Source organism: Panicum virgatum, chromosome 5K (genome assembly GCF_016808335.1).
Source record: "Panicum virgatum strain AP13 chromosome 5K, P.virgatum_v5, whole genome shotgun sequence".
NCBI classification, from domain to species: Eukaryota; Viridiplantae; Streptophyta; class Magnoliopsida; order Poales; family Poaceae; genus Panicum; species Panicum virgatum.
In genome coordinates this window covers 7,524,957-7,664,265 of record NC_053140.1, presented here as the reverse complement: position 1 = coordinate 7,664,265, position 139,309 = coordinate 7,524,957, and the positions used below count along the sequence as shown (strand labels likewise).

At 46.7% G+C, this 139,309-nt stretch overlaps 12 protein-coding genes, 3 long non-coding RNA genes and 1 other non-coding gene across 25 annotated transcripts; 8 read left to right on the top strand and 8 right to left on the bottom strand.

The window, feature by feature from the left end:
- Window positions 1–2,048: 2,048 nt before the first annotated feature.
- On the top strand, window positions 2,049–3,646 carry LOC120706042 (AP2/ERF and B3 domain-containing protein Os01g0141000-like). Its single transcript, XM_039990611.1, has one exon. The coding sequence runs from the start codon at window positions 2,239–2,241 to the stop codon at window positions 3,325–3,327; it is 1,089 nt and encodes a 362-aa protein (XP_039846545.1). The 5' UTR covers window positions 2,049–2,238; the 3' UTR covers window positions 3,328–3,646.
- Window positions 3,647–21,535: 17,889 nt separating this feature from the next.
- LOC120706041 (protein SUPPRESSOR OF K(+) TRANSPORT GROWTH DEFECT 1) lies at window positions 21,536–32,350 on the bottom strand. Its single transcript, XM_039990610.1, has 8 exons — window positions 31,655–32,350; window positions 30,130–30,235; window positions 26,869–27,067; window positions 25,851–25,919; window positions 22,488–22,562; window positions 22,294–22,392; window positions 22,062–22,217; window positions 21,536–21,973 (listed from the first exon to the last, which is right to left on the bottom strand). The coding sequence occupies exons 1-8, from the start codon at window positions 32,130–32,132 to the stop codon at window positions 21,848–21,850; spliced, it is 1,308 nt and encodes a 435-aa protein (XP_039846544.1). The 5' UTR covers window positions 32,133–32,350; the 3' UTR covers window positions 21,536–21,847.
- A 3,525-nt stretch (window positions 32,351–35,875) lies between these two features.
- LOC120706040 lies at window positions 35,876–38,517 on the top strand. Its single transcript, XR_005688166.1, has 4 exons — window positions 35,876–36,657; window positions 36,728–37,023; window positions 37,107–38,197; window positions 38,272–38,517. It is a non-coding gene; the product is annotated as an uncharacterized LOC120706040 (long non-coding RNA).
- Window positions 38,518–48,358: 9,841 nt separating this feature from the next.
- On the bottom strand, window positions 48,359–49,848 carry LOC120706039 (protein SGT1 homolog). The gene has a single exon (XM_039990609.1). The coding sequence runs from the start codon at window positions 49,769–49,771 to the stop codon at window positions 48,521–48,523; it is 1,251 nt and encodes a 416-aa protein (XP_039846543.1). The 5' UTR covers window positions 49,772–49,848; the 3' UTR covers window positions 48,359–48,520.
- A 56-nt stretch (window positions 49,849–49,904) lies between these two features.
- On the top strand, window positions 49,905–55,010 carry LOC120706038 (protein root UVB sensitive 5-like). Of its 8 annotated transcripts, none has more exons than XR_005688163.1 (15): window positions 49,905–50,182; window positions 50,258–50,308; window positions 50,465–50,607; window positions 51,089–51,189; window positions 51,647–51,705; window positions 52,000–52,046; window positions 52,118–52,196; window positions 52,296–52,368; window positions 52,466–52,555; window positions 52,684–52,915; window positions 53,062–53,175; window positions 53,351–53,411; window positions 53,513–53,631; window positions 54,269–54,364; window positions 54,450–55,001. XR_005688163.1 is itself a non-coding variant. In XM_039990604.1 (15 exons), the coding sequence occupies exons 1-15, from the start codon at window positions 50,058–50,060 to the stop codon at window positions 54,687–54,689; spliced, it is 1,635 nt and encodes a 544-aa protein (XP_039846538.1). In that variant the 5' UTR covers window positions 49,963–50,057; the 3' UTR covers window positions 54,690–55,010. The 8 variants fall into 8 exon arrangements, 5 of the variants coding, with proteins under 5 accessions (XP_039846542.1, XP_039846538.1, XP_039846540.1 ...); XR_005688165.1 differs by having other exon boundaries at window positions 49,955–50,182; window positions 51,637–51,705; window positions 52,856–52,915; window positions 53,062–53,180; window positions 54,450–55,003; XM_039990604.1 differs by having other exon boundaries at window positions 49,963–50,182; window positions 53,062–53,180; window positions 54,450–55,010.
- Window positions 55,011–55,458: 448 nt separating this feature from the next.
- On the bottom strand, window positions 55,459–59,806 carry LOC120706037 (DNA damage-binding protein 2-like). The gene is made up of 11 exons (XM_039990603.1): window positions 59,381–59,806; window positions 58,821–58,911; window positions 58,205–58,332; window positions 57,950–58,072; window positions 57,726–57,814; window positions 57,528–57,648; window positions 57,094–57,185; window positions 56,719–56,848; window positions 56,392–56,640; window positions 56,101–56,297; window positions 55,459–56,016 (listed from the first exon to the last, which is right to left on the bottom strand). The coding sequence occupies exons 1-11, from the start codon at window positions 59,693–59,695 to the stop codon at window positions 55,788–55,790; spliced, it is 1,764 nt and encodes a 587-aa protein (XP_039846537.1). The 5' UTR covers window positions 59,696–59,806; the 3' UTR covers window positions 55,459–55,787.
- Window positions 59,807–68,725: 8,919 nt separating this feature from the next.
- Window positions 68,726–73,544, top strand: LOC120706032 (mucin-1-like). The gene is made up of 5 exons (XM_039990595.1): window positions 68,726–69,273; window positions 69,399–69,507; window positions 71,191–71,305; window positions 71,836–72,939; window positions 73,028–73,544. The coding sequence occupies exons 1-5, from the start codon at window positions 69,060–69,062 to the stop codon at window positions 73,268–73,270; spliced, it is 1,785 nt and encodes a 594-aa protein (XP_039846529.1). The 5' UTR covers window positions 68,726–69,059; the 3' UTR covers window positions 73,271–73,544.
- Window positions 73,545–73,721: 177 nt separating this feature from the next.
- On the bottom strand, window positions 73,722–78,172 carry LOC120706034 (probable zinc metalloprotease EGY2, chloroplastic). Of its 3 annotated transcripts, none has more exons than XM_039990597.1 (13): window positions 77,942–78,172; window positions 77,778–77,847; window positions 77,461–77,556; window positions 77,178–77,270; window positions 77,034–77,087; window positions 76,712–76,819; window positions 76,388–76,462; window positions 76,190–76,295; window positions 76,017–76,110; window positions 75,296–75,449; window positions 74,750–74,957; window positions 74,409–74,569; window positions 73,722–74,295 (listed from the first exon to the last, which is right to left on the bottom strand). In XM_039990597.1, exons 1-13 carry the CDS (start codon window positions 78,100–78,102, stop codon window positions 74,035–74,037), a joined length of 1,641 nt encoding a protein of 546 aa, XP_039846531.1. In that variant the 5' UTR covers window positions 78,103–78,172; the 3' UTR covers window positions 73,722–74,034. The 3 variants fall into 3 exon arrangements, with proteins under 3 accessions (XP_039846531.1, XP_039846533.1, XP_039846534.1); XM_039990599.1 differs by having other exon boundaries at window positions 77,178–77,267; window positions 77,942–78,139; XM_039990600.1 differs by lacking the exon at window positions 77,942–78,172 and having other exon boundaries at window positions 77,178–77,289; window positions 77,778–77,792.
- An 84-nt stretch (window positions 78,173–78,256) lies between these two features.
- Window positions 78,257–80,564, top strand: LOC120706035 (EKC/KEOPS complex subunit TPRKB). The gene is made up of 6 exons (XM_039990601.1): window positions 78,257–78,467; window positions 78,613–78,679; window positions 78,798–78,920; window positions 79,012–79,095; window positions 80,033–80,119; window positions 80,216–80,564. Exons 1-6 carry the CDS (start codon window positions 78,397–78,399, stop codon window positions 80,300–80,302), a joined length of 519 nt encoding a protein of 172 aa, XP_039846535.1. The 5' UTR covers window positions 78,257–78,396; the 3' UTR covers window positions 80,303–80,564.
- A 2,673-nt stretch (window positions 80,565–83,237) lies between these two features.
- Window positions 83,238–85,194, top strand: LOC120706036 (sulfoquinovosyl transferase SQD2-like). The gene is made up of 5 exons (XM_039990602.1): window positions 83,238–83,648; window positions 84,122–84,188; window positions 84,324–84,394; window positions 84,910–85,027; window positions 85,117–85,194. The coding sequence occupies exons 1-5, from the start codon at window positions 83,533–83,535 to the stop codon at window positions 85,192–85,194; spliced, it is 450 nt and encodes a 149-aa protein (XP_039846536.1). The 5' UTR covers window positions 83,238–83,532.
- A 1,158-nt stretch (window positions 85,195–86,352) lies between these two features.
- Window positions 86,353–86,829, top strand: LOC120709639 (sulfoquinovosyl transferase SQD2-like). The gene has a single exon (XM_039995318.1). It carries the CDS (start codon window positions 86,353–86,355, stop codon window positions 86,827–86,829), a length of 477 nt encoding a protein of 158 aa, XP_039851252.1.
- A 121-nt stretch (window positions 86,830–86,950) lies between these two features.
- On the bottom strand, window positions 86,951–89,026 carry LOC120706033 (cytochrome P450 89A2-like). The gene has a single exon (XM_039990596.1). It carries the CDS (start codon window positions 88,872–88,874, stop codon window positions 87,198–87,200), a length of 1,677 nt encoding a protein of 558 aa, XP_039846530.1. The 5' UTR covers window positions 88,875–89,026; the 3' UTR covers window positions 86,951–87,197.
- An 825-nt stretch (window positions 89,027–89,851) lies between these two features.
- On the top strand, window positions 89,852–89,923 carry TRNAD-GUC. Its single transcript has one exon. It is a non-coding gene; the product is annotated as a tRNA-Asp (tRNA).
- Window positions 89,924–92,038: 2,115 nt separating this feature from the next.
- On the bottom strand, window positions 92,039–92,775 carry LOC120706031. The gene is made up of 2 exons (XR_005688162.1): window positions 92,282–92,775; window positions 92,039–92,163 (listed from the first exon to the last, which is right to left on the bottom strand). It is a non-coding gene; the product is annotated as an uncharacterized LOC120706031 (long non-coding RNA).
- Window positions 92,776–123,084: 30,309 nt separating this feature from the next.
- LOC120706030 lies at window positions 123,085–124,143 on the bottom strand. Its single transcript, XR_005688161.1, has 2 exons — window positions 123,783–124,143; window positions 123,085–123,538 (listed from the first exon to the last, which is right to left on the bottom strand). It is a non-coding gene; the product is annotated as an uncharacterized LOC120706030 (long non-coding RNA).
- A 2,935-nt stretch (window positions 124,144–127,078) lies between these two features.
- On the bottom strand, window positions 127,079–129,682 carry LOC120706029 (transcription factor DIVARICATA-like). Its single transcript, XM_039990593.1, has 3 exons — window positions 129,391–129,682; window positions 128,370–128,868; window positions 127,079–128,024 (listed from the first exon to the last, which is right to left on the bottom strand). The coding sequence occupies exons 2-3, from the start codon at window positions 128,816–128,818 to the stop codon at window positions 127,586–127,588; spliced, it is 888 nt and encodes a 295-aa protein (XP_039846527.1). The 5' UTR covers window positions 128,819–128,868; window positions 129,391–129,682; the 3' UTR covers window positions 127,079–127,585.
- Between the last annotated feature and the right edge of the window lie 9,627 nt (window positions 129,683–139,309).

The window sequence follows — 139,309 nt, the reverse complement described above, 5'->3', positions numbered from 1 at the left end:
AAGATGGAGATCATGGCAAGCAAGGTTTGTTTTGTTTTGCTTGAGTGGGCAAAGATGACCACATGACAGTTTTTGTCCTTGTCATGCACATACTACAGCATGCAAGGATTATCACACACATCCATTGCCCACCCACTCTTTAACCAAGTGGGAATTTACTGATTGAGCAGTGTTTTCTAGTGCAGGGATTTCTTGCGTCGAGGAAGACAAGCACCCTGTGTGGCCTAGGGCTAGCTGCTGTAATAAATACACTCTTTTTTTAAGAATAATAGGATAAATCAATAGGACAATGCGTATAGTATATTTCGTATTTTTTTTCAGACACAAACTAACTGCAAAAAGAATTTTAGTTCCAAGTTGATGTGCATATATAACTGCCGAAGTTTAAACTATTATGTATATGTTTGGTGGCCAGTGCCTTCCCGAAGAGAAGCATGATTCTAAGAAAAGTCCGCACTCTTTTCTTCCTCTTAATACCTTGCACTAATGTGAAAGCGTGCCGCACCAAGACTTGCTTAAGATTGAAAGTCCTAGCTAGATAGACAGAAACGAGAGCGTGACTGGAGACCCGAACAGAGACAAAGAAATAAATCAAACTGTGTGTTTTATCAAATTTATTTATTTTATTAAAAAACGAAATTAAACATACCAGGCAGAGGTTGCCAAAACAAAAATACCAAAGAAATATGAATTGATACTTTTTTTAAAAAAAAAGTTGCAAAAGACACGCTGGCAAGTCATAAGGGGTTTCGAATTAAGTACCCAAATAATAAAATACACTTCATAATTCCTTACGGTTTTATTATTACACCAAACAACTTTTACGTAGATATATATAGCATCGCCCGACTCGTCTCAAGCTGGTTCGAGTAAGATGATCACATCTTTGAGATTGGTGCGCAAGCCAAATTCTAAGAAACATATTTGCTGGGCATCTCCAGCAGTCCCATATTCCTCAATAAACTTCTACTATTGGAAAAATGGTGTGTCCCTAATACATCTCTTTTCCATTAACTATTGGGTTGTTCCAATATTTCACCCCAACTCCCCTCAAATAATAGGAGTTCATGTTCTCCTAATATGTTAGTTGTATTGGAACAAGATTATTGGAAGACTGCAAAAGCAACTCTTCAGTAACCCTAAAACTAGATATCTCTCAATATACGAGCTATTAAGAAAAGATTATTATTGGAGATGCTCTCCAGATGCTCTAGGATAAGGCCCGGACCCCGGAGCTGCAAGTTGGTATTCTCAATTTTCACTATTTTTTTTTTGTAAAAACTCATGGATATGTACCAACTAGCTAGTAGCTTTTACTAATCTTTAATGCCTTTCTTATATGTATGTATGTGATGTTTGATGCTAGCACGCAGCCTGTGCATGTATATATATCAAGTACATTGTACCAGTCATAGACGTCCACATCCGCATCCAAGTTGAAAAAATAACAAAGAGATAAATTCTCCTAACCACATGTGCCGTACAAAAAAACACATGTAATATATATGGCCTTTTGATCAGTTCTGCAGGGTAATACTCCTATGGAGCTTTGAGGTGCTATTTGTTTCCAGTAGTTTTTTCAGCCCCTATCATCAAAAGGAATTTTATCATTTAGGAGTATCAAATAAAATTTATTTATAATTTTTTTGATAGATGGATGCTAATTCGTGAGACGAATCTAATGAGTTTAATTAATATATCTCATTAGGTTTGTCTCGCAATTTAACCCACGTTTCTGCAATTTCTTAATTCTATAATTAGAGTTTATTTAATACTTTTAAATACTAAAATTCTTTCTAATATGATATAGTCTAATGTTTAAGCCTGGAACCAGACAGCCTCCGCGTGGGCGCACGCAGACAAGCAAAAATCACACACCCAAAGCCGGAGTTTGCAAGAAGCATAAATTGAATAAGCTAGGCAGCTACTAGCTAGCTAGTATATAGATATATAGGAGTATTTGTGTATCCGCACACATGTGCATGCATCCAAAACAGAAACATACCGTTGGCTATATATAGGCCGCGCGCTGCACGACCGACCCATCATCGATGAACACAACCCTGAGCCCTAGCAAGGCTAGAACACTACAGTAAACAGGCCGCAGAGGCAGCTGCTAGCTGCAGGGAGCACAGAACACACAGAAGCAAAGCACACACGCCAAGAAACCAAAGCGAGGAAATTAAAGCACACAAAGACACCGGCCAGGGGAGCACCGAATTGGAGCTGTAGCTCATCATGGGGATGGTGGTGGAGAGCATCAGCCCCACGGCGGCGGAGGCCTCCTCCGCCTCCTCGCGCTCAACCGGCGCGTCCACGGCCACCACCGAGTCCGGCGCCGCCCAGCAGCCGCCGCTTGCCGCGGCGCCGGCCAGCGGGGAGGTCTCGCCCTCGCCGGCGGACGAGCAGGCCGTCACGTCGCAGCCGTCGGCGGCGGCGGCGGTGCCGCAGGGGTCCTCGCGGTACAAGGGCGTCGTGCCGCAGCCCAACGGGCGCTGGGGCGCGCAGATCTACGAGCGCCACGCGCGGGTGTGGCTCGGCACCTTCCCCGACGAGGAGGCCGCCGCGCGCGCCTACGACGTCGCCGCGCTCCGCTACCGCGGCCGCGAGGCCGCCACCAACTTCCCGGGGGCCGGGGCGTCGGCGCCCGAGCTCGCCTTCCTGCTCGCGCACTCCAAGGCGGAGATCGTCGACATGCTCCGGAAGCACACCTACGCCGACGAGCTCCGCCAGGGCCTGCGCCGCGGCCGCGGCATGGGCGCCCGCGCGCAGCCCACGCCGGCCTGGGCGCGCGCGCTGCTCTTCGAGAAGGCCGTCACGCCCAGCGACGTCGGCAAGCTCAACCGCCTCGTCGTGCCCAAGCAGCACGCCGAGAAGAACTTCCCGCTCAAGCGCTCGCCGCCGGAGGCCGCCACCGGCAAGGGCGTGCTCCTCAACTTCGAGGACGGCGAGGGCAAGGTGTGGCGGTTCCGGTACTCGTACTGGAACAGCAGCCAGAGCTACGTGCTCACCAAGGGCTGGAGCCGCTTCGTCAGGGAGAAGGGCCTCCGAGCCGGCGACACCATCGTCTTCTCCCACTCCACATACGGCCCGGAGAAGCAGCTCTTCATCGACTGCAAGAAGACCAATAAGACGGCGGAGAAACCAAAGGAAGCCGCCGCCCGTGTAGTCAGGCTCTTCGGCGTGGACATCGCCGGAGACGGGTGCCAGAAGAGAGCACGGCCACCGGTGGAGATGGCGTTCGAGAAAGGCCATCAGGAGTTGTTCTTGAAGAAGCAATGCGTGGCTCATCACCGCTCTCCTGCTCTAGGTGCCTTCTTGTTATAGCAGCGACCATATATATGCATAGTATTCTAGTTCTTCCCCTTCCTTCTAATTTCTTCGCCTGTTTCATCTCCAATCCAAGTTCTAGTGTCTGTTCTTCGTCTTTTGCCCAAAGAACAACTTGTTATGTCAGACTGCGTCTGCGGCAAGACGAGTTGTATGTACACCATTAGGAAGTCTAGTCTTTGAGATGGTATGTAGTAGTAATCATCCTACAAGATCATGCAAGTTTGTGCCATCATCGAGTACAGCAATAATAAGTTGATTATTCGATATGCTAGATGTCGAAGATGTGATTTCTCCCTGTTTTAATTTGCTCATAGATTCACTCTTGGCAACAACATATGAATAATTAGTCAATGTTGTTGTTGCACATTTGTACTGGGTTGAGTGCTATTAACTAATTAAACATCGTAGTTAAAGATGCAGAAACCTCATTTGCATAATAATGGAGCAAAATTAAGTCTCGGATTCAGAGATTTACTTACATATATAGCAACATTTGAATATCTATCTTGAGTTTTGCGTCAGTTACACTTTAACTGTGCAAGATTGATGTGCTTAATTCATCACAGCTGTGACTACCAATTGATCGGTGCTGTTTAGTTGATTCAAAAGGATGGCGAGTCTGGGTATATATTTATTCGTCTTGTTTGAATTAATAGCTGGGTATGATCGAACTAAATATCGCCGCCCTATCAAGTTTGTTTCAACTTCATTTTCTTTCATGATCGTAGTAGTTGGTACTCCAGAAGGATACATCAGCTTTTTACTGCAAAAGAGAATATATATATATATAAGGAAAAATTCTCTATATATAAATATAGCCCAAAAACTCAAATGAAATGCTGTTCATTATTTTCTTTCTTCGTATATAATTAACTTTATGATTTTTCTTGTATCGTATTTCAGATATCCTTTTGATTCATTTTGTTTCAAGCTTTTAATGGATTTCTTTGTGCAAAAATCATGTACCATTTGATCCTACATCGTTTGTGTATGCCCCCATAGAACTCAGTATCTCTTTTGATTTCAAACAATTTTAAAGAAGATAAATATATATTTCTGCATTGGAATTTCTATGGGGACCACGGTACGGTGAAATGCTTATACGGTATAAAAGGGGGGAAATCTGTGAAGGTGAACTATATCGGTTTATCCCATGGGTATGTATACATACATTATGTCTAAGTAAGAGAAAGAGATTTTTCTCCCCCCTTGCTTCCATTTTTTAAAGTTTGGGAGAAAATTTGCTCTTCACTTGTGCAAGAGATGTATTGCATCATTATATACCGAGGACAAATATTTGCATTAAAGCATCTCTAAAGTAACCGCCTTTAATTTTGCGGAAACAGTCGGATAGTAGTCTGTACGGTTCCAGGTCCTAGCTAGTTACAAGTTACAGTATACCGTACACTCCTTCAATTATATACTTTTGACGTTATCTACTTTATGTATAGCAACTCTTGATGCCACTTTCTGTTCTGATTGTACGGTGCCTATATAGTCTCTATTTTTTTTATGCATTTCTTAAGCCGCTCTAACAGCAGGGAGGAAGATGCAAAATTTAAAAAAAGGCACAAAAAATACTCTTATTTATCCTTCATCACCATCCATCAGATGGACTGCTTGTCTTCTTTGTAGATTCCCAACTCATCAGAAGTGAATTCTACTAGTTTTCACGGGCTGTACCGTTACACTGAAAATATTAAATTTTGATGAATTAATATTTTGGATTTTTACCCTTCGGACTGGCTACCTGCTGCAATTCTTTTAGTACTACTAGGGGACGCATCTGCCAAAAACAAGGTGCCAATGGTGACTTTATAAAAGATCAATTTTGGTCAGTCAAAATTGTGGCTTGTAAAAATAAACAAAGGGGCAGGCAATAGTAGTTTTAATTTAATTTTTTTACTAAATTGTGAATACGACTGGTTTAAAGGTCGATACAAGTCTTCCTAATTAATGCCTTACTTGTCATCTAAACTTCCAGGGTATTGTCCTAAATCCCAGCGGACAAATTGAGTTTATATATATGAAGGCAAACGACAAGGTCCACTCACATCTGAAAAAGGACATTTCATTATTAGTGTCATTTATAGCAGAGGTGTATGTGTTCTATGCATTTATGTTGGAGCTAGCATGTTTTTGGCATTTTTGGCAAAAAACACAATTCTGATGTGCGATTTTATGACTTTGGTAATCTAAACTGATTGCCACTCAAGTTTAGGATTCTAGCTAGGCAATATAGATTATTAGCATTTGGTGATTATAGCTCGTCAAAATTTGGTGAGAGGCAGCTAGCCCTGATGCTCATCATTGCTGAGAAACACCGCCCTCCAGTGTATCACTTACTAGCTATATAGTATAGCATAAAAATTTGTCACTCGATCGATGTATTCAACATTATTAGCTTATTTTTTTCTTGTTTTAATTGTAGTAATCATAAAGTGAAAGACCGAAGCAATAACATGCATGTATCTAGAAGTTCTGTAGCTAGATACGTTGGCCGAGTAAATCGATCAACGACAGTGAGCATTTCACATTCATCCATCACTGCTTGCAAGTGATGCCACTTGCAACCATTATATATCCTGAACAATTTTTTTTGAAACTAAATAGGGCCTTAATTTAATTTTTTTACTAAATTGAATAGGACTTGTTTAAAGGTCGCTACAAGTCTTCCTAATTAATGCCTTACTTGTCATCTAAACTTCCAGGGTATTGTCCTAAATCCCAGCGGACAAATTGAGTTGATATATATGAAGGCAAATGACAAGGTCCACTCACATCTGAAAATGGACATTTCATTATTAGTATCATTTATAGGAGAGGTGTATGTGTTCTATGCATTTACTATGTAGGAGCTAGCATGTTTGTGGCATTTTTGGGAAAAAAACACAATTCGCCTGTCCGGTCCTTCATGCGTACGGCCTGAGCTTTTTATTTCCACACACACACACACAATTGTACTGACCTCCGAGGATACGACAAGGCTGCAAATGTAGGGCAACGCATGGGTCCTTTCGCTCCTTGTTTTTAGCAGCGCCAGCCCAGCAGCGGCAACTAGCTCGCCGCCAAGTTGAGAGAGGAAAGAGGAGGATGGCGAGACTTTTCCACCATCGTCGCCGTCGCTGCTGCGTCTGTTGTTGTTGCGTTCTTCTTTCTTCTTCTTCTGATCTTCTCGTCCCGCGCTGCGCCTCTTTTGCAAGTTGATCAAAGAGCACGCGAGTGAATGGCGCCGTCCACGCGTTCTTCTGTTCATCATTCAGCCATGGCATTCTTCTTGGTGCAGTCAATGGTCAATGTTCATAGGAGTGGTGGCATGTGCGCGTGGCAACTTGTAGCGCCCGTAGTTCTTGTTCTGTCATTCCTCAGTCCGGCTGTTCTGGTTACTTGTAAACTATGGAATTTCCGTTCTTTAATGGAAATGGGGCCTTCCTCGTGTCAAAAAAAAATTTTGTGCCATCAAATTCAATTATATTTATTCTTGGATTTACTGCCCTATAATATTATTTACTTTGGTTTGGCATCACGATAAACTTTTAACCAACAATTACTCTATTAATATATATAATTTTTGTGACATGCATTCTTATGACCTGACAATAGATTTATCTATCTCGTCATTGTACAGAATGTGACACTTGAAGCGCGCTCCGGCAATAGGGAGCACTCCCTCTAGCACCCCAACTACGACCACATCCCCCTAGCCTTCCACAATACCGTGGCCTGACCGCACGAGAGAGAACAAAAGGAATTCACATCAGAAAAATTCGAATTGGACTAGGCAATCATCAGAGTACATGCATACATGGCTGAACAGGCATTCAAAGGCAATGTGGATAAGAAAACCACACAAGCCAGCTGACAGCCAGCCAGGCAGCAAGTGTTGCAACTTGTGCATCCCCTTTCCAAGGGTGAAAAGAGAACCTAGACCAGCATATATAGCTGGTTTGGCCCGGCAGGACACGCGCGGAGCACACGGTTTCCGACCGGCAGCCGGAGCCGGAGCCGGAGCCGGAGCCGGCGCCAACAAGTGTCAAGTGGCCAAGTGACCGGCCGGCGGCTCAGGTTTCCATTCCGGCAGGCCCTCTTGCTCCGCCTTGCAACTTGGACTGATCGAGGACTGATGCTAGCTGCTGGGCAGTGGGCACCCCTAGCTTATATGTTGTACTCCTACCTAGTAGCTAGCTACTACCTGCTCTCACTGGCCTTGCTTGTTGCATAAAGTTGGATGGTTCAAAGAACGCAGGATGCCACTTGCACACTTGCACGTATATATGTGCAAGTGTGCAATGTTTACAAGGTTCAACGGATCTGGCTCGTGGCTGGACCTGATCCACGTCAGAGTGTACATGCATGTCATTTCCGTCGTCGATGCCTCCATCTCCATCGTTTCGCTGCTGGTATGGATAAGCATTGTGTTCAATTCATCCCTCCTACAGGCCATGTTTGGTTATAAGTCCTATCACAATTTCACAAAAAGACGAATGTCTGTATGAAGTACTAAATGAAGTCTATTTGCAAAATCTTTTCAGGAATGAGTGTAACTTTTCGAGACGAATCTAATGACTCAAGTTCCGTCTTATTAGCTACAGCGATGCTACAGTGACCGCGCTCAATTATTCGCTTATCGTACGGCAAATGCCTCATTAGTTAGAGTAACTGCTACAGTACCGTAGTTGTGAAAATAACTTTGTAATTAGACTTTATTTAATACTCTTAATTAGTGATCAAAGTACCAAAAAGTTTTCATCAAAACTTTTTCACCTGTAAACCAAACACGGCCACAGTTTCAATTTTCAATTTTGGTAGTCAGCCCTAGGTAGCTTGCTTGTCAGAGGGAAACCCTGCTTTTCATGGATTGGTGGTTACGAAGTTCCATGCATGCATTTGCAGACGGATGGAGATGTAGTACTAGTGGTGGTGGCGGTCCAGTGCACGGAAACCACCAGAGAGAGGACAACCAATCTGGAGCATGTCACCGGCCGGCGGCTGAGCCTATTTTGGCGCACGTTGTGGAATTCGCACGGTGGCCGGGAAAAAAATTAAAGAATACGAAGCGTAAATTAAAGTCGGTCCAGATGTTTTCCACGAAACGAGACTTGGAACTTGGTAGGGTTTTTGACCTACTTATTGTTAATTTGTTTCTGACAAAGACAAAGATGAAGTCCGGAAAGGTGCATTACCCACCAGCAGCTGCGGTACTATCCATGTTGACTCCCCCTTTTAAAACGAGTCACTGGCAGGGATGCATGTCTCTGTCTCTCCATCTCTCTCCCCGGCGCCAACTTGACGATCGAGGTGCATGAACCACTTCTTGATGCAGGCTGCCTGTTCATTTCATCTCTCATTCATTCCTGTAATCCTTAAAAATTAATAATAAGTTTACAAGAAATCGTTTTCCAGCGCTTTGGGGTGTGTCATCATCAGTCTAAAAAAGGGGCTGTTCGGCTGATCCAGTGAATAGTATTCGGCTAGTAGAATGAATAGTATTACGTGAGAAGAGATAAGTCGAAATAAGCCGAGACAAGCCGAAATTGGACCAGCCGAACAGCCCCAAAATCAAGAAACTGAGCCGGCAATTTTCCTTCTTTTATTTTGTTGGGTTAATTGCCTTGCATTATTGTCACTACTGATCCATCGTTTTCCAGCTGCTGCTCGCGGACACGATGTGGGCAAGGCTTTTGTCCGATCCTCTGAGCTGCTATGATTCTGGGAGCCTCAGCTTGCATCTGTGTACTGCGAGTCTGTAACTGCACCATCACGGACTTCGACGCGTACGGCCCGTGTCGGCACACGCTCTGGACGAACCAGCAGGAATCCAGCGAGTTTTCACCAGATCTCATTACTACTACCACTCTGTTCGCTGTGCTGTGGCTAGTGCTGATTTGTTGTGAAAGAAAAATAATATTGGCTGGCTGATACTACTGATTGATGCTGATTTAGTATGAGAGAAAAATACTATTGGCTAGATGCAGGGAACAGAATGGACTGTCCATTGCCCGGAGTACAATGTTTCAGAACAGAAAAGAGTACCAATTACTGTACTTTCGAACCCGCATGATAAATGATAAATGGGGGGTTCAAAAAAAAAGATAAATGATAAATGGGTATCCAACAGGAAAGCCTATTGGCTTCATGCACACAACTGTGCTTATCAGACGTATCAGACAGGGGCCCAGATGCTCGACCAAAACTGAGGAAGTTCCTGCAAAATTGAAATGTTACTATTCAACACTGTTAGAAAACGGGCATTCATTCCTGCACGTTAGTACCGGTCGAACTTTCGACTAGTACTAACGGCGCCATTTTGTACCGGTCAAAAAATCAGAGTCTCTTAGTATCGGCTCGTGGCTCCAGCCGGTACTAAAGAGCCGGCACAGACATCGGTACGCAACGGCTGTGAGCCATTTAGTACCGGCTAAGAGACACGAGCCGGTACTAAATGGCTCCGAGAAAATTTAGTATCGGTTGGTGGCTCCAGCCGGTACTAAATGAGAGATTTAGTACCGCTGGTGTCTCCAGCCGGTACTAACTTGCCCACTATAAATCAGCTCGCCTTCTTCCTCCCCGAGTCCGAGCCAACCATTTCTTCACCGAGCTCGGGGTGCTTCCATGGCGTGAGAGAGGAGGTGCCGCCCATTTTTCCAATTTTTGTGGGGATTTCACTCATCCAAGTGTGTCAAAGGTTTGCAACTTCATCCTCTCTTGTTTGATTATCTTTATTCTTTGTTTAATGCTCCATATGTAGAGAAATTTTGAATTTTTAGAAAGAGTGAGTATGAGCTTGATTTTTTTGATTTATACATTGTTTTCAGATGTATAGAAGTGATAAATTGAACATAGAGAAGATTTATTAGATAGTTTGAATATGTCTAATTTCTAATGATTTTTTCAATTATTTTCAAATGTCTTGGTTAGTTTGTTAGTTTGTTTTCTTTTAGGTAGATAATTTTTTTGTTTTGTAAATTAGATTTATTCAGTACTTTACATGTATAATGACGACATTAATTTTATTCATTAATTAATTTAGTTTAGTATTTGAACTGACATTAGAAATAAATGTTTATTTCTTAATGTGATTTTTACGTCGATTATTTTGACACTCTAATGATGTATTTATTCGGGCTCATATTGGAAACCATCGAGAAGTTTAAAAAATCTTTGTTTTCATTATGGTTTACAATTTATGTTTCCATTTTAATTCTAATAATTTGTTAATTTTTTATATTTATTTGATTAGTGTACTAAAATTAGTTTTGTTTCTTAATGAGACATATAATTGACCTGTTATTAATATTACTTCTTAAAAATGCCTTTGCAATATGATGCCTTTGAGTGTCGAGCTGCGGCTCGGACGGCGGTACGCAATCAATTGGAGCGCACCGGTCATTCGCTTGAGTTCCACCCTGCAGAGCGTGTTGGTCTTGTTAGCGGTCGTATTCGTCGTTTGATTAAGAAAGCTTTTCATATATTCTCCATTCGCAAAAAAGTCATAAATTTTATCGTGAATTTAACGTCGAGTTGCATGGTACTGATGATGATCGTGAGTTGATGGCTCGATATAATGCAAGATGTGAAGATCGGAGCTGGCGGAATATGACCGCTCAGTGTCAAGACTTCGCGAGGCAATTCACGAGGCATCGGTCAAAAGATCTCGTGATGAGTAGTTTGTATTAGGTAGCTAGCATGTAGTGTAATCTATATTTATTAATTTGGACTTTTATTTATCATGTTATTTAGTTTAAGCATGTTATGTGATGGATATTCGGACCTTTTGTATTTCAATGTTAAATTCCCTGAAATGGCAATTGTATTTCATTATGTTATGTGCCAATTGATACAAATACAAGTAAAATAATATTGTTACTTAATACAAAATTGTAGATCGATGGACCGACAATGGATGTACGGCGATCGGTGCACCATGGCATGGATTAATGGTCTAAAGTCTTTTCTCGATGCGGCGGAGGCCCATAAGTCATCGATAGGTTTCATGTGTTGTCCATGCCGCCTTTGTCAAAATAAAAAGGAATACTCTAAGCAAAGCACTCTACACGCCCACATTTATGAAAAGGGTTTCATGGATAACTATACTCTTTGGACAAGCACGGTGAACTGGGAGTTGTGATGCAAGATGGTGAAGGAGATGATGATGATAATATTGCAGACTGAGCTCACTTATATGAAGCGGGAGCCTTTGAAGATGAACCCATGGACGATGCTGAAGAAATGGACAAGGCTGGAGAAAATGCAGCAGAAGACCAATCACCTGACGAATTAGGTCAGGTTCTAGTGGATTCATAAAGAGACAGTGAAACTTTGAAGGAGTCAAAGAAGTTTGAGAAGATGTTAGAGGATCACAAAAAATTATTTTATCCAGATTGCAAGCAAGGACTGAAAAAGTTGGGTACGACACTTGAAATGCTGCAGTGGAAGGCAGCTAATGGTGTCACCGATAAGGGATTTGAGGAGCTATTAGGAATCGAAAGAACATGCTTCCAGAGGGGAATGAACTGTCCTCTACAACATACGAAGCAAAAAAGATTGTTTTCCCTCTTGGATTGGAGGTTCAAAAAATTCACGCATCCTAACGACTGTATTCTCTATCGTGATGAATATGAGAAACTAGATGCTTGTCCTGTCTGTGACGCGAAACGGTACAAGATCAGGCAAAATGATCCTGGTGATGTCGACGGGGAGCCCGTTAAAAAAAAAGTTCCCGCAAAGGTGATGTGGTATTTTCCAATAATACCACGTTTGAAGCGCCTTTTCAGAAACAAGAACCATGCTAAGTTGATGCAGTGGCACAAAAAAAGAGCGTAAGCAAGATCAAATGCTGAGACACCCCGCTGATGGGTCCCAGTGGAGAAATGTGGATAGAGAATTTCCAGATTTTGATATGGACCCAAGGAACATAAGGTTTGGTTTAAGTACGGATGGAATGAATCCTTTCGGCGAGTGGGGCAGCAGTCATAGTACATGGCCTGTGATCCTATGTATATTTAACCTTTCTTCTTGGCTATGCATGAAGCAGAAGTACATGATGATGCCGGTGCTTATTCAAAGCCCGAAACAATCTGGCAATGACATTGACGTGTACCTAAGACCACTGGTTGATGAATTTTTACTGTTGTGGAAGAATGAAGGTGTACATGTGTGGGATGAGTACAAACAGGAGAATTTTGACCTCCGAGCATTGCTTTTCGTAACCATCAATGATTGGCCTGCACTTAGTTATCTCTCCGGTCAGTCGAATAAGGGGTATCAGGCATGCACCCATTGCCTTGATGAAACTGATAGCTTTTATTTGAAAAATTGTCGGAAGGTCGTATATATGGGTCATCGTCGATTCCTGCCCCTAAACCACCCCTTGCGAAAGAAAGGGAAGCATTTCAAAGGGGAACCAGAAACTTGTGCTAAGCCTATGTTCTGTGACGGAAAATGTGTTTACTCGATGATAAAGGATGTTCGTGTAGTGTTTGGAAAGAGTCATGGCAGCCAACAAATTCCGAATGATGAAAGCGGACGTGCTCCAATGTGGAAGAAGAAGTCAATATTGTGAGAGCTACCTTACTGGGAAGTCCTGGAGGTACGCAATGCAATTAATGTGATGCACTTGACAAAGAATCTTTGCGTGAACCTGCTAGGTTTCCTGGGTACGTATGGGCAGGCAAAAGATACCTTAAAAGCAAGACGTGATCTAAAAGAAATGAAACAACGAGAAGACTTGCGTCGTGAAAAGAGAGAGAAAGGACAACACTACTTGCGCCCTGCTAGTTACACTCTCAGCAAAGAGGAGAAGGAAAGTTTGTTTGATTGCTTGAACAGTATGAAGGTATCGTCTGGGTACTCCTCGAATATACAAGGAAGAATAAATATGAAAGAGAAAAAGTTCACAAACTTAAAGTCTCATGACTGCCACGTCCTAATGACGCAATTGCTTCCGGTTGCGCTAAGTGGTATTCTACCAGAGAATGTCAGATTGGCGATTGTTAAGCTATGTGCCTTCCTCAATGAAATTTTGCAAAAGGCTATCGATCCAAATAAGCTCACAAAGCTACAAAATGATGTGGTACAATGTCTTGTTAGCTTTGAGATGGTGTTTCCACCTTCATTCTTTAATATTATGACACATCTCCTGGTTCATATTGTGAAAGAGATAAACATTCTAGGCCCTGTATTTCTGCACAATATGTTCCCTTTCGAGAGGTACATGGCAGTCCTAAAGAAATACGTTCGCAACCGGTCTCGCCCAGAGGGATGTATTGCTAAGGGCTATGGAACAGAGGAGGTCATTGAGTTTTGTGTTGACTTTATTGATGATCTAAGTCCAACTGGGATTCCCACATCACACCATGAGGGGAGACTGAAGGGAAAGGGCACACTAGGGAAGAAATCTAATATGCAAATCCCCGAAAGTGAAATCCGAAAAGCAAACTTCACCGTTTTACAGAATTCAACTCTCGTGGCTCCATATATGGACGAGCACATGAATATTGTATGTTCCGAAAACCCACAGAAGTCTGAGGTCTGGATTACACGTCATCACATAGATAGCTTTGCTGTTTGGCTCAGACGAAAACTCATGGGTGACAGAACAATTGATGAACAACTTCAATGGCTGGCTAGGGGACCATCGATCACAATATTGCAATACCAAGGGTACGAGATAAATGGATATACATTTTACACAAGAGGCCAAGACGAAAAAAGCACAAACCAAAATAGCAGTGTGCGTATTGATGCAATAGACAATGATGGGAATAAAGACAGCTACTTTGGTGTCATTGAGGAGATATGGGAGCTTGACTATGGGCCTTTGAAGATTCTTTTGTTTGGGTGCCAATGGGTGAAACGAGCAGGAGGCGGCGTAACAACAGACCAGTACGAGATGTTGATAGTGGACTTCAAAAAAGTTGGATATAAAGACGAACCATTCGTCCTCGCCAAGGATGTCGCGCAGATGTTCTATGTGAAGGACATGTCTAGCAAACCTAAGAAAAATCAAGGCAAATCCGACGACGAGCCAAAATGCCACATAGTTCTTCTAGGAAAAGAAAAATTATTGGAGTTGAAGACATTTCGGATAAGTCAGAAGACTTTGATCAGTTTGATGACCGTCCTCCATTCTCTGTCGATGTTGACACCAGCATCCTGTTATTCAAAGAGGACACTCCTTACTTACGTCGTGATCACGATCAAGGCACTTTTGTAAAAAGAAATGTTATCAATGTTCCATTAAATAATGATGTGTAATCATTATATTGTACTTTAATGTTCATGTGATCAAATGATTCATGTAATATATTTCCAAGGACAAACTCACAAATGTTAGTATTTTTAATGAATTTATTTTATTTACACTAGGTATATGTAATCGTTTTCGACTAAAGATGAAGAAATTAAGTACGTAAATGTATATTCAAAATAACAAAATGATACAAATTACAAAAATTTTAATTAAATTATTTAAGTTACTACGTACAGAACACATTTCAAATTATTTTTTTGACTCAATACGACGAGTTCGGAGCGTAAACCTATATTCAATTTGATGCAGTGATACAAAATACAAAACTATTAACCTTTTTATGGTCAAAACAATAAATATTTGCAATTTAATCCATGTATAAAATATTTACGCACAAAACAAATTTGAAACGCAAAAGAAATAAAAATTGGAAACAGTATGACAAATTGAGTACATTACATATACTAAAATTAAAAAGTGGCTACAAAAATATAATTTTGCATGGACAAAATAATGTATATACATAATTTCTAGTAATTTATTTAAGTTACTGAACATTAATAACATATAGGACATGAAAAGTAAAATATAAAATTTTGCCAGTTTAGTACCGGTCCAAGTATATGCCCGGTACTAAACAGCCTCAACGAAAATTTCTCGCCAGTTGAGGCTGTTTAGTACCGGTCGCAGCCATCGCCCGGTACTAATGTTTAGTACCGGGCGATGGCTGCGACCAGTACTAAATGGCGCAAACGCCAGTTTAGTACCGGGCGCAGCCACCACCCGGTACTAAACTGGCGAATCCATATAACCCACAGCACTTAGTCCCGATCGATCTCCATCGATCCCCCTAGCGCCCTCTTCCTCGTCGTCATCGCCGTCCTCGCCGTCTCCACGCCGTCGCCTCGCCGCCTCCACGCCGTCGCTTCGCCGTCCCTGCTCCTCTCGCCATCGCTTCGCCGTCGCCTCCTCGTCCCGGCGGCATTCTCCGCACACTGCGCCCGGCCCCTCCGCCGCCGCGACTCGCCACCGCCGACGCCGCCACCGCCGCAGCTCGTCTCGCCTCCGCGTCAACCCCGCGCGCCACCGCCGCCGCCGATTGAAGCTCCGTCCAGCCCCCTCGCCCTCATCGCCGCCTCCTCCGTCCGCGCCGCCACCCGGGCCCGCCGCCTCTCCTCCATGACGCCGAGCCCTGCTCCGACGCCCCGGGCCCACTGCCGCCGCATCGATACGCCGCGGACGGCCGCCTCCCCCCACCTCGGCCGCCGGCGGCCACCCCGCCAGGCCGACCGCGTTTGTTTTTTTATTCTTTTTTATATTTTATTAGAAAAATGGTAGAATAAAATGAAAAAATGGTAGAATAAATACAAAAATTGATAGAATAATTTAAAAAAATAGTAAAAAATGGTAGAAATGATACAAAATAGAACATTTTGTTAGAACTACTATAAATTGGTTAATACTTATTTAAATTGGTTATGTATTTAAAATAAATTCGAAAATTGTAGAAATGGTACATAAATTAGAAAAATGGTAGAATAAAATAGAAAAATGGTAGAAAAAATATGAAAATGGAAGAAAATTATAGAAATGCTAGAGTAAATTAGAAAAATGGTAGAGTAAATTAGAAAGATGGTAGAATATAATAGAAAAATGGTAGAATATATTAGAAAAATTGGTAGAATAAACTAGAAAAATGGTACAATAATTTAGTTGTTTTATTGTAATAAGTTATGTGTTGTTTTATTATATTATTGGTTAATACTCTTTGTAAATTATTATATTATCATCTTGTTTTTTAATTCTTTTTTATATTATTAGATAGTCATATAGGAGTTGTACAAAATTGTAGAAATGCTAGAGTAAATTAGAAAAGTGGTAGAATAAATTAGAAAAATGGTAGAAAATTGTGGAAATGGTAGAATAAATTAGAAAAATTTGTACAATAAACTAGAAAAATGGTAGAATAATTTAGTTGTTTTATTGTAATAAAATTATGTGTTGTTTTATTGTATTATTTGTTAATACTCTTTGTAAAAATTATGTGTTGTTTAATTGTATTATCGTCTTGTTTTTTAATTCTCTTTTATATTATTAGATAGTTATATATAGGAGTTGTACAAATTGTAGAAAAATGAAAGATATGTTAAACTTTATGCATGTATCATATGTATCTTGATATTTATTGTAACAAATGTTGTATTATATGATGAAAAATATGTGTTGTAGATCTACATTTATTTAACTCGTAATTTGTGATATACGATGTTAACTTGTATAAAATTGCATACCGAACAAATGTTATTTCACGTAGACATCAAAATGGAACCTTTTCGGCGTGAGGACGATGACTCATTCCTTCAAGACATAATTTGTCAAAGCGGAGAAGATACCGACTATGATGGCAGCCAGTATTACGATACTGGTGAAGGCGATGCTGACCGGTCAGAGCAAATGACTGTGCAAGACGATACAGCCGAAGTTAGTATTGAAATTCATACATACATATATATGTTCAACTTCACGATGAATTCTGTTCCTAAAAAACTTCAACGTGTATGAAATATCTATTTCTCCAGGCATCCAGATCGAGGAAGCCGAAACGGAAACGAGGCTCAAAGAAAAGGAAGAAGGGGCATACCACCATCACCTCATTGTACCCGGATGGTGAACCAAAGTCTCCCAAGGATGCTAAGACAACAGTCGTCAACCAATGCGGGTATTATGTGCGTGAGAATATCCCCATCAGCTTCAAGTTATGGAAGAAAAGCAAAGCCACCGACAATGACAATGACATCGTCCCAAACACAGAAAAGGAAATGTTATGGGCAGATGTGAAACGACACTTCAGTGTTCCGGAGGAGCACGAACAACTATTTAAGGATTGGGTCATGAAGAAGATGGCTATTGCGTTTCAGACGTTCAAGAAAAACTTGAACAAAGACTACGTTAAAAAGGGCCTCACCCCAGACCTTGAGAAGGACTTCAAGAAACAACGTCCTTACTGGGATGCATTTGTGCAATACAAATCGTCCGAGGACAGCGAACAGCGAACAACACAAGCCAAAGAGAATGCGAGCAAGAAAAAACACTTCCATCATCTTGGTCAGGGAGGTTACAAGGCGGCTATTCCGAAGTGGCAGAAGATGGAAGAGGACCTCATTGCAAGAGGAATCCTACCGGCAACCTTCAACTGGCCGCTGCGAGCAAAGTATTACTTTTATGCTCACGGAGGAACATTGAACATGGAAGATGGCTTGTTTGTCACTAGCGACGCCATAAGAGAAGCGGCCAACAAGCTCGATGGCACACTCAAGGTTGTGTCAGAAGGCAGCTTCAAACCTGATAGAGAGAAAGACGAGCTGACGTACGCTCTCGAGACACCCGAACACACGGGACGTGTCCGAGGCATTGGCGTAGTTCCATGGAAGCATGGCTTTAGTGGCGACATAGATACATATCGAAGCTGACAGAGAAAAAAAGCTGAAGCCGCAGAGAAGTTGCGTGCCCTAGAAGAACGGGTTGCTGCGATCGAAGGTGCAATTGTAGCTAACCAGCAGTAACAACCAGAAGCTAGATCAATGGCTCAGTTGGAGACTAGCCCCATCGGCTCGTAGCGTCGTAGCAGCGTTGCTTCAACGGAACACCCAACCGCGGATCGAGAGAAAACGGTTGCGGAACATTACCCCGTGGACGACATCGCCGTGAGGACCCCCTGTGAACTTCTATATCAGCTCAGGAAAAAACTAAAAGTAGTTGCTCACGGGGTTGTTGAAGCCCCTATTCAAGGCGGGACAATCCATGACATGGCGATCCCAGAAGGATATGCTAGAGTCATGGTTAACCGTGTCTAGAAAGGATGGGAAGACCTCGACCTCGAGATCCCTGTAGGCGATGGAGAAAAGGAGTTAGGACAGGCCCTCCACACTTGGATCTGTTGGAAGAAACAGTATATAAGAATTGCAAGTAGGGATCCTAGCCCGTCTCCGAGGTCACCAGCTGCTCAAGGGTCTCCAGGCCCATTGTGGATCCACCGTCACCGCCCGTAGCCCAGGACCACAGTGTTAGTCCATCGCCGTCACCGGCCGCTTCCGGGGAGCCGAGTGTTAGTCCGCCTCCGCCACCTCCTCGCCCCGCAAAGAAGAAGGAATCTGCTTGGGTGCCGCCACCGCCACCTCCAAGGCCGAAGAAGACCCAAGAACGAAAGAAGAAATAGAAGCCCCCACCAGAGAAGTCAGGTCATGAAATGACTGATGAGGAATTGACCGCTTGGGTGCAAGAAGACGTAAGCAAGCAGTTGAAGCCAAAGAAGCCTCCGCCAAAGGAACCAGTGGATCCAGTAGCGAAGAAATTCTTTCTATCCATGATGTGCCAACCAAAGCAAAAAGAATTGATGTCGAACTACGACCGCTCAATTACAAAATAATGGGAGAAGAAGAGTAATCGGAGGTACAACCAAGTCCCCCATCTTGGCAAACAACCCAAACAAAGGGTACCCGATCTCAAGGTCCTTTCAAAAGAGGATGCGGCACTTGCAGAGTTTGTGGCTGAAACCGGGCTCACAAAAGCTCAGCTGGAAGGGAAAGAAAAAGTCCCAGTTCATGAAGGAGCAGTCAGAAAATCATTTGTACTGGGACAACCTTTTATGTGGCCAGAGTTGATTGACATGCTACCAACGAGAATGCGTGAGTTGCATAACTGGTACTTGAAATATTCTTCAGAGGGAAATATTATGTTCGCTGCTCGCATTAAAGATAGCCATTTTCATCAGGGGATGGACGATGTATGGATTGAACTTGTAAATATGTGGGATCTATACCATCAAGATGCTCTAGACAAGTCCCTCCTCAGTACATTCTGCATGTAAGTGTTTCCTCTCTCATTTCTATACTCTCTAGCTATACTGAGTCTGTGGTTTCTCATCCCATCCTCGTATTTCTAATCGAGTAGGATGAAGGTGCAAGAATGCCGAAAAAAGGGGATCTACAACATCGGCTTCATTGATCCACATGTCGTAAATGAAGAGTCGGTACGCAAATGGTCAAATAGCACCACGAATATTATATTCACGACCATGGATAGGCAGCATGCTTGCACATTCATTCTATTGTCGTACAACTTCAAGTGAGTCCTTTAACTTTTTACATCACTTCAATTTACCGTAAAAATTTAAGTGAGTCCTTTAATTAACTTCTTTTCACCACTTCAATTTCAACAGCTTCCACTGGATCTTGCTATCTATCGAGATCGATCGGTCCCGAGTTGTGGTGTTCGACTCCTTGCGGAAACCAAAAGAAGAGTATCAATCTCTCATAGACATCCTTCAAAAAGCATGGGCTCGGTTTATCCGTAATCACATAGGAGTCGCGACACCGCCTTCTGATCTTTATATCAAAACTGACTTTCCGGTACGGATACATATCGTGCATCTAATGTGATTTCATTAAACGTCATGAATATTTCATAACCCACATCTATATATAGTATTTCAGACAGAAGTAAGGAACCAACCTATGTGGTTACTATGTATGTGAGCACATACAAGGTTTTTGCACCTCCACCAAGAGGATGACACAACAACAATTCGATGTACGTGTTACATTAATATATAACAATTTCTTTCATTTAATTCCATGGAGGTACTAATAGAAAATTTTGGTGTTTGCACTTGACAGATTTGGTGTATGAAGGAGGGCCTCATCGAATCGGAAAGAAATAGGACAATTCAAGAATCACTCTGTGGATTCCTGCTAGATGAGGTCATAAATCGAAAAGGAGAATTTTATTCAGATCAAAAGATAAGCGTGGGTCGACTTGATAGAAACAACCGCGGGGGCGACAACGACGAGTATTATTCTCCTTTTTGGATACTTGTCGGAAAAAAACTAATCATTATGGCCACTTGTAAATATTTTTGTACTCCAAATTACTAGTATAAGTACTTGTAATTAATGAAGTGTATATCAATATAATATGTATATATAATTTCTTTTGTTTTGCGCGAACAATATATATGAATGCTAGATACGAATGCAAATACGCAAATGGCTACGAAATACGAATACTAATTAACTAAAACTAAAATGATAAGAGGAGAAACACAATTAAAAGGAACAAACCAAAATAACACTTAGTAACTAACCTCCCTCACCAAGAGCTCCCTCGCCAGGAGCTGCAACAACACAATTAAAAGGAACAAACCAAAATAACACTTAGTAACTAACCTCCCTCGCCAAGAGCTCCCTCGCCAGGAGCTGCAACGTGGCAGGCAGTTTAGTACCGGTTGGTGTTACCAAGCAGTACTAAACTGTGCATTTTTGTACCGGTCAGCCCGACTGGTACTAAACGCAGTGCGTTTAGCACCGATGGGGCGGTACCGGTCGGGAAACCGGTACAAACCGGAGGTTCCCGACCGGTACTAAAGGCCTCTTTTCTTGCAGTGCAAGTATGTATGGCACATAAGTAAAAAAAATTTATTTTATTTTTCTTTTCAGCCTGTGCTATGACAAGCGACCTTAGGAAAAGGCAACAGCGGACAAAGCACCCTTAATAACGATAAGAGAGACGATGTCAGGGAGTGAGGGAGTTCAATTCCTCACCTTGCAACCATAGCAACTCGCATAATAATGTCGTCCTATGCATTTCAGAACATAGCACTTGATCTCAAACCCTACATGTATGCTCAAAAGAAGACATCCACATGATTCCAGATTCCAGATTCCAGTAACAGAACTATGGTAGCAGTCAGATTAGAAAAAGAGATTCAGATCATTCAGAACTGATGAGGCTGGCCTATGTGAGCCACGCCTGGGATGTGCAGGTAAGCAGATTCAAGCTTAGCTAGGCACCTCAAATAAAACGCCAGAGATTTTTTTAAAAAAAAAATTGACCTTCACTTTGTAGTTGTACCTCTGATAAAATGGCCTAGTAAGTAAAATCAAACTAAGAAACTCCCGGAAAATATCCGAACATTGAGAAAACAGCTGTACATACAGACTGCACCACAAGGACTCCACGTTAAGAATTATTATTCCTTTATACACCTGTGGAAAAATTCCATGTATGTGTAAAATCGAAATAAGATGACAACAGACGCACATCGATAGCCCAACACATGATAAAGCCGCAGCCATGATCAACCTTAGTTGGGCTACCGAATGTACAATCCTGTGAATCCAACTTGCATGCAGAACAATCAAAGTCATAAACAATATACATTTCTGTGGTGCAGCTGTGCATGGGTGAGTGTCCGCGAGCGGTGTATCAGCCCTCCTCGCCAAACTCCTTGGTGAACCTCTCGTGCACCTCCAGGTCCTTCTTGCTAACTGTCGGCCTCTGCCTCGACAGGACCTTTTCAAAATCTGTCCTGGAGATGGGTGGTGGAAGAATCTGCATCCAAAACACAGCAACTTACCTCAGTAATTCAACAGGGAGGGCATCTCTAACGAGACAATGAAGAACCGGCATTGTTTGCTACCTTCGCAGCAAGGCCCTTGGATGCTAGCTCCTGCATGGTGGTCTGGATGGCACCCGGCTGCTTTGGTCCACAGGGCATCCACATGTCACCATCTGCCTTAAAGAAGAACATGGCATCCTGTGTTTTGCGGACAGGTTCAAATAACACATCCTTCACCTGTTGATGAAACACAACATAAGATTCCATCCCATGATAGTTTGGACAGATGTGAGAATTGTTGAAAGATACTTACACAAACAGCAATATCTGAACCAGAAAACCCATCTGTTCGACGGGCCAAGCTCTCAAAATCACTTTCTGTTAAGCTGTGGGGTGTATCCCCGAGATGGACCTGTATGAATTGAAGGTTCAAGATGTTAGCGAAAGATATCCGCAATTGTAACAGGACAAATTTAGTTATGTGGCATTGGACAACTGTGTGTTAACCTTAAACATATGCTGCCTTGCTTTCATGTCAGGTAGCGGAATGTAGATACGCTTGTCAAATCTTCGCCGCACAGCCTGCAGCATTGATTGTGTTAAAGAATCAAGTAGTGCTTGAAAAGATAATGGGAATTTTCCTTTTTCTGTTGTAAATCTGTACAACAACAACAACATAGCCTTTTTTCCCAAGCAAGTTGGGGTAGGCTAGAGATGAAACCCGAAAGAAATAAATTCAGGGTTCAGGCACATTGATAGCTAGTCTCCAAACGCTCCTATCCAAAGCTATCTCTTTAGAAATATTCCAATCCTTAAGGTCTCTCTTAACCGACTCATCCCACGTCAGTTTAGGTCTACCTCTATCCTTCTTTACATTATCGACCCGCTCAAGAACCCCATTACGCACCGGCGCCTCAGGAGGCCTTCGTTGAACATGTCCAAACCATCTCAGCCGATGCTGGGTAAGTTTCTCCTCAATTGGTGACACCCCGACCCTATCCCGAATAACTTCATTCCGGATTCTATCCCTCCTTGTGTGCCCGCAAAACCACCGCAACATCCGCATCTCTGCTACACTCAGTTGCTAGACATGTCGGCTTTTTGTAGGCCAACATTCAGCACCGTATAACATCGCCGGACGAATTGCTGTCCTATAGAATTTGCCTTTTAACTTTTGTGGCACCCTCTTGTCACAAAGTATGCCAGAGGCTTGCCGCCATTTTAACCAGCCAGCTGAAATTCTATGCCTAACATCTTCATCAATGTCGCCATCCTTTTGTAGTACCGATCCTAAATACTGAAAAGTATCCTTCTGGACCACCACTTGCCCATCTAGACTAACGTCTCCCCCCTCATGCCTAGTCGCGCAGAAATCGCACATCATGTACTCGGTCTTGGTCCTACTAAGTCTGAACCCTTTCGACTCTAACGTGCGTCTCCACAGCTTTAACTTCCTATTAACCTCTGCCCTACTCTCGTCAACTAGCACCACATCATCAGCAAAGAGCATACACCAAGGGATCTCACCTTGTATATCCCTTGTGACCTCATCCATCACTAAAGAAAATAAATAAGGGCTCAATGCTGACCCCTGATGTAGGCCTATGTTAATAGAAGAGTCAGTGGTGTTGCCATCACATGTCCGGACAAACGTCGTCGCATCCTTGTACATATCCTTAATAAGGGTAATGTACTTAGTTGGGACTTTGTGCTTCTCCAAGGCCCACCACATGACATTTCTCGGTACTTTGTCAAATGCCTTCTCAAGGTCAATGAAGACCATGTGCAAGTCCTTCTTCTGCTCTCTATATCTCTCCATCAATTGTCGTATTAAGAAAATCGCCTCCATGGTTGACCTTCCAGGCATGAACCCAAATTGATTTTGGGTCACACTTGTCACTCTTCTTAGGCGATGCTCGATAACCCTCTCCCAAAGCTTCATCGTATGGCTCATCAGCTTAATCCCACGGTAGTTAGTACAACTTTGAACATCGCCCTTGTTTTTGAAGATAGGTACTAATATATTTCTCCTCCATTCTTCTGGCATCTTGTTTGACCGAAAAATGAGATTAAAAAGCTTAGTTAACCATACTATTGCTCTATCTCCTAGGCATCTCCACACTTCAATGGGGATACCATCAGGGCCCATCGCTTTACCTCCCTTCATCCTCTTCAAAGCCTCCCCGATCTCTACCTCCTGAATTCTCCTCACAAAACGTCTGTTGGTGTCGTCAAAAGAGTTATCTAACTCAAGGGTAGGGCCCTCACTCTCCCCATTAAACAACTTGTCGAAGTACTCTCTCCATCTATCCATGATCTCCTCATCCTTCACTAACAGTCGATCTGTCCCATCCTTAATGCATTTGATTTGTTTGATGTCTCTTGTCTTCCGCTCGCGGATCCTAGCCATCCTATAAATGTCCTTCTCCCCTTCTTTCGTGCCTAGCCGCTGATACAGGTCATCATACGCCTTACCCTTTGCTACACTCACAGCTCGCTTTGCAACCCTCTTCGCTAATTTATAGCCCTCGATGTTGGCTGCACTCTTGTCAAGGTGGAGGCGCTTGAAACACTCTTTCTTCTCCTTAATAGCCCTTTGCACCTCGTCGTTCCACCACCAGGTGTCTTTCCCCTCTTGTTTGCCTCCCCTACTCACGCCAAACACCTCTGAGGCCACCTTCCGAACACATGTTGTCATCTTTAGCCACATGTCATCTGCGTCTTCTCCTTCCCAAGGCCCCTCACCTAGCATCCTTTCCTTAAACGCTTGTGCCGCTTCCTCTCTAAGCTTCCACCACTTTGTTCTCGCAATCTTGGCACGTTTGTCCCGGTGGACACGTACCCGAAGACGAAAGTCCGCCACCACAAGCTTGTGTTGAGGGACAACACACTCCCCAGGTATCACCTTACAATCTAAACAATCACGTCTATCCTCCCTCCTAGCAAGGATAAAGTCAATCTGGCTCGAGTGTTGTCCACTACGAAACGTCACAAGATGGGATTCCCTCTTCTTAAACACAGTATTCGCTATCAACAAGTCGTAGGCTAACGCGAAGTTCAACACATCCTCCCCCTCTTGACTCCTGCTACCATACCCAAAACCCCCGTGCACTCGCTCGAACCTTACATTAGTCACACCCACATGGCCGTTGAGATCTCCTATGAAGAGTTTCTCGCTGGTAGGCACGGTACTAACCATACTATCTAGATCTTCCCAGAACTGCATCTTGGTGCTCTCACAAAGGCCTACCAGAGGGACATAGGCACTGATCACATTCAAAACCGAATCTCCAACTACCAACCGGATTAGATAATCCGGTCGCCTTGCCTTCTAACCTCTACGACTCCATCCTTAAGGCTCCTATCAATCAAGATGCTTACACCATTCCTACCCGGAGTTGCTCCCGTGTACCAAAGCTTGAAGCCAGTATCCTCAACCTCCTTCGCCTTCTGGCCCTTCCATTTAGTCTCCTGAACGCATAGGATATTTACACGCCTCCTAATTGCTGCATCAACTAGCTCTCGCAACTTACCCGTTAGGGACCCTACGTTCCAGCTACCCATACGAATCCTAGTTGGCTCGGCTAACTTCCTTACCCTTCGCACCCGTCGAGGAAAGTGCAAAGACCCTTGCTCATTTTTCACTACACCCGGGCGTAGATGTAGCGCGCCATTCAGGTGACGACCCGACCCTTGCTCACTTATCATCGTACCCAGGTCATGATACGACACGCCCTTGGGGGGATGGCGACCCGGCCCTTGCCCATTTATCACCACACCCGGGTTCCGATGTATTGCATCGCTAAGAGGGTTACGCCCCATGTAAATCTGTAATCAGGCAAAATTGTATCTGGTAAGTTTTTTGGTTACCTGGTCCAGAGCATATGGTGTATTTGTAGCAGCAAGAACAAGAACTTTATCATCATTATGGCCAACACCCTAGGAAATTAGTAGAGACAAATGGTATCATCAGTTTCACATTAAAAATGCATAGAATAATGTTCTGAGATGAAGAAAACAGATCCTCTAAAGAAAAAGGGGCAGTGACCTTTAAGATGATTTCTGTTCTACTTTTTTCTAATATTTTATAAAAATCTTGATTACATTAGAAGGCTATCAAAATAACTGGTAAATTATGTGGCCCGATAGTGTATTAATAATAGCAAATCATTTGGAGTTCCATCAGGTAGGTAGTATACGCACATTGGATACACAATTATATTTTTTGTTGAAAAAATGACATAATGTTGTGTACTACAATCAATCTTAATACACAGTATGGGAGTATACAGCGTTCAAGGAAAAAAAATGTGCGTTTGAATCTGGGCAATAGAAAAGGTAGCTTAGATTCATTTGAAAGTGAAATTATTGGTCCAGCTGACTATCAAAATCATTGTGTCCCTAGTTAGCACCAATAAGACACATTAAATTTGTGCCAAGATCCCCAAAACCAATGATGCTTGTCACTATCAGTATTTAGCACCATTATCCACCACTGTTAAGCTTGATAAACCTCGCCTACACTTACCGAAACAAAAAGAGAACGCCATTTTCATCCTTTTTTGCTTTTATTCACAATGTAACAGTGAAGGTAAACTGCAATATGATTGATAACTCCTAACTCTAGAAATTGGCAGGTCATTATAACAATCTGTATACAGCTCCCACAGACTTGGTCAGTTGCATGCAAAATCTTTTTTCCCCATCAATTCATCTAACTATCACAGCATTTTTTTACAGGAAACTGCACAGATTTCGTATTCTCCATGTCTGAACTTTTATCGACGGAGCCGCCCTAAGCAGAACATGCCGAGCTAAGCATGGCAAGTCTCTGCAGTAGTTACTTATGCATCCTACCGAAAAACAGTTTGCAATATTAGCTAGTCACCTGCATTTGCACAAGTAGTTCAGTCTTGATTCTCCTTGAAGCTTCGCTTTCATTGCCTTCTCCACGTTGACCGCATAAAGAATCAATTTCATCGATAAAGATAATTGAAGGGGCATTTTCACGAGCCATTTCGAAAAGGTTCGCAACTAATTTCTCACTTTCACCCATCCACTTTGAAACCAGATCTGATGAAGATATACTGCAGGCAGAGCATTAAAGTGTCAAATATCATAACGAATACGGCATGAAGAACAAATTATAGTGAGGCATCAGTATTGCGAACATCCATAGATCAATCAAGCACCAAAAACAAAAATGCAAGTGTGATCAAATTTAATTACATCATATTTGTAAACATGCAAATGAACATTGCACTTCCTTTTTAGCAAATTCAAATGTGTTAGTAATAAGCCTTTGTTTCAAATATAATACACATAGGTCCCCCCCACCCCCCACCCCCAAAAAAAAACTTCAATCAAAACAGTTCTCTCTTTCGTTCAATTGTCCCCATTCGCAAGGTTTATTAATAACCAGTCATAATAACAATGACTACTATTATCCAAGGCTAACACCAGGGATATATAGTCCTCTACTTCCATCCTTCTCTCAATCAGCTAACACCTGTGTTATTTCAAAATACACCTTATACGAAAAAATGGTGGGAGCAAAAACATTTTTCAGTCCATTTTAAATATTGAATGTCTTGCCTACGGTAAATACTGAGAATATTTGTTCCTCGCACAAGGAACATATCTCCAACAACACCACCATAGGAAGTGGATAGCCACCAATTTCTGTAGGCACCATGTCACTGTGATAAAATGATAATCATAAAACCATTATACATTTAAAAGATGAGTGATATGCCTTCAATGTTCAAGCATCATGAATGCATGACATATTGATCGCCTAGAATCGCATGCCATGTTTTGGCTACAATTGTCAATATTGAGCTACAGTATCTATGTGTCATCAAGAAAGATAGCCAGCAGGTCTAGGTCAAGATATTTAACAGTTTATTCAGACAAAAAAAACCTACAAATGGTATTATTTAAAGTACCCAAAAAGGATAAATAACCAAGAAAAAAACAATGTTAGCAGGACATCAATACAACTAATTCTACCATAAGGTAAGCACTGGCAGTATATCACAGAAACCACAAGTGATGTCATAGAGTTGTAACTCACTTTATTCCCTTTCAAATAACCGTACATTGTTGCACTTATCAAATTGTAGACCTTTGAGCATACCGTAAAATCAATATTCTAAGGATATGAACAACAAATGGAAACGATGATGAAATGTTTTGAGTCAAATATAATGCTTAAAAAGTGTAAGCTCTCTTGACCTTCGGGACGATGATGAAGGTACTCAAGCTATATATCAATAAACTCAAAACAAATATATGAGCTGCTATCATAAGGCACACCTTTCAAGAGACAACTTTCCTAGTTTGGCAAAAGTTAGTTGTTTTCGAGCTAGAAGCTCTCTTGCCTGCACCAAGCACCAACATGCAATTTTCAGGAAGAAGGCATATGCCTTGAAATAATCTTGTATATATACGGTGTTAATTTAACAACATGCCATCAAGAGCTGACTCTTAAAGTGCAGTATGCTGCAAATGAAGAGTTATGCAATGACTCTGGGTACAGAAGAAATAGGTAAAGGATGCCCAAATTAGTAATTCAAGCACAACCACTCTAATAGGCATACAAGTGCTGAGGCATAGGGTAGAAGACAGTCAGACTTCAAGAGCCAAAATTCAGTTGTCACTGACCTAATATGCAGGTGAACATGTAAGATCAAGATAAATAGGCGAAGGAAGCATAGAAAGAGATGCACCAAAAGTCTCTAATGGTTTAAATTTTTACTCAAAACATAACAAAATTGTCGGTGTCCTGACCCGGTGGTCCGGCACCAACTAGTGATGATGCTACGTGTTCCTCGTCCCAGATGGTTGATGCAGGAGGCAACACAGTCACGCACGGGTTTATCCTGGTTCCGGCCGCGGGGCCAAACGTCCAGCAAAGGGGTGTGCGAGAGCACTATACTGTCTTGCACCGGGGGTGCCTGTAGTAGGGGGTACAAGCGAGACGAGAGAGGGAGGAAAGCTCCCAGGTCTCTGCTAGAGGAGGAGTTGATTGAGGCAAGTGCCAATATCAGGGCTCAGAGGTGCGTATGTGCTCTGTGAGTGTTGCTGAGTGTTGTGTTCTGCCAGATCCTGAAGATAGAGCTCGCCTCCCCTCTTTTATAGACACAAGGAGGGGCGGTGTACATGCACAGGAGATCGCGGAAGTCGTCGTCTTCTCCCCGAATCGCGGGGGTGCAGTGGTCAAGCACTGTAGAAAGTATACTGCGGGGTATGGCGCCTGGCGTGGCAGTCGTCCTAGGCATCGTCCTTGGCCTTGCGGAGATCGCGCCGGCGTCCTTGTAGCTCCAGCGGGCAGCGTGGTGGTTGCTGTAGGGGGTACCGTCCTCCAGGCATGGCGTGGCGACGTTCCGAGGGTCCTGCAGGCCAGGGTCTTGTCCTGGTCAAGGTCGGAGCCGCTTCCGAGGGTCGTGCCTATGCCCTTCGAGGGTTCTGCGGAGGAGAAAGTATGAAGGAGGTATGGAGAGTTGGCAGCACAGTGGCTGGAGCAGTGCCGAGCATGTCTTGCACTGCGTCGCAGGTTCCCACAGTGTCGCCACAGCGTCCGGAATGGCGGAGCAGTGACCGGAGTTGGCGGACGGGACTCCGGTCACAGCCACTGTGGGGAATGGCGGCCTGACGTCGTCTGACCCGGGCGCTGTGGAGGAGTGGTTGGCATTTAATGACTTCGTACGGCGGGCGGGTGAGCGGAAGGGCCGTTTGTCCTTCCTGTCGAGGGGTGGCCTCGAGCGAGACGGAGTCGATCCGCTCTCTCTCGCTACCCTCGAGCGAGGCGGAGATGCGGGGCGCGGTCGAGGGTCTCGGCGGGGAGCCCTCGAGCGAGGCGGAGATCGCCCCGTGGGTTCGAGGGGGCTCGGATGGGCCACACTATGTACGTGGGTCGCGTATTTGGTTTCTTTGAGTCCTTTCCTTTCTTCCGGATTGGAAGGAGGCCGTAGGCCTTTGTAGGCCCGGTTGTCTAACATGTGTTTGCGTTTTTAGGGCGAGTTTAGTCCCCTGGTTAGGGTGCCCCTAATCATGATACCCGACAAAAATAACATGTCTCACAAAGAAAATTAAAGGTATTAAGAGAACCAGCAAAGCAACGAATATACAATTATGAATTATCTACCTGAAAAATGTTGAATCAGCCTCGGTTGCAACAGCTTTTGCCAAATAAGACTTTCCCGTTCCAGGGGGGCCATACAAAAGAAAAGCCCTCCAAGGCCTCCGCTTGCCTACAGGATAGCACTCTGCATTAGTTGACAACACAAAGATATCTAGACTTCCTATGAGTTCAAACTTCATGCACGCGATATTTTCATCATTGCGTATCACATAAACAAGAAGGATACACCAGTTAACAGTAATTGACAGAAACAGGTACTGAGAAAATGACCCTGGTTAAAAAAAATGTGTGCGCAAAGGCAAATGACACACAAGCAAACAAAGAGTTCGAAATTGAAACTAAATTTTATTAGATCAAGCAATTCTAGATTAGAATCGAGTCATAACAAATTTTATATCTCAGAACTCCGCTACATAATTAGCAGGGTAATCACATGAATGCATATATATTTTTTCAAAATAACATATTTAATCCCTCTTGAATTTAAAATCATCTTTCAATTCATACTTTTAATATATAAGGTATTGCAATTTTACTAATAATTCATTGTGGTGTGGGCAATTGAGGAAGAGTTGAGCGAACAAAAAAAGTAATGATATAATTTGCCAAACTTCACTTCAGGCACTGCCTCTAGAAGTGGTCCTCAAAAATGTCGACAACCTAAATCATCATCTAAATATGAAAACCTAGCCGTAGCACCCTTGTCCATCAATATTCAATAATCTCTATCGGCAGCAACTGTAACGTCCCGCCCCCCGAGGCCAGGCTTAACTTTTGAGTTCTTTCGAGATCGGCTTCCGGAAAAGAAGTTGCAACTTGTTGATATGAGTATTCTATCAATTCTATTAAGCCCTTGGGCTGGGGTGTCACATCATCACCCCCTTAAGAGACCGACGTCCTCGTCGGTCAATCTCAAGTCAGGAACGTCCTCTCTTGGCCACGTCCCGTACGTCCAGTGCCAACGACCCATGTGCGACGTCCGTGCGTCCAGTGCCAACGGTCCCTGTGCGACGTCTGTGCGTCCAGTGCCAACAGCGCATCCCAGATGCCCGCGCACTGACCCGCCACACGCCCGTCCACATGCCCGTGCACTTACGCCCCGCGAAAGTCGGCTCCCGAGGCTAGGCCCGCTTACATCTAGCAGCTTTCTAGGACATAGACTATCCTCACAGAACAACACATGTCTTTTCTGCGCACTTTGTCCTCACTCGTGCGCACCCACCCATCCCAAAATTGCTCCAGGCCAAGCACGCTTAACTTTGGAGTTCTTTCGAGATCGGCTTCCGGAAAAGAAGTTGCACCTTGTTGATATGAGTATTCTATCAATTCTATTAAGCCCTTGGGCTGGGGTGTCACAGCAACCAACGATACTACATAACAATGCATAATTGGATCAACCCTAGGTCACCGAACCATTTTTATCAGGATAAAGATCTGCGAAGCCTATGCAGCTCTGTAGCTATTGCAATCGCCAAATTTTTATCAGGAGCAAAGATAAAAAATAACGTTTTTAGGTGCAGCCACTCACCCGTGAAGAACTGCGGGAACTTGACGGGCAATATGACGGCCTCCTGCAGCGCCTGCTTGGCGCTCTCGAGGCCGGCGACGTCGTTCCACTTGACGTTCGGCTTCTCGGTGATGATGGCGGAATTGAGCCCCGCCCTCAGCTTGGACTGCTCGGAGTCGTCCCCGCCGTTGCCGCCGTCCCCGTCCTTGCCCTTGGTCTTGGGGCGCGTGGCGACGGCCGCGTCGCCGCCGTTGGCCCCGGGCCCCGCGCCGCCCTCATCGAGGACGGCCCGGATCTCCTCGGCGCGGCGGAGGTACTCGGTGAACTTGGCGGTGATTGCCTCCTTGATCTTGGGGTTCTTCTCGTACTTGAGGTGGGTCTTGAAGTACTCGAGCGCGTTCATGTAGAGCGGGAACGCCTTGACATAGTTGCCGGCATTGTCCTCCTGGACCGCCTGCTTGACGTACTCGATTGCCTGCTCCTTGAAGTTGCTATACATCGGGGGAGGCCCAAAGGCGCCGCCTTTGCGGCGGGCACCCGCGGATCGGAGGGGGGATCGGCCGGATTAGGCACCGCGGCGGCAGATTGGCGGGGGCGGTTGCTTGGTGCTGGGTTTGACGCGGTGAGGAGAAGCCGGGATGCGGAGGAGGAAAGGGGAACGAAGACGAGACGAGTTGGGCAAAGGAAAAAGAAGGGCGAAGCGTGTTTGGGCGGCGATTTTTATTTTTTATTTATTTTTCTAGCTTACTGTGGAGAAAAAAGGAAGCTGTTGGTATTTTCCCACTTAGGTCCCTTTATTCCATGGTTTTATGAGATAGGTCCTGTATGATGGTTGCAACTTTTGTTTGAGCCAATAATTTAGTTTTTCCTTGTTAAAATTAAGCGGGGTAATCGAATTGAAGTCATAGTGTCATCGTTGGCAGGAATCAATATATTCGCTGCGAAATTATAGAAGATCCTCTTTAAGATCAAACAATTCCATCGAATTGAGTATGACTGTATGTGTGATAGCATCTAATATACCAGGCAACCAAACCACCCATTTTATGGGAATGGAGAGTGGTCTTATTCAAATTCAAAGTGCTTCTTAATCTTCAACCAGTTCTGTGCTTCAATATAATTTCCTGGAGTAAGCGCTATAGCTTGTTTCCAATACTCAGCAGCTTGATCAAACCAAGCTTCCGCAATTTCCGAAAAGATCATGAAAGAGGCGATCAGAATGGTACCCGAATCCATTTACGATCCCGAGTTTCCAGACACATCGCACTTCTGCTCGGGTCGAGGCTGCCACTCGGCCCTCAGACGGATCAAAGAAGAGTGGGGGATCTGGGCGGTCCGGGGGGACACCGTGGCTCCTCTCTTCTCGAGAATCCATACATCCCTTATCAGTGTATGGAGAGCTATCTCTCGAGCACAGGTTGAGGTTCGTCCTCAATGGGAAAATGGAGCACCAAAAAAGGATTTTCAGTCCTTTGCTCTAACCAGCTGAGCTACCAGAACCACTTGGGGAAGAAATTGGAATAATATCGATTAATACAGAGGAAAAAGTTCTCTATTGATGCAAACGCTATACCTAGAGGATAGGGATAGAGGAAGAGAGGTGGGGGCTCAATCTCGTCAGTCTCCCGGATTCCAGTCATGTCTCTACCATCGGTTTCTCCCTTTTCTCCTGCTGGCCCATCAAATAAGTGGAGGATTCATTAAATTGAATCAAATCAGATGGTTCTATTTCTCAACCTTTCTGACTTGCTCCTACGGAACCAAGGTCGAAAGGATTGAAAAAGTCAGGGCTTAACCTAATATAAGTGATTTGATGGAGTGGGGTCTTTAGCTGAGAAATATGATTCTTTTTAGAATTAAGAAGAATAGGACAAAAGATATGGAATGCAATACAAAAAAAATGATCTTTATTTATTCCTTCCTTCCTTTATCCCTATTCATACAGAATTCCTCATGAACTAATACCCAATTCTTTCCATTTATTAATTGCTATAACGAGTGTTTTATTCCAATATTAAGTTATTACCGAACAAAGAAAAATTATATATAAAGGATGAGATCGTCCGGAAATCTGTTTCATGTAGTTTGGCAAGGAAATTTTGAATCATGGATACAGGATCCTTGACATGTAAGACCTATTGCTCATGCCATTTGGGATCCTCATTTTGGCCCCGTTACCTTTCGGAATGGGGGATCCCCGTTGGCAACAACCACGGTAGTAGTTGCGGAACTACTGGGCCAAGAGTCATTTAAGTAAAGTAATAATATTAAGAACTAGATCATCTAACCCCATTGAAAAATATTGAAAAATGAAATTGGATTTTCGGGCCAACATCAAGAAGCTATTGGCACCTTGTTGAATCGAAGTAATCCATCTTTGATGATTTTGTCCGCATCCAACTGTTCTCGAATTGGTTTATTCAAGAATTCGATACTGGTCGGAGAAGAACCCGACTCGGTATTCTTAAAAAAAAAGAGGGGAAGCAGAACCAAGTCAAGATGATATGGGTCGCCCCTTCTTCTTGCGCCAAAGATCTTACCATTTCCGAAGGATTGCTTGATCGAAAGGAAGGATTGGTTGGCAAAACAGCTTTAGCGATGACCAGGATTCGTACTATTCCTACGAAGCGAGGGACGGATCGGTATCGGCAGAAGCTGTAATACTCTTTCTCGAGTGTATCTGGCCCATCAGAACATTTTGGAAGCAGGGTGAAGACTAATCTTGGTTTTAGAGCTCCAATAGAAGCATTCTTACCAGAACAAGAGTGGCAGTGCCTTCTAAATGCAATTGACGGTATTCCAGTAATCGAATTGGTAGGGACTGGTTAAGAAATTGCAACCTTCCAAATAGGAACTAGCCAATCCATGGGTATACCAAGAAGTTCCAAAATAGGAATCAACAAGTGTTTCCACGACTCTACCCCCGGCCAATCCTGTTCCACTGAATCCCCAGGGATGTTTTTATGTCAGCAGACGAAGCCAAAGCTTATGGACTTGTCGATATTGTAGGGGACCGGAGGCTCTAGGGAAGTCGGAGGAGAGAGCACTCATCTTGGGGTGGGCTTACTACTTATATGCTTTCAGCAGTCATAGGAGAAAAGTGATGGATGACATATACACTTGCCAGTGTTTGTTATCTTTCACAATAAACTACTCCCTCCATTCCAAAATGTAGGTCGTTTTGGCTTTTTAGATTCATAGTATATTTGTTATGTATCTAGATATAACATATGTTTAGGTACATAGCAAAATATATGAATCTAAAAAAAAATCAAAACGACCTATATTTTGGAACGGATGGAGTACTGTTATTTTACTTCAAAACAGAAACTACTAGATATTTTGGTTCAATTAAATTCAAATAAATAGATATAGCAGTATTTTGATAAAAAGGAAACTATTGTATTCTATTAAAACATCGCTCGAGACTCCTTCCTCCCAACAAAACTACATGAATGGAGTAAGATTTTTAGTGCTAGTTATCATTTTATCTTCATCGATAAGGGCAACTTTAATGTATAATGGTGAAGGACGAACTATACTATGACAGATCAGATGGTGCTAGCTTGGTCGGTTTTGCTCCAGCATTTAGCAAAGTCCAGCACCTCCCGCGGGACCCAGACGGGAAAGAAAAATAATCCGTCAGCTGGTTTTTTTTGGACTTTGTGCCACCAGCAGGTTACTATGTGAGAAGAGAATATTTGTTTAATCTTAGCTCCGGGTGCTGAGTTTGGCCACCGATGCTATGAATATCTAACTTAGCACCACTGCTCCAACGTTTGCCCCCGATGCATCTGCATTTTCTCTCTTCGAAGTACCCTCTTAGAATACACGTTAAAGCTGTCCTAATGCACTCCACGGCTTGCTCAGGGAACTTAGGGTAGCTCCGGGATCCATGACAATTGAAATCTTTCTCACCAAGACTAACCCTCGCACCTAACTCACAATCCACCACTTTTGAGCCCACCTGAAAACAAAATTGTTCGACCAAGGAGGAGGCAGACGGATTGGCGAGCGACGCCCCGTGGAATCCCGACGCCGCCTCCCGTCCACTCCCGTTTTTTTTTTTTTTCACCACGCCTCCACGTACCCTCCCTTTTACCTGTTTTTGTCATTGGTCGTGATCATCGCGGACCCTCAGCGCCGTAATCATCGGGAGTTTCCCCGCGGCACGGCGCGCGGGCGCATCGCGTACCCTCAGGGCTGGAATCATCGCGACTTACCCCGCGGCGTTTCCCTGTTTTCCTGTTGTCCCCCGCGGCGCGGCGCGGCGCGCGGACGTACGCGCGGTGCACTCGATCCCCTCGGTTTTCGCCTTGGCGGTGAGCGAGCTCGAGACGTCCAGGTCGCGGTTCCTGCGTCGAGGCCGCCTTGGCGATGACCGAGAGTCCGCGACGCCCAGGCCGCGGGGGCGGCGTCGAGGCCGCCTTGGCGGTGAGCCACCCCCACGACGTCGCCTCCCCATCGACGCCGCCGAACGAGGCCTACCATCCAATACGCCTACCAATACGCCTCGTCCTCCCTCTTCGTCGCCGCCGAACCCACGCCTTCGACGCCGAGCGTCCCCACGTCCGGTCGCCGAGCCTGCTCTCCGCGCCGGCACCACGACGGAGGAGGAGGAGGCCGCGGCGGCCGGTGAGGACGAGGACACCGGCGCCCAGGTCGCGCCCATCGTCAAGCTGCGCCCGCCCGCCCGCCGCCGCACGCTCCTCCACCCGCCGTCGCCGCGCGCGCCGTCCTCTGCCCGTTGCCGCGCCCGCCGTCCTCCATCCGGCGCCAGCCCGCGCGCTCGTTGGTGCGCTCCCGCCGATCGCCGGAGCGTTCCCGCCCGCCCGCCGGTGCGCGCCCGCCTGCCATCCTCCAAGCGCCGGTGCTTGCCCGCCCGTCTGCCATCCTCCGAGCGCCGGTGCTCGCCACATGGAGCGACAGAAGCGACGCCACCGATGTCGCATGGAGCGACGACAGTGATGCCGCCGGCGGATCGTTGCCCGGCTCGCTTCGCATCGTCGCCACCTCTGCATTCGGTGGGACTGATGGGGTGAGATTGATTGCTATTTTTTCAGCACTGCCATTGATCCTAATGTCGCAACGCAGGACGGAGAACGCTCCGGCGCTGCGTGCCATGCCATGGACTCGTACTTGAAGGAGAAACTGGTGACTTGGCTCAGCCCCGCGGCACTGACGCTCCACCAGATAACATGGGATGATCCTGCCTCCTTGCTAGAGAAAGATTGTGGCATATAAAGTTTGTGGCCAACTCCCTGTTGATTTGATTTTGTCTCCATTTATTTAGGCAGTGCATCCAATCAGGATCAGGAATCTGATAGACTTCAAGAGAAGATGGGGTGTAGGTCGCCGGTGCTTTGGCTACTTCCATCTAGCAATACCAGGTCAGATTGACTGTTGCTTGCTAATTGTGGCTTTCTGGACTTCTAGAGTATTACTGTCTGTTGTTGTCTTGTTGATGCTGCAGCCTGGCCAGTGGTTGGAGGGCAGGAACCAAGCGATTCATTGCATTGGTCCTACGCTTAGTCTTCGTCTACTCAGTTGATGACCATGGGTACCGCATCCCTTCACCATGAAGAAGCTCAATGGGCGTGGCCTGTAGGTCTTTACATGCTCCTCTTGTTGCCATTGCCATCTCTCATACTAAACGATTTTGTGGTTCAGGTTTTAGAGTCGTAGCTGTCTTAATCGGATATGCCTAGCCTATTAATTTTCTTATGGTGTGCAAATAATGACGCTCCAACCATAGCTCTGAAATAATTGCATATACGGGCAGAGAAATCTCCAGAAAATGCTATTTTTCCTCTCTTTTCCTCCTATGCAAAACAAAAAAGAATTCTACTGTTAACACTTGCAGTGGCTACCCACTAGCAATAGCAGGCTTGTTTGCCTTATAGTGTGCTTGATCTTTTTTTTTCTCGAACACGCAGGAGAGCTGCGTATCTTTGTATTAAGAGAGAATAAGAGTGGTCCAAATACATAGAACACTCCACACCTTGGACCAGAGTCAGGAGCGTGCAGATCTAAAAAAGACTATTACAAAAAACACACAAAGTTGGGACCAGACCACATCCAAACCAGCTAATGGGCATGCCTTTCCCCCAACTCAAGGCTTAGGGCAGCGAGCCTCTTAGCCCCTGAGAATTGCCAAAGGTGTGATTCCTCCTTGAAGGCTTGCACCGCGACCTGTAGGTTTGGAGACGCTCCCTCGAAATCACATGCATTCCTATGCTTCCAAATGGTCCAGGCTCCGAGGATGCACAAAGAATTAAACCCCTTCCTGTGTTGTTTCTGAAGTTTCCTCTCAGCTTTTTTTCCACCAATCAGCAAAGCTAACCGTCCTTGTTGGTGTTAAGCGAGCCAGGTTTAATGGCTGCAAAATGGCAAACCAGAATTACCTAGCAAAAACACAGGAAGTGAGGATGTGCTGAATATTTTCCTCTTCCTGGTCGCAGAGCGGGCAGCGCTCAGGATGAGGGAGGCCTCTTTTTTGTAGACGGTCTGCAGTCCAACAACGGTTTCGAATGGCCAACCACACAAAAGTTTTACATTTCCCGGGTGCCCACGACTTCCATACTTAGGTTCAAAGGTGATGGCTCTGACAAAGAAATTTTTATATGCTGATCTTGTAGAGAATTCCCCTGAAGCTTCAGGTTTCCACCGATGGATGTCATCTGTATTATTTAGGTTAACACCAGCTAACATGTCCCACAGCTCAAGGTATTCTACCAGGCCAAGCCACCCTAGAGCTCCTTTTATATCTGCCACCCAGGAATTCCCCAGCAAAGCCTCAGCCACTGTTCTCTTTTTTCTGAATTTTAGAGGTACACAACTGACAACATTTGGGGCCAGATCCTCTAGACAGCTGCCATGCAACCAACGGTCAGTACAAAACAATGTGTTCCTTCCATTACCAACCGTAGTTGTAATTGCACAAGCAAACATAGCTTTTGTATTGGAGTAGACCGGGATTTGTAGGCCAGCCCAAGGCCGATCAGATCTGGTTTTCTCAAGCCAAAGCCATCTCATTTGTAACGCCCAGCCCAAGATCTCGAGGTTGTGAATGCCCAGCCCCTCAAGATCAATAGGTCTCATGACCTTTTCCCAGGCAACTAAGCAATTACCACCATTGGTATTTTTTCGACCTGTCCATAGGAAACCTCTTCTTATTTTATCCACTGCGCGTAAGAACCACTTGGGAACTTTGATGGCAACTAGCAAGTGGATGAGAATTGCAGTAAGTACAAATCGTACTAGCACTGTTCGTCCAGCTAAGGTTAGCAGCGAAGCTTTCCACCCTGGCAGTTTGTTAGCTATTTTCTCAATCCAGGCTAATAAATCTCCTCTTCTCAGTTTCTTGTCAGACATAGGCAGACCCAAATAGTAGTGGGAAAACTTGCAGCAGTGCACTCTAGAGTGTTGTTTATATCCTCCACAATTCCCTCATCACAATGTATGGGTATCACACAGCTCTTCTGCAGATTGGTTTGCAACCCTGATGCTTCTCCAAAAATTTTCAGAATATCCTTTGTGAGCTGAAGATCTTCTCCATCGGAGCTAATAAAGAGTGCCACATCATCAGCATATAGAGATAGTCTCTGACCAATCGAGTGTAAGGGAGACAAAAGTCCTTCTTCAGCAGCCTTGGTGAACAAACTATTTAGGACATCCATAACTAAGATAAATAACATCGGGGAGAGAGGGTCCCCTTGGCGCAGTCCTCTTTGATGGAAGATAGGTTGTCCTGGTTCACCATTAAGCATGACTTGGGTAGAGGCAGACTGCAATAAATTGGAGATAATGGTTCGCCAGGTGAAACCAAAACCCAAGTGTGACAAAATTTCTAACAAGAAGGACCAGTCCACTGAGTCAAATGCCTTAGAAATATCCAGTTTCAAAAAAAGGCTTGAGATCTTACGGCGGTGGAGTACCTTAATAGTCTGCTGTACCAACATGTAGTTGTCGTGTATACACCTGCCCCTGATGAAAGCACTCTGATTGGTTGCGACCAAATTATTCAACAGAGGTGCCAACCGATTAGCCAACAGCTTGGTGACCAATTTAGCAAAACTATGAACCAGACTAATAGGGCGGTAGTTGTTTGCTTCAAGTGCCTCAGCTTTCTTGGGGATTAAGGTTAAGTAAGCAGAGTTCAGCAGCTCTAGGTTCCTCAAATCCCCTTGATGAATTGATATCAATGCTGCCATAAGATCGCTTTTAATAATCTGCCAACAGGATTTATAAAAACGACCGGTGAAACCATCTTGTCCCGGTGCTCGATCGGCCGGCAGCGCTTTAATGGTGGCCCAAACTTCATCCTCAGAGAAAGGTGCATCCAAAATTGACAGATCAACTCCTGCTCGATGGAAAGCAGCTAGCTCCAAAGAGACTGTTCTTGTTCTTGCCTGACCCCAAATTCCCTCAAAGTGCTCAAGGAGTATCTGATGTTTGTCCTCTTGGGCCGTAACCACCCGATCTTCCACTACAAGCTTTGGAATGAAGTTTTTTCGCTTACGGAAGCCAGTTTGGTTGTGAAAAAAAGAGGTGTTGGCATCATTCTCTTTCAGGTAGCGTATCCTCGACCTGAGGCGAGCAATTGTTCTTTCTAAAGAGGCCAGGACCAAACAGTGCTTTTTCAGTTTGCATCTCAGCCAATCCTCCTCGGCCGACAACTCTCGGTGATCTTGTGCCACTTCCAGGTTGTGAAGAATGTGTCGAGCAAGAGCTAGTTGTGAGTTTATGTTCCCGACCTGTTTCTGACTCCAAGATTGCGGTGCTTTAGCAAGTCTTTTCAACTTAATTGATATTCTTAGTAAAGGTGAGCAGTCCAGAACGGGCTCCTCCCAAGACCGCTGTTCCGCATCATGGAATCCCTCCAACTTTGTCCAGAAGCTCTCAAAATGAAATCTTTTCTTACCCAAGATACCTTCCCTGAGGCCCAAGACCAGCGGACAGTGATCCGACATCTCGGTGGCATGAGTCTGCAGCATACTTCCAGTGTAAATATCTTCCTAGTCGTTGGTGCACAACACTCTATCAAGCTTGACAAGCGTTGGAGAAACCCTCTCATTAGACCAGGTATATCTTCTCCCTAAGAGAGGGATTTCTTTCAGTTCTAATTCGTTGACAAACCTCCTAAACCGCCCCATCATGGCATGATTGATATTCTCATTATTTTTGTCCTCTGAGCAGTATATCATGTTAAAATCCCCTGCCAGCATCCAGGGGCCATGACAGTTTGATCGTACCTCCCGGAGTTCGTTGAGGAAGGCCACCTTTTCATCATCACGATGTGGCCCATATACACCCGTGAACCACCATGGTGGATCCTCTTGACTGCTGAAAAGAACTGAAACCGAATGTCGATGAACAAGATGCCGTGAAACCATGAAATTCCCATCCCTCCATGCCACCAATATGCCACCTCGAGTTTGCTGTGCTGGCAGAAGCACAAAGTTGGTGAACTCTCGACCAAGGGATGAAGTGACATCGCGATCTGTAATACTTGACAGCTTGGTTTCTTGGACACAAACCACTACTGGTTTCGAGTCATCTACGACCTTCCTCAGATTATCCCGTCTAGCTCTGTCATTTAGACCACGAACATTCTAAATTAGTATGCTGGTTCTATCCATTGATACCAGGAAAAAGACCAGACCACACAAAAGTAGAAACAGACAGTATCAGTACACCGAAACCAGTGCAGGATCCCTACGAATATTTTCCTCGGATGGCACAGCCCATCCAAAGAGTGCTGACAGGGCTTCGACATGGTCACGTCCAAGGAGGTCACGGTAAAAAGTTGAGTACCGGTTGAGAGCTTCATCAGATATCTTCCCGTCATCATCAGCGAGGCCAAGTTTCCGACAGACTGTGGTTGTTGACGCCTTGTCAAATTCAGGAGGTAACTTCGCGATACGGCGGCTGCGACGAGGCATGCTTACAGGTCCCGCCGTTTTCTCTCTTGTGGACGACCGGTACTTGAACAATAGCATCCACCTTCCTAGTAACCCTTCCAATGTAATCGGTGGCTGCATCAGGTGGAGGAACTCGTGCCCGGGGCATGCGGGAATAGACAATCAGGTTATCCGGCAGCACCCTAAGCATTGTTGCAGCCGAAAGATCAGTAGTCGGTTCATCAGGTGATCCTTCCCCGGTTGTAGCCGGGGTCGAGGTAGGCACGTCCGCATGCACGTCCCCCACCAAAACAGCACCAGGAGCCAACACAGATCGCTCGACCCGGGTCACAGACTCGACAACCACGCCTGAAGGGATCTCAGGGGCCAGAATCGTGTCCGCAAGGGAGGATCGCTCGTCACAGATGGTGGTCGGCTCGTCGACGTTCACAACAGCGGACGCGGGGGACGCCGGCATCACGAGGGCAAGGCACCCCGACTCGACTACCACAGCAACAGGTGTGGGGGCAGACGTGGTGGTCTCGAGGTGGGGAACCCGGGCGGACGCGGCAGGACCGGTCGCGGCAAGATGCAGAGTGGTCACGAGGTCCTCCGCCACCGAGGCCGCTACCACCTCCAAAGACATGGACGCCGAAGGTGGGTCCGACAGAGCGATCTCTGGGGATGCAGAGGCGGGAACCACCGCGAATAGGGGCGAGTCGTCCGCCGCCGCGGCCACCGTATTAACGATAGGTGTCGCCTCGGTAGCCAGCAAGGCCTCTTCGTGTACCGTGTCGCACGCCTCCTCGGGAACAGACGAAGCCTTGGGAGCTGCACATCACATGGAGCGTCATCTTGGGAGGCGCCCTGGCACCCACCAGATTGTGGGCCCAGCCTCGAGTGCACAGGAGCGCAGTGGGCCCTAGCCGGGGCCGTGATGTCACGATCCATCGGAGGTGGGGAGGAAGCCGAGGGGCGATGTCGTCGTCGCCGTCGATGGGAGTCATCCTCCGTCGGGGGCGGAGGAGGTGGCGGCGAGTCGTCCGGAGCCGCCAGGTCGCCGAGAGGCATCACCGAGATGGATATGGGGTAGAGTAGACAATGACGTTCCCGCGCCGTGGCCTCGGGCTCCGGGATCGCAAGGTCCATCACCGGCGGGATGTCTCCCAGATCAGAGCACCACGCCGTGAGGCGGAACGCCGTCCTTTGCACGTCGGATCCCGGAAGGACCTCGCAGGGGATGCACCACTCATTGAGGAGCTGCGCCACGGTATCCAGCTCCCAAGCATGAGCCGGAATCCCGCGGAGCTCTATCTCCGCCGTAGCCGGGAGGACTCCGGCCGATGAGCAGAAGAACCGCGACCAACGCATCACGTGAAGACGACCAGGAGGTAGCATGATCAGCCGGCCTGCATTGAGAATTCTCGAAGCCGTGGCATCATCCAGTGAGATCAAGAGAAAGCTTGCCGGCCCCAAAGGGTAGATGGCCAACAAAGCTTCCTCGATCTCAAACCGATGAGCGATCTCCAGCACGATAGCGTCCGCCAAATCCCCAGGAACGTCCGCGATGACCGACACCACGAGCGCCCGATCAGCAAGTTGCTCCTCCCGCTGCGAGATGGCAGCCGAGCGCAAGATCACCCAGCGCGGCCTTCCAGGGTGACGAACATCCTCACCCTAGGCAGAGGAGGGGGGTTCCACCTCAACCCCAGGGGCCGGGGGCGGTGAGCCGCGGCCCCTACTCCTCTTCCGCTCACGCTTACGCCGCCTCCCTCCTGAGCCGTCAGCAGAGGCCGCAAGCGGGACCGCCGGAGAGCCGCCAGAAGCATGGGTGGCCAACGACGCCATCGCCGGAGTAGGAGCCGAGATAGGGCGCCACATCAAGCGGGAGGCAGCGGCCGGCCGACCAGGACGGCGCACTGGGCAGAAGTAGGCACGATGCCCAGTCGCGCGGCAGACGAAGCACCTGGTGCCAGACTTGCACGAAGCTGCTCGATGTCGCGACGAGAAACAGTTGAAGCACTTCCCAAGAAGATCCGCGGGCACGGGCCGGTGGGGCCGTCGGGCGAGGCGACCGGCCGCCTGCCGCGCCCTCCGACTGACCGCCGTTTGCCAGCCCTCGGCGTCTGGCCCGAACAGCGGCAAGGTCGAACTGCGTGGCGCCGGGTGGACGACGATACGTGGCGGGGTGGAGCGCGCCGGACACCGGGAAGCAGACGCCTCCAAGCCCAGCGGCGCGGCGCTCGCGGCCACGCCCGCCAGAAGAACGTCCCGGAAGGAAGGGGTAGGGGCGCCGGTGGACTTGCCGGAGGGTGGCGTTTCCTGGGACCAACGGTGCTCCTTGCGGCGCCCCGTCGGCGCGCCAGGAGGGGACGCAGGGCAGGGGGAGGTGGCCGCCGGGTTCGGGTTGAACGGCGGCGGGTTGGTGGTGGCCGCCGGGCTCGGGTTGAACGGCGGCGGGGGGCTGGTGGTGGGGGGGGGGGGGGGGGGGGAGGCGGAACGTCTAGCATGACTCTGGACCGCGAGCTTGAAATCTTGTGTGCTTGATCTTGGCATGCAACATCTTCCTTAAAGTACTTTAATTCTTTATAATATATTATATATATTATACTTTTGGGGGAAAATAGGTTGTTTGATCAGATTGAGTTTAGAGATTTGTTCATGGAAAATGATACTTGCCATGAGAAAATCCATCAGCATTAAAGAGGTCCGTTTTCATGAGGTTTCGAAAGTTGCTTGGTTCACTGATTGTGTTTATTTTGGCGTGGTACAGCCAGCAGAGGCCGTCTGATGATCTCGTGAAGTTTGTACATACCATAGACTTGAAGTTCCGACATATCTATTGAGATATGTCAAGGCAATTTATATATTCACTTGTTTGTCTATTGAGGTATGTCAAGGCAGTTCTGACTTGCCCTAAGACGAAAGTGTTCTTCCAACTTGTTTTGTTTAGTCGATCGTAAATGTTGTCCCAGCCATGCATAGTTGATTTAGAAGAGAACAAGAATTAGTTTCATGTTCCATTTGTATATGTCCACTTATTTTCTGCATTTTTTTCATAAAAGTTATGTTCCTAAAATTCTAGTAGGCCAATGCTCATTTCTCATGTACAATGACATTCGGTACAGTTTGCCATTGGAAGTTCAGAGATTAGTGACGAGATTTTTGACCTCCAGCGCCTTTAGTGCAGAGCTTTGTATTATGAGCTTGTGACTAGAAAATTAAGAGATATATGAATGTATGCTAATTATTTGCTCTGTCTGTTACCTCAAGTTAATTATTCGATGCACTGGACGCCTCCAAAATATAGTTGCTAACCTATGCTCTTCTTACAATGCGTTTAGCAGCAGCTCATTTAGTTAAACCCAGGGCTGAATTTGCAGTTTTGTTCTTTTGTCAGGATTGCAAATGTTTTTGCTCAGATTGGACAGGCTGTATATTCGCTTAAGGAAACACTGGAAGTTGCAGTGGTTGATAATAAATTCAGAGGTCTAATTGGATCAACAATTATTCCCAAATAACTCTTTGCTAATATATTGTTGATGGCTTATTGAAGAATTCTCTATCTCAATGATTATCTATAGAGTTAAACAATTCCTTGAGCTCATACGAAGTACCACTGCATAAAGTAGTAATAGCTATATTCGAGTTAAGATTGCAATTAGGTGTACAGCTCGCAAATATTGGATTAACAGCTTAAGTATCTTTCATTGACTTTTTACTTGCAGTTTCTGCTAGCGTTTGATGTCTTATGAGCTGTGTTCAGTGTGATAGCATTCAGTTTCAGAGTTGATCAAATCGATTTCAAAGATGAACATATAGTGTATGCAAAATACCTTTATTCACAGAATGCTATTATTTTCAGTGAATAGTCTGTAGCTGGTTCATTATTTTCTTCTTCGACAGATTATTGTTCGTTTTATTTCTTGTATCCATTTCAGGATGTATTGATGGCAAGGTGGAGGAAGAGAGCTCTCTACTGTAGTAAGAGGGTATATTTTCTTTGCTGATTTGTGAGTTCATATAAGAAATGTTGTAAAGTGATTTTGGTTCGTTTTCCTGAGCTCTATTTGGACAATAATTTGAGTTATAATTTATTAAAAGAGTTTACTTATATGCTAGAGAAATATATGTAACTAGAATAGAGTTTAATTAATTTACGTTGAGATTCAACTGTCAAAACATTTTGTTATTTGATTTTACAGTCCTATCTCTGATAGTAGTCCTCTCCATGCATGAACTTTGATGCCACCAACATGTAGTTCATTGTACGTTGCTGACATTGACAAGTTGCTTGGAAATCGAATGTAGTTGCAAATATTTCATGGTGGAGATTGTTGATGCTCATAAAGAGAATTTATTTCACCCATAGCAACGCACGGGCACACAAATCTAACATCTTTGAGAAAATGTTTTCTAGCAGCCTGCATGCTCTTCAGGTATCCTTAATTTTTTGAGTGGCTTCAAAGTCTGTTGTCCGATTGAAGTATTCAGTTACATGTTAGATATGGTTCTCATATTCCTAAAATTATAATATCTGCACTTTGCATTTTAGATCCTTTGCTGGAAATGAGTATAATCATTGGCTTACTGAATATGAGAAGGATGTAGAGAGAAACCACATGCTTGCTGCGCATACGTTCACCATCTTGCCAGGTACAGCTATATTGAATAAGAGCAAAGGTATATGATCCTCTACTTTTACAGCTTGAAGTCTCATGTTTGCCACTTTGCTGAAGATGAGAGCCCAAGCCTAAAGGTCACCCTTCTCTGGCTTTCAGCTCTCTAGGCTTGTCAGCTTCATCACACACAGCTCTTGATGCATGAAAACAATGTCAGCTTCACAACGGATTATAGGCTATTAGGCTGCTTGGAAATTTTGATGCAAACACTTAAAAATCAGAATGCATATACTCCTGGTTTCTGAAAATGTGTAGGTTGGTGGAGTGAGATATCTTCCTGAATCTTTAATTTGTCAAATTCTTTATTTGTGACCTCTACATTGGTACATCCATATCCATACTAGGTCAAGACAAACCTATTTTTCGCAATATAGTATGATGAAAGTACATCGTTTTAAACATGCTACTACTCTAAAAAAAAGAACTATATGCTCCTCTGTGAGAAAAATGAGGTGGAGTTTGAGCTGTACAAGGGTCCTATGTATGTTGCCACAACAATTATACAAGGTGGTATTTTAGTTCCAAATTGGAAAAAAGATTATAGTTCATGTTTAAAATATTCATGCTTCCAACAAACTACAAGCACTCAAACAATTTCAGCTACTTGTATTTCTTTCATACATTAACAGGAGTCTTATCACTAAGCTTATTATATTAAAATTTTAATGATTATCATATACGGCACGCGCGTGCCGCGCGGGCCAACTTACTAGTGTTTTTTGAGGGTGCTAGGAAGAGAGACAAGGCGAAGGAGAGGGTGCAATGTGGAGAGAATCTTGTATGGGTGCTATCCCAGCACTTGGTGCCCCAACTTTGCATCCGGTTCCTAGATTGAAAAATATTTACTTACCTGCTACCATGAGTCCCACAGGAATCGCTTATACGCTGGATGAGTTTACCAAGCTAACATTTTGGATGTAGGTCCCATCTTAGCACTATCCAAAATACTATACATTGTGGATGCCCACTTTAGTGGTCCCTTTACAGTGCAACTTGGCTTTTAAATATTTTTAGCTCAAAATTGTTAAAATTAGAGTCCAGACTCTTAGGTTATCTAAATTAAATTTTAAAGCCCTTTGCCACCCTTAATGCCACCCCACGACCGTTCACCCTCATGTAGCAGAACTGCCAAACTTTTGCAAAGTTTTGATACCAGTATTTGTAATAGCTAGCCCTCGATTCATCAAAAGCAAGGCTGCTCGATGGCCTTTATCTTTTAGCAGCTTATAGGCTGAATCTAGAAGTAGCTCTGCTAAATATTTTTCTGAAAGAAGTAATTCTGAAAGACAGTTTGTTTCTTCTTTTTTCACTTCTTATATTGGATCTGTTTTTTCATAAAGTTAATCTTGGAGAATTGTAGAGAATAACTTTTAGTGAGTAAATCACTTCTTTCAGAGAATCATCTCCGATAGAAAATCGAAATTAGTTGGAACTCTATCAATCTGGCTCTAAAAAAGAGAGAAAACTTTTTTTTCCAGAGCCACGCCGGAGACGGACATGCGTGTGGTGTTGCCGCAGGAATAGTTTCGCGTAATGTCACAATAGGAAGAAACAATTTGTGTCTCGACCTGTATCCACGATTGGAACTTGGAAGGTAAATCCATTTAAACAGCATCCTTATCAGAGCGTTAAACGAGTTGAGACTAAACCTAACGGGGGCATCATCATTGGAATACTGGATAATAGGAGGTGCGAGAATGCAAAAGAGGAAAGAATCCATCCTCTAACGCTGAACGTGCCCATACCGGTGGCCTTCCGAACCCGTCAATCTGTCAAAACAAGCCTTCCAATAATTAGTCCCGTCGAATTAGGACTCGCCGGTGGGCCCCGCTTGCCGTGTCAGCGAGCGACGCCACACCGGAAGAACGCCGGCGGCCGCGTGATCGCGACGGTGGCGTCTGGACGAGCGAGACGCCACGGTGTTGCCGCGCCACGACCCTGCGCAGAGCCCCCGTTGTCGCCGCGCTGGCTAGTGCTGGCGCCTCGCGCCCTCACTCGGGCCGCGCGTCGCGGCAGATATCATCATCGTGCCCAACTTGCATCATGCATTCATGCATACCTAAATTGCCTACGCTCTGTTTATTTTTTTTTTTCATACCTAAATTGGGCAAAAATTTGTAGAATCATAGAGCGTTAGAGGCTACTAACAAGAATCATCGAATTAGTTCAATTGATCATCAGAGTTGAAACGAAGAGTTCAAATCAAATATCATTGATATAGAATTGATATCCTAATAAGTGATACGATTTACTACTACGAGCTACTAGTGGTAATTACTAGCTTGCTTGCACGATCAATCTCGTCAGTACTCCCACTTGCGCAGATCCATGCCTTCCGGCGGGCTGGGCTCAATCTTCTTGGCGCCGACGTCCTTCCAGTTGGTCGACAGCACCGTGCCGTTGGACTCCTGGAACGACTTGGTCATGGCGCGCCGCATGTCCTCGTCGGCGTTGCGGAAGATGTCCTGGAAGAACTTGTTGGCAGCCGCATCGCCGTCCAGCTTCTCCTCCTTCTCCGCCCTCTTCACCTCCGCCTCGATCCTGTCCCAGTCCTTGCGGCCCCTGGACGACGGGTAGCTCGGCCGCTGGGCGCCGCCGCCGCCGCCGGAGGAGGAGCTGCTCCCGCGTGGTGGCGCCACGGTGGCGAGCCTGGGCTTGCCGGTGAACTCCAGCGACGGCCACGTCGTCCCCGGCTCGGCCTTGGCGAGGCGGACCTCGATCTTGGTGGAGAGGACGGCGAACCGGCACTTGTCGGGGACGATCTTGCCGAACAGCCGGGGCTGCAGGTGGTACGGCGCCTCGCCGGGGACCTCGACGGAGACGCTCAGCAGCTGCTCGCCGAAATCCACCGCGACGTGCTCGGGGGCCACGCCCTTGGCGAACACGGTCACCACCACCTCCGCCGCGCTGTTGTAGTAGTCGTGTCTGTACTTGGGCTTCTCCGCAGAAGCCGGCGCGGCGACGGCGGCGCTCGCCTCGGTCTCCATCGGCTTGGGCGCCTTGGCGTCGATCTCGCTCATCAGCTTGGCGAACCGCGCGTCGCCGGGGGCCAGGGCGGCGCCGGCCTCGGCGGCGGCCCGGGCGTCGTCGTACTGCTCCAGCTTGACGCAGGCGTGGGCCCTGCGGAGGTGCGCCCGGGGCATGGCGGGGTCGAGCTCGGCGGCGCGGGCGGCGTCCGCGGCGGCCGCGGCGAAATCTCCCATCTTGGCGTGGGCCTGGGCGCGGTCGGCGTAGCGCGCCGCGGTGGGGGGACCCGCGGCAATGGCCTGCGTGTAGAGCGCGGCGGCGAGGGCGAAGTCGTCGTCGAAGAAGGCCTCCGTCGCCTTGTGCTCCAGCTCCGCGGGCGTCGGCGCCGCCATGGCAGCGGGTGCGGCGGCGAAGTCGGCGAGGCTTTGATCCAGGGACGATTCGATAGGCCGCGTGTTTCCCGAGATTTTGTTGGTCGCTGGGGTCGTGGGCTCGGGACCACGACGTCGCGTATTTGCAGCCCGCAGGCGCGCCCACGGGTTGGTTCGTGCACGATAGGAACACGAGTCCTGGCATCTTGGGTACATCTTCGACTCGAATTCTTGCCAACTTCAGCTCCTCATCGCAAATTTCTTTCCCCCTTTTTCCTGCAAAGTTAATCAGTATAAAAATCAGAAAACTGAAATACTTCAGTTTATGGAAAGGGGTAAATAAAAAAGATCAATTTCGAGAAAAATCGGGCTCTGTTTGTGGATGCCAACCTTGGCACCAGTGGACTGTAGCGGAGCATATCCATCCAGGTATCCGTTCCATCCGAATTCCGAACCATCCACCATCAGGACACGCCCTCTCGTCGCGCCCGAACTCCGGAGCATGCTCTCCACGCCCGCCGCCGGCGGGCGCTTCCGCGTGGGGGGAGCTCTCCCCTGGAGGCTTCGTCCGCGCTCCTGCCTAGCATCGCCGCCGGGCTCCAGCGGCGGAGGCGGCGGCGAGCCTGAGTACGTTTCTGAATTTCGCTTTCTTTGGGTTGCTCTTTTCTTTCTATAAGTGAAGGGAACGTCTGTGCTCTGCAGAAAGGCCAGGCCTTTGCTCGTGGAGCGGTACCGGGACGGCGTCACAAAAAGGTTCTTCACTCCTGAATTCTAGATTTTGAGAATGCCACCTGATTTCCCTGTTGTACATCTGAACTTGCAAAGACATTGTCAAGTGCATTTTGAGTCGGGGACGATAAATTGGACAATTATGCCAAATTTCTTATGTTTAATCGATGTGGTGGGTAGATATATGTCGGATGGCAATTCTAAGCTGCAAATTCGTTTGGAGAAGCATGAATCTTCGGTGAACGCAGTGGAGAATGAGCATGCGGCAGATTCTTTGATCCCCCAGGCTGTTAGGGATTTTGTACTTCCAGCGGGGTTCCCAGGTGATCCTTGACGTCTCTCTGTGCTCTGTATTCTCATCCGTATACTTGACGGTTACTCTAGTAATTGTTTCGCTGAAAAATGATTTTTAAAAGATAGATGAATTAGCCATGGGAGTGAATTGTTATTTTCTGTTGTAGTTTTGTAAACTGTTTTGGTTGGGAGCTTTGCATGCCATTTCGTCAATTCAGTGCATTCTGAGACAAAGATACATCACCATTGTCGTCAAAAGTAAGAAACACAATGAGAAATGCTGGTATTCTGGTAACATGTTATGGCTCAGTTTTGCCTGAATTGTGTTGGTAGCTTCAAAATTTTGCACAAGTTTTAGATGTACTATAACACAAAACGTTTGGGCGGCAACCTAATGAGCTGACATTATGTACCTGCTGCTCCTGGACAAGTAACATAAACTATGTCCGACAGATATGAAACTCTACCACCTGGTAAATTGACTTTTTGTTCTTTGTTTCTTTATTTTAGAATCTGTTACAGTTGACTACCTGGAGTACATGCTATTGCAGTTCCCAACAAATGTGACAGGATGGATCTGTCATGTACTAGTTACGTCAAGTCTGCTGAAGGTACTTCTTAATTTGTTAGTCAAGTGGTCCAATTACGTAAATCATATTTTCTCAGTGAAACAATGTTTTAGAATGAAGAAAATTGAACTTACTACAGTTATCTTATTTCACATTTGATAATCAGACTTTATTATTAGATAGTTCACAAAATAAGGTGGACAATATGGTTAAGATTTCCTAAACGAAGGGGGTAAGAACTCCAGTTTCAAAATGGCCTTTACTTTCCGGTCAGATTTTGATGGTGAACCTTATTAGTTATTACTATGTGCTCTGATGAGCAAAATTACAATGAAACATGCTGCCTAATTTTGATATTGTTGGCAATAAATTAGTTTTAGAATCATGCTTGTTTTCGAACTCACACGTTTTAACCAATATGTTACATGTTTTCAAAATATACTCTTCAATCATAGCCTTATGTCACCATCACTGATTAGCTAATTGTAGATTGGTACAGGCTGTAGGTGTGGGGTCCTTTACAGGAACTTCGGCAGCTGCATCTGCTGCTGCTATCAGGTCATAATCATCTTTTCTATTTATACCATTATGTGTGTTATTGAAAAGTTGAAACATCAGAGCCATTTGTTGGGGAAGAAAAAAAATACTACATTAATTTCATCTTCCTTCTCTTCTATTCTTGTTTGGTTATGTTAATTATACTCCTATAGACGAGAAAATTATCTGTGTCATAACTCATGACCACATAGGAGAGACATATCACATGAAAACTTGTCATGCGAATGTGAGTAGGTCATTTCATCTTATGAGCACAAGTGCATAACTAACTTGAACCTTGTTGATTCAAATTAGATGGGTATCGAAGGATGGCATAGGAGGCTTTGGGCGTCTTCTCATTGGTACGATTATTACATTTTGCCATCATTTCAGAATGTGCTATCCAAGAAGACTTATGGATGGCAATACTTAGGTGGACGCTTTGGAACACTTTTTGATGATGACCCAAAGAAGTGGCGGATGTACGCCGATTTCATTGGAAGTGCTGGAAGGTTGACACTAATTCTTGTAAAACAATAAAGCAGATCTTTAAAATCAAGTTCAGATAGTCTGGTGAATTCACTCCTTAAATTGTCTGCAACATTTTGCAGCGTCTTTGAGCTCATCACTCCACTGTATCCAGGTTACTTCCTCCCACTTGCATCATTGGGGAATCTTGCAAAGGTGTTCTGAAAATATATTACTTTTTTTGCATTTAGTTGGTCAGTAGCAAACATCTCCTATTGGCCAGTAAGACCATTGACTCGAGATTTTTAAGCAGGCTGTAGCAAGAGGATTTAAAGACCCTTCCTTTCGTGTGATCCAAAATCACTTTGCAGAATCTGGAAATCTAGGAGAGGTTGCTGCAAAGGTACCTACTGCGTTGCGATACTTTTCTGATACTTAGCTGTGTCCTAATATCTTCTTAAACTGCAGCATTGATGCTATCACAGCCTCTGATCTTACTTTCAATTTTGTATCATGTTACTTTCTCTACAGATGACGGAAAAAATATTACAATCACTAAAAGGTTCCTTTAAACCTAAGGATAAAAGTGCCTTAAAAACTCTTTTGGCTGTGCACTACATCTTTTCTGTTCAGGTTATGAACAGATCTTGCAAGAATATTTTTTTGCAAAATTTCTTTTTAAGAAACAATGACGTATTTTCAGGAGGAAGTATGGGAAGTAGGATCCCAGCTGATAGGCCTTTCGATTGGAGTACTTATAATGGTATATAGATTATTTAAGTTTTACCTTCTGTTTATATTAAACTCCCTTTCAGGACGCCAACCTTATCGATCAGTTCTGTTATTGCACCAAAGGAGACACATGCCATTGTTTTTTTTTATCCATTTACAGTTGCTGTTTAATCCGAGGATACATCAGGTGTAAAGTCATCATACTTAACTCTTACTCTAACATGGCTGAGTATTCGTCTTCTACATCTTTGGCTGCGCTATCAGTCCCTATCAGTTCTCAAGTTCCGCACAGTAAGGTGCTTCACCCAAATTGTGTTTTGCTTGATGAAATGAAATAATTTAGGTAGCCGTTGAAGATTTCCATGTTTAACTACATTTTCCATATACATTAATGCATTATAGACAGGGTAGCCCCTGTGAATATTTTATTGATCACCTTTTTTCCTCTTCATGGTAATATTGGTAGATAAACCTAAAACGTGGTCGGATACTTGTGAGATCACATGTCACGCAACATACAGTTCCTGGTGACATTTTCTTCTCTTGACTATTTTGACATTTTCTTGGTCATTTTTTAAGCAGTTCTAGTAACTTCTTATTAGCTGGTGTTTTTGTCTTACTATTTTAGGTTATGTCGTTTGCAATGAGGAGGAAAACATTTTAACATGGGAGAGATTCTTGCATCCCCAAATTTCTTTTGGCGTGCCCATGGAAAGAATGCTTGGCAGTGAGGAACCCAGTGACATGGTATGAATAGTTTGATTCCGTTTAGTTCAGTAGATTCATTTTTCCCAGCCTTGGCTTTACAGTCTGTAGGTGTCCTTCCTTGGGAAGGAACCTGGGGAGTTAAAATTAATGGGGGTGACAAGACATTATGTCTGATTGAATGTCTGCTCGGTCATAGTTAATGTTTTAGGACTCACTTTAGAGCTCAGTTAGCATCAAAGCATGGTATCTTTGTTTCTTTTCTTACCCCAGTCTCGCTCCTGATTGACATTTTTTTTCTTTTGGCCTCTGATGGTGTTTGTAATTACCTTTTCGCTTTCCGCACATTCCAGGTTTCATTGGTCTAACCTTGAATCAACTAGAAAGTGGTCAGAACATGCCACTTTTTTTTAATGAAAATGTGTGGTTCACTCAGCAATTTTTTCATTATTGGATCATAGTAATAACTTAGTCTAAGTTGAAATCATCTGTAACCGTTACTTGTAAGCCATAAGCTATCCAGTAATTTAGAGTTACAACCTGTTCCATAATCCAACTAATGGATTTTTTGTATCACTTGCTCATGCATTTTTCAAACCTGTTCACTCTTGAATCAGCAATTATGTCTTCACCATGTTATTTAAGCTTCTCGGTACAAATCTTTTGAACTCTTGGACAGGTGAATAGATTATTGAAGTTGTACAAGAATGAGAAGTATGTCCTCTTCGTTGAGCAGTTTGGATCAAGAGAACCAAAATTTCTTGTTGCGTTCAAGGTGTTCTACTGCTGAAATTGCATATAAAAATAGCCGTGCATCAGATCAAGAATGCATATCATGTGTCTGCTTCACTTATTTTCAGGAATCGGCTACCAGCATTTCGGTCCTAAGAAGCCTCTGGCAGGCACATTGGCTTCAAGAAAATCTGCAAAACCAGGATGATGTTTTCTCTTGGTTAGAGGCTAGCATTCTTGCATTAGAACATGGATTTACTGACTTCCTTGAGCAAATGGAAAGAGCTGGCTGGGATCAGAACCAAATCATTTTGAAAGTGCCAAAAGAACCAGTTTTGGTGTCAGAATACCTGAACCAAGATGTTTAGGATGCTACTGTTGCTTAGTAATTCCCTCCTGACACTCTCCGGCTGCAACGAACTTTTTCCTTATAGTGGTTTTAGGGTTCAGCCGGTGCTAACCTAGAGACAATATTGAAATTTCTTTTCCGAAGCATGATCTTGACCTGCTGAAACAATTGCAATTGCCAACTGAACATTCGATATTTGGATATCAGCCAAGGTTCTCATGTGGGTGATGCTTAGTGATCTAACAATCCATATTGTAAGAAACTATGTTTGGCATATGACCAGATGTTTACTGTTTACAGTGTGAAAAATGGAAATGCTACAATTAATGCATTGGCTGCTTGTGTGCTGTGCAAAGGCCCTCCAACACCGCCTATTTCCATGACTATTTGATATCTTACCATGCAATCTGATGCATAGATTATCCAGTCATTAGCATGATACTACGTGGTTCTTCGCAGAAGGATTTCATCTTTTAGAGAAGCAGAGTAGCGGACTGTGTATTACTTTTTACTTTGCTTAAAATTCAGTTCACTCTGTTTGGATGGCTGTGGCTGGTGGTTGATGCTGATTTGTTGTGAGAGAAAAATATTGCTGGCTGGCTAGTGCTGATGCTAGTTTGGTGTGAGAGAAAAACACTGTTGGCTGGAGTGAAATTTATGTGCCCTATGGCTTCTCTACGCACACAGGGATAAAATACTTGCCCTTTAAATTTCAGTTCATCACTCATCAGCATGGGTAATAAATGACGTTAGACAAAAAAAAAAGAGAGAGAGAGCTCCAATAAGAATTTTTATGAACATAAACTGCATCCAGCCAAACTGTACAGGAGCATTTATATATTGATATTTGATAGACCGTTAAAAGCCCACTCTGATCAAATGCCCATAAGCATGTCAGGATTCGAAAGCATCAGAAACCTATTTAACAAGATCCAAAAGCATCAGAAACCTATTTATAGAGCTAAATCCTTGGGGCATGGCTCCAGTAGACCACTATGGGTCTTCTGCATCTTAGCTAGGGGTCAAGATGGTACAAAAGATTTCTTGTGGATCTTAGGTAGGGCTGGTAAATGGCTGAATTCTTGTCAAAATTGCTGCTGCACGAAGTACACCAGTATCAGACTTTGGATTTGCCTTTTCCCTTTGTGGTACAAGTGAAACGAGTCTTCTTTGCTTTTTTGTTCTTTCTGCCAGAATCCCCATCTGAATCGTCATCACTACTATTGTCATGCTTACCATTTGTTTTCTTCTGGGAACCTGATCCATATACGTATTCCTTAGCCTTCTGCTTGGTCCTTTCTTCTGTAAGTTCATCTTCAGTCTTTGGTTTCCAAATGAAAATGGACCTGCAAGGACAACCTCATGAGTTGTGTGAGGAAGGATCTAGCATTAGATAGTGATGCTGGCTACTAATACATCGATAGGTATACCTTGAGCTTCCTGTTGCCAGGATATCATCTCGCGGATGTAGCTTATTTACTGGGCTGATTGTTGTTATGTCAGGGTCCATCACCTCAGCCAGAAGCTTCCCAGAACTGGTATCTATGAAATCAATTGGATGCAAAGCAACACCGTTGTAGTTCTCACTTATGTAACGACCAACGACCGCAACAGTTTCTGTGTAATCCTGCGAACATTATCACCCGTTTCAAAATTGGGCACATCTTCATGAAATAATAATAAAATTCAAAATGAAAGGAAGTTTTATTTATAACTGAAACCTTTGGGTCCCACTCAGCTTTGAAGGGAGTCAGGTGACGGTTGAAATCATGACTGTGTACAATTTCTCTACTTGGGGATTGCAGATCACCAAAAATATAGTCCCATACACGAATCCGGTTGTCCTGACATGTTGTCAAGATCTTATTACCACTTTGTGGAGAAAAATATCCTGAATTAACAACCCGCCCATGAGCAAGGCTGGCAAGGGGTGAGTTGGCTTCAAGCTTTCTTGTATCCCAAATACGGGCCTAATAATCACACAGATGTGGAAATATTAAGTATGAAATAAGAAAATTGGATATTGTACATATGCACGACACACTCACATAGTGATCATTTCCGCTGCTCAGAAGAACTTCAGGTCGTGCAGGGCTGCAATGAAGGGTGGTTACCTTGCTACCCTTTTTATGTATGAGAATCGGATGTCCAATTCTTGTCTTTGATCGTCTATCCAGGCTACAAGAATTAAGAATAACTTACAACAGAATGCCAAGGCATATTTCATACATGCAAGTTTTACAACCATATATCTGAATTCAAATATAGAATAATATCTGATGACAAACGATTTGAATTGAGCTAGCAAACAAATGCATCACGTCAACAATTCAACCTATTGTTTCAAAGGAAGCTGCATATATAGCCTGCACTGTAAGGTATAAATCTCAGAAATGTACCACCCACTTCCTAGAGATACTCACAAGTAAAGAAAACCGAAGTTATCTGCCACCAAAATAAGACCTTTGTCAGTGTTTAAGTCCATCCCATATATCATGCGCCAAGAGCTCGGACCCTGTTGTGACCAACAAACAAGGACTAGGGTTCATTAAAAACAAGCCCACAATTGATGCAAATCAATTCAGATCTATGCTAACTAATTACAGTACACGATGCTTGTATATAGACTGAAAAATAACATCTTTATAAGTTCTTCTCAACAAAAAAATTGCAATATTAGGACTGCAAACATTGACCACTCGTGATTTTGCCACTCCTAGTGAATAACACTGTGGGACCATCTGTGTCTATGAAATGTGGGTCCAATGGCAAAACTGCAAAGGCCAATGTTTGCAGTCCCATTTTTGCAAATTTCAACACTGTAATCCATAGAAGCTTGACTCGAAAGTAAACTTACATTCCAACCATTCGGGTTGAGATTTAACAAGGGGGAGCCAATGCCAGTATCCAAGTCTGTGCAACTGATAGTACCATCAGAGGAAGCTGTGTATAGTATCCCATCATTGGCGTTATCAATCCTGAACAAGGTCATCATGTTGCAACATTTTCATCCTTGCAAGAGAGACTGATAACAACTATCAAGGAATATTCTTACTTCATACTGTTCAGAATGCAGGAGTGCACAGAATCATATGTAATCTTCTCATGCAACTTAACATAATCCCAAACACCCAGAAGCCCTTTCTGTGTGGAAATAAAAAAGATCCATTAGTACTTGGCTACATGTTCCTGCAATATAGCCATTTTCACACATCGCAGTGCAGAATATTTGTAAGGAATTTAAGGGGGCAACAAGGTTCAACAGTAGGAGTGCAATACCTTGTCTCCTGATAAAAGAACATTGTTGTTTGTTGGGTGAAATTCCAAGCAAGTCACACGCCTCTGATGAAATTTTATGTTTCCAGACTCTAGTTGGTTGGGTATCAGAAATTTGGGCTTAACCTAGCATTGCAATGAGGAGAAAACTGACAAATGTGGTACTAGAAAAGAAGAGCAATATAAGATATTGCAATTGACAACAGTTAGAATACACTAATACAGAGGATTAGGCATTAGTCAAATCTCACTCAATACCATGGAAATCTTGCCCTTGATTTGGCTCTGAAAGACATAATCTAATGAAGTGTTTGTATTCCTTCGAGGGGCTGGGATAACACCATGCTCCATTGCTACTCTATGTGGGCAAGTCAAGGTTGTATGACCTGTTTATGAGGAAAACAGAGGGTAAGTGACTCAAATAGAAAACCAACATTCATGTCATTTTCGTCTAAGGATAAGTGATCTCTATCAGATGTGGCACCCTCATACTCCAAGATTCATTAGGCACTGTTGATAAAGCTTCTGAATCGTAAGTGAAACATGTAAACGGCCATGAGGCATTGAAAGGAAGCAGCTTTAAATTTTCTGCCAGCAGAAATACAACAAAATACAAGGTGCTGGTTCATCTGTGCGACTTCTTTCAGATTTTTTTTAAAACAGATAATGCCTAACCTACTTTCATGATCAAGAGTTACTTAGACAAGAATCCTTCAACAAAGATATTTCCACATGTAACACGAACACTAATTCATAAACAATAATCCTTGACAGCCCCATCCACACTGCAAAAAACTGTTTGTTCATCCAAAATTAGTGACTCTTGTACTCCAAAAGCACAAAGAGATAATCACACAGACATAAATGTGAGAACCTGGCATCTTGCATAGGAAGCAGGGCTTCATGGGGCAGTCGATGTACACGGCCCCCTTGAACCCTGCTTCGTGCCCTGTCCTTTTGCACACCTGCAGCCGGACACAACAAAGAATACATGAAGTTCCCCGGCACGGAAATGAATAAAAAAAGGGTACCACAGACACCAAAAAAGGAAAGTTTTCCAACAACAAACACAAATAATTTCAGCAGAAAAGAATAGACATACCAAGACCATAAACAAATTAGTTTAAAACGATTGGAAAATGTAACAGCCATTTCCCCGTTATTTGACCCAAGTAGTCCAACAGGTTATCAGCGGACCGACTTAACATCCCCAAATCCCAATTTTGCGCCGAGGACGAGAGGCAACATCCGCTCTCAAAGACGGCCACAGCCCACAGCGAGCAAAAGAAATACTTTTCTCGCTCCAAAATTCAAGTTAGGCTCGAAGCATCAGCGGGGATCATCTTTCTGAACATAAATGGAAAGGACATAGCAGAAATACGAGGGAAAAGAGCAAGAAAATCCTGATATTAGATTTCTTGCACCGACCAGTACCTTGCACACTTTCTTGAGGCTGATGGTGATCCGGCCCTTCCTCCCGCCCCTCTTCTCCCCCGCCGCCGCCGCTGCGGGATCCTCCTCGGCCGCGGGCTCGACAGCCGCCTCCTCCTCCTCCTCCTCCTCCTCGTCGTCGTCGTCGTCAGCGACTTCTTCTCCCGACGCTTCCGCTTCGTCTTCCTCGTCCTCCGACGAGGAGGAACTGTCCTGCCGCTGCTCCTCTTCGTCGGAGGCCTCCTCGACGGCGTGCCGCCCGCCGCTGCGGCGGCGGCGGCGGTTGTACACGAACTGGGCGCGGGCGGTGGGGCCCATGTGTCGGCGACAGGGCGGGGCCTCGGGAGGCGGGAAGGAGAAGGTGTGGTGGGGAACGGGGAGACGAGGCGCCGAGGCGGTTGGTTGGGTTGGGTTTGGGGTTTATGGGCTGGCCAGGGACTGCTGCTACTTCGCTTTGATGTCGGTGCGATCAAATGGAAACGAAGCAAGGAAGGACATTATTCAAGGTTCGATATTTCTTCCTGCCCGAGTTTTGATCAACGCATAACACTACTATTAGATTAATTAAGTTTTGCTAAAAAAACTACTATTAGATTAAGTTCATAAGCTACAAATTCACATACTTTAAATAGCTTAATGACTCCTCTAAGAAAATGTCCTCACTTATCTTATGGGTATATCACGGAACAATCCTGCTCTTTTCTTTTGTACAAAAGATATTTTTCGCATATATTCAATCGTGTATATTCAATCTTAAGATCAACTTCCTCCGTCCACAAAAGAATGCAGTTCTCGTTTTTCGATAAGTCAAACAGGTTGAACTTTGACTGAAGTTATATAAAAAAAGTTACGCTCATGATACAAAATAAGTATCATTAGATTAGTTATAGAATATATTTTTATAAGTGAACTGAGCGTGCTAAGGTTTCTTAGGTTTCTTGTGGTGGAACCTACTAACCAGACTTTGAGTTTTCGACGCTTGCGTTTGTAAGCGTCTGCGCCTATACTACGCTTCGCAAAAAATGAGTATATTTTTATAATAAATTTATTTAAAGATATAAGTTCTGATGCTATTTACTATAAATTTAATTAAATTTGAACGAATTTGATTGGCATGATTTTATTTTGCATTCTTTTATTAGATTACTGTAAGCATCTAGGCCCTCAAAGTATGTTTCGGTGATTAATGACAACCATTATTGTGACTAATGAGTTTGTGTAGCTTAATAGATCATTATCGCTCATTTGGTCATATGTCAAAAGAGGCCCCTCAATTTCATTATTCAAAAAGACGATCTTGGTATTCAACTCAATTATATGTCAAGACTAAGGATCTTTCTAGTCCTAAGTGTCATAAGGTTGAGAAGGACACTTAGGTTAGTATAGGTTTTATAGTTTTGTAGTGATCGCACTATTAAGAGGGGTTAAGGCTAAGTAACTTGAGCATGGACATGGTCATTTGAAAATGGATGCACACTATGGTCACTCAGGTTTCTAGAAGTTCAAATAAGTGGTTCTCAACTTATATCTCAAGAATATTTGGATTTCATTCAAGACTCAAATCAGAAAAGGCAAAATCAGAAAAAGTCTTTAACACCGGTTTAACCGACGACCTCAATTTTCTATACGTCGGTTAAACGAAGTCAGCAGAGTCTGGACAAGTCAATACACCGGTTAAACCGACGTGTTTGAATTTAACGTCGGTGCATTAGTCCAGAGTTGGTTTTTCCAGGGCATTTCAAGTTCTATACACCGGTTAAACCGACGATGTTTGAAATGGGACGTCGGTGCAATTGACCAGTGAGATGGTTTTTCCAAGGACTTCAGAAGTTGTACTCACCGGTTAAACCGACGATATGTTTGAGTTAACGTCGGTGCAGTTGTCCAGAGACTTGGTTTTTCAGTTGATCAATCGACAACTACATTCACCGGTTAAACCAATGATACGTCGGTTAATCTGCCCAAGTTGTAACGGCTAGTTTTCAGAAGGGGCAGTTTACATTCATCGGTTAAACCGACGATGACTATTGGAGGTACGTCGGATTAACCGGCGCTACGCAGTTTTCTGGCAGCTTTTTCTCCAACGGCTCTATTCGTGTGAGCTGCCTATATATACCCCTCCAATGGGTCATTTTGCTACTCTTGACACCAGGCAACATCCATACACTCATACTATAGTCAAGAGCCACATTGAGCTTCATCCTTCACATATTTGTTCAATCAATCAATCAATCAAGAAGCAAGATTAAGGACTTGAGTAGAGAGAAGCTTGTGTGCATCTGTTCTTGGTGATCGGTTCTTGCTCAAGTGAAGGCCTTAGCTTGTTACTCTTGGTGATTGGCATCACCTAGACGATCTTGGTGATAGAGGTGTTTCTCGCGGAGCTTGCCAAGGATTGTGGGAGCCCGGAGAAGAAGATTGTACGTGGCTTGATCTCCACCACGCCGGGATGGTGAACGGAGACTCTTAGTGAGCGCCCTCGTCTCGGTGACTTGGGAGGTGACAAGACTCTTTATGAGTGTCACAACGTGGATTAGGGGTGTGTGCCAACACATCGATACCACGGGAAAAATCCGGTCGTCTCTTGTCCACTCTCTTTATTCAAGCATTTTCTTTCATGCAATTTATTCATGTGCTTGACTTAGAGATCATAACTTAGCTCTACCTTGCTAGGCTTTACTTCTCGTTTTATCTCTCATAGCTTGTGTAGGAAGCTTAGTTATCCGGTTGGTGAATTGGTGCCTTACTAGCATTGCATAGGATTAAGGTTGCTTATTTGTGTTTTAGGAATTGAAAAAGACTCAATTCACCCCCCTCTTGGTCCATCGATCCTTACAATTACTTACTTAATTTTATTGAAAAAATTTGAATGCACTTGTACATAAATCCTCTCCTCTAATTATTCGATTACTTACTTAATTTTATTGAAAAAAATTGCCTTGCTTAACAGCCCAATTGTCCAAACTATTCGAGTTGGACATGTCTACTCCAATAAGATTACATGTTGTTCAGGATATGATGTCACACTCTGATTTTTTTGGATTTCAGGATGTGATTAAAATTAAAAATAAATCATCAATTTTCTCATAATTTTAAAATTTTCCCAAGATTTATCTTCTTTACAGAGAATTTAGTGTAAAATAAAATAAATGTTGGCTGTTTTTTTAAATTAAATGAGGTCCTTTTGTTTGTTAGGCATTCATGCTGAATTGCATTGTTTTATTGGTTGAGTTCAGATGAATTTAAATTCTCCAAATTTAAATTCAAATGAATGTGTTTGAATCCCTTTATTTCAAAAAGAAAAGAAAAGCAAAAACTTCTCTCTTCCCTCTAACCCGTTTTCAGCCCAGCCCAAATCCCTTTTCTCCTTTTCATTTTCTTTTCCCACGGCCCAAACTCTCCCTCCTCCCGGCCCAGTCCGCCTCCCCCGCAGCCGCTGCCATGCGGGCCCCGCCCGTCAGGCGCGTCCTCCACCTCGAGCCGGACTCTGGCTCGCGCCCATCCGCCGCTCGCGCGCGCCGCCGTGGCCTTCTTGGCGCGCACACCAAGGACCCCTGGTCCTCGCCCCTATATAAGCACTGCACCGCCCCTGGTGAACCCTACCAACCCGAAGCCGTCGCCTCCTACCGCGCGCAAAACCCTATCCTCCGCCGCCGCGCCGATTGGAGCTCGGAGCCGCCACCGCGTGGCCGTTCTGTCGCGCCCCCGCCGTCTTCGAACCATCTCGGAGCTTCGCGTCGAGGTAGAGGAACTCGCCGGTCCGTTTCCTCCTCCCTCGCGCTTGTTTCCGCCCGGTCCTGCTCACCGTCGCCGCCGCCCCACCATGAGCCGCCGCGAGCTCCACTCCGGCCCTGAGAGCCCGCGCCGCTGCCCTAGATCACTTTCCCGCCCCGCGCGTTTGCTCCCCGGCCTAGTCGCGCTCGATTTCGGGCCCCGGACGGCCGTTTTCGGCGAAGTTCGGAGACCCTCTGCCGTGCGCCGCCGCCAGCCCACCCCAATCCACTCCCGCCGTCCGATTTAGATCCAGCGGCCCAGATCTAATATGACCCGAGTCAACTAAACCAAATACCGGTCAACTGTGGTCATTTTTGCAAATAAACCCCTCTATTTTTCCAAAATCAACCCTCCGTCCACCGCAGTTCAAAACTATTTCGGTTTTAGTCCAAATCTTTACGGAAAACACCCTGAGCTTTTCCAAAATAGAACCTGCCGTCCATAGTGTATAGTTTTTCAAGCTAACCCCTGAAGTTTAGGTTTAATCATGTTTTGGTCCTTGGTTTCTTCAGATCTAGTCCCTGAAAGCTCTGTTTCTTTACAAATAAGCCCCTAGAACCTTGTTTTAGCCATAACCTCCTCGTTTTAGCTCCGTTTTCATCGATTCTTGCGCTCACGTGATCCTTGCAACGTGTGCGATAGTTTTATGACCTTGTTATCCTCTGTGAGCACATTTTGTTGTGTCTTACAAATCTTTTCTGTTAGTCCTTAACCCTTTGGTTAATCGTGACTAATAAATTCCTAAAGCATCGTTTATCCCATAGAATCGCCGTTTTAGCTCCGTTTTCCGCGTTTCTTGCGCCCTCATAACCATAGCAGCGAGCCCTATCCTTTAGTGCGTTCTTTTTAAACCTTTCTTTTGTTTTGATGTATTGTTCTTAGTTGTATCTTTTGTTTGTTGCTTTGTATGTTTGCTCGATGATTGCTTCGAGTAGAAGGATCATTGTTCGAAGATTGAAGAATCAAGATTTCCAAGTGAGCAAGGGCTAAAGAGCAGTAAGAGTAGCTTTTTGTTGGAGAAAGACAAATGACCCTAACCATCTTTCTATCTATGCTTATTTACAAGAGTATTATGATTTAATTGGAACATGGAGAACCACCCAAGAAAACAGTACAACCACAATACTATATGGCTCTGGTCTTGGCTAATTAATTAGAGACTCTAGCTTATGACAGTCTTACCGAAAGGGCAAGAGGGGATGCATCGACGGGGTATAGCTCGGTCATCTTGGGGCAATTGGTATTGTTTAATGGTCCTTTGGCAAGGTACCACCTCATTAGGACAGTGTTATGACCGGTTTGACTTGAAACCTTAGCGGATTGTCACGGGTTAGGGAATCTTTGTAAAGGCCTCATAGCGTCCCTATGCAATCACACCTCGGAAGTGTGGTATTGTGCCTAGCTAGCACATTGCGTGGTTGGGTTCAAAGTTCTTCGGAACTTTTACGCAAATTGTGGTGAAAGTGTACAACCTCTGCAGAGTTAAAACTAACCGGTTAGCCGTGCTCACGGTCAAGAGCGGTTTGGACCCTCACATGATTAATTTAACTTAAAGATGGAATTAATTCATTTTTTGGTTATTTCTTGTGGCCTTGCTGAGTACCAACCATAAGTGTACTCACCCTTACTTACTGCTGCTCAGAAGGAGAAGGTGTGAGAAGTATTTTGAAGATGATGCTGAGTTCTAGGCATGCGCAACCCCCAGTCGATTGCCTATGAAGTTTGGAGTCTTTATTTCCAGGATAAGCTGTATAACTCTGATAATCTTCTATTTGTTGTAATTCTCTTTTACGTGATACTGTTACTGATTATTCATTTATGATGTCTCTATATGTATGAAATTTGATCCTGACATACATATAGTTATGCATTCGGTTTTGTCCTTAAAACCGGGTGTGACATATGACTGTTGCTAATTTTTCATCAGTAAGAGAATACATATTGCGGCACAACCCAACAACACACCCTTCAGTTCAACATAATTGTCAAGTCTCCTCTATTTTCTTCTCATGAAAAAAAAGTCTCTTCTACTATCATGAAAATGCATATCATGCTACGATTTTTAGGCGACTCGGTCCCATCTCTCTTTAATTTATAAATATTTACCATATATATCTAATTTTCAGCGCAACTTTCAGCTTAGTAGTCATGCGCCTATCAGTTAATATGCATGGTATATTTTACAAAAGGACCAAATGAGGGTCCGTTTGGAGAAGCTAAAGTTGAATACTAAACTTTAGCACCTATTAGCACTCATATCTTTGCTAAAGTTTTAAGTCTTGACTAAATTTTAGCCCACCTTATTAGCACTCCTATTTAGACACACTAGTGTTAGAGTTTATCACTTTTATTCATTAGCACTTGGATTCAAACAGGACCTGAGGTTGAGATAGTCACTTGTAACTTCTTAGTTTCGATTGCAACTCTAATAATGCTCTATTCTATTTTGAACCAGAGTATTCAAAAAGAGACATCTCACATAATTATGTTTTTAGTGCTGCAACGAAGTTTAAAGACATGCTCCCGTGATCTGAATGATGCAGCTTATTGCCACGACCAGCTGCTGCGCACCACAGGAATGAACACCTGGTCAACAAGTCAGGAGTCATGAAAAAGCAATATTATTGATTGCGGTCCATAGTGTATTGACGCGGTTAGCTCGATACAAACAAGCCTTTTTTTTTTTCCTTTCCAAAACGTTGGTCTAAATAATTTTCCTTACGCTCTAAAAATTAGCTTTCTTTAACTTTTGACACAGTGGCCTCATCTCATCTCATCTTGTCCAAACATCCGACGTAACAGGTTCTAAAGTTTGATCATAAGGATCAAGCATCCCTTAAATCCGAATTCAGAAATGGGCAGTTCACCCGGGCATCATAATCTTTTTTTTTTGAAAGATGACATCATAAATCACCCGGCCCTGTTTGGTTACCAGTAGCACGAGTAGCGCAACGAGAAAATCTTCAATGTATGAAGTATTAAATGAAGTTTATTTGCAAAACTTTTTTAGGAATGAGTGTAACTTTTCGCGACAAATCTAATGACAGTAATTAATCGATGATTGGCTACAGTAATGCTACAGTAACTAGCCTCTGATCGTGCGGTCAAAGGTCTCATTAGATTCATCTCACAAAATAGCGTAGAGGTTGTGAAGTTAATTTTACAAACTGACTTCATTTAATACTAATAATTAACTGTTAACAAACCAAACACGGCCGCAGTTGGACAACACGTACGGTACCCCCTGACGGTACCAGAGGATGTCGCACAGCTGCGCAGCGCACGACACCAGACGTACCCTATCCACTGACAGTGGACCATCCCGCTGCTCCCGTATCCACATCCGAGCGGGTAGCCCGACTATACGGTGTAGTATAAGCCGGGGCCCAGACCAAGGCGGTGACGTCATGGGAGGGCCCGCCACGGTGTTTTCTCGTGGCATCGGTGGTGGGACGACGCGTCTCGGACCCACGCGTCAGTGGACGGAGGATGGTGGTTGCATGTCTACGTGTCTTGTGGAACATTATTTCTTCCTGGTGCTGAGGGCAGTCCCAATGCAGACTCCACTGATAAAGTCTAAGTCTCAAAGACTCCATCACAAGAAACTATACTTTCCAATGCAAAGTGTGTTACTTTAGTTTATATGGCCCACTTGTCTCTCTCACATTCATTCTTGATTTGCGTGAAGACTTGGAGTCTAAATAAGACTTGGAGTCTTGATTTCTCTCCCTCTCTTTTCCATAAATATACTGCCACATCAGCAAAACATAATAAATAGGAGGCTTAGACTCCATAGTAGAGTCTGGGTTGGGACTGTCCTGAGGAGACTCCGTTCGCCTCGCTCACGCACTGACATCCGATCACAAATAACTAATTTATTTTTAATTATAGTACAATACAACTCTAATACTCACAATCACACTCACCAAACAGGTTTTAAAATACAAATTTTGACTAGCATTGTATGTTACTAAAAAGTATCTAGGAAACACAATAAAAATATAATTATATGAAACTATTTTTTTTTAAAAAAACTCTAATTGCTTCATTTTGAAATATTCTAACTCAGATATAGAAAATAGTATGCAAATAAAGTTAAAAAAATAATAAACTTATGACAACAAGAAAACATCACTTATTTGTGATGTACCTGCAAGCTATTCTGTCCATAAATCTTTCTCCGAAAACTCTTGATCTTACTTGGACTTACCGAGTATATTACTAGTCTAGCTAGTAGTGATGTACTTTTCGTACTACTAATTTAAGAACATCAATTATAAGAATGATAAAAAATGTGCATTATTTTTTTTGCTAACAAGTACGATAAACCATACATGTTGACAAAAGAGTTATCTCGCTTGACTGGCTACATCTTCAAGTTTCGTACTAATACGGTTTGTTTCAAGGTTTTCTACAAAAACAATAAATGACCTTATCCTATACGAAGTATATATGAGACAAGAAATGAGTCAGTTAGTCCGAAATATGGCGTAGTTCTTGCTAGCTGGGACTGGGGAACCATTAATTATTAGTTGCTGATTGGATCAAGATCATTGCGTTCTTGCTGCCTTTGACCACAATTTCAGTAGTTCTAACCACCATATTTGCATAATGAAAGAACACATGATTATAATTTGTATGATCCGAATACAACACAATATTGTTGGACACCGCATTTCATAAAGCAAGGACAAATACACTTAAAATCACATGTAAGTTCACCAATTTAGAGGACCAGCTAGGTTATCTTCCTAAAAACAAAATATTTCTCTTCCACCACACTCAAAACAATTTCTCTGCTATTGCGTTTGCCTTATCATGCATCTGTCTACCGCTCCCTATGCCCCTAAATATATGGAATTCGATAAACTTGACTAGAGTGTTTGGATAGGTTCACTAGTAGTTCTGCCAGCTTTTCTGGCGCGAATGATAACGGTTAGCCCGTGTATCGGTAGGAAAAGATAGCTTGGGCGTGCCAAACTAGGTTCGATCCAAATACCCATCAAAGTAGGCCCAATGTAAATTCAAATAACCCCCTTACTCCATATAATTACAAAATAGTATGCGCACCAAAAAAGCTCGGCTATATTCTCTTAACCTATGCCTTTTAACATTTACGCCTATACGTCACGCAATTTATTACCTCTTGTAGAGAGGGGAAATAACTCGGCATATAACTTCTACAAATCGCCATGTAACTCGGTTGTTTCTTAGATTACGCCAACGATAGCCCCGCCAAATCTTCGGCGCGAGTGATAAAGGTTTGCCCGTTAATAGCCTAGAAAATGACAAAAAAATAGTAGTTTCTTTGTTGCACCAAAATTTTTGAATCTATCCAAACCGCTACCAAAATGAGCCAGTGAACGCTAATCTTTAGAGCTCAATCAAACAAGTCCTTATCTTTTATGATTGCGTGACAGTTTGCTTACCGAAAGCTCAGCCTGTACCCGTAGCATTTACGCATATATGGTCACGCCTGAGCCTGCAATAAAAAAACAAGAGCGCACATAGGCAGAGACAGACAGCAGTCCTCCCCCAAATCTCCCATCCGCAGTTCAAAATCCCACCCAATTCCAATTTCAAACCGCAATCCCCCTTCCTTCCTCCTCCCCGCTCCGTCTGACCATCTCCATCCTCCTCCAATCTCCATCGCCATCTCCAATCCTGAGCTGAAAGCAAGGCCAGGGGGGGCATCATAGCAGCGCCGCACCAGGCGAGGCACACAGGCCACCACCACGAGACAGGGACACGGGCGCCATCCCCATCCACCACCACCACCGCACTCCCAGCTTCCGTTTGCTTCACTCCCACTGCTGCTCCTCACTCGGCCGCCGCACCGCCCGCCGCGACAGATCTCGCCCGCGGGGACCCTAATGCCGCCGCCGGGCGCGCTGGGGGACTGACGCCGATGCAGCGCCGGGCGGCGGGCATGGCGGACGGCGAGGCCAGGGGGCGCACGCTCGGCGCCGTCATCAAGGAGAAGGATGAGGAGCTCGCGCTCTTCCTCGAGATGCGCCGCCGCGAGAAGGAGCGCGGCGCCGCGGCGGACCAGCTCCTGCTCTCCGGCGGCGCCGCCGCGGCGGGGGACGGGATGCTGCAACTCGACCCGCCGCCGCCCGCCGGTGAGAGCCTCGTTTCGGCCTCTTCTTCGGGCCTCCCACGGCCGTTTCATGGCAATTTTTTGGTCATGTTTTGACGGGAACCCTAGCTTACTCTGATTTGAGCTTCTGGTTCCGTGGGGTCGTAGAGCCCAAGCCGGCGGCGTACAAGGTGGCCGGTGGCGGATTCAGGAGGGCGCCGGGCGGAGCGGACGACTTCCTCAATGCGGACGCCGGCGACAAGAACGATTACGACTGGTGAGTGCTTAGTTCCGGGCTTTTACTGGTATTAGCTACAGTAGTAAATTCTAAATTTCCGTGTTTTCGCTGCCGGCATCATAACCATTGCTGCGAGGATGCTTCTAGCTTATTCTGAGTGTAGCATTTTGTGAGCTTCAATTCTGCCGCGGTTCTATTATAGTTTAAGGTGCGAGGCTGGGAGCTTTGTGGGGGCTTTAGATGTGTTATTTTTGGTGCGGGTTCATCTTGATTTCCCATCCTTCTTGTTGAGTGCAAATCTGCTATATTGTGTTGCACCCACGGGAAATAGAAAACTGCGACCTTTAGTGGCTGAGAAATTTAAAGTTGTTTGTCTTTGGGTTCTAGCCTTCTACCTGATCTCATCTGGTGCATCATTCTTCAGCTGAATGGTGATTATCGTAGTGCTGAGCTCTAATTTTTCTCTAATTTTTTTCCTTTGGTTTCATACAGCTCAATCTGCTCGTGCATTTGTCTCATAAATTGTTGACAGCGTACCATAAAGTCTGTCTTTTGTGAAAATTTAGTGATGTTAGTTAGAATTCAGCTGTTGTTGCTTCCAAGGTTGGGTCATGGTGGTTGTAGGTAACAGTTGGATCTCTTGTCATCCCTGGTTGCTGCTTCTTTCTTCCATTACTTGCCTAGTTAATGCACGCGCATAAAGTTGTGCTATCTTTTTCTGGAGTTATGACTCGATTAAGTTTCAATTGGCTTTGTTCCTTCTCTTTGCTTTCTGGTTGGTTAGCTAGCTAATGTGTCTCTAGCTAGCCATTTTTCCTGTGAATTTGGTGCTTTTGCGGTAGATGCCATAGTCCTGTAGTGGACACATTTCTAAATCATATGAACTACAGGCTACCTATCTTGGCCCTAGCTGATTTGAAATGTATTTAGTTGGTGCTGTTTAACTTGCATGCTAAATATCTGTCATTGCTGTGGGTTCTATTAGCAGGTGTGAGAAACTTAGACTTGGGGATAATGACGCATATTACTTTGTGTATGTTTAATAATTTTTTCTAGTTGGTAGGGTATAGATTTCTTAGTATTTTAATTATAAGTGGTCATGTTAACACATGAAGACAATTAGTTTGATTATTGGATTCCTTGCTGATGTGTGGTTGGTAGGGGGCAGGTGGACTATGTAACAAATTCACGGGATGTTTTCTTTTTTGTTCTTGTGTGGTTTGTAGAAGTGCTGGGTTAGTTACTTGATTTGGTTAGGGTGAAGTTAATCTAAGCGGGTAGGGTGAAGTTAATCTAAGCAGGTGGGGAAGTGAGTTAAAGTGACTGATTAAATGGTTTTGTGTTTGTGCTGATCAAGTGAGATCTCAGCTGTATAATTATTTATTCCATCCAGAGTGTACAATATCAGACTAAATACAGGATAATTAATTATTCTGGGATGTGACTGTGTCTCTGGATCAGTAAAGTGATACCTTATTATTCTCACTGCTATATATTGATATCACTCTTATGCTATGTTTACCAAACACCATTTTAATCATCTCCAATCTCATATCAGGCTCAGGTGGTATTCCACATATTTTTGATACTTTTGTTCCTTGTATTCTCGATATCCAATTTAAGTTCATTCTGCTGCATCCTAAATTTTATTGGAGGCCACTTCTGATCTACAGTTTTGAAGTTATTGTATAACTGTCTCACAATGAAGTTGTTTACTTTCAGGCTTCTGACACCACCAGGAACTCCACTTTTCCCATCTCTGGATGTTGAGTCAAAAAGGTCCCCAGTGAGCCAAGTTGGAACGCCAAAGACTCGTCCAACTGCCTTAAAATCAAGGGTGGGTTATTTGATCATAAGCTGCACTTTGGTTCTTAGGAGTACAGTATTATTGCAAGCTATACTTCTAAGCAGCACGCCTGAATTCTCAAAATTTCACCTCTTGGTGGATATATATGAAACAATACTTTCTAGAGAGTAACGTAACAGGGTACTTTTACTTTCTAGAGAGTAACATAACAGGGTTCTTTTAAGTTATTTCAGATTCCGTATGACAGGCAAGCTCCACAAAGATGACCCATTGTTTGCTGGGCCTACCATAACATTAACTGCAATGATACCATTTTTTTATTTTTGTTTGTTTTGTACTCCTATCTGACATGAATCGTGCTTTTATGCTGGTCTCTCTTGTCAATTTTTTTTTATTTGGAAGGTTCAGCGATGAATCCTATATTGTGTTGGTAACTTATGTCTTACTAGAAATTCTTTCAGTAACCTAGGTTGCCTACTTTCCGTAAGTATACTAACTACTACTTTATGTTTATTACTTCGTGTTATTTGATTATATCTTCTCATAATTTGTTATTACAGTTGGCCAATCATCAAGATCCTCCGTCAAGAACCAACCACCCATTAAGAACAGCATCATCGAACAGCTTGAACTCAGCTGCCACAACCCGTCGACCATCATCATCTGGAGGGCTTACTTCTAATTCATCAAGGCCTTCAACACCAACTGGACGCCCTGCATTGGCAGCTAATTCCAAAGGTTCGAGACCTTCAACCCCTACTTCCCGGGCAACTGTACCAGCCAAAACTGGAGCTTCTGCCCCAAGATCATCGACACCAACTTCAAGGTCAACACTGCCTTCAGTCAGGTCAACCACCCCTTCAAGCAGGGCAGCTGGCCCTGCTAGTAGGAATCCAGCTCCTGCAGGCAGAGCATCTGCGCCTGCTAGTAGGTCATCAACACCTACTTCAAGATCATCAATTCCTGCTACCAGGTCGACAACACCTTCATCCAGGCCCTCCATACCAGCACAAAGCAAGCCTACATCAAGGGCATCAACCCCAACAAGGCGACCTTCTGTCCCTTCGGCCCAACATGGTAATTTGGCTGCACCAGTTAGATCGTCCTCAATCTCCAAATCAGGTTCCACAATGCCCAAAGGTTCTTCCCCAGCAAAAACGACAGCGCATACACCTTCAAGAGGCAGCTCACCTACTGTCAAATCAAGACCATGGAAACCATCTGAAATGCCTGGCTTCTCTCTTGATGCGCCTCCAAACCTAAGGACATCGCTACCAGAAAGACCGACCTCTGCCACCCGGGGCAGACCTGGGGCACCTAGTTCAAGGTCTTCCTCTGTTGAGAGTGGGCCAGCTGCTCGACCAAGACGGCAGTCTTGCTCTCCGTCTAGAGGAAGGACTTTGAGTGGCAGCGTGCCTTCAGGGAGCTCCATGCCGGCAGTGAGAAGATCACATCTCAATGGAGGTGACACAGTGAACCCAGTTCAAATGGGTAATAAGATGGTTGAAAGGGTTGTGCACATGCGAAGGCTAGTTCCTCCAAAGCATGATGATCAAAGATCCAGCCTCAACAGTATATCTGGTAAATCGTCAAATTCTCCAGATAGCTCGGGCTTTGGTAGGACATTGTCAAAAAAATCACTGGATATGGCACTAAGGCATATGGTATGTTTTACTTTCCCCCAGTATAGTTCATAACAACATTTTCTATATTCAATGAATTGAACTTGAGGTGTAATTTGTTTTTTTACAGGACATAAGGCGCAGCGTTCCAAACAATTTACGGCCTCTTATGACAAGCATCCCAGCATCATCTGTTCATAGTGCACGATCAGGATCCACAAGGAGCAGACCAATGAGCGTTTCGGACTCACCTCTTGCAACAAGCAGCAATGCCAGCTCTGAGCCGAGCGTGAACAACAACCTGATGTGCCTGGATAGTATTGATATTGATGATGAGTTGTGCAGCGATAGAGCAGGACCCTATGGACGGTGATTCACTTATTTGGAAAAAAAAAGCATAAAGGCATGATTCTGATGGAATTATTTGGATGCAGAATATTTAGAGCGGCAGGGCAGATCTTCTCCAAGACGATCGGAGTATCCATCGAGCCTTATTATTCTGTTATATGTAGGTTCTTTGAATGTCCAATATTTATATCCAGTTCATTCGTGACATGTCATGCGCTGCTCCATGTGCAATTTCAACCCCGGACATTTATATGCTATTGAAAAGTGTCCTTTATGTGATAAGTTTCTTGAGCACTGTACCATCTTGGATATGCATTGTGCTTCGTGATTTCACCCTGGTAGTGGAACATGCCCCACTGGCTGAAATTTTTTGTATGCCCTACGAAATTTTGTGGCTGCCTGCTTGAAAGTGCAGTTACAACAGAATGAGTAGAACGTAAACGGCCATGCCCTTCCAGGTCCGCACATAGCCAAAATGATGCCGAACCTCGCGCATGAATCCAATAATATCATACCCTGGCAAGGTATCGATTGTTGATGCTATGCCACAACTAGACAGATGACAGTTACAGCCAAAAACGGACTCTTATACTGTTCTACTCAGACCAATCGACGCACAATAGACAAGCTACTACAACAAAGGGGTCAGGCTCCTGCTTTTATTTGCTACTACAAGAGCAATGGAGCGAAGATGGCACAACAGAATACCGAGCCAATAGGTTACATCTCAGAGATACAGTTGGGGGATGAGAAGCCGGTGAGGTGCGTCTATTTATTTTGGTCCTTTTTTCACAAGTCAAAATCAATATCGGCCAATTGTGATAGGTCAAAGGGGAATGGGTAGGGCAGGCAGACCAGAAGCCCAAAGAGCAAAATAGCGATGCCGATGCCGATGTAGTTGTTTTCAGGGTCTGTTATTTCCTCGGAGAGAGGAGCGATTGGGCCTCTCTGCAGGAAGAAGATCAACACCACCCAGTAGAAGGCCACGTCATTGAAGAGAGCTGCGATCCCGAGCAGTCCAATGGTAAGGCTGCTGAGTCGAGATGATACCTGGTACAATTTCAGGTGTGGGTTGTCAGAAACACCAATGGTGAGCCTAAAATATAAGCCCTTCTCAGATACAAGCCTACAAGTAAGGAGGAAATGATTTCAATAGCAACAACCTTTCTTCCCCACATTGCAAGTGCTATTCGCCCACCATCAAGCTCTCCAGCAGGAATGCTATTGATAGCGTTGATCAGTAGACCAGCCCACGCCCATAAAACAAGTGGGTTTATTGATAGCTGTGTTCCTTCTTTCAGAGCATCCCCAAGAAGAAGCTTTGCTGTACCAAGGAAAGATTGATCTTTTAACAAACTATTGTGCATACTTCAACTAAAAGCTGCTTATGTGCACAGTCAAATATATTATTGCAAAATAAGTGGAGTGCAGGCAAGTACTAATGGACATCCAGAAAGAATTTCTTGAGTAGTTATGAGCTTAAGAATTGTGATTAAACGCTTACCTAGACCACCAACAAGAAATGACTCATGAAAGACAGTTGGATCTATCACAAGGCCAAGGCCATCACTTGGAGGTAAGATGAAACCCAACAACAAAAGAACAAATCCAAGGGAGAACCCTGCCAGTGGTCCAGCGGCTGCTAGCTTCAATAGGTCCTCACGGTTGCGGACAATGTTGACAATCCTGGTAATGGCACCAAAAGATCCTATCTACAATAATAGAATAACACAAAACTCGTTATGGCAAGAGACAGTACCAGGCTACAAGACAAAGTAACAAAGCAAACATAGATGTTATATTCATGGCCAAAGCTCTTGCCTGTGCAGAAAAGCACACTCCAGATTAAACATTGCTTTAATATTAATAATAACTCTGAACCAAAGCTAAACTTAAAAGACTCAGCAAAGCTCTCGTAAATTTCTTTAGTAATTTCATGAAGCATTCACTTTTAAAGGTGGAACTAATTTGTGATAATTAGATGATCTATTCCTCAGTAATCTTGTAGACAAGTTTCATAAAAGATTTTGTAGGCAAGCAATCTCTTTACCTGCCAGCTAGGAACGAAATATGGTACTCCAAGCTTGATTCCACTTTCCCTAGCAGCAAGGATATGCCCAATTTCATGGACGCCTATTATTAGCCCGGTTACCAGGGCACCAGATAATCCATCTTTTAACAGTTCAAGGTTGTCGAATGTTGATCTGGAAGATAAAGACTTATGAGCAGGTGTCAATTGTGATAGATAAATGTTTGAGTTAATATATGACAAGGTATTTGGGAAATATATGTATTCCTTCAAACAAGGGAAACTCACAGTAATATGTGGCTAAAGACATGGCAGTAAAAGCATACAATCATTCACATGAATCAGAACACAGACTAATGAAATTCGAAATGTAGTTACATGTATTAACAAGCCAATACAGAGCACAAGCTTTAGCATCCTGCTTAGTGTTTGGAGGGGCACACTATTTGGCCCCACCATATTCACCAAGTTCCTAGGACGACGGGATCGAGGAACGAGGAAGGGGGAACAGGAACGGCTCTTGGGATGGATTTTTACACTGCGGGGATGAAAATGTTCCAGCGTTCCCGGAACGTGTGACTATGGGCCCCACATAAGACTAAGCATTTGTAGCAATTCAACGGTGATGAAAGGTAGAGATATAAGGAAAGTGACCACCTTAATTTATTTGGCAAATAAAAACGAACAATTTAAAATAATATAGAATGATGGAAAGTGGTTAAATGGAAGAGGAACCTCGTACAGCAAATTGTTCTGCAGAACAGGTACATTCCGAAGCAGCAAAGTGAAGATGGTAACTAATCCAAATGATGCCGCAGCAAACCATTCTGGGACAGCTGAAAATTTTTAAAGTAAAATATTAGGCCCCTCTAAGAACTACCAATTGCATTGAAGGTTGGAATAAATTTTTGTTACCTGTAGTTTCAGGCTGTAATGTCTGTCTGGGTATAATTACTGCAACTGGCTTCTCATCCTCTGGGTTCACGAGAAGAAAAAGCTTATATTGATCACCAAATTTGTTCTGTTGATAACAAGGAGTCAACATCATTAAGATACTAGCAGATTTCGAGAAGCACAGACTTCTGAGGGCCAGCTTTGCAAGCATCTGATTACCTCTAGCCGATTTGTGATTTTCTCGTAACTCTTGGCAGCTTTACCACGCAAATTCCCTTTGAACAATACTCCACCCTTTTGCAGACATGTGAAGGTAAATAACATTTAGTCATTCCAAATCGGAGTATAAATAAAATACACAATTACTTTAAAAGCATTGGCATATTCTGTAAGTGGTCTTAGTCCAAGAGCAGGCCTGCTAGTAACAGCATGCATCAGTTGAGTCAAAACTGCAAATGGAGGTCTATAAACACAATTGGATAAAAAACTATTTATAAACTCTGATTTATACAGAAGGAAAATCATAAGATCCCAGTTATTCACCTCATAAGGCTCCTGACTTGTCACAAAAAATGTGTCAAACCCAAAAACTTGATCCTTCATAATGTCTATTGTAGCTTTAGGAATCCTTTCAGCGTCATCAAGCTGTTGCTGAAGATCATTCGTAGTAAGAAAAAAAAAAGACTATCAGCACCACCGCGTACTGCGGAGTTCAGAGATATGAAATGGCAAAATAAAATAATGTATTTATCTATTCATATTGACTCTACTATTGAGATAATGGTGAAAATAAGGAAGCAGGATCCGTCTTTCAATTTCATCTCCCACTCAACTGATGAACATGTAGAACCACTAAAATAATTACCTTCATTCCGGGCAATGGAGAGCCGCTAGCGACTTCAACAACTTCCACATTCTCCTATGTTTAACAGGTTATTAGATATGCCATGATTATATTCTAAAATGTCCAATAAGACATTAAGTTGGTGGGCATAAATTTAAAGCATACTTGCGTATGATTGGTAGTAGTGGCATCTCCATCCATGTTCTGAACTGTATCGCTGGACCTCAGCAGTTCTGCATTCGTGGTTTCATCTTTCTTCTGGTGAGTCATGGGAAAGCTAAATATTATAGTTCAGTTACACGTTCATAGCAAGGTCTAAAAGGTAAAAGGGAAGTTACTGCACTGCTTTAAGTACAGGACAACTGAGTCCCAGCGCACAAGGGAAACCTACTTTTGCTGTTACGTATAATACAGAATTAATTTGACCAACTGCAAGTAAGGAGCTTACATTGTCTATATTGGAGCCACTTTCTGCAGGCCCATTTACTTCTGCAACACTATCAGCCGAAGGTGATGGAGCATCATCTCCAAACACTTCTTTCTCCTAGAAAGAAAGGCCAAAAATATTAATCCCTGAATTGCTGCAAGATTTGACTTCATCAGTAACTCTAGATTTTATCAAGAGGAGCTTCTTTGCTTCTTAGTAAAACTAAACGGGAGGTTGAAAAATCTGAGCCTCAGTATGCTACCAATAAAAATGTGATACATTGCTCGTATGTGCCTGCTGAATTCAAGAAGCCAAAAGAGAGAAAAGCTAGTATGCACCTCATCGTCGCCATTGCCTTCGGGATCGGTCTCCGTCATCGCTTGGCACGCAACCCTCCGACTCCTCAGCCTTCACAAATGGATTGGAAACGAACTAATTAGGCTAGCGCCTCAGTTGAAGCTTCCCCGCTCCCACGCAATACTACGAAAATAAAGCAGCGGACCTGCGCCCGGCAATCGGGAGGCAGCGGAGCGCCATCGTGAGGCTTCGCGCGCGCTCGGAGCACCCGCTCCTCGCCGGAACAGTGGCCGACGCAAGAAGCAAGCGGTGGAAGCACCCGTACGCCGCGGCGGACGCCCGCGACGGCGGCGAGGAGGAACTCATGGCGGGGGAGGCGGTGGTGGGACGGAGTGGAGGGGAGGAGAGCGCGCGCGCGGCGCGGCCTTATCCCATCCCTCGTCGGAGGGAAAATCGAAATTCTTTTACGCGGTGAGGATTTCGCGCCGCACGAATCTCGAAGCATGGGGCACTCTCGTAGTTTTTGCCCGTCGACAGGGGCATTCTCGGTAATCGCCCCGTTAGCCGCAGAACAGGACGAGAGGGGAATAGGGTTTGCTCGCCGCCGCCCGCCGGAGCAGGAAGAGACCGCTCGCTCCGCTCCCCATCGCCGCGAGCGGGATGAAGAGCTTCCCGGTGGCCGGAGGCTGCAGCGTCTCCCTCGCCCTCTACTCCGACGTCTCCAACAGCCGGTACGGACACGATTCCGCCGCGCCCCGTTCCTCTTGTCGTCGCTTGTCTCGCCGTGACCATCAGCCGTGCCGAGTTCTTACTTTTGTTACGGGTGAAATGTGCGGCTACGAACTCGCTGAAGATCTCTGGTGTTGAACATCTCAGGGTGCTGCTCGACTTGATGCAGTCAGGGAAGCTGGAACCGGAGGTCGCGTTCCTCAACGCATCACTGGTGCGTTATACCATCTAGTTACTTCGGTTGTGTTCAACCTCACCAATTTCCTAGTCGGAGTTAATTAATCGAGAAGTTTGATGTGGTGTGCTCTTTATTTCTTTCTGACCAATGATAGGTGCCGGATGTGTTCCCTGTTCTTGCAGCGGCGCACAAGGCGCTGCTGTCGAAGGCGAGGGAGTCACTGACCACAAGGACTCTGCACTCTGAGCTCGTCTACAACTACTCCGGGTCGAAGCATGTGATTCATCTAGCAGCTTTTTTTTGCTTTTGCATTGTGAAGTTGGTCCTATGCAGTATGTTGACGATTTGTTGGTGATTACTGGTTACAGATTACGGAATCCCTGAAACGATGCGGGATCTCTGATGACACGACATACATCCTTGCAGCTCGTTTTGATGCTTCAGACGAGGAGGTATGATTTAGGATGAAACTCTTAACTTACTGAACTATGTTTTGCAAACCCATCAGTCGCATGCTGCTATGATAATTTGGAATCTAGAGCCTGTTGTAAGCTGTACCCAATCCTGAAACAAACCTGTAATGGTTGGCAGTGACCATGTGTTTGGTTCATATACTTGTGCTGGCAAATTGGACTGTAGTTGAAGTGTTAACTACTCCAGTGTTCAGGCTCTACCCCAAATTAGATTTACATGGATGGATTTGCAATATCTATCACCCTGCTTAGATGAGAAATCACAAGTTAAATTCTCATGTAATTCAGTAAAGTAAAACAGGTAAGTGTTTGAAGTTTGAACCATGCTTAATATTTCTTCCTCCACCTCCAGAAACCCCATGCTTCTGGTGTTGACTTGGAAGTTTTCAATGAACTTTCAAACTTTATTGTCTTTAAAGTTCTCGCTACCAAGTACCGAATGTCACCATAGCTGCAAGCCTGCAACACAGACATTTTTTTGCAAACTAAAATGGTGCAAGGAGTTTTTCCTATATTCTACAAAATGGAAATAACAAAATCAAATCAGTACAGTATAAACATGTGTGCTTACTGTTTCCTTACAGAGATTTGTTCATAATAAGATAGTAGCAGAACTGCAGAGTCTAGCTGGCAAGCTCTTTCTTGAAGAGCTGCAGTAGCACATGTCCCACACCCTTTTAATTCATATCACTAAAAATCTTCTGTAAATGGTATGTAAACTAATCGAACAGCATAGTGTACAGTTTGTACCGAGTAGTGCTTTCTGAATAAGATACTGCTGTATGCAGCTTTGAATTTGGCTCTGCATGCTCCCTTAGTTCCATGTCAGTTTTTTTTTCTTGTGCGTCTATCTGAGTTAGTTATTATCCTTCTGAATGGACTAATAATTACTGAAGTGACTATCGCATCATTGCAGATGAAAGCAGTGGAGAAACTCATCAGTGGCACCGAGATCGATTTAGGAGAACTGGAAAGTAGAGCAAACCAGCCACAGATCCTAAAGGTTTGTTAACAAACTTGATCGTATCTTATGGACCGTATGATTCTTATAACTATACATTCTAACTGAGATCATATTGGTCTTTTCTTCTACTGGCAGCATTACAAGATACCTCCCCAAGAACTATTGATATCTACACTGCCCGACGCAATTGTATGCAGGATTGCTGCTCGAGATGCTCTCTGAGGCCTCAACGATTATTGTGACGATCCCAGCACTGAAGTTTGAGCTCGATCTCTGCGCCTTGGCCTTCATAAGCTAATTTAGTTTGGAGAAACGAGAGATGTGTCAGCTCTCAACCACATGGACGACTGCACAGCTAGAGTGATGCCATTTTATTCACATTCCTGAAAGCAACCTGTAAGCATGTCGTTCTATTGTTTCCTCCCCCCTTCCTGTAAACTGAGCTGCCACTGCCTGCAAGCAAAAGTTGTGTATTTGTTCTCTCCCTCGTGTGATTTTCTTTTTGAGACGTACCTCTTGTGAATTTGATGACGCTTAAATGGAAACTAGCATGTGAAGCACACATAGACAGCTTCTGCTTGGAGACAAGGTGTTGTGGAACAGCATAAAGGACAGATGTTGATCTGCAACTGGATGTATCAAGGCAAGTCCGCGAGCAGAGTCGGGTCTGAGCGACACCACCGTCTCGCCATCATACAAGGACTGTCCCCGCTCCCCGGTGACAGGCGCCATGGCTGTCATTGGAGTGACTGCTACTGATGTACACTGCAGATTAGCATGGACAGCATGGCAACTGTATGGCAGCATAGTCCACGTGGCAGTGGCCCCATGTGACCACACTTTGTGAACACTTGTGGTTCTTGTTCTCACTGAACCCGTGGTTAATTAACGGAGAAAACACTGAGTTAAAAATTCGCGGTCCCTTCAGTGTCCCATAGCCATGGTTGGCGGGCCGCGGTGACGTTCCTATTACGTAATAGTAGGAAAAGGCAGCCCACATAGACAGCATGGCAACTGTAGTGGGCCCATTTCTCCATGGAGTATGTGGGAGTGAGCCCATTTCTCATACGTTTACCCTTTTCTCATGCTCCACGCTCACATGAAATTCGTGGCCAGGAAACCGTTTCTTTAGGGAAGGCAGAAGTGTGTTAGTCTTTAGTCCGTGTCAAAAAAGGTCTATTGGAGTTTTTTTTCCGACTACGAAATTAATATATGTATTCCATCATTTTATGTTGATGGTATATGTTAAATCATATGAAATAATGACTTGTTATTTCGGTTGTGATCCAAAAAGCTTCAGATATTAGTTGCGCTGTGTTGTGGACCGTGGCATTAGATGTTGCAGCCTTTGAGATGCATTTATAGCTTGGTACTCCCTCCGTGTCAAAATGTAGGTTGTTTTGACTTTTCTAGATTCATATAATTTATTATGTAACATATGTTATATCTAGATGCATAACAAATACTATAAATCTAGAAAAGCCAAAATGACCTACATTTTAAAACGGAGGGAGTATCAAAAGTTTCGAGCATGTCCATCAGTCCTAGGATTATTGTAGAACTTAATTTTGCAATCTCTCAGTAATCTTGTCCCAATAACTAACATATTAGAAGAGCATGAACCCTCCCTTTATTTGAGAGGAGTTAAGGTAAAATATTGGAACAATCCAATAGTTATTGGAGAAAAAGATATATATTGGAGAACTGCTGGAGTACATCTTTTCTCCAATAGTAAGAGTTTATTGGAGAATGAAGGACTGCTGGAGATGCTCTAAGAGTTATTGATTAGTGCCAAATTTTACTTTGACTGAATTATTTCAACCCTGGGTTGTAGACCGTGGTAAAAGTTACGATTATTTGAATCTAATAATTCCACTATGACCCCGCACCATCTCATATATGATACAACATGTGATAAAATTTCTATGTTTCAAACACCTTTCTATCTAGCTAGTGATACCACATGCTTGTTTAATTTATTCTCACCACTACAAAATGTAGCTCCAACTTGTCGTATAGATGCATACCAAAAGGCTCCCTTTTTTACATCGCTCACCACTAAATGAAAAGAAGATTGACGAAGTCACTATAGACTCCTCGTTATCGAAAAATCACCATAGTCACCATAGAGGCACACGCCAGTTAAATATTAAAATAAATCCAGAAAAATGCGAACACCCATGTCAAGTCCAAAATTCGTACTCAAAATTCATACTCAGGTGGGTAGTTTCCACAACAAATAAAGCATACCAGCTGAGAGTTTGCACCAAAACGCTCCTATATTATTGCACAGCTCACACTCTTGGCTTCTCCGGCCCAAATTAAAGCTAGGGGTTAGTCATACAGCTGTAACCTTGGTATTCTGTCGGGTAATATTCCTTTATTTTTATTTTCCCGTTACCATTTTGCTCGAATTGTATAGAATCCAAGCTTGCAGAGTACAAAGTGCAGAATTGCAGGCCACCTGCATTTCTGCTGCTGACTTAGTTTAATTTTCACCTGTCAGCAGTACAAGCACAGAATTTCTTTGTAGGACATTGAGTACTACTACTTGGCATCCAAGACATACTGCTGGGAATATACCGTCCTCAACATACGCAGGCCAGACAAATAAGCATTTTTAACAAGATTCTTCTCCGCTGGGACAATAAAAAAGACTCAACAATCAGCTCTTGACCATGCCGACTAACAAAATCGCTTTCCTGTACAACATTTTTATTTATCAGCCCGGGATCGATCAAACTCTATGATTGGAGAAGCTTTAAAGAACGATTAATTTGTAAGGTACATATCTACGTTGTACTGTGTAATTTAAAAAAAATCAATTATTTCTCTTTCCATTCTCGGACATCTTTTGATTTCACCATAACACCTTTCGGCAAAACTGTCGGTCCTCGTATTGACTCCGTCCTGAAATATAAAGAATTAAAGAGTCCTGAAATATAAGAGCACGCGGCAGTAGCTTTCAAATGCTGTAAAACTTACTTCCGCGGCAGTATTAAACCAGGTACAAATACAATTACAGCTGCACACTTGCACATCACTGAAGATTGTGTGCCCAAGACCTCAAAGATCACCTGATCCCCCGCCCCCCCCCCCCCCCACAATTATTGCAAAATTTTTTTTTTGCAATTTGGCCGCCGGAAACCAATCGCTCATCAAGGCGAGGAGGAGATGAGACCTTGCAGCAGAGAGCATATGCCTCGCAAAGTTCCCAGCCCCGCTTGTTCCCTCCTCTAATATTCCCCTCCGCCCATGGAATATCCCCGGAATTCCAACCCAAACCTGTTGTCTTCGTTTTCACTCCCTCTCCCGCTTATATACGCAACGGCAAGCTCGCCCTCTCCCACGCCCCGACGCGCCGTTACGCAGCTGGGCCGTGCACGCTTGCGCAAACCGAAGGATTGCCGCTCCGTTATTGGTCTCCTCCTCGGGTGCTGGCGGCGGGAGCAATGGCGATTGGCGGGAAGGAGATCAAGGAAGACCTGGAGGAGGCGCCGCCACTGCTCCTGGACGAGGCCGCGCGCCCGCGCCGCGTGGCGCTCTTCGTTGAGCCGTCGCCGTTCGCGTAAGTCCTCCCCTCGCCGGGCTCTGCTCTATTACTACAGTATTTTCTTTTCTTGGTTGGGTTATATCATTGTATGGGGGTTGGTTCTTAACCCTCTGCACATTATTGGCTGGATCCATGAGACTGTTCCAAGAAACGCTGGAAGATTTCGCTTTGAGTAAGCTCTGACGCTGGCTCTCTTGGTTTGGGGAAAAAGTTTGGGTCTTTCTTGGGTTCGTGGAGGCAGTGTTTTAATGGATTAAGATTTCATTTAATTTAATGTCACGACTAAGAAGCAAATTAATTGAGCTTAGTGGAATTCATCAAGAACGGAGAAGGAAACCTCAGTAAATGGCAATACAAAATCAGTTGTAATGCCTATCAAACAAAAGGAATTTGTGCTTTTGTTATATACTTCACTTAGACATTTAGGCTAAATTTTCATTTTATTGTTCTCACTATTGGAACTAACTCTGCATTTTTCATATCTGCAGCTATATCTCTGGGTATAAGAACCGCTTCCAGAACTTCATCAAACACTTGCGTGAAATGGGAGATGAGGTACGGTTTTGCTTTCCTTGCCATTTGGTGGGGGGTAGAAATGAAGTCATGGTTTTCAGGACAAAATCAGAAGGGATAAGAAGGATAGCAGATTAGTATGTGTAGCTTAATTTGGTTTTGTTGTGCATTGTGCAGGTCATTGTTGTGACCAACCATGAAGGAGTTCCCGAAGAATTTCATGGTGCCAAGGTTATTGGCTCATGGAGGTAAGCTTTTGAGGATGTTTGTATGAACTTCTCTCTTAAATGTCATTAGAAATTAAGCTATGGAGACTGAGTCATTCTTGCTGTTGTTAAAAAAATGAATCAGGAACACCTAACAAAGCTAAATAAGAAACATTAGCATCTATATGAAGTGGAGAATTAGTCCAAAGCATGGAGCATTTGTAGGCTATGCTTTTCCTGAAAAATAAATATGCTTGGGAACCATTTTTTGTACTACTGCATTCAGGTTGTGTGGTTTTGGACATATTCAGTTAGTTATAACTGAACAAATAAGTGACGACAGGTGCAAGTACAATAACTCACCTATTAGTTACACAATAAATTATGTTAAATAAACAAACCTGAACTTGTTGAGTTATTGAACAATGATACTCAATCATGCTGTCATGCTGGTTAGGTTGGAAGGATTGTATTCTTTTTTTTTATTGAATACATGATATGCATTGCCTTTTAGTGGCAGAACCTTATGCTTACAGATGTGTTCTCATCCTTGACAGCTTCCCATGTCCCATGTATGGAAAAGTCCCGCTTTCGCTGGCACTCAGTCCTAGAATCATTTCGGAGGTTGCAAAGTTCAAACCTGACATTATTCATGCATCTTCACCTGGAATTATGGTAGCTTTATTTCGAGAATCAAATCATTAATTATCGAGCCTTTCCAATTATTTGTTGCTGAATATGACTAAAGTTCATATCTCTTTCAGGTTTTTGGGGCTCTTGCTATTGCTAAGCTTCTCAGCGTGCCCCTAGTCATGTCCTACCACACTCATGTCCCAGTGTAAGCAAACCACGAATTTTACTGCATGCAAACAGAGGTCCAGGTTTTGCATGTCCGCTGAATCATATTTATGTTTTTCTCATGCAGATACATACCAAGATATACATTTAGCTGGCTTGTCGAGCCTATGTGGCAAGTCATAAGTAAGCATTCTAGTCCCACGTCACCTCTGCTTTCCTGAGCCAGCCTGTATGTCAGTATGCAAAAAGAACACTGATTTGGTCCTGTTATTCTCAAATAGGATTCCTTCACAGAGCTGCTGATTTAACCTTGGTACCATCTGCTGCTATCAGCAAGGATTTTGAAACTGCTCAGGTTATATCAGGTTGGTCGCTGTCTGTTCAAATCATGTTTGATGTTCACATGCTTGTATTCCCTGATTCCTTGTCATCTTATGTTGTTAACAATGTGCTTTCCCTCCTAATCCAGCTAACAGAATACGCCTTTGGAACAAAGGTGTTGATTCTGCAAGTTTCCATCCCAGATTTCGTAGTCACGAGATGCGAATTAGGCTAAGGTGATCCCCTTTTTCATTTCTTCCTGAACTTGTTTGAAGCGAGCATTTCTTCCTGAATGTTCTATATACAGCAGGTCGATATAAATTGTTGATGCTTATGTTCATATGATGTATTTTTTCAGTGATGGGGAGCCTGAAAAACCACTCATAATTCACGTCGGACGTTTTGGGCGTGAGAAAAATTTGGATTTTGTGAAGATGTAAGCTATCGTCTTAATTTGTTTTTTTGTTTGCTTTTATATTTAATTGTTAATGAACATAATGCATCTGAGTAAACTGGATACAGATACCACATTTATTCTCTTTTGCATTGCATCATATTCATTGGCTACTAATTGGAACTAATTTGTGTTAGTATGATTGATCAGGGTAATGGATAGGTTGCCTGGAGTAAGAATTGCATTTATCGGAGATGGACCATACAGGTATAACCAATGCAAAGTCTGTTGCTTTTATTCTTCCCTGAGGTTTTCTTCCAGTTCATGTGGCTCGACCTCAGTCAGCATCCGTGCTACTCCTGCTGTAACTGGCTCTGAACCTCTCAGTTTCTGAGTTAATTTACATAGGTGAGGTTTTAAGACAAATTTGTTCATATGTTTTCTACAATTACTCGACAGGACGGAGCTAGAGAATATGTTTGAGGGAATGCCAGCAGTGTTCACCGGAATGATGCAAGGCGAGGAGCTCTCTCAGGCATACGCCAGCGGCGACGTTTTCATCATGCCATCAGAGTCTGAAACGCTCGGCCAAGTGGTCCTTGAGTCCATGTCATCGGGAGTCCCCGTCATCGCAGCCTGTGCTGGTGGGATCCCAGACATAATCCCGGAAGATCAGGACGGCAAGACCAGCTTCCTCTTCACCCCGGGCGACCTGGACGACTGCGTGGGCAAAGTCCAGCTGCTGCTGACGAACAGGGAGTTCAGAGACAACATGGCGCGGACGGCCAGGTCCGAGATGGAGAAATGCGACTGGCGGGCGGCGTCGAAGACGATCCGCAACGAGTTCTACGATGCCGCCATCTGGTACTGGCGGAAGAAGCGTGCGGATATGGTGCAGCCGCTGCAGTGGCTGGCGCAGATGTTCCTACCGGGGCTGGAGGTCCGCCGCATCACACAGTGCTGATGCCTCCTCTCTTGCAGCCATGATCCGGACATGGATGGAAGGACAGATGCATATGAATTCCTTGTAAATTTCTGATATCTATAGTGCAGTGCCGATAGGTGAGATAGTTTATCGTTTTTTGTGGAAATCGGAGTAGCTTGGACTGTGATTGCTGTGGCATGGCCATCGATTGCACGTGTGTTGTGTAGTAGCAAAACCAAAATCAGAAATGTGCTATCTTGATGGACATTGTAGATTGTACTGCACATGTATAGATCATGATCACGCCATCAATGCATGAAGATGCTCTTGTGCGGTATAGCAGCTGGTTGTTTTTTTTTCTTAGATGATGATTAAAATTTCATTGTGTTTTGTCGAATGCATTTTATTTACAAGATCAAAAGAAAATAACATGCCATCGATACATGTATGTATAAATTTTCTTCTGCAGAGTTTTGTTCTACTAGTGAGCAAGTATTGGTTTGATTTCTTGGTATGATGCGAGCTCGGAGCGGATGCTTCATGACGGTGGTGAAATCCACTGTCTCCGCCATGTCGACGGCCTCCCCCTCCGCCCCCGGCAGCCACCGGAGCTCGCTCCTCGCCACGAAGTACTCGGCGTGGTGCGTGCCCAGCGCGTACCCGGGGCACATCCTCCTGCCGGCGCCGAACGGCATCATCGTGATCTCCCTGCTCCCCGTGAGGTCCACGCCGCGCCCCTTGCCGCCGTCCAGGAACCGCTCCGGCCGGAACTCGCGCGCCGCCGTCCACACCGCCTCGTCCAGGCCGATCTCCGCCACGAGGAAGTTCACCTCCGCGCCTCTGGGCACCGTGTAGCCGCCGATCTCCGCGTCGCTCCGCGCGCCATGAGGGATGAGGAAGTGGGCCGGCGGGTGCAGCCGCAGGCCCTCGAGCACGACGGCCCTCAGGTACAGAAGCGGCGCCCGGACGTTGCCGGCGGCGTCGAGCTCGGGGTTGCCTCCGGTCGTCACCTCCTCGTACACCTTGGCTTGGACGTCGGGGTTGCTCACCAGCTCGGCCATGATCCACTCCACCAGGGTCACCGTCGTGTCCGTCCCGGCGTTGAGGAACTCGGAGCAGAGGCTGACCATCTCGGCGTCCGTCAGCGGCCGGTCGCCCTCGTCGGCCACCGGCAGCGCGAGGAGGGACTCGTCGTAGCACGGCGGATGGTCCTTGTCGCCGCCGCGCCGGCGCGCGGCGTGGATCAGCGGGGTAAATAGCTCGTCCAGCCTCCGGCGCACGGCGACGTGCGCCGCCCACCGCTTGCGGAGGAGCCTCTTGGTAAGCGGCGGGAGGAAGGCGAAGACCGGGAAGGCGGTGAAGGAGGCGAGCACGTGCCGCTCCAGCGCCTCGATCTCGTCGAGCTCGCCCCGCCCGAGCCGCGCGCCGAAGCACATGTACACGAGCAACTCGAACATGGCGCGCCGCAGGAGCGGCCTGACCGTGACGGCGCCGCCCGTCGTCGACGACCCATCTCCTTGGCCGCGCGCGGCGCGGAGGAGGCCGGCGACGAGCGAGCCGCACGCCCGCCGCCGCGCCGGCGCGAAGAGGCCGACGCGGGCGCGGTGCAGCGCGTCGGCGGCGAGGTTGCGGCGGACGAGGCGCCAGTAGGGCCCGTAGGGCGCGGTGTTGATGTCGCCGGCGCTGAAGAGCGGGTCCGGGTCGACGAGCGGCAGCGGCGGGCGGTCGGCGAAGGTGGCGCCGTCGCGGACGAGGGCGCGGTGCGCGAGGCGGCGGTCGGCGACGAAGACGAGCGTGCCGAAGAGGCGGACGGAGATGACGGGCCCGTGGCGCGCGTGCAAGTCCCGGAGCAGCGGGGCCAGGTCGAAGATGGATCGCCGCAGCGCCGGGAACTTGGCCAGGAAGACCAGCGCCGGCGGGCCTGGCGGTGGCGGGAGCCGAGCCTTGCCGTTGACCCGTGAGTCGTCGCTGGGGCCACGGCGGCGGCGAAGGAAGAAAAGGAGGGAGACGAAGAGGGTGATGAGCAAGCAGCAGAGGAGGGGGATCGTCGAGGTGTCCGAGGTCAAGCCTACGTCGACCTCCATGGCCGGCTGCTGCCGATGCACCTGCGCGGACGCGGAGCTCCGGCGTGTCGTCACTGTCAGCGCTGCAGCAGGATCAGCTCATCTTCATCTCAAGTGGCATGATCTTTTGTCTTAAAGAACTGAGCTGCAACATGCAGTTTCTTTGATCCTGTAAAAATATTGGCACCGTTCAGCTGTCGTGAACTGCAATGTGATGGCAGTTTGCATGGGCCAAATCTATGGTTTTAAATAACGGGCTATTTAAACTTGAATCGTGCTTGCTTCTCTTCTTAAATGAATCGGCAGTGCTCCTGCCAAGTTTTCAAAAAAAAAAGCAGGCTATGACAAATAGCGGCGTATTTTTTTTCTGAGTCTAAGAGGCTATAGCGGAGGCTATAACGGGCTATGGCAAATAACGGTTTACTACTAAATCATGAAAAATAAAAGTAATAGATGCACAAAAACATAGTAATTGGCTAATTTTATAAACATAACTATATTTCTAGAGCTACGGAAACATTACTTAAGTTGACAATACAATAAAATTGATACAATCAAATATTCAGTTGTCCAAAAAACTAAAACAATAGCACTGAGGTAAGGATAAGGCTATAGCGGCGCTAAAGCTATGCCATTTAACGCAGTTATAGCCCAATTTAGCGTCCATAACTGACATAGCGGCACAAATACAAATAGCTAGCGGAAACCATCTAAAAAAGCTATAGCGGGGTTATAGCCGGCTATTTAAAATCATGGCCAAATCAGACAAATATTAATAAAGATCAGGAAAGCTCAGTCTGAAACTGAGATTTAGCTTGTACTGGCTTTGGGATAACTGATAAGCATCTCCCTAGGCCCTAGTACATGCGGTTCATCCAAAAACTTCAGATCAGAATGAACAAGGAAACCAAACTGATTCTTCACTTAGCACGCACCTAGAAGCTCACGGTCACGGTTAAGCTAGTAAATAACTGTAATATGATGCAGAGGCCAGCGAGGTCGTTGTAGTATAGTGGTGAGTATTCCCGCCTGTCACGCGGGCGACCCGGGTTCGATCCCCGGCAACGGCGTACTTTTTTGCCTTTCTTTTTTTTTCTTTCCTTTTTGAACGTTTTTATTCATACCCATGGTCCATGGACACTTGCGCGCCGTTACCGAACACCAGTGGACTGTGGAAGGCCAAGGTTTTTTAGGGCCTGCTTATTATCAGCCCACGTAGCAACTAAACCAGAAACGACATCATGCGGTGAAGAATTGAGGATGCTCCACATCGGAGAATCTAGGCCCACAGGAACGCTTAGAAGCAGGGTGAAGGAAGGAATGGTGCTCCACATCATTTACAAGAAGCACATTCTCACTAGTATGTTTCAAAATATAGCTATGTTGAGATTTATACTAAATCAAATATTTTCATATCATGTCAAGATGGAGAGGGCTCATGAAAGTAAGCAGAGAATTACACTTTATGAAGCTTGCAAAATGTCTATATATTGGGCTGTTCTGCTGGTCTAGAAGCTGGCTGATTTCTATTGATTCAATATCATTCTGTGTGAGAAAGAATAAGCCAAAAGAAGCCGACTGGTGGTGGTGGTGCTGGCCAGCCGAACAGAGTTATATTGTCACCACCTTATTCTGATTGTGTTGTAAAGAACTCTCTATGTTCCAAATTATAGGTCGTTCTGGTTTTTCAAAATACATCATCATCTAGAAAGTCAAAATGAATTATAATTTGGAACGGAAAGAAAACTAGAAAAATCACACTCTCACTAACCTTAGGGTTTGTTTCGATCCACCCAACTTAAATTTTAAAGTCAAACTTTAGACAGCTAAAAGTTCTTCTTGCTAAACTTTAGCTGGGGTGTTTGGATCCTCCCGCTGATAGACCCATCTAAAATCTAGCCAGCTTTAGCTGTGCTGAAACAACTAAACTCAACTAAAGTTTAGCTAGTCGCCGAACCGTATGGATCCCTAGCAGCTAAATTTAGCCGGCTCCCTAGCAGCTAAATTTAGCCGGCAATATTTAGTTGGTGGATTCAAACAGACCTCCAGTTATGACAAAGTTAATGCCAATCTTCTCCACAAAGCATAACTTTGGATCAAAACTCCTTGCCACGACAAAGGTTGCTTTATTTGGTAGTACTAGTAGGGCGGCACGTGTTTTTCGAAAACCAGGTAAATAAAATTTATGTTTATAGAAAATAACACATATGCATGAGAAGGACATGTTTTTTTTCAAAAAGTCAAATAAGAAACTATAATTAGTATCACACGCATCAAAACTATTCAATAAAAAAAATGAAAAGTCAAGCTCCAATAACCACAGAAATATAGAAGTTGAATTTTTGTAACCTCAAGACTCAACTACCTTCAAAAACAAAAATAGTATTCGATATTAATACTTTAACTGAATTCATTTATGAAGTGCAGTATTTTCATGGTACATCTTTTATGAGATCATTTTCACATATACTTGTTCATATATGACACTTTACTATACAGCTATCTAATGGCTTGTTCGGTTGGCTGGCTGGCAAGACTATTCCGCGAGCGAGCGCGGCTGGGAGCACAGGGTCTGCGAGATCAGCCACCTGCCTAGCGGATTAGCAACCAGCCCAGCGGATGGGCTCAGCTATCCAAACAGGGAGTAAATGGCCAGGTTAGGTCCTGTTTGACTTCCTTCTAAAAAAAGGTCACATAATAGTATCTTTAATAAGGTTGTGTGTTGTGTCCATCCAACAAATCCACGCACATAACAATCAACAAACGTTTAAGTGACGGAGAAGAGGAACCTTGTTCAACTTGGTTCCTTCTTTGGGATAAGAAAATGTGAGTACAACTCGGTAGTTTGGTTTCTCACAAAGTAATAAATTTAAAAGCTTGAATTGGATAGAACATTATAAAAGTGCTACAACCCCACGAGTACTGCCTTTTGGTCTGCCATCCATCCATGGCAATGGATGAAGAAGATATTTCTCACATCACACTACATGATCTCACTGAAATTACAACCTAATATGATGTCCTGGCAGTAGCACCAGACCTTGCCATGACATCTGAAAAATATTGCTCTGAAAAAGTAGTGCATGTGCAGCACGCACATGTTTCTAAAAATTATGTACCATTATCATGGCTGCGAGCTTGTTATATTCATACACATATTAGTCAAGATAAATATGCAAGAAACATATGGAACCTCTTCACACGCATTTGACCATTGGGCAAAAAATCAAGCCTCTTGTTCCATCAGCTTTTCAAGTGGATCCATCCATTCGACCTCAATTGCTAATGCAAGCTTTGAAAAACTGAATGACTACAAGGAAGGGTGATGTGTCCACACAATAGTGTAATGTAGCTGAAGCACTCTGAGGGAGGAATGATGTTAAGTAAAAACACAAATCCTGTACATAAAGACATGAGAAAATAATTACCAAAAATATGATCTTAAGGATGCAGGTTATATTGACGCCAAAATAGGCAACAATCAGAAACCACCAACCACATTTTGAGTATTCTTGACATCTAACCAGGAAGAAATGATTTCACAAAAGCCTGCAGGCACACAACAATTTATAAGCGCCCAAAGCCTAGACATGAAGAGAGACAATGTGATAGAGCCTTTTAAAATTGAACATGCATCACAAAATGACCAGTTTTCATATTTCAAGGATAATTACTTTCATTGGATGTTTTAGCTTACTGGAAAATATTGAGCAGTATTATTCCTCTAATGACATCTCATTGTTTCTCTTTATGTATTGCAAAAATGTAGTTTGCAGATGGTGTGCAAAGGACAAAATAATAATGGGAGTAGAAAGAAAGGCCCTCGACATGTAACAATACATTATAAACATATCCCATGGGTAAAAAGAATAATCACAAGACAGAGCAGTAATGTCATGATCATACGCCCGTGCTAACAGTTCAATTTTCAACAAGTCGTCCTACAAGTTACCAAAACTTTGTCTATGCCCATGCGTTGCTATGGGTGGTAAAAAAATTTCAGAGTAATATATAGAGTATCGGCAAGATATGATATTTTAAGACTCATTGATATCCATGAGCTAACTTCGACACAACAAAACTATGTCCATACATTGCTATGGGATTTAGAAATTATATACTCCCAATTTTATCTGCATGTAGAGTACAAAAATATTTCCAAACTAACATAGACATGGGCCAGTTGATAATCCGGAGCTTTGACAAAATACTAAATAGATTGATCAGGTAGGATTTTCAAATAAATAGACACCATACTGCAACTGATCATTGGACGACAACACTGAAAGAAAAAGAAAGAATGTCGCAGCTTCTATTAGAGAGATGAAAAATGTACCTAAATGGAGCAAGAAGGATTTATATCAATATCATAGGAAACTTTTTATTTCTTATACATTCTGTGACATCCCGGGAAATTTACTAATTAAATCACTCGCTAATTTATTTTCAAAATTTTTCGTCGTTGAGCTCGAGATCCTCCTAAAGCCGTAAACCCTAAATTCCGAGAACTTTTCCCGCCTGATCTCCCGATCTTCGAAAAGACCCGACCCCGACATCTGAATCCACCACCCTGTTCGCCCTTGACCCGCGCGTCGCGCCCGACCGCGCACGCGTGCCCGACGCCGCGATCGCGGCGCGAATCTCTCCCTCTCTCTCTTTTTCTCTCCCTCTCCTTTTTTTCTTTTTCCTTTTTCATTTTCATTTCCATTTTCTTTTCTTTTCTCCATTTTTCTTTTTCCTCCCCTTTTCTTTTCTCTTTTTTCTCCTCCCCCTCTCTCTCCTTCCTCTCTCCCCTTCTCTCCCACGAGCTGCAGAGCACCGTTCCCCGCCCCCGTGCGAGCGCCGCCCGGCCCGGCTCTCCTCTGCCGCTCCCCCTGCGCGCTTGCCCAGCCCACGCACCCTGCCCAGCCCACGCGCCACGCCGCGCCGAGTCACCCCTGGGCCGTGCGCACGCGCGTACGCGCTCGCCGCGCCCAGTGCTCCGAGCCGCGGCACCGCGCCACGCCACGGCCGCCTGCCCCGCGCGCACGCCCGCCCGCCACGCACACCACGCGTTCCACGCACCCCCGAGACTCGCCGCGCCTCCCGTCATCCAGTGCCACCACCGCCTTCCTGTGTCTGCCCTCGCCGCCGGCCGCCCACGCGCACGCGCGCACAACACCGCTGCCTCGCCGCTCGAGCCCGCGCTGTGACACACACAGCAACCAGGGCCCTCCACGTGCCTGCGCGCCTGCCCGAGCCGTCACCTCGCCCTGGTCCGCCACGAATCGCGCCGCCGCCGCGTCGCGACACCGAACGCCATTAATGGCTCCCGCGCCGCTCGCCGGCCGCCACCACCGCCTCGCCCCCTCCTCCACCGACCTAAATCGCCTATAAAAGGGCTCCCCGCGCAGCTTCCCACCACCACAAGCTCCACCGCCGCCTCCAGCTCTCTCCCAAGCCACACAGCGCCGCCGCCGCAACCCTCTTCGCCTGTCGCCACCGGCCCGCGTGGCCAGACCGCCCCGCTCCACTTCAGCCCAAGCTAGGTAGGGCACCCGAACCCCCTCATCCCTATCTCCATTTCCCCTCACTTCCCGGCCGCCACCACGCTCCACAGCGCCACCGCCACAGCGCCGCCGCCAGCCACCCGCTGGCCTCCGTGCTCCGATACAAATCAAGGTGGGGGACGGGATCCCCACGCCACCCTCCTCCTTTCCGCCTCCTTCCCGGCCGCCACAAGCTCCCAGGGCCGCAGGCCCATGGTCGCCGGCGCCCTGCGCCTCCCCTCCCCTGTTTCCCAGTCGGGAGGAAGGAGAGAAGGGCACTTTTGCCCGGACCCCCTCCCCTCTCTTCTATTTAGTTAAGAGTTCCCCCCCTTTTATGCCTTTTTTGCGAAATAAACCCCCTCCTTTATCATATTTCAAAATAAATCCTTCCCTCATATAAGCATATTTCTAAATGAACACCTGACCCTTTTTAGAATGACCCAAATAGTTTCTAAAATACAAACCAAGCCCCTGCCTTCTCAAATATAATTACAAACAAGTCCCTGGACCCTTATTTAACCCCTAAACCTCTATATAACCTATCATTTCATGCGCAAAACGACCTCGGATCTACCTAAAACTTTATCACACCTCTCATAACATAGTTTTGTCCACGCCATTTGGAAACCACCCAAAAATATTACTCCGAACTCCATATCTTAATTATTTCTGATTCGAGCTCAACGATAAAACTTTTATTTCCATTTCTTGATTGTGTGCATGTTTGTAAATGTCGTAGATCACAGTGTGAACGAAGGAGAGCCCGTTGACGAGTAGTGCTGTGAGCAAGCGAATGAGGAGCAGTTCTGCGACCCTGAGCCCGAAGGACAGCACCTCGATCAGGACTTCCCCGAAGGCTTCGAAGACGGCAAGTTCAATCCCGCCCTTTGATGCATGTTTTGTCCTAGTTTTTATAAACACCACCTATTGGCCTGTTTTACAAAATTGCATATGTTTTTCTTGCTGAAAACACGGTTGGATAGCCACCCCTTGATTTGTTATAACCATTGCTTGACCACCTAGATTAATGTCCGAATGTGTTTTGTTTGGACGTTAATCGCTGCTAGAACGCTTAGGATCTTATACAAAATACAACTTGTTTTATAAAGAAAAGGTGTGTGTGTGGGAAGGTATAAAAGTGAAATTTTCGAAAAGATAAGTCTAGACGGGATGGATGGCATTTCTGTGTGATTTGCCGTTTGGTGTACTTGTGCCTGTGTGGCAGAGCAAGGAAGGGAGATATCCATCTTGTCACCCCTAAGGACCGAGTTGGTGTGTCATCTCACCTAACTCCACTATCGTGCAAACCACTCGACCGTTGTATGGGTAACGGCTTAGCATAAACCCCACTAGTTAGTCTGATAGCCATTAGGAGAGCTGAGATCAACGGGTGATCAAGGAGAAGGGATTAGCTCTGTGTGACTTATGCCCCGGTTAAACCTCTGTGTGATAGGTCAATGAACCCCTTGGTGCATCCCGTGATGGCTAGTCAGGTCTAGCTAAGGTGGGTAATGGTTTTGTTGGGATCTGCACCGACACTAAGGTGATCGAGTTGCGGTACCCCGCTTGTGGGTAAAGTTGCACACCTCTGCAGAGTTAAAAATCTATTCGAATAGCCGTGCCCACGGTACTGGGCGAGTTACGGTGTGGTCACATAACTAGTGTTTATCTTGGGATGGGCTGGTGTGAGTTGTTTTGGAAATGTGTCCGGCAGTTGTGCTGTGTGCTACGGCGGATGAGGAGTCCGGTAGCAGCTTAAAACTTGGATCCTGTGTGGATCAACCCTTTGTGTTACTCGGTACAAGAAAACTGATTTAGGAAAATGTTTTCTTTCAAATGAACCCCTGTATAAAATCTAGCTTTTCGCAAAGTAAACCTTAACCTTACCCTTGATTTACCCTATGCATTATATTCTGTTTATACCCCTCCGTGGGTGTGGTTGGGCTTGCTGAGTACGTTTGTACTCACCCCATTCTTTATTTTTACAGAAGAAGATCCAGACTTTGTACCTGACGACGTTGAGTAGGGGTACCGTCCTGCACCCAGCCTTTGCCTGTGGAGTAGGGTCACCCGCAGGAGATTCTGCATGGTGCAAGACTCTGATGACCCTCTTTTTATAGTTAATATCGTCCTAATGACATGGGTTGTAATCCTCGCGATAGTGGCGTTTCTCTGCTCACTACCGCGTAGAGTTGTACGGTAATGAATCATCTGATGTAATAAATGTGTCATCAGCCTCCTGGGATTGATGTTTGTATCACATTTAAGTCTTCTCTTATGAGGGGACGCTTCAGGTGGTATCAGAGCCGTAGGTTGGCCGTAGGACGTGACCCTAGGAGCGAAACCCTTTTTTGGCCCTTTGACACTAGAATTTTTTCCTCAATCCTTCTTTTCACACAAACACTCACCACTGGTTCTTGCCCTGTTCCAGAAGGCTGACAATGGATGGATTGGCGGAATCTGTCACGCAGAGCCCGGCCTTCCTAAGTTGTTGATACTCAGCCTGGAACGCATCGGAGTTGTGGACCCACCAGAGTTTGTCTACCGGGAGTACGACTCCAAGGGCACTCTTCGGTGCGACCTGATGATCTTCATGGGAAAGAGCATCCGCTACCCAGATGTGGACCCTTGGATCATCTCCACCGCTGGTTTTCGCTTCCCGGACACCTATCGAAAAGCCACCCGTAAAGCCCTGCGACGTCTACGCGTGATCTACAGGCATCACCTTCAGTGGACTCCTATGGGATTTTTCCCGCCTGCTGAAGGAAGAGGACGCACATGGATTGCCCGGATGAGAGGACTCGGAAGAGAAGAAGAAGACCTGGAAGATACGGTCTCCCACCTATCCATCTATCTCACCGGCCTGGATGAGCTCTACCGCGAACAAGCGGCACAACTGAAGCAACAAGTCCACAGAGCAGAAAAGGCAACCCAAGAGCTGGATGAACAACGGACAAGAGCCGCACGTGCCGAGTATTCCTTAGCCGCTCTCCAAGCCCAAATGCAAGAATGTGAGGCGGAACTGGAAGAACAACAGACAAGAGCCACACGCGTCGAGAATTCCTTAGCCGCTCTCCAAGCCCGAATGCAAGAGTACGAGGCTCGCAGAGGAATAGGTGGGTGGATAGAGGAAGAAGAAGAACCCGAAGAAGCCCAATGGGATGTAGGCACTCAGACTGAAGAAGAAGAACCCGAAGAAACCCATTGGGATAAAGGTACTCAGACCGAAGATGACGTGATGGCTCAGTATCTTCCACTGAAGAAGCGTCCTCTTAGGATCGAGGAAGAATCCCCATGATAGAAGTAGCATCCCAAGCTAGAACCTTTGCCCTAATAATCGTGTATCCATGAAGTCTGTATCCCACCATGTTGCAATAATAAATATCATCTACTCCCTTTGTGTACCCCAAATAATTGTGCAAGTTTATTCACCCTATCTTTGTTTTCAGATGGCTGAGGAAGGATGGACCCAGGGCAATTGCCAAGCTGCACCTGGCTTCCCCAGCCTGTTGATCAACGCCCTGGAAAGCCTTGGCGTTACGGAACGCCCAAGATACTACAGCAGAGAGTACGAGCACCATGGTACCCTCCGCTGCATGGTGATCCTGGTTATCGCCAGGAGTGATCGCTACCCCGACATCCAGCCGTGGCGAGTGACCGCTATGGGGTTTAGGCACCAAGACACCTATCCCTTGGCCATCAGAAAGGTACTCCGTTACCTGTGCCGGATTTTCGAAGAACACCTAGCCCCCACGCCAATGAGTTTCTTTCTGCCGGCCATCAGAACCCCAGTTTGGGAAGCACGCATGAGAAGTTTGGAACGGCACCGCCATGAAGAAGATCCTCTGTACCAAGTGGCTACCTACCTAGCCGCCTTGGATCAGCTCTTTGATGAGCAAGCCAACATTATGAGGGAGCAGACCCATCGAGCCGAGCAAACAGAGCTCGCAGTGAGACTGCAACAGGTACGAGCAGCCCAAGCCGATGCAAGAGCCGCAGCCGCGGTCAGCAGCGAAGCAGTTGCTCAGGAGAGCCTCAGGCAAGCCCGAGACAGGCGTATGCAAGAATGGACCAGAAGTGGAACACCAGTCCCGGCAATAGGGGAAAACCAAGTTCTACTCGGGACACCCGTCATAGGATGGGGACCACTCGTGATAACCCCACAAGCCCTACCCGAGAACCCTGAAAGGTCTACTGCCGCCGTTGAAGGAGAAGCTACTACACAACCCTTGGCAAATGGAAACCTAGAGGACGGCGAGCAAGGACTACTCGCACACTCCGCCCCGGAAGAAGGCTCGCCCCGCGAGTAGATTGTCCGATGACGACCTAGTGTTGTACCCTCCCAAGCCCTTTGGCTTAAGTTGTACCCTTAAGTATGAACCTGTACCCGGACGTGTAGTATGTGTTTTAGTCTTATCCTCGTGTTGTACCCTCCCTTGTTTTAATGAAGTTGTGTGTGCTTGTTGTTTGCTATATTTGTGTGCTTGTGTGTTTATCGGCAGAAAGTAGACTCTGCCTTTTTAAAGATACGAATTAAACAACTTAAACATCACTTAATCCCAGTCTCACAAAAACTCTACCCAATTTACAGATGGCTTCCCGAAGCGTTACGAGGGCCTCCCGCATTCGGAACCCTGCAGTCGCTGATACGGGAGTGCAGCCTAATGGACAGAACCCTCCCCAGGATGAACAAGAAGTGAGCCAGAACCGAGGAGAAAATTAGGGAGAAGTGCCACTGCCACCACCACCACCCCTCGGAGACCTGGCACAGATAATCCACAATCAGACCCTCATCCTAGAGACACTGGCCAATGCCCTTGTCAACAAATAGCCACGAGGGCAAACAATGAACGACAAGTTGACGGCTTTTCTAAGGGCCAAGCCGCCCACCTTTGCTGGATCTAGCAACCCCTTGGATGTAGACGACTGGCTTCGTGTGATTCAGAGGAAGCTCGAGCCGTTCGAATGTCAGGACCGGGACAAAGTTCTTCTGGCAGCACACCAACTCACCAGGACTGCCTTAGCCTGGTGGGAAAATTATTGTGCCGCTGCCGAAGATGCCTCCACCATCACATGGAAAGAGTTTGTGAAGGAATTCCGCCAATATCATATTCCCTCGGCCACCATGAAATGCAAGGCGGATGAATTCCGTGCACTGCAGCAAGGGAGTATGTCAGTTGAAGATTACACCCATAAGTTCATGGAGCTAGCCCGGTATGCACCAGAAGAAGTGAATGATGATGAGAAGAAGCAAGACATGTTAAAGAAGGGACTGAACCCAGAACTCCGGACCTTGCTTACTCCGCAAATCTACCCGGATTTCAATACCCTGATGAACAAGGCGATTCTTACAGAAAGAGCCAAAATTGATGAAAGGAAAGACAACAAGCGCAAGTTCCTGGAGAGCAAGTCCCGCCAGCAGGATCACTTTCAGAAACCCAGAAACTTTAGCTACACTGCACCAAGATCGCAGGCTCCAATGCAATATAGGACTCAACCTCAGGTGACAGGCCCACAAGCCTCTAACACACAGTTCAGGGGTCAGAACACCATGAGGGCCCCGCAGAGCAATGCAATCCATGTCACCACCAACAACAGCAATGCTAGGGTCTGTTTCAACTGCCGAGAGACAGGGCATTTCATTGCCAACTGCCCATATGCCAAGAACAAGCCAGTTACATCAGCCTTCTCCAATACAGTGAATGGACCGAGGCCGGTTCTGTCAGGTGCCAACCGAGTGCCCATCCGCAACAACAGCAACGCCAACAATAACAGTCAGCAGATGAGGCAGCCCCAGCAGTCATTTGGACGAGCCCGCGTCAACCATATCAACGCACAGGAGGCTCAAGGAGCTCAGGGCGTAGTGCTGAGTGAGTACCTAGTCAGCTCAGCTCTTGCAACAGTGTTATTTGATTCTGGAGCATCACACTCATTCATATCCTTGAGTTTTGTGGAAAAGCACAAAATACCTACAGTACTACTAAAAACACCCCTAATAACCCGGACGCCTGGAGGTGACATCAAGTGTCAACTAGGTTGTCTGCGGGTAAGGATCAATTTAAGTGGGGTAGAATTTTTAGCAGACTTAGTAGCACTTAAGTCTAAGGGAATAGACGTGATTCTTGGAATGGACTGGTTAAGCCGACACAATGGTCTCATAGGTTGTACTGACAAGGTGGTACACCTAACAAACCCGAAAGGAGTACGAGTAACCTGCCATACCCGGGTAAGTGGATCAGACCCGATGGTGTTTAGCATGGAAGCCAAGCCCTTAGAAGAAGTCCCAGTGGTAAATGAGTACCCAAATGTTTTCCCGGAAGAACTCCCTGGAATGCCACCAGATAGGGACATAGAGTTTGTCATCGACCTTGTCCCTGGAACCGCCCCTATAGCTAAGAGACCCTATAGGATGGCAGCCTCCGAATTGGCAGAACTAAAGAAGCAGTTTGATGAATTATAATGAATTGGCTTCATCAGACCAAGCTCGTCGCCTTGGGGAGCCCAGTCTTGTTTGTCAAGAAGAAAGATGGGAGTATGAGGTTGTGTGTAGATTATCGGGCGCTGAACGAAGTAACCATCAAGAATAAGTATTCCCTCCCCAGGATCGATGACCTTTTTGATCAGTCAAAAGGGGCCAAGTACTTCTCCAAGATCGATATGAGGTCAGGATATTTTCAGCTCAAGATCAGAGAGCGCGACATCCCAAAGACAACCTTTGTCACCCGATACAGGCAATTTGAGTTTACTGTGATGTCATTTGGACTCACAAATGCCCCTGCCTATTTCATGAATCTCATGAACAAGATATTTATGGATGAGTTAGATAAGTTTATCGTAGTCTTCATCGACGACATACTTATTTACTCGAAGAGTGTCCAGGAGCACGAGCAACATCTGAGAGTAGTTCTGGAAAAATTAAGAGTACACAGGCTAAATGCCAAATTCAGCAAATGTGAATTCTGGTTGGAGAAAGTAGCTTTCCTTGGTCGTATTCTGACCACAGAAGGAGTAGAAGTGGACCCCGAGAAGGTCGAAGCAGTCTCCAACTGGCAGCAACCGACCAACGTCAGTGAGATCAGAAGTTTTCTCGGATTAGCTGGGTATTATCGAAGATTCATTGAAGGATTTTCCAAGATAGCCCGGACCATGACAGAGCTGCTCAAGAAGGAGAAGAAATTCACCTGGACGGAGTCATGTGAAAGGAGTTTTCAAGAATTGAAGAATAGGTTGACGACCGCCCCAGTGCTGACCCTACCGGACATTCACCGGGATTTTGTCATCTATTGTGATGCATCCCGACAAGGATTGGGTTGTGTACTCATGCAAGACGGGAAATTCGCCGCATATGCTTCCCACCAGGTTAGGCCTCATGAGCAGAATTACCCAACCCATGATCTGGAACTTGCAGCCATGGTACACGCCCTTAAAATTTGGAGACATTATTTGATTGGAAATAAGTGCGAGATTTATACTGACCATAAGAGCCTGAAGTATATCTTCACCCAGCCGGATTTGAACTTAAGGCAACAGAGATGGCTAGAATTGGTTAAGGATTATAATTTGAAAATCCATTACCACCCCGGAAAAGCAAACGTGGTAGCTGATGCCCTAAGCCGGAAATCCTATGGGCCCAAGGATGATCATCTGCGAGAGGAAATGGCACGATTGAATGTGCACATTGTTCCTCGAGGTTCCAGCCAAGTGCTGAACGTCCAATCAACACTAGAAGACAGAATCAGAAAGGCACAAAGTTTGGACAGGAAGCTGATGGAAATCTGGAGGCAGACTGGAGAAAATAAGGCACTAGATTTTAGGGTGAATAATAGGGGAACCTTATGGTATAAAGATAGAATTTATGTACCCCAGAAAGGAGACTTCAGGCAAATAATCATGGATGAAGCTCACAACTCGGCATACTCCATTCACCCAGGATCCACCAAAATGTATATGGACTTAAAACAAAAATATTGGTGGAACGGGATGAAGGCGGACATTGCACGGTTTGTCGCCCGTTGTGATACTTGTCAAAGGATCAAGGCCGAACATCAGAAGCCAGCAGGGCTGTTGCAACCCCTACCCATTATGGTTTGGAAGTGGGACGAGATAGGAATGGATTTTGTAGTGGGTTTGCCCAGGACCCAGAAAGGACACGACTCCATATGGGTAATAGTGGATCGACTTACTAAATCAGCCCATTTCATACCCGTACGAACCAATTATGGCAGGAGAAAAGCTAGCCAAGCTCTATGTGGAAAATATAGTAAAGCTGCATGGTGTGCCCAGCCGAATTGTCTCAGATAGAGGGACCCAGTTCACCTCTAGGTTTTGGAAAAATCTACATAAAGCCATGGGCACCAAGTTGGATTTCAGCTCCGCTTATCATCCGCAAACGGATGGCCAGACATAAAGGGTGAATCAGATCATGGAGGATATGCTGAGAGCATGTGTCCTTACCTATGGCAAGGATTGGGAACAGAGTTTATCCTATGCTGAGTTTTCATACAACAACAGCTACCAAGTAAGCTTGGGCATGTCACCGTTCGAAGCTCTCTACGGAAGAAAGTGCAAAACTCCGCTGATGTGGTCAGAAGTTGGAGAACGAGCCCTAGTCGGACCAGCACTCATAAAAGAAGCAGAAGAAAGAGTTGCCGAGATTAGAGAAAAGCTGAAAGTAGCCCAGTCTCGGCAGAAGAGCTACGCGGACAAGAAAAGACGGGAAATAAGTTTCAACCCAGGAGATTTCGCGTATCTCAAGGTGTCACCCATTCGAGGAACATGAAGATTTCAGGTACAAGGAAAGTTGGCCCCTCGGTACATTGGACCGTACCGAGTTCTGAAGAAAGTTGGAGCAGTAGCGTACCGTCTGGAGCTACCGGAAGAAATGTCGGATATACACCCGGTGTTTCATATCTCGCAGTTGAGAAGGTGTTTGAAAGTACCCGAGGCAGAACACGTGCCTATAGAAGCAATAGATCTGCAGCTAGACTTGCGGTATCAGGAGATACCGGTCAAGATCTTGGACACTGTCACTAGGAGAACCAGAAACTCCGAAGTACGGATCTGCAGAGTTCAGTGGAGCAGACACGGAGTAGAAGAAGCTACGTGGAAACGCGAAGATGCTCTGAAGAAGGAGTTTCCCCATCTGTTTAGGAGCCAGCCGAATCTCGAGGACGAGATTCAATTTAAGTGGGGTAGGTTTGTGACATCCCGGGAAATTTAATAATTAAATCACTCGTGAATTTATTTTCAAAATTTTTCATCGTTGAGCTCGAGATCCTCCTAAAGCCCTAAACCCTAAATTCCGAGAACTTTTCCCGCCTGATCTCCCGATCTTCGAAAAGACCCGACCCCGACATCTATATCCACCACCCTGTTCGCCCTCGACCCGCGCATCGTGCCCGACCGCGCACGCATGCCCGACGCCGCGCGTGGCCGACCGGGCGCCGCAATCGCGGCGCGAATCTCTCCCTCTCTCTCTTTTTCTCACTCTCTCCTTTTTTTCTTTTTCCTTTTTCATTTTCATTTCCATTTTCTTTTCTTTTCTCCATTTTTCTTTTTCCTCCCCTTTTCTTTTCTTTTTTTTCTCCTCCCCCTCTCTCTCCTTCCTCTCTCTCCCCTTCTCTCCCGCGCGCTGCAGAGCACCGCTCCCCGCCCCCGTGCGAGCGCCGCCCGGCCCGGCTCTCCTCTGCCGATCTCCCTTCGCGCGCTTGCCCAGCCTGTGTCCGCCCTCGCCGCCGGCCGCCTACGCGCACGCGCGCACAACACCGCCGCCTCGCCACTCGAGCCCGCGCTGCGACACACACAGCAACCGGGGCCCTCCACGTGCCTGCGCGCCTGCCCGAGCCGCCACCTCTCCCTGGTCCGCCACGAATCGCGCCGCCGCCGCGTCGCGACACCGAACGCCATTAATGGCGCCCGCGCCGCTCGCTGGCCGCCACCACCGCCTCGCCCCCTCCTCCACCGACCTAAATCGCCTATAAAAGGGCTCCCCGCGCAGCTCCCCACCCCCACAAGCTCCGCCGCCGCCTCCAGCTCTCTCCCAAGCCACACAGCGCCACTGCCGTAACCCTCTTCGCCCGTCGCCACCGGCCCGCGTGGCCAGACCGCCCCGCTCCACTTCAGCCCGAGCTAGGTAGGGCACCCGAACCCCCTCATCCCTCTCTCTCCATTTCCCCTCACTTCCCGGCCGCCACCACGCTCCACAACGCCACCGCCACAGCGCCGCCGCCTGCCGCCTGCTGGCCTTCGTGGTGCCGCCACCTCACCATGCTCCGATACAAATCAAGGTGGGGGACGAGATCCCCACGCCACCCTCCTCCTTTCCCCCTTCCTTCCCGGCCGCCACAAGCTCTCAGGGCCGCCGGCCCAAGGTCGCCGGCGCCCTGCGCCTCCCCTCCCTTGTTTCCCGGTCGGGAGGAAGGAGAGAAGGGCACTTTTGCCCGGACCCCCCTCCCCTCTCTTCTATTTAGTTAATAGTCCCCCCCCCTTTTATGCCTTTTTTGCGAAATAAACCCCCTCCTTTATCATATTTCAAAATAAATCCTCCCCTCATATAAGCATATTTCTAAATGAACCCCTGACCCTTTTTAGAATGACCCAAATAGTTTCTAAAATACAAACCAAGCCCCTGCCTTCTCAAATATAATTACAAACAAGTCCCTGGACCCTTATTTAACCCCTAAACCTCTATATAACCTATCATTTCATGCGCCAAACGACCTTGGATCTACCTAAAACTTTATCACGCCTCTCATAACATAGTTTTGTCCATGCCATTTGGAAACCACCCAAAAATATTACTCCAAACTCCATATCTTAACTATTTCTGATTCGAGCTCAATGATAAAACTTTTATTTCCATTTCTTGATTGTGTGCATGTTTGTAAACGTCGTAGATCATGGTGTGAACAAAGGAGAGCCCGTTGACGAGCAGTGCTGTGAGCAAGCGAACGAGGAGCAGTTCTGCGACCCCGAGCCCGAAGGACAGCACCTCGATCAGGACTTTCCCGAAGGCTTCGAAGACGGTAAGTTCAATCCCGCCCTTTGATGCATGTTTTGTCCTAGTTTTTATAAACACCACCTATTGTCCTGTTTTACAAAATTACATATGTTTTGCTTGCTGAAAACACGGTTGGATAGCCACCCCTTGATTTGTTATAAGCCATTCCTTGACCACCTAGATTAATGTCTGAATGTGTTTTGTTTGGACGTTAATCGCTGCTAGAACGCTTAGGATCTTATACAAAATACAACTTGTTTTATAAGGAAAAGGTGTGTGTGTGGGAAGGGATAAAAGTGGAATTTTCGAAAAGATAAGTCTAGACGGGATGGATGGCATTTCTGTGTGATTTGCCGTTTGGTGTGCTTGTGCCTGTGTGGCAGAGCAAGGAAGGGAGATATCCATCTTGTCACCCCTAAGGACCGAGTTGGTGTGTCATCTCACTTAACTCCACTATCATGCAAACCACTCGACCGTTGTATGGGCAACGGCTTAGCATAAACCCCACTAGTTAGTCTGATAGCCATTAGGAGAGCTGAGATCAACGGGTGATCAAGGAGAAGGGATTAGCTCTGTGTGACTTATGCCCCGGTTAAACCTCTGTGTGATAGGTCAATGACCCCTTGATGCATCCCGTGATGGATAGTCAGGTCTAGCTAAGGTGGGTAATGGCTTTGTTGGGATCTGCACCGACACTAAGGTGATCGAGTTGCGGTACCCAGCTCTGTTTATACCCCTCCGTGTCTCCGTGGGTGTGGTTGGACTTGTTGAGTACGTTTGTACTCACCCCATTCTTTATTTTTACAGAAGAAGATCCAGACTTTGTACCTGACGACGTTGAGTAGGGGTACCGTCCTGCACCCAGCCTTGCCTGTGGAGTAGGGTCACCCGCAGGAGATTCCGCATTACGCAAGACTCTAATGACCCTCTTTTTATAGTTAATATCGTCCTGATGATATGGGTTGTATCGCGATAGTGGCGTTTCTCTGCTCACTACCGTGTAGAGTTGTACGGTAATGAACCATCTGATGTAATAAATGTGTCATCAGCCTCCTAGGACTGATGTTTGTATCACATTTAAGTCTTCTCTTATGAGGGGACGCTTCACATTCATACAGGGTGCTTCCATATCCTTGGTGCCATACAACTTCAAATGTCCCAGTCAGCTGCTCCCACACCCTCAGGCTCCTGCAACTGCGTACATGTCTTCATGTACAAAAGATTTTGAATCTTGCTTTGCTTGGAAGAAAGTGAGATGTTGGAATAAAAAAGCATAGTCATGTACATTATTGTCATTTATCCATCAGAAACTTCCTGACCATATGACTACTTTTTTCTAAATCCATACTTGCCAAAGTACATCAAAGTTGGTTGTTAATTGGGAAAATATGAAATTACTAATTGGTAAATCATAGTGCTAAATTGCTAGACTTCAATTGCAAGAAACATGGAATATCTTCCTTCTCCCATAGTAAACCACACGTACTACTACGTTAGCTGGTTGTCTAGATACCTGTTGCAATACAAAGGTTACAACAGTTCACATGAATAACAAAAATAGAAGTTCCACCATGGTTTTATGTTAGTGTAGTAGTGTTGAGAAACCAAGGTAAGCAAAGTCAAAATATGGCCTCTTATTTCGCATCACAAGGTAGTATTAAAGAATGTGATGACACAGCCGATAACATAATCAAATGATAGCATTCTACAAGAGAAGAATTACCTGGTTGGCATAGCTGATTCCCATATTAGCCCATGCACGGACATAGTTCGGTTTCAACTTTGAAGTCTAGAGCCTGAAACTAACAAGCAACGTATTGCGATTAGTTGCGTTTCAAATCCATAAACAAGGGTTGTCATACCAGGACCTGCAATATTATCCACTGTATAATATAAGCCAAGGGTAAGTTTGAATAACAACTATTTATTTATACCAGCCACAGATAAGAGGAGATGATACAGAAAATATTATGTTAACCAAATAAGTGAAGGTGCAAATTTTTACCTGAGATATCTTTAAAGAATTTGGTCAAACAAATCTACATTGTATTTCAAATAATTTGATAAGTATTTTTGGACGTTGATAATGCTAGAAGCACTGAGATGTAGCAATAACTTTATTGAAAAAAACTTTTCCCATAGAGGGCATGAGGCCACTGAAGTTGCAACAGGACAACACTTCTGCCATGTCTGTGTCAGTCTATAGAATAGTCATTTCCAAGTTTCAATAACAAGTCCTACAGGACCAGGATGCATTATTTAGGAATTTATGTTAAGACAGCAACCATATAGTTTTTTCCTGTTAGTTCTGCAGCTTACACAGATATAATAGCCATAAATATTCCAACAAAAGGAATAGCCAAAGACCAACAAAAGACATGATAAGCGGCCATATTGTGTAATATGTAAGAGTACATGGAAAGAGTGCCATCAGACATTACTTGAAGTAGAATAATTACAATATGTATTTTTGTTTTACCAAAGAACAATCATAGTCGAAGTCTTGCATTAAAGGTCTAAAAAATTATAAAGCAAGTTACAATAAAGTTTTTTGGGTTCATATGCTTTGTCAAAGAGAAACTAAACTAATTAAGACATTCATCGGTAGTAACTTCTAACCTGGGGATGCATCCTAATTGACTCCAGTGAACTAATGCCATCTCTCAAGTGACTTCAATGACTTAATAAGATGAAGTCGTTTGATTCTCGGCCTCAAGCAACCAACACCTGATTAAAACTTCTTAATGGCATAGAAGTTTGAGATTTATACTAAATCAAATATTTTCATATCATGTCAAGATGGAGAGGGTTCATGAAAGTAAGCAGAGAATTACACTTTGTGAAGCTTGCAAAATGTCTATATATTGGGCTGTTCTGCTGGTGTAGAAGCTGGCTGATTTCTATTGATTCAATATCATTCTGTGTGAGAAAGAATAAGCCAAAAGAAGCCGACTGGTGGTGGTGGTGGTGGTGCTGGCCAGCCGAACAGAGTTATATTGTCACCACCTTATTCTGATTGTGTTGTAAAGAACTCTATGTTCCAAATTATAGGTCGTTCTGGTTTTTCAAAATACATCATCATCTAGAAAGTCAAAATGAATTATAATTTGGAACGACAAGAAAACTAGAAAAATCACACTCTCACTAACCTTAGGGTCTGTTTCGATCCACCCAACTTAAATTTTAAAGTCAAACTTTAGACAGCTAAAAGTTCTTCCAGCTAAACTTTAGCTGGGGTGTTTGGATCCTCCCGCTGATAGACCCATCTAAAATCTAACCAGCTTTAGCTGTGCCGAAACAACTAAACTCAAATAAAGTTTAGCTAGTCGCCGGACCGTTTGGATCCCTAGCAGCTAAATTTAGCCGGCCAATATTTAGTTGGTGGATTCAAACAGACCTCCAGTTATGACAAAGTTAATGCCAATCTTCGCCACAAAGCATAACTTTGGATCAAAACTCCTTGCCACGACAAAGGTTGCTTTATTTGGTAGTATACCTTTGCAAGCCCTAATTTCTGAGCGTGCACGTCCGCTGTCCTTGTTCGGAATCCCGACCTCAACTGCCAACCTTTCGGCACGCCCTGCATCCGCTGGTCATCTATCTGCTCATCTGACGATGAGAACTCGGCTTCTATAACCTGCAGGAGCACTTTCCTTTTCTCCTCCTCGACGATTCCTTCTTTCTGCCACGCGCAAAGTTTGACCAGCACATGGTGTTTTACAAAAAGATATTAGCCGCGCGCATCGGATTTCCTTTTCGACAAATAAAGTCCCTGCTCAACTCAATCACAATCAGCTCGAAGTGCTTATGGCCTGACACTTGCAGAAGCTTCACTAGGTCCTGTTTAGTTCCAAAAAAATTCCTACAGTATCCGTCACATCGAATCTTCGAATACATACATGGAGCATTAAATATAGTTGAAAAATAACTAATTATACAGTCTAACTGATTAGCAGAGATGAATCTTTGAAGCCTAATTAATTTATGATTGAACATTATTTGTCAAGTAATAACGAAATGTGCTACAGTACCAAAATCCAAACTTTTTCACCAACTAAACACACCCTAGGTTCACTATACCACAGCCCCGAATTACCAACTACGTAGGAGTCGGTATAAGCCGTTATACCAACAAACCATCAGTCAGCATAGAACTTTACTGACTCCACCTATCTGTCGCTGTAAGTGGCGTCGGTACAAAGTTTTACCGACTGACATCTTTTTGCCGAACAACAGTGTCGGTACCCTGTAGCAGGGATACCCACTCTTACTGCAGTAAGGCAGGACTCGCATAGTGATCCGTAACCACGCCATAAGGGGCGGAGCGTCCGGGCCCCACGGGTCAGGCTCTGACCTCACCGGGCCAACGGCCCCGGACCCGCTCCCCGCTCTGGAACGGGTCCAGTGACGCCACGTGTCCCTGAGGAAGGGAAGCTCCGAACCAACAGCCGAGGGCCCGGACCCCCTTTAGGGGTCCGGGACCTCCCGCGTCCATCCGGACCTCCACGCGCGAAGAACCAACATACCGCCGGGGGGGGGGGGTCCGGAGCTGCCACGTGTCCTGTAGGCACGGGCGAGGGCGCGGGACTTCCGCTGGAAGACTCGCCCACCCACCACATTCAATGCGGGTGGTTGAGGTGCGCTCTGCCGCCGCGGCACGCGGAGCAGCCTTTGTCAGGCCTCACTGTAGACCGCATATTACCGAGGTACACAGTGCAGCCGCCTGCGCCGCATCCGCGCAGAGCCCGTCTGCCACATTAATTTGATACGACGGCACGACACTTTTCCATCATGCCGCCTACACCGCAAGCTACACGGCCGTTCAGCTACGCTGCAGGAGACGCCGCAAGCTACGCCTGGCGCCGTTTCGACAAGACAGCGCATGGGTACGCTGGACGGAGGATTCCCACGGAAAAACCAGGAAAATCTGGGGATGAGATCTCCTTCGCCTGCAACGCCATAATGTATGAACAGTACGTTATTTTATACTGCATCGTTGGACCCATCGGTCGGGGTCCCAACGGCCATGTACGCACCTCCCTTGAGATATAAAAGGGAGGCGCTCGCCGCACACAAGGAAGGTTTTTCCAAGCTCACCTAGACTCAAGCAATACAGCACACAGTGGATGTAGGGTATTACGCTCCGGCGGCCCGAACCACTCTAAACCGGCTGTGTTCATCGTGTTCTTCCAGGAGATCGAACTAGTCCTAGCTAACCCCCCGAGTACTAACCCTCTGGGCTTAGGCGGGTGCATTCCGCCACCCGCCTGTGGTTTACCACACCACGACATTTGGCGCGCCAGGTAGGGGAATAGCTGGTTTCAGTTCATCTCTTGCTCGTCTCCATGGTTCGGGTGGATGACGTGGTGATGACGGAGGGTGTGACGTCATCCGCGCCACACGCCTCTGCTCCAGGGGCAACCGTGCCCGTGGAGCAGCCACCGTCGGCGGCGGCGCGCGCGCTGCACGTCGGCAAGAATTAGGGTGCCCGTCAAGGGCCCCCTCACAAGATGCGAGCGGCGGAGTGCTGGCGGCGGCTAGGGAGTTGCTTCGCAACCCTCCGGCTGCTGCAGCCTCGCCAGACGCCCTGAGGCAGTGGAGGGACGACGTTGACCGTCTCCACCATCTGGCTCAGGCCTCCCCCAGTTCTGCAAGGACTGGGCAACGACCTCCGCCTGGCAATGCGGTGGTACCCTACCACCGGAGCCAGGGCGGTTCGTCGGCATCCGTGCGCTCCCCCACAGTGAGGGATGCACGAACAGAAGACCTGCGGGCGGAGCTCAACCGCAGGCGCGCGGGTGAGGATGCCCGCATCTCCGTGGAGAGGGCGTGAGAGCGCCGCCTCAACATTGAGGGCTGCAACCTCAATGCAGACTTTGATGTAGCAGCACCCAAGCCTCCGGTAAACGCTCGGATGCAGGCGGGTACCCCGGTGGCCGGGGTGGGCTGCGCTGCGCTGGCGGATCACCTTCGCGCGGTGGCATGGCCATCCAAGTTCCGCCCGCACCTGCCGGAGAAGTACGACGGTACCACTAACCTGTCGGAATTCCTGCATGTGTACGTTACCGCCATCACAGCAGCCGGTGGTAACGACGCCGTCATGGCAAGCTACTTTCATGTAGCCTTGACTGGGCCAGCCTGGACTTGGCTCATGAACCTCACTCCTGGGACAATTCAGTCCTGGGAGTAGCTCTGTGCGAGGTTCACAGCGAACTTCGCCAGTGCGTACCAGCAGCATGGTCTGGAGGCTCACCTCCACGCCGTGAGGCAGAAAGCCGGGGAGACGCTCCGGGCATTCATTTCGTGCTTCACCATGGTACAGGGTACCATTCCTCGTATCTCTGAAGCATCCATTATCACTGCTTTCCGTCAGGGGGTACGTGATGAGAAGATGCTCGAGAAGCTGGAGACGCACGAGGTGGAAAGCGTTACCACGCCTTTCTCCCTGGCAGACAAGTGTGCCAGGGCCGCTGAGGGCCGCGCATGGCACTCAGCCCCCCAAGACGGAGACGCCAAAGTTGGTGGCTCCGGTGCTACCGCCCAGGGCGGTGACAAGAAGAAGAAGAACAAGAACCGGAGTGGCGGGGAGCCGCAAGCCGGCGGTCCAGCCGTTGTAGCAGCAGCACTAGCTGTTGCGGCAGCGGCTGGGGGCTAGAATGCGCATGGCAAACGCCCGCGCCCGCAAAGTGGCAGTGGAGGTTCATGCCTAGTGCATCCCACCACTCGCCACAGCACAGCTGACTGCCGCGAGATCCAAAAACTCGCGAAGCGGGTCAGCGGGCGGCGTGAGCAGTCCTCCAAGGACCTCTCACCCCCTCCTCGTCAGCGGTCTGGCAAGGAGAAAGCCTCCGACAACGGGACCGCTGCCGGGGAGAAGGAGCTGGGGTACCAATCCCCCGCTCGGGAGCTGAAGGGCGTGTACCACGACGACAACTGCGACTCCGACAATGACGACCGCCACAAGAAGCTGTACGTAAGGTACGGCGGAAGCTGGGAGCTTGTCTCCCGGCGGGACGTGAAGACCCTTCGTCGAGAGGTCCTTTCGGTGAAACTGGGGGTCCCGAAGGCAGTGCCGCACCACAGGTGGATGAACACCACCATCTCTTTCGGGCCATCTGACTGCCCGGAGAATATGGCCGGGGCCGGTGTACTACCTCTAGTCACCGCCCCTATCATAGCCAACATCAGGCTCTATCACGTGCTGATAGACAGTGGGGCCGGCCTCAATGTCATCAGCTATGCAGCGTTCAAGCAGCTACAGATCCCGGAGTCCAAGCTTACTCCCTCTCGCCCATTCTCCGGAGTGGGCCCCCATCCGGTGTTCCCTCTGGGGAGCATCACTCTGCCGGTCACGTTTGGGACTGAAAAGAACTTCCGCACAGAGAGCGTCCAGTTCGATGTTGCGGAAGTTAACCTCCCGTTCAATGCCATCATTGGCCGGCCAGCTCTCTATCGCTTCATGGCCATTGCCCATTACGGGTATTTGGTCCTGAAGATGCCTTCCCGTGCCGGTGTCCTCACCGTGCGGGGTGACCGCACCGCTGCCGTCGCTGCAGTTGAGAGACTGCATGCTCTGGCAGTAGAGGCTGCACATTCCGAGGAGGACCCATCCACCTCGCGACCCAGGGCGCCTGCAAAGGCGCCTAAGGTCCAGCCGTCAGATCCGGATGATGTTCCCGTGAAGACGGTGCAGATCGGAGCGGACTCCTCCAGGACCACCCGCATCGCGGGAAACCTCGAGGAGAAATAGGAAGACGCGCTCGTCACTTTCCTCCGGGCTAATGTGGACGTGTTCGCCTGGGAACCGTCACAGATGCCCGGGATCCCCAGGGAAGTGATCGAGCACAATCTGAGAATCTACCCCGACGCCATGCCGGTGCGCCAGAAGCCTCGGAAGCAGTCCATGGAGCAGCAGAACTTCATCCGTGAAGAAGTCCGCAAGCTGCTACACGCTGGCTTCATCGAGGAGGTCCACCACCCCAAGTGGCTGGCCAACCCAGTCGTCGTACCAAAGGCCAACGGGAAGCTTCGGATGTGCATCGACTACACCAGCCTCAACAAGGCATGTCCTAGAGACCCCTATCCTCTTCCACGTATCGATCAGATCGTGGACTCCACCTCCAGGTGCGACCTTTTGTCTTTCCTAGATGCATACTCTGGTTTCCACCAGATTCAGATGTCTAGAGAGGATAGGAAGCATACTGCTTTTGTAACAGTGGATGGGCTTTATTGCTATATTGTCATGCCATATGGTCTGAGGAATGCCTTACCCACGTTTGTACGAGCTATGAACAAAACCTTCTGTAATCTAATTAGAGATATTGTTGAGGTGTATGTTGATGACATTGTGGTCAAGACTAAGGTAGGGTCAACACTAGTTGAGGACCTGTCCCTCGTCTTCAACCGACAGCGCACCACGCGCACGAAGCTGAATCCCGAGAAGTGCATCTTCGGCGTCTCGGCAGGGAAGCTGCTGGGTTTCCTGGTCTCACATCGAGGCATCGAGGCAAACCCAGCCAAGATCAAGGCGATCGAGGCGATGAGGCCTCATGGCCGCATCAAGAACGTCCAGAAGCTTACTGGATCTCTCGCCGCTCTTAGCCGCTTCATATCGAGGCTGGCTGAGAGGACCCTCCCCTTCTTCAAGCTATTGAGGAGGTCCGGTCCATTCTCTTGGATCGAAGATGCTGAACAAGTCTTCCAGGAACTAAAGCAGCACCTCACCTCACTGTCAGTATTGGTGGCTCCAGAGCCAGGTGAGACGTTGTTTCTGTATCTTGCTGCGTCTGCAGAGGCGGTCAGCATGGTGCTGGTCGCCGAGAGGACGGAGCAAGCTCGCCAGGGGGACACCAGGGTCTCCCCGGCCAAGGATGGTGAGCCGGACCCCGGACATGGGGGTCCGGCGGCCACTCCTCTATCTGAAGGTTCGGACCCCGAACAAGGGGGTTCGTAGGAGCCTCATCCCAGTGGGAACCCAGAACCGTTGGGGGCCCAAGGACCTGACGTGGTGGATAAAGGCGAACCGGACCCGGTCGCCAGGGTCCGGACCGTCCAGAAGCCGGTCTACTATGTCAGTGAAGTCCTCCACGAGGCAAAGGCCAGGTATCTTGAGACGCATAAGCTTATCTATGCCATACTTATTGCGTCCAGGAAACTGCGCCATTACTTTCAGGCACACCGAGTTGTCGTAGTGACCTCTTACCCGCTAAGAGAGATCCTGCACAACTCCAACGCCACGGGCAATATCGCCAAGTGGGCAGCAGAGTTGGCTAAGTTCCAACTGGACTTCCAGCCTCGCCATACAGTCAAGAGACAAATCCTGGCTGATTTCATAGCAGAATGGACTCCTTCCCCAAGCAATTCTGGGGTCCGGACCTCAACGCCGGACCCCCGGAGCCGGAAATCAGGACACCAGTCTTCACCGAGCCCCACTGGACACTCTTCTTCGACGGGTCCGTCCGCAAGAAGTGGGCTGGAGCTGGTGTGGTCCTCATCAACCCAAATGGAGATCAGCTGAAGTACATGGTGCACCTTGAGTTCAAGGCCACCAACAACATGGCGGAGTACGAAGCTCTGATCTTTGGCCTGACACAAGCCCTGTCTCTGGGGGTCCGGCACCTTCTGGTGAAGGGGGACTCTCAGCTAATCATCAAGCAGGTCTGAGGGGATTGCAGCTGCAACAATCCCCAGCTCGCGGCATACCTCATCCACGTGAGGAAGCTCGAGAAGGACTTCGACGCCTTGGAACTGCAACATGGTCCCCGCGAACTCAACTCAGCAGCAAATGATCTCTCCGCGAGAGCATCTACCTGGGCACCCGTGCCCGAGGGCGTCTTCGAAAGACGGTTGCTGAGACCTACCGCCCAGCCTGCTGAACTAGGTGAAGGAGATCAAGCTAGCACCTCAAAGCTAACGGTCCCGGCGGCATTCCACCTGTGGTGCCCGCCCTGGGTTGTGAGCTCTGTCGAGGATTCTGGAGACCTCGTAGAGCCACTCCCACCTGCTCAGGGAGCTCCCGATGCATGGATCTCCGAGATCCGGCACTACTTGAAAGACAATATCCTTCCTGATGACGATGTGTCCGCTGAGCGCATAGTACGATTGGCTAAACGCTACGCGGTGGTAGAAGGGGATCTCTACCGCCGTGGCGCCAATGGTATCCTCATGCGGTGCATTTCCTAGGGAGAGGGCCGCGAGTTACTCACGGAGATCCATGGAGGCGAGTGTGGAAGTCATTCCTCATCTCGCACGCTTGTTGGTAAGGCCTTTCGGCATGGCTTCTACTGGCCGACAGCACTCCAGAATGCGGCTGAGCTGGTAAAGTCCAGCAAAGCATGCCAGTTCCATGCAAAGCAAATACACACACCGGCTCAAGCTCTGCAAATGATCCCGCCCTCATGGCCATTCGTCGTATGGGGCGTGGATATCCTGGGGCCGTTCCCCCGGGCCGTCGGCGGGTACCTGTTTCTCTACGTCGCCATCAACAAGTTCACAAAGTGGCTGGAGGTTACCCCTGTGGTAAACATCACTAAAAAATCAGCAGTCACATTCCTCAAGTCCATTGTGTGCAGATTTGGCATCCCAAACCGCATGATCGCAGACAACGGGACCCAATTCAAAAGCAGACTCTTCCAAGAGTACTGCGAGGACATCGGCATCTAGCTATGCTTTGCGTCCGTGGCACATCCCCGTAGCAATGGACAGGTCAAGAGAGCGAATGCAGAGATCCTCAGGGGACTCAAGACCCGCACTTACAACTGTTTGAAGAAGCATGGTGCCAAATGGGTTGCTGAGCTTCCGTGCGTGCTATGGGGCAACCGGACCACACCCAGCCGAGCCACCGGGGAGACTTCATTCTTCCTGGTCTACGGGGCTGAAGCATGCCTTCCCCCAGAAATTCACCTGGGCTCACCACGGGTCCAGGTTTTTGACGAATCCATGCAGGAACAGCTGCGGCGTGACGATGTGGACTTCGTTGACGAACGAAGGTGGCGAGCAGCAATCCGAAATGCACGCTACAACCAGGCGCTCAGGCGCTATCATCAACGGTTCGTGCACAGTAGGGAGCTCCGGGCTGGCGACCTCATCCTGAGACGGATCCTGAACCGAGCAGGGCTCCACAAACTCTCCCCCAGCTGGGAGGGGCCCTTCAAGGTTACAGAAGTATGCCGGTCCGGATGCATTCGCCTTGCCACAGAAGATGGGGTGCCGCTGCCCAATCCATGGAATATAGAGCATCTGCGTAAGTTTTACACTTAGGCAGAGCAGGGAAATGAATTTTTCCTTTGCAATAAGATAGAATCAGCGTGCGGCCCAGAGCGATTGGGGTCCGCCCTCGTAAACCTGGCCTCTGGAATCCATCGCACCATCGGCTAGCATTAACGCGCGGCCCAGAATGGTAGAGGTCCGCCCTTATAAACTCGGCCTCTGGCATCCATCGCGCAAGCCATGTATATCTAGTTGCAAAGGAAAGATTTGCTCTCAGTTCTGTCTTTGTGTCAAATTTTATTTCGCATTTCGATTCTCGAGGTTTTATTTTTCTAACCCCCGCGCGGACTTCCACTCTGGTCGCTACAGCTAAGATCTGTATTGAGTTGCTGGACTGTCGTACAGGTCCGGACCCTCTTGCTGCTGGGAGAGGGGTCCGGACCCCTAGGGACCTGCTCTGGAGAGGGGGTGCTTGTTTCCTGGGGTTGCCCGGAGTCCTGTGTAGCCGCTTAGCCGGTTCCGTACCCAAAGCCTACACACTCCACCACCCTGTAACGAGTGCTCTAGTACCCGGAGCTGGGTAATTAGGGGCCCGGACCTCGTTATAGCCCAAGGGTTGGCTTCCTAAGTCCTACACAGCATGTCTAGCTCCATATCTCAAAGGATCGAGTACGACATAATGACCTCACCCACTGCTAGGAAGGGTCTGGAGCGTCGGAGCCAGGTCCGGTAAAGTCGTGTTGTTTCCTGGAGTGGTCCGGAGCCCTATGTAGCGCCTTAGCCTGGTTCCGCACCTTAAGTCTACACACTCCACCACTCTGTAACAAGAATTGAACTGCCTAGACATGTGCATCCGGAGCTCCGGACCTCGTACTAGCCTGGGGGCCGGTCCAGAATAGGTCCCGCGGGCCTGCTACTAAGCTGTGACTTTGAGTGGTACGCAGGTCAAGCCTTGACTGGTGGTAGCTAGCCTCAAACCATTGAGCTTACCTACCAGGGGGTCCCGGCATCCGCTTTAAGGCTTCATGCAGATCGAGGTCCAGTCTCTATGGTAGACAGACTCAAAACAACTGAGCCTGTCTCCCAGGGGGGCCGGAGCGTTTGCTTTGAGCCAGACATCACGGATCGATTCTGCATGCGTCAAACAGCTAAGTTGCAGTATCATTACTACCATACAAGCGAATTTGATTTTCCTCTCTGTAGTTTTTCTGCTATACAAGGAATAAATCGTTCGTTCGAGTTGCAATCTATGCTACACCTATGCCCAAGGACGCTTGCTCAACCTCATACGGGGGTCCGGAGTGTCTTCTGCGGCTCGAATGGCAGATAGGTCCTAACAACTGAACCTATCTGCCAGGGGGCCAGGGCGCCGGGGTGCTGCATACCGCAACCAAAGCAACTGACAAACAGTTAAGTTGAAATTTTCCTTTATTAAAATTTCAACAAGTACAATGTTTGTTACATAACGCAAAAAAATAAAAGTGCAATGTCCAGCTCAGGAGTCTGCAGGCTCCCGCTTGAAGTAGGCGGCAACGAAGTCGACGACGTCCCGCACGCCTTCTCGAGCAGAGGCCTCCGTCTCCGGCACAGGACCGTCGACCACGGGGGCTAGCGAGATGGCTGGGTCGTGGCTCCGGAGGCAGGTCAGGATGTGCTCCGCCACCATCCGGATCAGCTCGCGGCCCTCAGCTTCAAGCTGGCCAGCAAGGACCAGCTCCAGACGTCGGAGCCTATCCGAAGCGGAGTTCAGCACGGGGAGGGCGTCAGCAATCGAAGCTGGTGGCTCTGCCACTTGGATTGGACTCATTCCAAGTGGCACCAGAGCTGAGCTTGCTTCGCTCGCCCAGTCGACGATTCGCTGGGCCCCCACGCGCTGGTCCTCCTGTAGCTTCCGGACCGCCTCCTGCACCCCGGTGTCCAGTGCTGCCTTAGCCACCTCCACCTCGCGGGTCCTCTCCTCGAGCTCGGCCTTCTTCTTCGCCGCCGACTCCTTCAGGGACTTGAGGGCCTCGCGCTGGCGCTCAAGCTGGAGCTCCATGTTGGCGGTGAGGGATTCCCGCTTCGCAAGGGACTTCCTATCCTCCTCAAGCTCCAACTCGGCAACAGCCTGCTTGCTGGCGGCCTCCTGTAGCTGCTCGCGCCATCCTTGCAGGGTCTCAGAGACCTTGTCGAGCTCCTGCTTGCGGATCTCGAGACTCTGGCTGCGAGTCTCAAGCTCGGACCGCTGAGCCGCGAGGCGAGTCTCAAGCTCAGACCGCTGAGCCGCGAGGCTGGCCACCTCCTTGGCAAAAGCCTCCTCCCGCAGCGCCAAGGCCTTTTCCCGGCTCGCTACCGCAAACTCCGGATCGAACACCTTCCGAAGATTGGCTCGGTAGGCCTCCTGGTCGGCCTTGAGTTCGGACTGGACACACGCAGCAAGGGAGGCTTCGGCCTTCGTGCGCGCCTCCAGGTGGGTGTGCCAGTCGCCGAGGCGCTGGCGCTCGTTCTCCAGAGCAGCCCACTCCCGCCGGAAGGCCGCCTCTGCGGTAGAGGTCGCCTCCTCTATCGACTGCCGGACCCGGACCCGGACCAGCACCTGGGGGAGGGGAGCCGCTTCCTCCTCCGGGGGACCCTGCAGGAGCCGCCTTCCAGAGACCACCTCCAGTCTTCCTCTGCTGCAGGCTCGGAGCTGGGTTTGGGAACTTCCGGCACAGGCGTCGGGACCTTGGCTGCAGGGGTGCTCGCCGTTGCTGCGCCCTCTCCCGCTGTGCTCGCCGTCGCTGCGCCTGGTGTCGGCGCAGCTGCCGCCGTAGCTGGAGCTTCAGGGGCCATCACATCGCGAGCTTCGGGGGCCACCACGTCGGGTGCAGCTGCGCCTGGCACAGGCGCATCCGCCGTCGCCGCGTCAGGCATTGCTGCGCCTGGCACTGGCGCATCCGCCGTCGCCGCGTCAGGCGTTGCTGCGCCTGGCTCTGGCGCACCCGCTGTCTCCGCGTCGGGCGTTGCTTCTCCTGGTGCTGGCGCACCCGCCGTCGCCGCGTCAGGCGCCATCGGGTTAGCGGAAGCTGCTGCACTCGAGCTCCCCGCACCCGCCGTCTGGAAGAACTGCTTGGGCGAGAGGCCCTGGCAAACAAAGAGAAAAAGCCTTCAGTAAAAAGCGGAGCACCAAGAATAAGGGAAGTGAACGGAAGAACACTTACCCTGAAGCGTCGGGTCTCCGGCGCCCACGGAGGCTCGGCGAGTGCTTCTGCTGCTGCTGCTGCTCCTGTGGCGGCGGCGGAGGCGCATCTTGTGGTTGCTGCTGCTCCCGAGGCGGCGGCAGAGGCGAACCAAGCGGCTGCTTCTGCTGCCTCTCCCGTGGCGGCGGTGGAGGCGCAACCCGTGGCTACTGCTGCTGCTGTTGCTCCCGTGGCGGCAGCGGAGGCACAACCCGTGGCTGCTACTACTGCTGCTGCTGCCGGGGGGAGGCATCTCTCGGCGGTGGTGGTGGCGGCGCGGCTGCTCCGGGGGTCCTCTGACGCTTCACGGCGGGCTCCACAACTGGGGTCCCGTCGCCCCGGTGCAACCTGCGCCGGCCCGCTTGCCCCGACGACGCGCTGGAGCTGCTCCGGGCCTGGCTGGGACCACTCGTGACGGCGCTACCAGCCACGGCCTGCTTGCCCTTGGCAGTGGGGCCAGACCCCGCCGCGCTCGGTACGGCTTGTTCCCCGGACGCGCCAGGGATCCGGATCCCACGGTCCGGGTCGCCTCCAGTCTGGCGTGCGGCCAGCCCACCATCGTCGAGGGTCGGCAGGGTGGCCAGCACCGCGGTTCTCGGGCGTGAGTCCTCGCAGAGAGGGACGACACCCTGAGGAAGGATCAGGTGCTCCGGGATGAAGATTTCCCCCGTCACCGCCCGCACCAGGACCTCCAGGGCTTCCTGGGTCAGGTCGCTCCCCTCTCCGCGGTGGGTTCTGCTGCAGTCGTTGGGGCCGGTGAAGCTCCAAGCAGGACGCAGCCGCTACTTCAGGGGGGCGATCCGGCGCTTCAGGAAGTCCCCGAGCACGTGCAGCAAGGTGAGGCCGCCCTCTGCCAGTGCCCTGATCTTGCTCAGCACGGAGTCGAAATCCGGCGGCAGGGACGTGTTGGCCCTCCAGGACAGACGGTCGGAGTCGGGCACCCCGGTCGGCATGACCAGACGCTCGTTGGCTTCGGTGGTGGCGATCACCCACTCCCTGGGCCACTCCTCCCACTTCCCACCAGAGAGCCCGGGGATGTACGGCGTCCGCAGGTCGCTCCTCGTCTGGAAGTAGTACGCCCCCACTTCATCTTTTCCCTTCCCGGACTTCACCAAGACGAAGAAGTGGCAGAAGAGGATGACGCAGGGCCGCACCCCCACGAACATCTCGCACAGGTGCACGAAGATGGCCGTCAGGAGGATGGAGTGCGGTGTGAGATGTTGAAGCTGGAGGCCGAAATCTTCCAGCAGCAGCAGAAAGAATGAGGAGATCGGCAGCCCCAGGCCGGTGGAAATGTGCGAGATGAACAGCACAAATTCCCCGGTGCGCAGGTTGCCGAGGGGAACCGAGCCTGCTCGAATCCCCCAAGCAGTCTCCTATGCACTCCACCCAAGCAGGCGGCGCACCGTGTTCAGCTCTTCCTTAGTCTGGAAATGGCGGGGACGAGCAAGGGATGCCATCTCGCTATGGAGGCGATGAGCAATCTACGCAGGAGAGCAATGTGCGAGGAGGCTCGAAGGCAAAGGGGCGCAAAGGTTGGAAGGAAGAAGGCGAATGCGGGAAAGTAACCGCGGTATGCGGTTCATCCCTTTATGAAGCCTGACCCAACCGGCGCGCCCCGGAACCGTCGCTGGAACCTAAGCGACGCTCACGCCTGGTGTTAACCGCCCAGTCCATGACAAGGGGGGCCCAGGCCCGCCTGTCAGGGAGGGTGGCTCACAAACAAAGGTGTGAATGGGCGGGATCTGAACCGTCGCCCGCGCGCGAAGCGAGGCGGAAGCTGAGCTGACGTGCGTGCATTAAGCGCTGGCATGACCAAGCTTTTCGGGAACTGCGCTGGTGGTAAATATCCCGTTTACTCCGGCCGCAACAATGCCGAGCGTCACACGCGTGACTAGGTGAACCACTGTGCGTGGGGGCCACGAGTCAGTAAGCCGTTGCGATGTGATGAGGCAGCGAAAAACCCGATGGATGGTCAAGGCTAGACAAGGCTCCTGCAGTAAGAGGCTTCAAGTTATGCAAGCCAAATCGCAGTAGTGGCCCCACCTGCGGGTTCGTCACCTCTCCCGAAGTGGGCCCGGAGGCCACTGTCGGTACCCTGTAGCAGGGATACCCACTCTTACTGCAGCAAGGCAGGACTCGCATAGTAATCCGTAACCACGCCATAAGGGGCTGAGCGGCCGGGCCCCACGGGTCAGGCTCTGACCTCACCGGGCCAACGGCCCCGGACCCGCTCCCCGCTCTGGGACGGGTCCGGTGACGCCACGTGTCCCTGAGGAAGGGAAGCTCTGAACCAACAGCCGAGGGCTTGGACCCCCCTTGGGGTCCGGGACCTCCCGCGTCCATCCGGACCTCCCACGCGCGAAGAACCAACATACCGCCGGGGGGTCCGGAGCCGCCACGTGTCCCGCAGGTACGGGCACGGGACTTCCGCTGGAAGACTCGCCCACCCACCGCATTCAATGCGGGTGGTTGAGGCGCGCTCTGCCGCCGCGGCACGCGGGGCAGCCTTTGTCAGGCCTCACTGTAGACCGCATATTACCGAGGTACACAGTGCAGCCGCCTGCGCTGCATCCGTGCAGAGCCCGTCTGCCACATTAATTGGATACGACGGCACGACACTTTTCCATCATGCCTCCTACGCCGCAAGCTACACGGCCGTTCAGCTACGCTTCAGGCGACGCCACAAGCTACGTCTGGCGCCATTTCGACAAGACAGCGCATGGGTACGCTAGACAGAGGATTCTCACGGACAAACTAGGAAAATTCGGGGATGAGATCTCCTTCGCCTGCAACGCCATAATGTAGGAACAGTACGTTATTTTATACTGCATCGTTGGGCCCATCTGTCGGGGTCCCAACGGCCATGTACGCGCCTCCCTTGAGATATAAAAAGAAGGCGCTCGCCGCACACAAGGAAGGTTTTTCCAAGCTCACCCAGACTCAAGCAATACAGCACACAGTGGACGTATGATATTACGCTCCGGCGGCCCAAACCACTCTAAATCGGCTGTGTTCATCATGTTCTTCCAGGAGATCGAACTAGTCCTAGCTAACCCCCGAGTGCTCACCCTCTGGGCTTAGGCGGGTGCATTCCGCCACCCGGCTGTGGTTTACCACACCACGACAAACAGTTAGACGCTCACTGGACTTATACCGACCAACACATGTATACCGACCATCTGTGGAATGTTTTGCCGACTAACCATTTGAGGATATAGAGGACTTATACCGACCAACCATCCAACACTAAGTATCCATATAGAATTAATCTCATATTAATCATTTGATATCACTCATTTAAACAATAACCATACAAGCTCACATTTAACCTCAAACATATAATTGATTGGCTCACACAGCTCACAGCTCATATAATTGATTGGCTGACACATATAATAGCCATCAACATTTGTACTAGTACAACTTTTGACAAAATTCAAAAGCAGCAAGCTAGATCAGACAAGTATCTAGACATGCCATTTAGTTTCCACAGGCCACATGCTTTGGCTTGCAGATATCACAAGTTTAGCTTGCACAACTACTATGTACAAAACATCAGGGCACAGATCACATGTTTGGCTTGCAAAACGATTTGTCTATGCTAGGAATAGTCAATACCATCCATGAGCACATTGATTTTCTTGGTGTGAAAATGATCTTGCATCCATGTATGGCCATGCGTGGCACTCAGTGTGCAGCAGCTAGCCATTCCTACTTGGGCACGGCAACTTGTCTCCTGTCTTGGAGCATCTACAAAGTCAATCATGCATTAAATCTGCCTGGACATCTTTTAAAAGGTATGAGATCAAAACTGGTAAAAAAACAGGGCTGCTCCTGCTCAGTTCAAGGTAAAAACACTATGCTATTACTGCATATATACATGCTCAATGTTGAATGGAAGATGCATGCACATGCCAAGGACAGATAGGTATAAATAAGGTTTCTAGATATAGTCATGCTGGGCAGATGATAGATACTTGTAGTTGTGGCTTACCAATCAGACTTTGTTATAGTCATTCCCTCTAATTTCCTGCAAATGATAGGTACTTGTAGGTTACCAATGTGGATTCCTGGGTCACTTAAATTCCATTTGTTGCCTCACTAAAAAACAAAGCAATAATCCAACACCTCCAAATGTCAACAGCCATGTGCAACAACATTAAGGTTGAAGCCGCTCACATTAGCTAATTTGATAGATTGGTAAGTGCAAATTCTGGGGAGACGATAGAAGGGGAAAAATAGCACATATAAAAAGGAACTACTGCACATAAAAGATCTATAAACAGAATTATGAAATTGTACAGCACAAAAAAGGAAACAATGGTTATTGGAGGCGCAATGGTTTGGAAGAAGACTCGCACCCGCCGAAAGAGGGAGGCAGTGATTATTGGACGCGCACATCGCAGAACCAAACCGCGGCGAGGGGCGCAGCACGGCCGCGTGAGGCCGCGGGATGGGGTCCGGCCGGGGCAGTAGGTGCCGAGCAGACCTTGGGGACCGGCCGGCCGGGCGGCACACAGGGACGAGGCCGCGGCGGGGCGACGCAATGGCTGCAGCACGGCCGCGCAAGCCCGCGGCGCAGGCTGCCGCAGGCCCGCCCGCACACCCGTCTGGTCGTGCGGGAAGTGGAGGGACGGAGCAGCTTAGGACCGGAGCGGCGACACGGAGGGGCAGAGGACCGGATGCGGACGGCCTGCGGGTGGCGGCCAGGGTTGGGCAATGGGGGAGATGGGGAATCGGCCTGGCGGCGGCGGCGATTTTGGGAGGGCAAAGCGGCGGCGGCAGGATTTGGAGATCGCGAGGGGAGGGAGCCGGGAAATTGGTGAAGGGGTAGGGTTACGTCGATCTACTTAACAATGTAAGGGGCCGTTTAGTTCCCAAAAATTTTCACCCAAAAATTTTTACCTCCCTTTTAAACACATGTATGAAGTACTAGATGTAACTAAATAACAAAACTAATTACACAGTTTGGATGTACACGACGAGACGAATCTTTTAAGCCTAATTAGTGAATGATTAGCTATAAGTGCTACAGTAACCCATATTTGCTAATGATGCGGTCAAAGGCCTCAAAAGATTCGTCTCGCGGTTTCCAAGTGAGTTCTGAAATTAATTTTTTAATTAGTGTCCGAAAAACCCTCCCGACATCTGGTCAAACTATTGACGTGACACTTGAACCAAAAATTTTCACCAACTAAACACCCCCTAAGTGGCTCACCGGTGGGTCTCGTGGGCAAAGTTTTCACCCGATATTGGGCTGGCTGAGCGCGGGAGGCCGCCGACGGACAGTTCGATGAAAACACTGGGATATCCCGACTGATGGTTCAACGGGATATCTAATTTTCTATACCGACTGATATACCGCTGCTACAACTTGAAATACATGATCCGACACAAAACTATATCGACTGACTGTTAGACGGTGATTTTCTACTTTTAGCGACTCACGTGTGACGGCAATTTAGGACTGTGGTATAGTGGTTATGCTCTGTTGCTTGAGCGTCTTCCAGCTCAATCAGGCAACATTCCTGGCTGGTGTGATCTCGCCCTCTGGCGGTTTATTTGGCCTTTCCCGATAAGGTTAACCTCGAGAGGTCCAAACTGTGGCCTTCCAAGTTGCTCCTCTCCTTTCCTGGCCATAGGAACATGTGACGTCAGCCAGCTCCCTCCCCAGCAAATCCATCAGCTAGCTTTGCTCAATCATGCGTCGCCACTACGTGTTATTAAAAATTATCTCGTCTGTTACTTCTCCTTTTCTCTTCTTTCTGTACTTGGTTGATGCTGAAATCAGGCTTAGAAGAATGGATGGCAAAGAGGAAGCACAATATCTGCGTCCGTGTGTGTGATCTCCTTGTCAGAGTAGCAGTGCCCCCCGGGCTTTGTTTGGCCGTGGAATCACTTTCTCCGTGCTGTAGATCGTGTTGGTGTCTGTTCATCACCAACGGGTGGGGAAGCAAAGCAGGAACAAGGACTGTCGAGGGTTAAGGATTAAAAGAAAGGATGCCCTGAAGCGTGGAAGCAGGAACAAGGGCTGTCGAGAACTCCGTACACAAAATGGAGTCATGAACTACAGATGATGTTCTGAATTCTGGATGCACAAGGTTCATTCTGGCATTGCAACCGACTAACTGCACTCTCCTGGCGACAGGATGGTGAGAATTCACTCTTGGGGAACTACTGTAATTGGTATCGCAGCCTACTCCAAGCGCTGTGCAATACTATCCAACTTTCTTATAGTGTATTCAATCTTTGGATTTATTAGAAGACGTTTTCGTTAGGTATAGATGTTTCACTGACGCTTTCACAACGTGGCCGGGGGAATTTACCTAGTCCAGAGCAGTTTCTTATGAGCGGCCAAGATTGAGACGGCTGAAAAGAACCTGAAAACTTACCGGCTAAGTGTCTGCAAACAACAAAAAGGATGTGGACTCTAAAGTCCCTTCCAACTGAATCAACACCAATGGATGTTCAGCACCGGGTTCTCCCAATATGCTCCCTCTTCTTGGTTCCGTAACACTCAAGCTGCTCGTAAACGACAGATTATACATCGCCTGGAGCACTTGCCATACGGTCAAAAAAATCACCATCCAAAGTTTATTCCGTCGACGGAAAGAAAAAAAATGCCATTTTGGCTGTTCATATCAATAAACTGGATTGTTCACCGAATCGGGTGGAGTGAGCCGTCAGAAGCTCTGAAAGTGACATTGAGTGGCAACTTGCCTGAAGTTCAGACTTCAAGCTCAGCAAGCCAGGAAATAGCAACATCACACCAGAAGCTTCTGTGCAACAGTGCCTCCATCATCAGTGAGTGCCTGCCCTCTGCTCTGCAATTTGCAAAGGGTAGAGGCACCAAGGCACAGAAAAGCACAGGCACCCACGGAAGCTGGCTGCATTTGGCTTGGCTTCAGAGAGCAATGCTGTCAAGGATCTGCGTCATATCTGCGGATGGCTGGATGCCTTTCTGAACAAGGGAAACGACAGGGCCAAAAAGAAATTGCAAAAGCTAATGCAAAAGATGGGACGGAAAAAGCATGAGATGCCAATGTAGTGGAACTCTGACTCATTGCCAATCTCATACCGGCGTTTGGTGGAGCTAGCATCATCAATAGAAAATGCCACATAGGACTGAGTTGCACACAAACAATGCAGGGTCAATCCACAGAGTAAAAAAAAGTTAGTTCCTAAAAAATAATGAATCTGCCAAGCAAAAGTTGACTAGATGAGCAAGACAAGTAGTAATGCTGAATGACTCATTGCAAACTAAGTTCTGTTTATGCGAGAAAACAAAACTCATCCAAAAAACATTTGGGCAGGCACCAATAGGTAAATTGATTACTGTGGATAAACATGTCTGGAGTACAGCATGATCTGAATCCTCAAACCCTCAATATAAGGCATCAGTTCAGAAATTCAGAATCAGATGGTCACCAAAGGTTACTGATACATCAGCTGACCAGAAGAATCTAGAATTCGGTTCTGCTCATCCATCTCGAGCAAAAGCAGGATCCATGATTGAATGCAAGTCCACTTCATAAGCATTTATGGCCTCTGCTCAGCAGTCAGCACTACCACTCAAGTAACCTCCTGAAAATACCAAGGCATCAAATTCTTTGTTGAAGTTCTTTTCGTTACATTCTCAGTATCACCAACAATTATGGACCACCACAGCACCAAGATCCCCTCTCTGTTATGCTCCGAACAATTCCCACGACTAATTACTTCAATACAGGTACTGAAGCTACAGAAAAACCGTATTATACACTAGACATCTGATCCATGGTGCAGAGTGGATTGCTCCTAAAACAGCATGCTCGGGTTGCCAACCAGCTGATCATGTAGAGGGCCACACTGCAGACCTTGATCTTGCAAACCCATCGCGAAAGTTGGCATCACAGGAGTCCGGCTTGGTGAATTGAAGGGCAAATTCGCAGTGCCATTCTGCTTGGCGTCCGCTGTCAATGAGAACTGGCCTACTGCTGAGGGTGGAGCTGATGCGTTCGACTGGTTGGTGATCAGAGAGGATTGTGATGGCGAGGGAGGCCGGTCATCCGTCAGGTTAACCATGGTGATGTCATGAATGCTTGATCTCCTCTTATCCTTGCCTCCGGAGTTGAGCCTGATGAAGTACTTCTGTGCGTGACTGGCCACTTGAGTAGGTGTCCTGGTCTGAACGAAGTTACGGGATATGTTCCTCCAATCCCCTTTGCCATGCTTCTTGAGGCCCAAGAGAAACAACCTGACCAAAGAACAAAACATGATCTTGTTCAGTAACTTTTTGATTAATTCTTTGCTTCACCTTGTTGGAAATACACTAGCTACTGGTAGGCCATCATACATCAAGCTACGTGACTGTCGTAGAGAGTCAGATCCTACTCGACAAATAAAATTCCCCGGATTAAATGCAATTAATTGTTGATAGTTGAATAATTGCAAGTTGCAAATCTACCATGACCATCCAATGATGTAAAGCCTAATGAATGATGGTGAATTCAAGTATTCAAGAAGGACAATCTCGCTAGTTAGTCTTCTGCATGACGCAGAGCAATCGCTCTCGGAACGCAGAAGTCGTCTGGATACTCACTTGTGCTCCTCCTCGGTCCATGGCACGCCCTTCTTCCTCTCCTGCTCCGGCGTGCGGCCGGGGTGCCGCTTCCCGCAGCCTCCGCCGAAGCGGTACCCGTGCCTGAAGTCCCCGGGGCCCCCGCCGCCATTGCCGTCCCACTGCAGGGTGAACGAGCCGCCGCCGCCGCCGTAGAACGGGAAGGGCACCATGCCGTTCTCGATCTGCTGGACGTCGACCTCGAGGCTCTTGAAGTGATGGACGACCTCGCGGACCGTTCTGCCGGGGATGGCCCGCGCCACCTGCTCCCAGTCCGGGCAGCGCAGGTCGAGCCCGGCGAGCGCCCGCTCGAACTGCTTGTTCTCCTCCGCCGTCCAGATGCGCAAAGCCGGATGATGATACCAGCCGTTCCTCTGCGAGGCTATGTGGTCCATCGGCGGGAGCACCTCCATATACGCTTCGCGCATCATCTCCTGTTCTTCTCCTCTCCTCCTTCCTGGCCGTAGCTCAGCTCAGATCACTGTAGGAATCACAGGGCTCAAAGGTGAGCTTTTTTTTTTTGCTTTTTTGGGGCATCTCGGAACAAGATAAATAAAGATTCCAAGAGCACTGTAACAATTAAAGGATTTATTCTCTCTCTCTCTCTCTGAACAGTAATTCTTGTCGATGCAAACCAAATAAGATGAACATGAGATTCGAGGAGATATATCGGGGTAAAAGGTGGAATCTTTATGAGCGAAAACTGGAATCAATTACGAATAGCTTCATTCTCGTCCTTGAAAGGAAGCGCTTTAAGACCAAAATAGACGGGGACTCAAGAACACCTTTGAACCGACCCCCCAAACACAATCAGAATCGTATATCCTGTTACCCCAAATCACATATCCCTGAACAATTCAACCACCCGCGGCCAAAAATTAACGAAACCCCCGCACCTAATCCAGTAAAACAGCTAATAATTTCCAACAAATCCCACACCAAACTGCTTCGCCAAACGGCACAAGAGAACTCCAGACCCCAAGCAAAAGAAGCAAAATCTCACCTGGATAGCGCCTCTTCTTGATCTCTCGCGGTAGGCTAGGAGGACAAAAAGCAATCCGCCTCGGTTCTTGCTCAACCTCTCTGAGGATTTGTTTTTCCTTCTCCCAGCTCTCGAGCTAGCTTTCCCTGAGCACTAGAAAAGGGATAGCGATCCAGAGGGGGAGGCAGGTTCTTGAGAGTGTCAGCCGGCGATTGGGCCGTGGCTTGGAGCTTGTGGCCGACTTTTGCAGTATTTATATACCACCACTAGGATACCGGTGTAGCTAGGCCGCATATATGTGCGTGCGCACATACACGCATGCACACTCGGAGTTGTTCTTGGCTTCCCTCGCCTTTTACCTCCACTACCGCCTACTTGGCCCAAAGTTTTTCCCTCTAATTGGACCTCTTTTGTTTTTTGCTTATGATAAAAAGCATATACACAAAAAAAAAGGATTTGCACAACCATAGATGGCTAGTGTCGACGCCAAATGGTAAATGTGAACACAAAAGCTCAAGAGGCTTGATATGCAAATGTCGGGCTGGTGTGTCAGTGACTTCCACTAGTGTTCTTTCAGAGCCAGTTTTTTTAGCCTAAGAATAGCTGTTTGTTCAGCTAAAAAAATACAGATAGTTCTAGTTCATTGCTTTGCGCTTTAGTTGCTTGTGCAATTTTGATTAGTTGGGGCGTGGAAGTGGTCGAGTTGTGGCATTATTTTGTTGCTGTCTGTGCAGAAGGAGATGGGGATGATCGGTCGCCGTTGACAAGTAGCCATGGCTTTCAGTGTTTCATTCACCTGTTGCCATCGGCCGTTTGGTAACGCCCACGCATGGTTTGCTGGCCAGGGATTGGGCGGTTATTGTTTTATTGGAGGGACGAAAGCAAAGCCGCTGGCAGCTGGTGTGCGCTTCTGCTTGGTTTATCTGAACTTCGTCAGGCTCGAAACAATTGACCTGAATGATTGGCGCTGCACACCGCACCACAACCATCTCACCTGATCGGCTCGCGCATGACATCTGCTCCATGATGAGGCCATATTGCAACTGTTCAAATGTTCATAAACTTAATCGAGTTCATCTAGGCAGGTCTATGAAAGTGTGAGAAAATTTGGGGCAATGATTTTGGTGATTGAGGTGAGCAGCGTGGTTTGGCGAACTAGGGGCTCAATATTTGCTTTAGGAATCGTGCTTTTACATTTGGTAGAGCACTCGAGCATCTGCATTCGCTAAATAACATCACCCTACGTCATAAGGTTGGGTTCAAATTACCCCTTTTGCTTTCATGCATGTTCAACAAATGAGGAATGAAGTTCTTTTTTTTTACTTTCTTATTGGATTCCTTTCTTAGAGCTGATGTTAATATAACCTTCTTAGTTATGTCATTTTTGGATGAATGATTTCACTATTCTACTACTCTACTCACCCAATCATCCTTCTAAATCCTACATGTTCTGGAATGAAGTACCCTCCTTTCTTTCTTTCATATGGTGTATTAGGACCTGAAAAGTTTTTAAGGAATTATCCGGACCATTGATTTCATTTTAGATACAATTATAAATTCCTACACAAGCATATCACATTAGAAGATTTTGAAATACCAGTGTAACGATACTATTTTTTTTTGCACAAAACCTTCAAATAATGTGACTAACTTTTGTTCAAAACGTACAAAATTTGATGTTTTCAGATCCTATATAGTATGGCCTATAAAAAGAGGAGGGAGAATTGCTTTAATAACTTTGTACTAGCATAGTTTGATGCTGATGTTTCCCTGCTTTTGCTTTTCACGAAGTGGATTGCAAGTGAAAAAAAAATCTGAAAATTATATATACGGCACCCTCTTGCAGTCTTGCTGTAGACTTGACTCAAGAATCTCTTCAAGTGGCATCTTTCTTGAAAGCAAGGGAGAAGAAGACAATGAAGTGAAGAAAAGTTGTGCTCCACTGTTTTTGACAAAGCTATTTTCATTGGATTCTACATCAGCGGGGAAAGGGATAAAGATTGCTTTGCTTGACTAATTATAACAACGCCCCTGTAATTTATTCGTATTTTAAGTTCAATTTGCAAGAGAAGAGAGCTTAGCATGCTATTTTTATATTTCTTCCGTGTGTTATTTCGTAGCACATGGTTGTTGCTTGACTGCAAAACCTGATGAGATCGCCACAAAAGCAGGAACAGAGAACCATAAAAAAGACCGCCAAAGTACAGCGGAGGCAGGGGAGCTTTCCGCATCTGATGAACAAGCCCTCATCAGGCAGGTCCAGGTCTGCACCCCACGTAGCAAAAGGGGGAGGAACCTGCACATCTGAATTAAACAAAACCGCCTCGCTTGGAATTCAAGCAAAGCTGTCAGGAAGCTCCTAGCAACCCAAAAGTTTTAATACCGGTTACCTGAGGGAGCTCTGACCAATCATGCAGACACGCAGCGTGATGGCCAGGAGAAACGCTGTGGAAACAGGGAGGAAAGTGTTTTTCAAAAAAAAAAAAGAAAGAAAGAAAGAAAGAAACAGGGAGGAAAGGGACACGGAACTGAAAATGATTGTTTCGCCCGTGTTATTTGTCGCTCCAGTTTTATGGGATGTATGAAAGGGACTAGTATTTTAGAGTGAAAGTTTTGAATTAGCCTCCCAATGTTTATGCGTCTGTTTTCTTTCTTTAACCGGTCAGGTCCTGCTTATCATGAACAAAAATCATCGCATGAATTGCAACTTGTGGTTGATTATTGTTCGTTTGTGCCCATCTTTCATTAAGCTATTCTGGCGAACATAAATGAAAATTCAATTTAAATAATCCTTGAGAGAGGAGTTTCTTGTGTGACCTAGTATATGCATGAATAATCAGGCGGGAGCACAGGAAATTGTACGGAATAAACCGCTACATTCATGGTATATAAATTTGCATTGGGCTTATTTTTAAGAAGAAAAAAAACCGTTCCTTTGACTCGCACTCATAATTTATCTCAAGTCAACTGTTGTGGCATATATAAACTACAACCACTCAAATAAACTAGAAACCCCCAATTGTTCAAGAATAGTAGGCCGCGTAGTTTTGTTGGTACGAAGTGAAGCCGTCTGAACACACATGGCGTAGGGGTCAGAGAAACAGCATTGTCTTCTGGAGGAGCTAGGCACTACTGGGGGTTGGAGGGATCGGCAAGGAATGTGAGCATGGTGGCTCTTCCCGGCACCATGAGCCACTGTATCAGTCTATGCTGGCTGTTGATGGCTTGAATTGGCAGGGTTTGAGAGTTCCCTGATCTCATCACCTCACGCTCTGTCTGCCTGCCTTGCGCAGCTGCACATGCCCACGGCTCCTTTCGGGGGCTCATGGATCGTGTCCACTATTTAATCTTTTTTTTGTGCGCGCTTGGGGTCTCCCTTGTGCTCCAAGAACGCGGCGGCAGGAGCTGTTTCTCTTTTTTCTTTTTAGGATTGTCTCTTCGCTGCGTTGTCAGTGTCCGTGTCTTCGTTGTTACGTCCAATTAGCACCCTCAGCGAGTTTTGTATTGTTGTTAGGCACTTTGAAGCAAGGTTTGTTCTGGAAGGGGAAGTGTGCTGGTCAGCTATGGATTGAGGAGAATTTTGCTGGCGGGACGCTTCTATTTTTTTTTCCACATGAATCCAGGTCCTCCGGCTTGAGGGCTTGTTCGGTTGCATATGAATTCATTTCAAACCTAAAATGAAAAAAAATAATAAGAGGCATGACAAGTGACTGGATTTTATTTCAAGTCGGAAATTACTTTCAACAAAATAAACTCATAATAGATGCAACAAAAGACCATTATGAGTTTATTGTGTTGCATGTAGTCCATGTGCAACCAAACAAATGAAAGCCAATTTTTTATTATGTCTCTTATTATTGCTATCATTCTCAACTTGGAACGAATTCATGTGCAACCAAACAAATCCTGAAGCGTTGCTTGTTCGTCCTCTCCCTACCTTGATAACGAGAGGGGTTCACCGCGGCGAGGGGCGGAGCACTCCTCACCATCGACCATCGTGGTTGGTGAACAGCGACGCTAATAGCAGCAGCCGCAGCGGTGGCTTCGGAGGATCCCGGGCTCATGCATGTATCCGGATGAGATTCCAGCATCCGCCTGAGGAGTGGGCCACGCACGCTGGGCCCCTTTCTGCTGGGCCCGGCCTCATGTGATGCAAGGGCCTCCCCTGGTTGTGGCTTATGAGCAAGGCACCTGGCCGGGCGAGCCAACCAGGAGGCGTCAGCTCACCGCCGCAAATGCTCCGGCCGGAGGAGAGGAGACGAGAGGAGCCACGCGACCCAGAAGACGACCCCCCGCCCCCCCCCCCCCCCCCCCCCCCCAGCACTCCAGCAGCGGCGGGGAGACTAGTCATGTCCAGGGTTCACCAAACCGGTGGGTTCCGGTTTGGTCCGGGTCCGGCCCAAATTTAAATTTGAATTTAAACCGATCAAATCGGCCGGTAAACCGACCAAACCGGCTGGTAAGCCGTTCCGAACCGGTTGCACTGCGGCTTTTGAATTCAAATTTGAATTCAAACGGTTTGGACCGGTATACCGATACCGGACTGCGCCGGTTTGGCCGGACCGGTCGGTAACGTTAACCCTGGTCATGTCATGGGGAGGGAACCCTGACCCCGACACGTGAGTGCTCGCAGGCAAAGGGCGCAGAGCCACGCCGCCGATGGAGCGGCTCCCGTGGACGGGCCGCAGCCGCAACCACGCTACTGCGTCGGTGGGTGCACGGGCGGGTCCCCGTGCCCGTGGTCCTGTGGGTCACTGTCGCTCCGCTCCCTGCCGGTTCCGGCTGGGGGGTCCTCTAGGAGGTGTGGCTGTCGCGGAGGGTATTTGGCAATAGATACTCAGGAATAAATATTTTTAGGGGTGGGCAAAATATAACTGAAACCGATTAACCGAACCGAACCGCTTTAACCGCAAAAGTCGGTTAATTCGGTTAACGGTTAATTTTGCGGTTAAAATTTTTGAGATATTCTTTAACCGCATATTATTTCGGTTTTGATGTGACACTAACCGATTTAACCGAATTAACCGATTTAGCAAGTTGAGTGTAATATGTATTTATCTTATGTCTTAAATATATGTATAATCATGTGAGATATCAAGAATTCTTGGTTTTCATAATTAAGATATCTAAGTGAGGCTACATTAATTGTTTTTCTAGCTTTCTAAGCTTATTTTAGTGGCCAATAGCTTGTAGTTGATGTCATAATTTCATTCTAATTTGCTTGTTATTTATGTATTGTATACATTACGGTTAACCGCAAAACCGAACCGATTTAACCGCAACCGAATTTACGCGGTTAAAAGATTTCTAGCTACAATTTCGATTAAGAGTTTGTCATAACCGAAATATTTCAAAACCGAATTAACCGAACCGATTTAACTGCACTAACCGAATGCCCAGCCCTGAATATTTTGGATCCAAAACTCTCACTCAGGTTGAGGAAAAACCTGGTGATTCACAGTTTTGGTCGAGACTTATGTCAGTAAAACAAGATTTTCTCAAATAGATGACGTTTAAAGTACATAATAGAAAACAAACCAGTTTTTGAGAAGAGAAGTAGTTGGGGAACTCGGCCCTTAAAGATCATTATCCCAATTTGTTCAATCTGGTTCACCGCAAACATGTTACAGTCCTTACAATGCTTAACAGAGATACTTTGAATGTCTCGTTTAGGAGACACCTTACGGGAAATAATCTGAGGGACTGAATGGATTTGGAACATCACATTGCTAGCATCCGGCTGGGAGATAATAAGGATATCGGAATCTGGGAACTTCACAAAAGTGGCCAGTCTTCAGTACGTTCTATGTACTCAGCTTTCTTAGATGTTCGAATTCTACCCTTAAACAAGCCAGTATGGAAACTGAAAATTCCATTGAAAGTAAAAAAAATTATTTGGCTACTCCACTGTGGGGTTATCCTGACAAAGGATAACTTAGCCAAACGTAATTGGAAAGAGAGCAAACAATTTTGTTTTTGCACGAATGCCGAAACAATTGCGCATCTCTTTTTCGAGTGCCACTTGGCTAAGTTACTTTGGAGAATAATTTTTATCACCTTCGGTCTTACGAAACCTAATAATATTGTACATTTATTCGGGTCTTGGCTGCAGGGTTTTAGGTGGGAAAAGAAAAATATTATTTTCACAGGTTTATGTGCGCTTCTTTGGTCGATCTGGTTATCCAGAAATGATGTACTTTTTCATAATAATCAAAAACAAACTGTTCTCCAGATGCTTTTCAGGGCCACCTATCTCACCAGGACATGGGCGATTTTGCAAAAGGAGGAGGACAGAAATTTGATTGCAGATGCATGCCGCGCTTTGGAGGTGACGGCGATGGACATCTTTGCGCAGAACGGGTGGCACTTTAGCAATAAGCTTTTGTGGCTTGTGATTTGCTTCATATTTATCTCTTAAAGTTTGTAATAAGGGCCAGATATATATTTCTTTGATGTAGAGGTTGGGATATTTTCTTAATATTCCTTTATTAAAAAAAGGAAAGGAAGTTCAGGCCGCTGGTGCCTGGTGGTGGTTCCTCGTCCTGGTCACTCACCAACACGGCCATTCAGGCCGCGTGTGAGAAAATGCTAACAGAGATCTGACGAGGGGGATGTATTATGTGGAAACCTGGGCTTAATCGGCCGCGGCCCGATTTATTACGCTGGGCCTAAGGTGCGCTACACGGCCCATCATTGTAGTGCTCTGGGCTTCCTTGAGGCCCACGTCCTCTGGGCTTGGGTGGATGATGATGATGGACTTCCTCGAGGCCCACGTCGTTGTCGGTTGTGGCTAGCATGTAATTTCGTCACAGCACAGTAGCGGAGTAACTGCCATCCATGATCCATCCGTAGTCCCGTGCGAGGCAAGTCACAACCATCGTCCATGGCTTTTTCCGGCGTGCCTCCGGTCGTGTTCTCATCTAGTTCGGGTCGCCGCGACGGCCGGAGCCAACGACGGCGAGACGTACCTAGGGCCTCCATGCCGTGGTTAACCGGTTCGATCTGCATCACCTGGAGCGCTGCTAGGCTGCTCACGCAATGTTGTTCGTCATTGAGTTTATCCTGGTAGAGGACATGCTTATAGGTTAGTGCGACGCTAGTTGCGGGCGATGAGAACAACAATGGCGGCGAGATCGAAGCATGGCGCGCCAACGTCTTAGCGTGCAGCTGCGGGTTTGCGGCAAAAGGTGCTGCCGCACGCCGCACGCCGCACGCGAGTGTCGTCGCTGTGGCGAGGAGGATCTTGTCGTCGAGGTGGAAGCTCACGGCCATGTCACCATGGCCGCTGCCGGCGTACTCAGCGTACCGCTCCTTGAGGTCCTCCGGCAGGTTTGTGGTGCTCGCCGACCCCACCACCTCCTTCGCCGACCGTGGCTCCGCATAGAAAAGCTGCTGCATCGCAGTTCACACCTATGCGCACACCTGGTCATAATCTTGTCATCCTCCTCCGTGGAATTGCTTTCAAGAGCAGAGGTTGTTGGTGAGAAGAAAGAGCGTCATGGCGGACCATTAATAATCTGCATTATACACGCACACGGGCTCTGGTGTTTTTTTGGGTCAACCCAAAACACCAAAACTCAAATTTGCGTACAATTGGGTCAACCCAAAACTCAATGCTAATTAATTGGGTACAGTGGGTTTGCACCTGGGTCAACCAATACTGATCCACTTGCATCCTGAGTTGTGGTGCTAGCTAGCAACGCGAGCGGCGGAATTGAGCGGACCGCGAAATGTATATTGGGGAGAGGAAATATGCTTCTCTTGTTTTTTTTGGGTAACCCGATGACCCATTTTGTAAACCAATTATGACACTATATTATTTTTGGGTTGGCTCTATAGAGTTTTTACCCCTACTAATTATGGATTGGGTTTTGGGTCACTGGGTCGACCCAAGAAATCATGCATCCTGAGAGGCAACATTTCCCTTCGCTCCGGCCTGATTCCGGCACTTCCCCTCCCCTTTGGAGGCCTCGTCCGCATCGGAGGGGGAGGGGACGCTGGATCTTCCAAGTTTGTGTACATATTAAGTCCTAGTTTTCTAGTTTAGTGGAGGTTTGTGGGCGGCTGGTGCACGCCGAGGTTGTCTGCGGCGGCGTAGACGTGTGCCTCCGCCTTCGCCTCGCTTCCCGTGGTTGCGGGGTGGGGGGGTCTCTGGCTTGGGCTGGGGTCCCGCTCGGTGCTCGGAGCCGGGGGTGTCCGCGCGCTGCCGGTGTGGCTAGAGGTCCCCTGAGCTCGGCTGGTTACCGTGCCTGCGGAGGGCCTTGCGGGTTTGTGGCGGTGGTCCTGGTGGCGAGCTCCGGTGGTCTCCTGGTAGCGTGAGGTGCGCTACGCACGGAACTGCCAACTTTTGTCCCTTCCAAGTCTACGTTGTCGCCGACAGCGGAATTGGGATCTAAGTACCACTGCTTCTGGTGGTTGGAATCTCGTCGTCCGGCGAGCTGGGGTTGTTGGTGATTGAGGTGCCAGATCCCTTGTTTGCCGGCGAGGTGATGGGCTCTGGTCATCTCGATTGATTTGTTCGTTCAGTGCTCAAAAGGCATGTCAGTCTCCCTGATGTGCTGCTTATGGTGCCGCTGAAATTATCTATTGTTCTTCGTCGGCATGGCGGTCGGGTTCACGGGCGACAGCTTCGATTGTCGATGACGAGGTAGACCGGGAGTATCTTGCAAGGGCGTGGATGTATCTTGTTTTTCTTGTAGGGTTGCCTTTGTAAGTTTGGAAATGTAGCTACCAGAAGTTTTAAGTGAATATAATTCCGGTTTCTCAAAAAAAAAACAAAGTAGTGGAGTAAGGCCTCGTTCGTTTTTTAAGTTTAAGTCATATAAGTCCCGTCACATCACATGTTTAAACACCAATTAGAAGTACTAAATATAGATTTATTACAAAATTAATTTCGTAAGTCATGACTTAATCACGAGACGAATCTATTAAGCCTAATTTTATAATTTGATCACTTGTTGCTACAGTAATCATTCGCCGATCATACATTAATTATACTTAATAGATTCGTCCAGAGTCCTGATTGTAACTTACACAATTAATTTTATATTAAATTGGCATTCAAACATTCAAATTAACATCCTAACTTTTAATGTGATAGCTACTAAAAAAAATCAGACGAGGCCTGCCCCACGCTGAGGCACCCGCCGCGGTCTCTCGATGGCTGACGACATGTAGTACGCGGGCGTGAGAAGGCGTGCCACCCACCACCGGGCGATAACGTTAGGGCCCTGTAGCTAGGCCGGTCCCCAAACCGTTGGATCGGAGGCGCGCAAAGGCACGGCCGGAAAGGGGCCCGGCCGCGGCCGCGGCCGCGCCGCGGAGTCCAAAACCAGGGTGTGGCCGTGTGGCTGGCTGCTCCGATCAACAGACAGTAGTACGCGGCCCCAAGTCCCGATCGCGTACGCATCCGACCAGCCACTACTACAAAATCCTTTATTTATCCTGGTTCCTAACAGCCTTTAGTCCCGGTTTTTCAACCGGGACTGTCTGGCCGGGACAAATGTACCAACCCTTTTGTCCTGAGTATAGAACCGGGATAAATGTATTTTTTAGAATAAAAAAAATCTCAGCTTCCGCCCACACCCCCCCTCCCGCTGATACCTGCAGATTTCTGTCAGAGTAGTTCTTGAGGCTTCAACTCCACATGATTCACAACATCGCAATATAATCATGAGCAATATACAACCAAAGAATTAACATCGCAAACATGAGTTCAATCTGATTCATTATACAACAATTGATTCACAACACATGAATTCGATTTGATTCACAGTACAACATCTAATTCACAACACACTCAAACAAATCATTCACAAACACAAATCATTCACGAACACGAACTCATCTAATCTGTAGCTTCTCACCGCCTGGATCCGCTGCGGCCGGCCCTGTCCTCGCGTCCACCGAGGCCGAGCCGAGCTGCTGCTGCCGGCCGGCC

Excerpts from the sequence above, each read along its gene's own strand:
- LOC120706042 (XM_039990611.1), top strand. The coding sequence starts at position 2,239 with ATGGGGATGGTGGTGGAGAGCATCAGCCCCACGGCGGCGGAGGCCTCC.
- LOC120706041 (XM_039990610.1), bottom strand. The coding sequence starts at position 32,132 with ATGTATAGCAACTTCAAGGAGCAGGCAATCGAGTACGTCAAGCAGGCG. Across the intron at positions 25,920-26,868 it reads AACTACTTGTGCAAATGCAG|GGTGTTGGCCATAATGATGA; the intron begins GTGACTAGCTAA and ends CTAATTTCCTAG. Across the intron at positions 22,393-22,487 it reads CAAGGCAGCATATGTTTAAG|GTCCATCTCGGGGATACACC; the intron begins GTTAACACACAG and ends CAATTCATACAG.
- LOC120706039 (XM_039990609.1), bottom strand. The coding sequence starts at position 49,771 with ATGTACCCAAGATGCCAGGACTCGTGTTCCTATCGTGCACGAACCAAC.
- LOC120706038 (XM_039990604.1), top strand. The coding sequence starts at position 50,058 with ATGCTCTCCACGCCCGCCGCCGGCGGGCGCTTCCGCGTGGGGGGAGCT. Across the intron at positions 51,190-51,646 it reads TTACGTCAAGTCTGCTGAAG|GCTGTAGGTGTGGGGTCCTT; the intron begins GTACTTCTTAAT and ends AGATTGGTACAG. Across the intron at positions 53,632-54,268 it reads GTGAGGAACCCAGTGACATG|GTGAATAGATTATTGAAGTT; the intron begins GTATGAATAGTT and ends ACTCTTGGACAG.
- LOC120706037 (XM_039990603.1), bottom strand. The coding sequence starts at position 59,695 with ATGGGCCCCACCGCCCGCGCCCAGTTCGTGTACAACCGCCGCCGCCGC. Across the intron at positions 57,186-57,527 it reads TCAACCCGAATGGTTGGAAT|GGTCCGAGCTCTTGGCGCAT; the intron begins GTAAGTTTACTT and ends TGGTCACAACAG. Across the intron at positions 56,641-56,718 it reads GCAGCGGAAATGATCACTAT|GCCCGTATTTGGGATACAAG; the intron begins GTGAGTGTGTCG and ends TGTGATTATTAG.
- LOC120706032 (XM_039990595.1), top strand. The coding sequence starts at position 69,060 with ATGCAGCGCCGGGCGGCGGGCATGGCGGACGGCGAGGCCAGGGGGCGC. Across the intron at positions 69,274-69,398 it reads CGACCCGCCGCCGCCCGCCG|AGCCCAAGCCGGCGGCGTAC; the intron begins GTGAGAGCCTCG and ends GTGGGGTCGTAG. Across the intron at positions 69,508-71,190 it reads GACAAGAACGATTACGACTG|GCTTCTGACACCACCAGGAA; the intron begins GTGAGTGCTTAG and ends GTTTACTTTCAG.
- LOC120706034 (XM_039990597.1), bottom strand. The coding sequence starts at position 78,102 with ATGAGTTCCTCCTCGCCGCCGTCGCGGGCGTCCGCCGCGGCGTACGGG. Across the intron at positions 77,088-77,177 it reads CTACTACCAATCATACGCAA|GAGAATGTGGAAGTTGTTGA; the intron begins GTATGCTTTAAA and ends TGTTAAACATAG. Across the intron at positions 74,296-74,408 it reads TTGCAATGTGGGGAAGAAAG|GTATCATCTCGACTCAGCAG; the intron begins GTTGTTGCTATT and ends AAATTGTACCAG.
- LOC120706035 (XM_039990601.1), top strand. The coding sequence starts at position 78,397 with ATGAAGAGCTTCCCGGTGGCCGGAGGCTGCAGCGTCTCCCTCGCCCTC. Across the intron at positions 78,468-78,612 it reads TCCGACGTCTCCAACAGCCG|GGTGCTGCTCGACTTGATGC; the intron begins GTACGGACACGA and ends TGAACATCTCAG. Across the intron at positions 78,680-78,797 it reads CGTTCCTCAACGCATCACTG|GTGCCGGATGTGTTCCCTGT; the intron begins GTGCGTTATACC and ends GACCAATGATAG.
- LOC120706036 (XM_039990602.1), top strand. The coding sequence starts at position 83,533 with ATGGCGATTGGCGGGAAGGAGATCAAGGAAGACCTGGAGGAGGCGCCG. Across the intron at positions 83,649-84,121 it reads GTTGAGCCGTCGCCGTTCGC|CTATATCTCTGGGTATAAGA; the intron begins GTAAGTCCTCCC and ends TCATATCTGCAG. Across the intron at positions 84,189-84,323 it reads TGCGTGAAATGGGAGATGAG|GTCATTGTTGTGACCAACCA; the intron begins GTACGGTTTTGC and ends TGCATTGTGCAG.
- LOC120709639 (XM_039995318.1), top strand. The coding sequence starts at position 86,353 with ATGCCAGCAGTGTTCACCGGAATGATGCAAGGCGAGGAGCTCTCTCAG.
- LOC120706033 (XM_039990596.1), bottom strand. The coding sequence starts at position 88,874 with ATGGAGGTCGACGTAGGCTTGACCTCGGACACCTCGACGATCCCCCTC.
- LOC120706029 (XM_039990593.1), bottom strand. The coding sequence starts at position 128,818 with ATGATGCGCGAAGCGTATATGGAGGTGCTCCCGCCGATGGACCACATA. Across the intron at positions 128,025-128,369 it reads TGGACCGAGGAGGAGCACAA|GTTGTTTCTCTTGGGCCTCA; the intron begins GTGAGTATCCAG and ends TTCTTTGGTCAG.